We start from the raw sequence: 122,467 nt of genomic DNA, 5'->3' as shown, positions 1-122,467 counted from the left end.
ATACAGTCAGCAAAAACAAGACCTGGAGCTGACTGTGACTCAGATCATGAGCTCTTTATTGCAAAATTCAGGCATACAGGGAGAATGGAAGGGAAGAATGTAGGGAAAGAATGGGAAAGAAGAATGTAGGGAAAGAATGGGAAAGAAGAATGTAGGGAAAGAATGTACAGGAAGAATGTAGGGAAAATCAATAGGCCATTCAGGTATAACCTAAATCAAATCCCAGTGGAGGTGATGAATAGATTCAAGTGATTAGATCTGGTAGACAGAGTGCCTGAAGAACTATGGACAGGGGTTCATAACATTGTACAGGAGGCAGTGACCAAAACTCATCCCCAAGAAAGAAATGCAAGAAGGCAAAGTGGTTGTCTGAGGAGGTTTTACAAATAGCTGAGCAAAGAAGAGAAGCAAAAGGCAAAGGGGAAAGGGAAAGATATACTCAACTGAATGCAGAGTTCCAGAGAATAGCATGGAGAGATAAGGAAGACTTGTTAAATGAACAATGCAAATAAATAGAGGAAAACCACAGACTGTGTGGATCACAGTAAACTGTGGAAAATTCTTAAAGAGATGGGAATACCAGACCACCTCACCTGTCTCCTGAGAAACCTGTATGCAGGTCAAGAAGCAACAGTTAGACTGGGACATGGAACAACATACTAGTTCCATATTCGGAAAGGTGTATGGCAAGGCTGTATATTGTCATCCTGCTTATTTATCTTATATGCAGAATATATTCATGCCAAATGTTGAGCTGAATGAGTCATAAGCTAGAATCAAGATTGCTGGGAGAAATATCAACAACTTCAGATATGCAGATGATACCACTCTAATGTCAGAAAGTGAAGAGGAACTAAAGAGCCTCTTGAGGGTGAAAGAAGAGAGTGAAAAAGCTGGCTTAAAACTCAACATTCAAAAAATTAAGATCACGGCATCCAGCCCCATCACTTCATGGCAAATAGAAGGGGAAAATGTGGAAGTAGTGACAGATTTCCTCTTTCTTGGGCTCCAAAATCACTGTGGATGGTGACTGCAGCCATGAAATTAAAAGATGCTTGCTCCTTGGAAGAAAAACTATGACAAACCTAGACAGTGTGTTGAAAAGCAGAGACATACTTGCTGACAAAGGTCTGTATAGTCAAGGCTATGGTCTTCCCAGTGGTCATGTACGGTTGTGAGAGTTGGACTGTAAAGAAGGCAGAACACCAAAGAATTGATGCCTTTGAACTGTGGTGCTGGAGAAGACTCCTGAAAGTCCCTTGGACAGCATGGAGATCAAACCAGTAAGTCTTAAGGAAATCAATCCTGAATACTTGTTGAAAGAACTTATGCTGAAGCTTCAGCATTTTGGTCATCTGGTGGGACAGTCAACTCATTGAAAAGTCCCTGATGCTGGGAAAGATTGAGGGCAGAAGGAGAAGAGGGCATCAGAGGATGAGATGGCTGGATGGCATCACCAATGCAATGGACATGAACTTGGGCAAACTTCAGGAGATGGTGAGGGACAGGGAGGCCTGTTGTGTTGCAATTGATGGGGATCATAAAGAGTCAGACATGACTGTGTGACTGAACAACACAATGATAATTCTGTTTCTTTTATTGAGGAACCGCCCACCTCACTGATTTCCACAGGGGTCTGCCATTTTTGCATTCCCAACAAGCAGTGAATGAAGGTCCCAGTTTGTCCACATCTTCTCCAAAACTTGTTATTTTTTGTTTGTTTTGCTTGTAATAACCATTGTAGTGGGTGTGAAGTGGTATCTCATGGTGATTTTTATTTGCATTTCTCTAATGGCTAAAGATCAATAACCTCAGATATGCAGATGACACCACCCTTATGGCAGAAAATGAAGAAGAACTAAAGAGCCTCTTGATGAAAGTGAAAGAGGAGAGTGAAAAAGTTGGCTTAAAGCTCAACATTCAGAAAACTAAGATCATGGCATCTGGTCCCATCACTTCATGGCAAATAGATGGGGAAACAGTGGCTGACTTTATTTTTATGGACTCCAAAATCACTGCAGATGGTGATTGCAGCCATGAAATTAAAAGACACTTACTTCTTAGAAGGAAAGTTATGACCAACCTAGACAGCATATTAAAAAGCAGAGACATTACTTTGTCAACAAAGGTCCGTCTAGTCAAGGCTATGGTTTTTCCAGTGGTCATGTATGGATGTGAGAGTTGAACTATAAAGAAAGCTGAGTGCCGAAAAATTGATGCTTTTGAACTGTGGTATTGGAGAAGACTCTTGAGAGTCCTGTGGACTGCAAGGAGATCCAACCAGTCCATCCTAAAGGAGATAAGTTCTGGGTGTTCACTGGAAGGACTGATGTTGAAGCTGAAACTCCAATACTTTGGACACCTGATGTGAAGAGCTGACTCATTGGAAAAGACCCTGATGCTGGGAAAGATTGAGGGCAGGAGGAGAAGGGGATGACAGAAGATGAGATGGTTGGATGGCATCACCGACTCAATGGACATGAGTTTGGGTGGACTCCAGGAGTTGGTGATGGACAGGGAGACCTGGTGTGCTGCAGTTCATGGGGTCACAAAGAGTTGGACATGACTGAGCAACTGAGCTGAACTGAATGGCTAAATATGTTGAGCATCTTTTCTTGTGCTTCTTGGACATTTGCACATCTGCTTTGGAGGAATGCCTATTCAAGTCCTTTGCTTATATAATTAGGTTGCTTGTCTTTTTGTTGTTAACTGGTTACAGTTCTTTATGCATTCTGGAAAGTACACCCTTATCAGATATAGGATTTGCAAATGTTTCTCCCATCGTGTGGATTGTCCTTTCAATTTCTTTTATCTCTAAGTCAGACAGAAAGGAGAAATATATGACATCCCTTATAGGTGGGATCTAAAAAGAAATGATACAAATGAACTTACTTACAAACAGAAAGAGACTCACAGACTTAGAAAATGAACTTACGGTTGCCAGGGGAAGGGATAGTTAGGGACTTTGGGAAGGTCATGTACACACTGCTATATTTAAAATGGATAACCAACAAGGACCTACTGTATAGCACAGGGAACTCTGCTCAGTGTCATGTGGCAGCCTGGATGGGAGGGGAGTTTGAGGGAGAATGGATACATGTATATGTATGGCTGAGTTCCTTTATTGTTCACCTGAAACTACCACACAATTGTTACTCGGTTATACCCCAATACAAAGTAAAAAGTTTAAACATTGGGTAAAAAAATGTTAAAAACAGATTTTTCTATTTTTCATACCCTCTCCTGATTTCCCCTCGTTCCCCCCAGTTTATTCTATATCTACATTGTCAGTATATAGAGGTATTACATATTACACACTATCTACTTTATAACCAAAATTTAGCCTTGGTTCTTAATCATAATTTTTCTTCCTTTATTTTTAATTGGAAGAGAATTGCTTTACAATGTTGTATTGGTTTCTGCCATACATCAACATGAATTAGCCATAGGTATACATATGTCCCCTCCCTCTTGAAACTCCTCCTTCCCACTCCCACCCCATCTCACCCCTCTAGGTTGTCACAGAGCACCAGATTTGAGCTCCCTGTGTCATACAGTAAATTTCCACTGGCTATCTGTTTTACATGTGGTAATGTATATGTTTCATGCTACTCTCTCAATTCATCCCACCCTCCCCTTCCCCCACTGTGTACACAAGTCTGTTCTCTATGTCTGCATCTCCATTTGTTGTTGTTCAGTCGCTCAGTGGTGTCCACTCTTTGCAACCCCATGAACTGCAGCACAACAGGCTTCCCTGTCCTTCACCATCTCCTGGAGTTTGCTCAAACTCATGTCCATTGAGTCGGTGATGCCATCCAACCATCTCATCCTCTGTTGTCCCCTTCTTCTCCTGCCTTCAATCTTTCCCAGCATCAGGGTCTTTTCCAATGAGTCAGCTCTTTGCATCAGGTGGCCAAAGTACTGGAGCTTCAGCTTCAGCATCAGTCCTTCCAATGAATATTCAGGGTTGATTTCCTTTAGGATTGACTGGTTGGATCTCTTTGCAGTCCAAGGAACTCTCAAGAGTCTTCTCCAACACCACAGTTCAAAGGAATCAATTCTTCAGCACTCAGTCTTTTTTACTGTCCAGGATGTGAGACTACTGGAAAAATCATAGTTTGACTATACAGACCTTTGTAGGCAAAGTAATGCCTCTGCTTTTTAATATGCTGTCTAGGTTTGTCATAGCTTTTCTTCCAAGGAGCAAGAATCTTTTAATTTCATAGCTGCACCATGGAAATATAGCAGTCACAATCTGCATTGATTTTGGAGCCCAAGAAAATAAAGTCTCTAACTGTTTCCATTGTTTCCCCATCTATTTGCCATGAAGTGATGGGACTGGCTGCCATGATCTTAGTGGTTTTTTTTTTTTCATTTATTTTTATTAGTTGGAGGCTAATTACTTTACATCATTACAGTAGTTTTTGTCATACATTGAAATGAATTAGCCATGGATTTACATGTATTCCCCATCCCGGTCCCCCCTCCCACCTCCCTCTCCACCCGATCCCTCTGGGTCTTCCCAGTGCACCAGGCCCGAGCACTTGTCTCATGCACCCAACCTGGGCTGGTGATCTGTTTCACCCTAGGTAATATACATGTTTCAATGCTGTTCTCTTGAAACATCCCACCCTCGCCTTCTCCCAGAGTCCACAAGTCTGTTCTATACATCTGAGTCTCTTTTTCTGTTTTGCATATAGGGTTATCAAATCTCAAAAATATACAAGCAACTCCTCCAGCTCAACTCCAGAAAAATAAATGACCCAATCAAAAAATGGGCCAAAGAACTCAACAGACATTTCTCCAAGGAAGACATACAGATGGCTAACAAACACATGAAAAGATGCTCAACATCACTCATTATCAGAGAAATGCAAATCAAAACCACAATGAGGTACCATTATACGCCAGTCAGGATGGCTGCTATCCAAAAGTCTACAAGCAATAAATGCTGGAGAGGGTGTGGAGAAAAGGGAACCCTCTTACACTGTTGGTGGGAATGCAAATTAGTATAGCCACTATGGAAAACAGTGTGGAGATTCCTTAAAAAGCTGGAAATAGAACTGCCATATGACCCAGCAATCCCACTTCTGGGCATACACACCAAGGAAACCAGATCTGAAAGAGACACATGCACCCCAATGTTCATCGCAGCACTGTTTATAATAGCCAGGACATGGAAGCAACCTAGATGCCCGTCAGCAGAGGAATGGATGAGGAAGCTGTGGTACATATACACCATGGAATATTATTCAGCCATTAAAAAGAATTCATTGGAATCAGTTCTAATGAGATGGATGAAACTGGAGCCCATTATACAGAGTGAAGTAAGCCAGAAAGATAAAGACCATTACAGTATACTAACACATATATATGGACTTTAGAAAGATGGTAACGATCTTAGTTTTTTGAATGAAAAAATGGAGATCCTCTGTCCCCGCAGCAGGTCACTGCTGACTCATGCTTCTGGAGACTCTCAGACACTCAAAGGCAGGTCTGGCTCAGGCTCCTTTGAGGATCACTGCTCCTTTCCCTTAGTCCTGGTGCATCTTTATTGCTGCCCTGCAAATAGGCTCACCAGTACCATCTTTCTATATTCCATACACATGCATTAATATACAATATTTAGTTTTCTCTCTCTGATTTACTTCACTATGTAACAGTCTCTAGGTTCATCCACCTCATTAGGACTGACTCAAATGTGTTTTTTAATGGCTGAGTAATATTCCATTGTATATATGTACCACAACTTCTTTATCCATTCATCTGTCTGATGGACATCTAGGTTGCTTCCATGTCCTAGTTATTGTAAATAGTGCTGCAAACATTGGGGTACATGAATCTCTTTCTATTATGATTCTCAATTTCTAGATAGACTTCTTTGATGCACAAAAGTTTTTGATTTGGATAGTGTCCAATTTATTTTTTCTTTTGTGCTTGTGTTTTTTGCTGTCATATTTTAGTAACCATTGCCTAATTCAAAGTCATGGAGATTTACACATTTTATTACAAACATTTTATAATTTCAGCCCTTTACATTTTGGTCTGTGATCCATTTAGTGTTGATTTTTTTTTTTTACTTGATGTGAAATTAGGGGTCCAAATTAATTCTTTTGTTTATGGATATCCTCTCATCTCACCAGCATTTTTTGAGGAGTTTAGTCATTCCTCTACTGAATGATCTTGGCACCCTCATTGAAAACCAACTATTTACAGACACGTGGATTTATTTTTGATTTGAAATCCTGAAACATTGGCCTATATGACTGCCATTATGCCAGCACCACACTTTTTAGAATTGCTATAGTCTTGTTAGAAGTTCTTAAATTAGGAAATGTGTGTTCTCCAGCTTTGTTCTTCTTTCTCAAGATTATTTTGGCTATCTTCCTTCCTTGCATTTCCATATGAATTTTAGGACCAGCTTTTCAGTTTTTACAAATAAGCCAGGTTAGACTCTAACAGGCATAGCACTGAATCTGTATATCGCCTGTGGGATTACGGCCATCTTAACAATATTATATGTTCAATCCACTTACATGGGATGGGTTTACATTTCCTTGGGGCCTCTTTCATTTCTTTCAGCAACATTTTGCAGTTCTTAGAGTACAAGTCTTGCACATTTTCTGTTAAATTTATTTCTCAGTATTTTATTACTTTTGACAATACTGTAAAATGAATTACTTTCCTAAACTCATTTTTAGTTGTTCATTGCTAGCATATAGAAAGAAGCATAATTGATTATTGCACATTGGCCTTGGATTCTGCAACTTTGCTGAGCTCATTGCATATATAAATAGGTTGTTGTGGGTTTTTTTGTGGATTCTTTATTGTTTTATATATACAAAAAGCATGTCATCTACAAATACAGATAGTTTTCCTCATTCCTTTCTAGTCTGGATCCCTTTATTTTTCCTGCCTAATTGCCCTGACTAGAGCTTTGAATACAATATTGAATAGAAGTGACAATAACATTGCTTCTCGGCCATTTGGCTAAGATCAAGTGTAGAAGTGACAACAACAGACATCCTTGTCTTGTTCCTGATGCTAGAGGGAAGCCATCTACTCTTTTACCATTAAGTATGATGCTATCTGTGAGTTTTCCATTAGGTGCTCTCTATCAGGTTGAGGAAATTCCCTTCTATTCCTATTTTGTTGAATTCATTTTTATGAAATAGATGCTGGATTTTGTTGAATTCATTTTTATGCAACAGGTGTTGGATTTTGTCAAATGCCCCCCCACATCTATGAGATGATCATGAGCGCCTTCTCCATATTCTATAAATATGGTGTATTACATTAATTGATTTCCATGTGTTGAACCAACATTGTATTCATGGAATAAATCTCACTTGATCACCATGTATGTGCTGTGCTGTGCTTAGTAACACAGTTGTGCCAAACTTTGTGCAACCCCATGGACTGTAGCCTGTCCAGCTCATAGGTCCATGGGGTTTCTCCAGGCAAGAATACTGGAGTGGGTTGCCATGCCCTCTTCCAGGGGATCTTCCCAACCAGTGATCGAACCCAGGTCTCCTGCATTGCAGGTGGATTCTTTACTGTCTGAGCCACTAATTCTGATTCTTTTCTTTCACCACCTGAGAAGTGTCATGCCAGTTCCTTCTGACCTCAGTGGTTTCTGATGTGAAATTCATGTAACTCTGTTTTCCCCATACATGAAAGATATTGTTTCTCTCTTGCTGCTTTCAAGACTTTTTTCTAGGCCTTTAGTTTTCAGAAGTTTGACGGTGGTGTATCTTGATGTGGATTTCTTTGGGCTTAATCTATTTAGGATTCACTCAACTTCTTCAATCTGTACATTTATGTCTTTTGCCACACAGAAAATTTTCAGCCATTATTTCTTTGAATACTTTCCAGTCCCACCTTCTTTCTCCTGTCCTCTAGCACACCAATGAGAAAAATCTCAGCCCTTTTGTTATATGCCCACAGGTCCCCAAGGCTCTGTTTATTTTTCCCCCTACTCATTTGGGTCCCAGCCACATGTTGTAACCAGCCCTGTATGGTTCATGGTCTTAATGTAGTTCTGTTTTCAAAGACTTTGCAATGTTATTCGGTTTGGATTCTTTTCCATTATAGGTTATTGCAAGATATTGAATATAGTTCCCTGTGCAGTTAGTAAGCTCATATATGATAGTATGTATCTATTAATCTCATACTTCTCATTCTCCTCTCTTTCCCCTTTGGTAACCATAATTTTGTCTTCTATGTAAGTATGTTTCTGTTTTGTAAATAAGTTCTTTTTTTTTTTAAGATTTCTCATATAAGTGATATCATATACTTGTTCTGGAGAACAGAAAAAATGGAGTCTTTGCCAGCAGAGCAAAGTAGATACTCTACACTATTACCATAATGATTTAGGCTAGATGTCTTGTGAGTGGGGGCAGATTGTAACAGATGTGGAGGATTTTATAATTATAACAAAGGGCTTCCCAGGTGGCACAGTGGTAAAGAATCCACCTGCCAGTGCAGCAGACATAAGAGATGTGAGTTTGATCCCTGGGTCGGGAAGATTCCCTGGAGGAGGGCATGGCAACTCACTCCAGTATTCTTGCCTGGAGAACCCCATGGACAGAGGAGCCTGGTGGGCTACAGTCCATGGGGTTGCAAAGAGTCAGAGACACAACTTAGCGACTAAACAACAACAAATACTCTTTAATACATGAATTTAATCATCAGTCCTTTGACCTAAGAGGAAAACACTTTTCATGGGAGACCCCTAAGGATTCCTATGCAGTACAATTAAAATGCAGAAATATTTGAGAACATAGTTTGGTGCCCTGGATGGGTCAATAAAATAATTCATAAATTGTTAAATGTGAACTAAGAACTTTCTGTAAACATCAGATTAGGCTCTATTCCCTGTCAGAGAATACTGACTTTGATTTGTGACTCCTATCCTCACTAATAATGCTTTTTTCCTCTTACATACATCCTAGCCTGGATTGTCTTACATCATTCTATAGCAGTCAATGTGGTTATTGTACAACTTCATTTTCAATAAAGCCAACAGAAAATAAATCTCAAACCTATCCTTCTGTCTCTCTCTTTTTCCCCTTCTCTCTCTCCACATATAAAGGAAAATCATTAAAAATAAAAGAAACTAATTATACTTAACCCAGTCAAATCTTGGCAGTTGACATGTAGAATATTTTAAGACAGAAAAAGAGAGCAGCAGAAATGGAGGAAAACATTGCATCATAAATTCCTTCAAAAATTAAAATGCAAGTTTGGACAGTAATCTCCACTGTGTTTTGTGTGCATGTGGGCATGCACATGCATGTGTGTATGTGTGTGCATATGTGAATTATCATATGGAACCTCAGAAATCTCTAAAATCCTTTGTGTAATTATCCCTCACAGAATTACCAAACGGATGGGTTTGTTCCACAGGAACTATTGTGATTTCTTAGTTTTACTCCTTGAGAGATGATTTAGAAGAGATAATTCTTCTCATAAGATAAAATACTATGTATTCAGTTCCCACCTTATCACTGAGCTTGTGCTATGAAGCAATTCCTACAATATCTGTAGTTCTAGGAGATCACAGAAAAAAATTAAAGCTTTCAGTTAAACCAAGGGGACCCTAACCAGGTGAGGAACCAGGCCACACAGCAGCAGCTGAGCAGTGGGTGAGTGAGCGAAACTTTCTAAGTATTTACAACCTTTCCTCATTGTTGCACTTGAATTGTCTCGAAACCACACCCCCCCCCTACTCCTGCCACCCTGGCCCAGTTGGTGGAAAAATTGTCTTCCACGAAACCAGTCCCTGGTGCCAAAAAGGTTGGGGACTGCTGCTCTAGGCCTCTGGTTCTCAAAGTGTAGTGTAAAGACACCTGGAGTAGTCCCTGAGATTCTTTTAGTCGGTCTGTGTATTATTAATAAAAATATTTTAAATAACAATATTAAGATGATATTGCCTTTTCCATTTAATTATCTAATGAACGTACAGAAGACTTTTCCAGAGGCTATATGACATGTGATGAAGTCATCTCTCTGATAGATGTATGCTATTTTGTTCTTAAATTATAAACATTTCTAAGTCTTCATATCTAATATAATTAGTAGCAATAGATATAACCCACCTCTAAGCACTTTTTGGTGTCCTCAATAGCGTTGAAGTGTTTGGATGTCTTAAGACCAAAAAATGTTGCAAATTTCAGCTCTAGCTAGACTGCATTATTCCTCTAATTCTCTTCTTTCTGATAGATCCTGTTGAAACAAAATTTTACCTAGTGACTATTATTCTTTCTCATCAATGTGATGATTATATTTCTGAAGAAGATTGACCAAAATTACATCAAAAGATCTAAAAACCAAATGAGTCCACGTTGTAACTTGGGGAAGAGAGATATCATACGAGATGGTCTCTCTAAGGTTTTCCTTACTAGAAAAAGGGGAGGATTTTCTTTCATGTGATGATGTGAGGAGACAATTTGAAGTTGGTATTGACACAATATTATTCTGCTGATATGAAATGAAATTCTGATAGTCAGGGTGTCAGGCATGTTCATAATCTCAATGCCATCAATTTTAAGCCTGAAGGCCCAAGAGACGAGCAGTGTTTAATACATCATCCCTTGTTAAATAGCAGCCACAGAGTTGGCGGTAGCCTGTGAAGGATTCCCTGCCATGTAGGACACGCCAGTTGTCTATAAATAGGACCTGTGAACAGGGAAAAAAAGAGAGGAAAAATACTCAGAACAAGTGCAGACCACAGGAATCATAAATCAGAAGAGATCATTTAAAATAAAAATTTTAGGTTGTTCTCTGATTACATTTAATGAGATTTTTTTTTAATTTTGAGATTAAGTCAACATTTGACTCCAGTAATCTTGCCTGGAAAATTCCATGGAGGAGCCTGTTGGGTTACAGTCCATGGAGTCACAAAGAGTCAGACACGACTGAGTGACTTCACTTTCTTTCTTTCTTTAAACATGTGACAACTAGGATGTGCATAGCTCTGTATTAGGATAAATGGAAATAACAAAGGCAACAGTAGATAACAGGCCCTGTATCTGAGGAGGTTCTATTTCTCGAGTAATTATTCTTTTATCAAAGCAAACCAGATCATTGGTTTCTTTTGTTCTTTTCTTTTAATTCTCTCTCTCTCTCTCTCTCAAAGAGTTACTGTTTCACTGTCTTACACTAAGCTAGAGATATTCTTTATCCAGAGGAAATATGAAGAGCCAAAAAAAAAAAAAAGGAATCATGAAGTCAGCTGGACCCTTAGGGACTATCAAGTTCAACTCACTCCTGATACAAATAGAACCATTGATGGGTAGATACTCGGGGGAGCCTGCTTCCGGGTCATTCAGTAAGTGAGTGGTAGGAGCAGGGCCAATACTCAGGACTCCCTTCTTTTTTTTCCTTTGTAACATTTTGACTCATATATTCAATAAATCCTCATTCCTCACTGCTTACGTGACGTCTATTGAGCTTGGCACCCACCTTGCCAGGCTTGAGTTTGACCCAAAACTCATTCTCAGGCCTCCTCAACTCTCTGGTTAGAGTCCGGTGTGCTGTATACCAACGATGGACAACGTCATAAGGTACGGTATTTATGACAGCCCGGTCATAGTTGTTGTACCTAAGGTGAAATTGTGAGAAAGAAAGATTTCCCCCAAAACATATTAAAACATCTGTTGCTGATGGGGCGATTTTATATAAGGCTTTACCTATATTCATTACTTGTCCATTGATGATGTGGCAATAATAAGCTAATGTTCTCTCAAGACTATAAGATTTTTAAGAAGAGTTCCACTGCCTGTTGATCATATTTATTTTTTCCTTTGAAAAATCTGAGGGTAGGGGATAGAAGAAAGTTCTAGCTGGTTTCTACCATCTTAGAATATTATGTTTTGTTTGTTTTTATATATTTTTTGGCCACGCCACATGGCATGTCTTTCACCTCACCCAAGGATAACTGTTATACCGTCATGACTTCTGTCACCACAGATTAGTTTTGCTTATTTATAAAACTTTATATAAATGGAATACTATAGTATGTACTTTTTTGTGTCTGGCTTCTTTCATTTAATGTTATATTTAGAAGATTTATCATTATTGTACCGCATGTCAATAGTTCATCCTTCATGTTGAATAGAATTTTATTGTGGGACTATACCACAATGCATTCATCCATTCAAGGTTTCCCTTGTGGCTCAACTGGTAAAGAATCTCCTGGCAGTATGGGAGACCTGGGTTCGATCCCTGGGTTGGGAAGATTCCCTGGAGAAGGGAACAGCTGCCCACTCCAGTATTCTGGCCTGGAGAATTCCATGGACTGTATAGTCCATGGGGTCACAAAGAGTCGGACATGACTGAGGGACTTTTGGGCACGACTGAGGGACTTTCACCCATTTATCCATTCTATTGATAGATGTGTAAGTAATTTCCAGTTTGTAACTATTACAAATAGTGCTGGAGGTTCTGGTCTATAATAGAAACAAATCTACAGTTACACAGAGAACAACTCCCTATGAAAGAAATCTGGAAACTGAGTGACTCCTACATATTGGTGAATGAGAAATAAAAAAATATCAAAATGGATAGGAAAGGCTGAGACAACTCAATAATGAAAAGTCAATCCAGTGCAAAAGTGGGCAAAATATCTAACTAGTTACTTAGGAAAAGGAGATATATGAATGGCCAATATGCACGTGGAAATAAGCTCAACATCATCAGTCACCAAAAAATACACATTAGAACACCAAGGAGATATCCAGTATAATGGCTACAATTAATGACTGAAAACACCAAGTATTAGCAAGGATATGGAGAAGCTACAACTTTCATACATTGTTGACAACTGTAAAATGGAACACATGCTTTAGTAAAAGTTGCTAATGAAACTAAAAAGTCACGTACTCTATGATCCAGCAGTTCCACTCTTAGGTATTTATCTGTGTGAAATGAAAACACATATCTACAAAGATAGTTTTACATGAACATTGATGGCAGCTTTATTCAAAATAATCCCAAACAGGAAACAGCCCAGGTGTTTATTCATAAAAGAATGGATTTGTTCCAGGATGCGAATTTCTAGACAGGCAAAACAAATCTATGGTGGTAAAAAATAAAAACAGATGTTTCCTCTCAGTGTGTGTGTAGGGTTGGGCTGACAAGGGGTATAAAGGTACTTTCTGCAGTGATGGTAATAGTCTGTATCTTGATAGACATTTGGGTTACATAGGTGTATGCAGTTTTAAAAACTCAGCAAGCGTATATTCAATATTTATACCAACATTGTAGGTATATACATTGTATGTATATTTTATATCAAAATTAAACATCTGTAAACAAATATTGAATTTTAGACTTAAGGTTATAAATGTTGAAGTATATTGGGAGACAGATACCTTCAATGTTTTGTGCAATGTATCAAAAATAAGATTAATTTATAAACAGAAGGGTTATAATGATTCATGTCAATGTATGGCAAAAATCACTAAAATATTGTAAAGTAATTAGCTTCCAACTAATAAAAATAAATGAAAAAAAAAAAAACAGAAGGATAGAAAGATAGGTAGATTGGTAATAAAGCAAGCATGTACTGCACTGTGCTTAGTCGCTCAGTCATGTCTGACTCTTTGCAACCCCATGGACTGTAGCCTGCCAGTGTTCCTCTGTCCATGGGGATTCTCCAGGCAAGAATACTGGAGTGGGTAGCCTATCCCTTCTCCAGGGGATCTTCCCACCCAGGAATTGAACCAGGGTCTCCTGCATTGCAGGTAGATTCTTTACCAGCTGAGCTACTAGGGAAGCCCAAAGCAAGTATAGCAATATCTTAATGGTAGAATCTCAGTGGTAGGTATACAAGTTTTCCTTGTAAACGCTTTTAACTTTTTTGTATTTAAAAGTGTTCATAATAAAACGTTGGGGAAAATATTGAGCACCTACTCATTGTTCTAGGCAATTGAGACACAAGAGATGACGGAGGGAGAGTTTTCCAGTGGAGCTTATCCCAGGGAAGTGATTTAGGATTTATGTAGTTCCTACTACAATACAGGGGCAACAATTTATTTTTATCTTCACAATTGTGTGTGAAGGAGCAGGCTTGAAATGAGTGGAGATGACAAGTTCAGTTTTGCATATGATGTGCTTTATGAATGTACAAGATACTAGGTGGCAATATACACAGTTCAGGAGAAATGCATAAAAATGGACAAGAGTCAAATGTTGTGGTTATCATGCCTTTAGGCACCCTAGCTGTTTGATCACTGAGCACAATTTAATAACTGTTTTTGGTTTAAAAGTGTTTTCATTTTTAAATGCTATGTGAAATATCTGCCCCTCCAATCTAGTGTTCCTTGGCTGTTGGCCTATTTATTATTCTATGGGAATTTTAATAAGAATAGAAATTGTACTAATAAAAAGCTATGGAATAGCAATATTAAAATGTGATAGATATAGATCATAGGAATTTTCATTACATTAGAAAACTAATATCTGGCAAATATATTACATTGAGGGATAGTTCTTTGGTACTCACCTGATCAAATAGAGCTCTTTATTCCATGGGTAGATATTTAAGACTGGTCCAACCCCAATCATGTGGTTTTGACATTCTCCAACATTTTCAATATATTCATGCTTCAATGGCACTTTACTGAGGAGTTCAAATTCCTCAGGTGCCTTTTGAAGTACCTGTTCTGCTGCATAGAATCCATCAACTAGCAGTGTCCTGCCACCTGTTCCTTCATGCTTAAGACAGTGAAACACTTGAATGCTAAAGAAGGGAAAAATTAAATTACTCTGTTCAGTGGAGAAAAGAGAATACATCAAACTTTTAGAAAAAAAATGATTACTGATTCTACTTGTGTCATTTTCTTTTCATTAAGAAATAAATCTCATTTCCTAATTGTCTTCCAGTTGTACTTTTTTGTGTACTCTGACATATTAATGCCACTAAGGGTTCCTTCTAAATATATTCAATATGTACTGAAACCTATATGTGTCAGACTTGGGCAATACGGGCATGAATAAGATATAGTCTCTGTTTTAAAGAAGCCCATAGTCTATCTAGAAGAATGAACCAAGTAAGTACCGGTAAAATATGATAGGCACCATAATAAAGTTATATACAAGACAGTGGAGCCATAAAGAGAGGAAATTATTATAGTGGGGTGTTGTATAGATAAATTTTTTGAGATGTGGATGAGAATAATTTTGCTTAGTTTTAAAGAACGAGCAAGGCTTGGGCTGGAATGACTGAGGTGAGAAGAAGGCATTTCAGGCAGGAAAAAGGTATGACCAAACATATCAATGTAGAAGAACAAGGTATATTCAAGGAAGAGAGTGAAAAGTTCCTGTTGGCATAGCACAGAGAATCACAGGATTTTAAACTAAGATGCAATTCATGTCAATGTATGGCAAAAACCACTACAATACTGTAAAGTAATTAGCCTCCAGCTAATAAAAATAAAGGAAAAAAATAAAAAAATAAAAACGCAAACAAAAGACAAAAAAATAAAATAAACTAAGGTACGAGATTAACTGGTGAGAAGCAAGATGACAAAAACATGAAAAACAATGTGGATAATTGAAACTGGAGAGAAAAATACTGAGAACTTGAGCTTATAGAAAAGAGGACACATCTAAGAAATAAATAATTAGATGTGGAGGATGAAGAATAGGCAAAAATTTAGAATGACTGTAGGTTTTTCCCCTGGGCTACTTGACAGTTAATAATGCCCATTTGCCAAGAGAATGAGGCAGATGCATAACTGGATGTTAATAAGGGGCTGTGAAGCATTGAGGAAGACGTTCAGTTTAGGGACATTTTGAAATAATTAAGTTACATGTGACTGAAAAATTAATAGGAAAAAGCAAATCAATTATTAATGGACTGGAAACCTAAAGTAATAATTTCAAATTAACAAGGGAAAAATAAAATCAATAGTAATTAAGGAAAAAAAAGCAAAAATAAGGAAAAGTAAACAATGAAGTAAAATAAGTGATAAACATAAATAAAGGTAGGAGGAATAAAATCAAGGAGAACATAGGGTAAATACAATTAAAATGAGGAAGGTCAGTCCTGGCTATGTTAAACTTTCTGCAAAATTTCTAGGTTAGGATTCTTCAGTAGCCAGTTGAAGATGTTTATATTAGAAGAGAGGTAGATTTTGTAGCTGTCTGTGAAGTGAAGTGAAGTTGCTCAGTTGTGTCCGACTCTTTGCGACCCCATGGACTGTAGCCCACCAGGCTCCTCCATCCATGGGATTTTCCAGGCAAGAATACTGGAGTGGGTTGCCATTTCCTTCTCCAGGAGATCTTCCCAACCCAGGGATTGAACCCCGGTCTCCCGCATTGTAGGCAGATGCTTTACTGTCTGAGCCACCAGGGAAGTCCTGTCTGTAGCTGTCTGTAGGTGATGGCTAAAGCCAAGAGCATAGAAGTCATTTGGAGAGATAATTTCAAGCAAGAAAAGAAGGAGAAGGAGAAAATCTTGAGGAACAATAATATTTATGACACAGACAAAAGAAAATAAGCCAGCATAGGAGACTGAGGAAAACTGACTATAGATGTAGAAGGAAAACTAGAAAAGAAAGGCTATTTAAGAAGAGGTAGAGGTTAATGGCCCCAGGATTCAAATAAGATAAACACTTTAAGGTACATACTGGTGATTGAAATAAGTTACTTGCTGGTGACTTTGGAGAGAGCAATTGTAATTGAGACGTGGTTGGATAAACTAGCTGACTACAGGTTTGAAGAGTGAATAAGAAGTGAGAATGAAAAGATACTGAATGTAGATAATTATTTTAATAAGCCTAGCTGTGAGGGTGAGGAATAAGGCAGGGCTGTAAGCAGAGGAAGACAGAGTCAAAGAAGTGTACAAAAGTAGAGATTTAAGAACTGAGAAGTTGATAGGTATGAGAAATCCCCGAAGAAGTCGGAAAGAATGAGATCCTGAGCAAAGGTAACTTTAGAAAGCATAAGGCATAAAACGATGATGATGATGATGACAATGGCTAAAATGATAAGAACAATAACTAGCATTTATTGAACACTTCATACATTCCAGGAAGTATCCAAGTGCTTTAAATACATCATGTAACTTAATCCCTGTGTGTGTGCTAAGTTGCTTCAGTGGTGTCTGACTCTTTGCGACCTCATGGGCTGTAGCCTGCCAGGTTTCCCTATCTATGGGATTCTCCAGGCAAGAATACTGGAGTGGATTGCCATCCCTTCCTCCAGGGGATCTTCCCAACCCAGGGATCGAACCCATGGCTGTTATGTTTCCGGCATTGGCAGGTGAGTCCTTTACCACTAGGGCCACCTGGAAGCCCAACTTAATCCCTAAGCAATACTAATGGGCAGGCTTTATTACTAGTCCCATTCTACAGATGAAAAAACTAAGGCACCGAGAGGTTCTTTTCCAAGATCACAAAGCTAATGCATGTTCCAGCTGGGATGTAAATCCAGGTCTGGTTGATGCCATAGCCTGAACTCAACCACTCTCACTGTACTGCTGATGTACTTGGCTCTCCCCATTGACTAGAAAGGGTTAAATTAAATGCACAGCCAACTGGGTGTCTACAGTAGTGGTAAGAGAGAAAACAGCTAGTCAATATTTGAACCTCAACTCCTGTCCAACTGTTTCTCATCCCACTTCCTCATATTCTTCCTTCTGTATCCCAGAGAATGAGAATGCAGATCTGTGGGTGGTTTTGTATATCGACAACACTGAGCCAGATATCTAAAAGATGTTTTATTCTTCCTTTAATGAAGCAAACATTCTTAGGTTCCAATCCTCAAAGGAAATCAGAGTAACTACAATCAAGGATATCATCATCCTCTCGTATTGTCTTTTGAATTCATGTGTGCGTATGTGCTAAGTACTTCAGTCATGTCTGACTCTGTGCAACACCATGGACTGTAGCCCACCAGGCTCCTCTGTCCATGGGGTTCTCCAGGCAAGAATACTGGAGTGGGTTTCCATGCCTCCTCCAGGGCATCTTCCCAACCCAGGGATTGAACTCGCCCCTCTTATGTCTCCTGCATTGGCAGGTGGATTCTTTACCACTAGTGCCACCTGGAAAGCCCTTATGAATTCATACTTACACATATTTTACTAATATATTTGTGCCTCAGGTTCATTATCTCTATGTAGAAGATCAACAAACAACAGAAACAGCAGCAAAAAAATAGCCATAGAGATACCTCTAATAAGTGGCAAATGGTAGGAAAGTTAAGTATGGTATCTATCATATCAAGTAATTACCATTTCTTTTCTGTGATGAGAAAGATCTAGTCTCTGTTAGCTACTAGTGGTGATCATGTCACAGTACATAACTGTATCAAATCAACACATTGTACAACTCATATTTACACAATGTTATACATCAATTATATATCAATAAAGCTGGAAAAAAGGATGGCGTATATTATCTTTGGCTCAATAGCTACTGAGTCCACACAAGAAGGTTATTTTTCGACATAGGAGAAATAAAAAAGAGTCAATATATAATGAATAATGCAACAAATGAGATCAAAAACACTCTGGAGGGAACCAACAGTAGAATAACAGAGGCAGAAGATAGGATAAGTGAGGTAGAAGATAGAATGGTAGAAATAAATGAAGCAGAGAGGAAAAAAGAAAAAGAATTAAAAGAAATGAGGACAACCTCAGAGACCTCTGGGACAATGTTAAATGCCCCAACATTCGAATCATAGGAGTTCCAGAAGAAGAAGACAAAAAGAAAGACCATGAGAAAATACTTGAGGAGATAATAGTTGAAAACTTCCCTAAAATGGGGAAGGAAATAGTCACCCAAGTCCAAGAAACACAGAGAGTCCCAAACAGGGTAAACCCAAGGCAAAACACCCCAAGACACATATTAATAAATTAACTAAGATCAAACACAAAGAACAAATATTAAAAGCAGCAAGGGAAAAACAACAAATAACACACAAGGGGATTCCCATAAGGATAACAGCTGATCTTTCAATAGAAACTCTTCAGGCCAGAAGGGAATGGCAGGACATACTTAAAGTGATGAAAGAGAAAAACCTACAACCCAGATTACTGTACCCAGCAAGGATCTCATTCAAATATGAAGGAGAAATCAAAAGCTTTACAGACAAGCAAAAGCTGAGAGAATTCAGCACCACCAAACCAGCTCTCCAACAAATGCTAAAGGATCTTCTCTAGACAGGAAACACAGAAAGGGTGTATAAACTCGAACCCCAAACAACAAGTAAATGGCAACGGGATCATACTTATCAATAATTACCTTAAATGTAAATAGGTTGAATGCCCCAAACAAAAAACAATGACTGGCTGAATGGACACAAAAACAAGACCCATATATATGTTGTCTACAAGAGACCCACCTCAAAACAAGGGACACATACAGACTGAAAGTGAAGGGCTGGAAAAAGATACTCCATACCCAAAGAAAGCAGGAGTAGCAATACTCATATCAGATAAAATAGACTTTGAAATAAAGGCCGTGAAAAGAGACAAAGAAGGACACTACATAATGATCAAAGGATCAATCCAAGAATAAGATATAACAATTATAAATGTATATGCACCCAACATAGGAGCACTGCAATATGTAAGACAAATGCTAACAAGTATGAAAGGGGAAATTAATAACACAATAATAGTGGGAGATTTTATTTTATTTTTATTTTTTCCATTTATTTTTATTAGTTGGAGGCTAATTACTCTACATCATTGCAGTGGTTTTTGTCATACATTGAAATGAATTAGCCATGGATTCACACGCATTCCCCATCCCAGTCCCCCCTCCCACCTCCCTCTCCACCTGATCCCTCTGGGTCTTCCCAGTGCACCAGGCCCGAGCACTTGTCTCATGCACCCAACCTGGGCTGGTCATCTGTTTCACCCTAGATAATATACATGTTTCGATGCTGTTCTCTTGAAACATCCCACCCTCGCCTTCTCCCAGTCCACAAGTCTGTTCTATACATCTGAGTCTCTTTTTCTGTTTTGCATATAGGGTTATCGTTACCATCTTTCTAAATTCCATATATATGTGTTAGTATACTGTAATGGTCTTTATCTTTCTGGCTTACTTCGCTCTGTATAATGGGTTCCAGATTCATCCATCTCATTAGAACTGATTCAAATGAATTCTTTTTAATGGCTGAGTAGTATTCCATATGCAAAACAGAAAAAGAGACTCAGATGTATAGAACAGACTTGTGGACTCTGTGGGAGAAGGTGAGGGTGGGATGTTTCAAGAGAACAGCATCGAAACATGTATATTATCTAGGGTGAAACAGATCACCAGCACAGGTTGGGTGCATGAGACAAGTGCTCGGGCCTGGTGCACTGGGAAGACCCAGAGGGATCGGGTGGAGAGGGAGGTGGGAGGGGGGACCGGGATGGGGAAAACATGTAAATCCATGGCTAATTCATTTCAATGTATGACAAAAACCACTGCAATGATGTAAAGTAATTAGCCTCCAACTAATAAAAATTAATGGAAAAAAATAAAAATAAAAAAAAATACACAAGCAACTCCTGCAGCTCAATTTCAGAAAAATAAACGACCCAATCAAAAAATGGGCCAAAGTACTAAACAGACATTTCTCCAAAGAAGACATCCAGATGGCTAAAAAAAAACACATTCAAAGATGGTCAACATCACTCATTATCAGAGAAATGCAAATCAAAACCACAATGAAGTACCATCTCACACCAGTCAGAATGGCTGCTATCCAAAAGTCTACAAACAATAAATGCTGGAGAGGGTGTGGAGAAAAGGGAACCCTCTTACACTGTTGGTGGGAATGCAAACTAGTACAGCCACTATGGAGAACAGTGTGGAGATTCCTTTAAAAACTGGAAATAGAACTGCCATATGACCCAGCAATCCCACTCCTGGGCATACACACCGAGGAAACCAGAATTGAAAGAGACACATGTACCCCAGTGTTCATCACAGCACTGTTTATAATAGCCAGGACATGGAAGCAACCTAGATGTCCATCAGCAGACAAATGGATAAGAAAGCTGTGGTACATATACACAATGGAATATTACTCAGCCATTAAAAGAATACATTTGAATCAGTTCTAATGAGGTGGATGAAACTGGAGCCTATTATATAGGCCAGTAAGCCAGAAAGAAAAACATCAATACAGCATACTAACGCATATATATGGAATTTAGAAAGATGGTAACGATAACCCTATATGCAAGACAGCAAAAGAGACACAGATGTATAGAACAGTCTTTTGGACTCTGTGGGAGAGGGTGAGGGTGGGATGATTTGGGAGAATGGCATTGAAACATGTATATTATCATATGTGAAACGAATCACCAGTCCAGGTTTGATGCATGAGACAGGGTGCTCGGGGCTGGTGCACTGGGATGACCCAGAGGGATGGGATGGGGAGGGAGGTGGGAGGGAGTTCAGGATGGGGAACACATGTACATCCATGGCAGATTCATGTCAATGTATGGCAAAACCACTACAATATTGTAAAGTAATTAGCCTCCAATTAAAATGAATAAATTTACTTAAAAAGGTTATTTTTCATTCACATTTTCCCTCCAACTTCTTGTAAATTGGATTCAAATTCTTCTTAATACCATAGCTAAAGCAGCTGTGTTTAGAATATTGACTCCTTGGCAATATAATTGCAAGGAGATCCTACAACTGCAAGAAGATCCAACCAGTCTATCCTAAAGGAAATCAGTCCTGAATATTCATTGGAAGGACTGATGCTGAAGCTGAAACTCCAATACTTTGGCCACCTGATGTGAAGAGCTGACTCATTTGAAAAGACCCTGATGCTGGGAAAGATTGAAGGTGGGAGAAGGGGATGACAGAGGATGAGATGGTTGGATGGCATCACTGACTCAATGGACATGAGTTTGAGTAAACTCTGGGAGTTGGTGATGGACAGGGAGGCCTGGCGTGCTGCACTCCATGGGGTCACAAAGCGTGAGACACGACTGAGTGACTGAGCTGAACTTGCAATATATTAACTAAATATGAAAAACTGTACAAATTCCCAAACCAATGGTTAATAAATACATTTTTGGTAAATTATTTGCAATACTTTGATAAAAATGTAAATTAAACAAAATTAAGATCCATTCATGTAGTAAGGTAGATTTTCAATCATTTCAAAAATTTTTATTCCTATGAGTCTTTAAAAATGATCATATTTCTAAGTAGAAAAGAGATAGTTATGTAAATAAGCAGCAGCAGATATGATCTTGGTTCAAATAAAACAGAAAATGATTAAGAAAATATTCAAGACCATCACATGTAATGATCTAACTTTGGAAAATTCTAATACACCTACCCACAGGGCTCTTGAAAATAGGTGGTATCAGTGTGCCGATCCAGAGCTAGCTTGGTGTATGCAGTGTCACCCCTGGAGAAGTCTGAAGTGAAAAACCACATCCTCCCATAGATGGTTTCTCTGTCAAATATAGCATAGGAAAGCCTTTTTAGCTATTTGAAAATTTCATTCTTGTCACTCAAAACTCTTTCCAATACTTAGCTTATTGACAAATAAAAATAGAACTTTTATTTTTTGGCTCCAGATATCCAACTATAAAGTAAAGAAAACAGTTGAACTCATCACCTGTCTCAATGATCCCACCACTGAGTAATATTCTAGGAAGCTGGGGGGAATAAGTGGAAGGATAATGTAGTCAGAAAACAGGGAACCATCTCACTCTGTTTATGTGTCTGCTTTGAACAGCTTTCAGGTTCACATTTCTGTCCTGCACTCACCTTCCTCACATAGAAAAAGATGTTTTGGGGTAGCTGCTTTTAGAACTGATTAATGTAGATCTTCACCTACCTTTTAGACATGGAAGAATAAAAAAAGAGAAAAGAATAGTTTATATTAGCAAGTATTTAGTGAGACTTGCTGTATCACTGTTACTATATATCTCTCCTTGAGATACATACATCATGGGCAAATGACCCAGCATACCATCTGCTACACAATGAGCTATATCTGGTTCTTATGAAGTAAAAGGAAAGTACTAACTATGACAAACTCAGTTTACCTAACATTAATACTACAGAAGATAAACCTATATACTACCTAGAAATGCAATGGAAAGAACTTTGTACTTAAGATCAGAAAACCTGAGCTTTCTTGAATTCCAGTTCTACTCCTTACTAGAAGAGCAATTCTGGTCAAGCCACTCAATACATCTGATCCTCAAGCGTCTCATCATTGGAACAGGAGATAAAATATACACTTATCAGGACTATTATACTAACCAATTAAAATCATTGATGTGAATATGCTGCTTAAATGCTGTACAGTATCAGTTCAGTTCAGTCACTCAGTCGTGTCCGACTCTTTGAGACCCCATGAATTGCAGCACGCCAGGCCTCCCTGTCCATCACCAACTCCCGGAGTTCACTCAAACTCATGTCCATTGAGTTGGTGATGCCATCCAGCCATCTCATCCTCTGTCGTCCCCTTCTCCTCCTGCCCCCAATCCCTCCCAGCATCAGGGTCTTTTCCAATGAGTCAACTCTTCACATCAGGTGGCCAAAGTATTGGAGTTTCAGCTTCAGCATCAGTCCTTCCAATGAACACCCAGGACTGATCTCCTTTAGGATGGACTGGTTGGATCTCCTTGCAGTCCAAGGGACTCTCAAGAGTCTTCTCCAACACCACAGTTCAAAAGCATCAATTTTTTGGCTCTCAGCTTTCTTTATAGTCCAACTCTCACATCCATACATGACCACTGGAAAAACCATAGCCTTGACTAGACAGACCTTTGTTGGCAAAGTAATGTCTCTGCTTTTTAATATGCTATCTAGGTTGGTCATAACTTTCCTTCCAAGGAGTAAGCACCTTTTAATTTCATGGCTACAATCATCATCTGCAGTGATTTTGGAGCCCCCAAAAATAAAGTCTGACACTGTTTCCCCATCTATTTCCCATGAAGTGATGGGACCAGATGCCATGATCTTAGTTTTCTGAATGTTGAGCTTTAAGTCAACTTTTTCACTCTCCTCTTTCACTTTCATCAAGAGGCTTTTTAGTTCCTCTTCACTTTCTGCCATAAGGGTGGTGTTATCTGCATATCTGAGGTTACTGATATTTCTCCCAGCAATCTTGATTCCAGCTTGTGCTTCTTCCAGCCCAGCATTTCTCATGATGTACTCTGCATATAAGTTAAATAAGCAGGGTGACAATATACAGCCCTGACATACTCCTTTTCCTATTTGGAACCAGTCTGTTGTTCCATGTCCAGTTCTAACTGTTGCTTCCTGACCTGCATATAGGTTTCTCAAGAGGCAGGTCAGATGGTCTGGTATTCCCATCTCTTGAAGAATTTTCCACAGTTTATTGTGATCCACACAGTCAAAGGCTTTGGCTGTACAGTATAGGGCAGTATTATTAACAACCAGTGTCTGAATTAAGCCTTAGGAATAACAGGTCAAAAGTAGATATCTTTAGATATCATCTTATTCAATCCTTTTACTGATCAGATGGGAAAATAGAGGTGACAGGGACAGGGATTATGGGTAGGAGTGTGTGTTTACCCAACTGCTTGATGGTAGAACTCAGACTACAGTCTGGCTATCTTTACTCAAAGTTAGTGCTCTTTCTAGAGTATAATGAATAATTCTTACTTTGTCACTGGGCTTGAAAAAAGACAACAACTTTGAAGTCATCATATTTAACATGTAAGTGTCTTTAGAGATTAGAAATTTGGGCTTCAAATAAAGCACTATAAATGGCAATCTCCTTATTCAGGCCACAGAATATTCTGGAAAAACAAGGGTGACTGTACCTGTCATATTATTTTACTGATGTTAATGCTCTGGAAATTAACTTCTGCACATCAGAAAACTAATGACTCACCTGATCAAGCTGATCCTTTTTGCCAGCTTCTCTGTGTGTTCCTGAGTAGGAGGGACATTTTCTACAAAAGCAATTCCATAGAGTAGAAAGTTCTGCAGAAAGTTCTTCAGTCCCTCCTTGGTTTCTAAGAAGGTCTGGAAATCTATAGCTGGAACTTGGGCTTGCTGGTAGATTTCAGCATTCCATAAGATTCTAGGTTGGATGACCTTTTGTTTCTGCCCTTCATAGCTGTTTTTCACCAGCCAATCCAAATCATATCTAGTCACGTGACCATCTGGCCCTTTTTAGGAAAAAAATAAAAGGTATTAAAAATAATAATTATATATACTGCCAATAATTTACTGGTTAAGAATATTATTTTCAGCAACCAATTACCCAATCTGGTATTGTTTATGGGGTTTCCCAGGTAGCACTAGTGGTAAAGAAACTGCCTGCCAATGCAGGAGACATAAGAGATGCAGGTTCGATTCCTGGGTCGGGAAGATCCCCTGGAGGAGGGCACAGCAACCCACTCCAGCATTCTTGCCTGGAGAATCCCATGGACAGAGGAGCCTGGTGGGCTACAATCCATGGGGTCGCAAAGAGTCGGACATGACTGAAGTGACTTAGCACACATGCACATCTGTATTGTTTATGAAACCAAATTCAAATGAATGCCTGGAATGTTCCTGAGACAGAAATATTTCTCAGTTGAGTAGTATAAATTAATAAGTGAATGAACGAACAAATAAATCTTCTCAGCAGGAAAATAAGTTTATGAAACTATAGCTACATAGTAAAGGGCCTCTATATCCCTCTTATAAATGAATTAGGGCAGTTTGGTCTAATGATATGATATCAATACAACATGATACCTTTGTCCGCTGCTCCACAAAAAGTAAAAAAGCCAGCTCCTAAAATGTTTTAGAAAATATTCAGGATAAGCAAAGGAGTAAGCAAAGGATACAGCAAGAGGAGTGAAAGGCTATCCTGACATTTTCTCTCTCCTTTTCTTTCTACCTCTCTGTCTCTGTTTCTCTCTTTCAAATTTCTACACCATTATAGTAAAAGTATCATAAAGAATTTGGAAAGCATAAAAAAGTATGAGGAAATGAAAAGGTCAGATATATTTATTCGATTATCTAGATGACACCACTATTCACAGCTTGCAATCATTCCTTCTAGTTTTCTGTATGCATACTTTTACTTTACATAACATATTGTGAAAACATTTTATATATATATATATATACACACACACACAAATATATATATATATATATATGTATGTATCAGTTTGCACCCTGCCTTTGTCACTTAAATTTTAAGAATAATTTTTTCATTAAAAAATTAAGCCTTCAAAAAATTAATACCTATAATTTTCAGAATATGGACTACCAAGATTTACCTAACCAGTCTGTTCTCCCGGGGCATGTAGTTGTATTTTTGATAAGTCTCCCTATTAATTAATAGTGATCATCCTTGTCCATTTTTCTGATAATTTTCTTAAAAGAGACACACAGAAGGTAGAATTTTTAAATCCAAAGACACAAACTTTTAAGAGTCTTGATACCTATAACCAGATTACTTTCTAGAAAGTCTACTGATTTTCATCCCCTCCAACAATATACGCATATATGAGTGCCCATCAAAATTGAGTATTCTTACTTTTTAAACATACTTTTTTTCTAATTTGGTAAATAAAACTCCTATTATAATAAATTTAAGTTATTTAAGGTGAAGAAGAACATTTGTTAGACATCTATATTTTTTACATGCAAGGGTTACCAAACTGAGCTAGTAGCCAAACCTGCCCAGAATTGTTTTTGTAACATCTGCTTTGTAGTACGTATTTTCTATAGCTGTTTCTACCCTACTACCAAAGAACTGACACGTTGTGACAGAGACAGTGTACTCAACATAGATTAAAATCTTTACTGTCTGGCCCTTTACAGAATGTTTCCTGACTTGTTGTTTAATGACTGTTCACTTCTTTCTCACATTTACTTTGGAACACTGGTGCTTTTCTTGCAAATTGGTAATAGCACTATATATACATACATACGTACATACATATATATATATACACACACACACACACACACACACACATATATATATATAATCATATACTCTACAAATATTTTGCAAAGTCAGTTGTTTTTTTTTTTTTAAACTTTCTATGGTATGCTTTCTTTCTTTTTTAAAAAAGCTGTTATAGTCCAGTTAAGATTTATTTCAGTTAAAGAATAGAGATTGAAATCAACAAGGGGAAAAGGTGCATAGGGCCAAGTCCAGAAAAAACCATGCACAAGTTTCTAGGTGTCCTCCTCTAGTATCAGTTCAGTTCAGTTGCTCAGTCATGTCCAACTCTTTGCAACCTCATGGACTGCAGCATGCCAGGCTTTCCTGTCCTTCACCAACTCCTGGAGCTTACTCAAACTCATGTCCATTGAGTCGGTGATGCCATCCAACCATCTCATCCTCTGTCGTCCCCTTCTCCTCCTGCCCTCAATCTTTCCCAGCATCAAGGTCTTTTCCAATGAGTTGGCTCTTTGCATCAGGGTGGCCAAAGTATTGGAGTTTCAGCTTCAGCATCAATCCTTCCAATGAATATTCAGGATTGATTTCCTTTAGGATTGACTGGTTGGATCTCCTTGCAGTCCAAGGGACTCTCAAGAGTCTTCTCCAACACCACAGTTCAAAAACATCAATTCTTTACATCTGTGTCTCTTTTCAGACTTTTGGACTCTGTGGGAGAAGGCGAGGGTGGGATGTTTCAAGAGAACAGTGTCGAAAAATGTATATTATCTAGGGTGAAACAGATCACCAGCCCAGGTTGGATGCATGAGACAAGTGCTCAGACCTGGTGCACTGGGAAGACCCAGAGGGATTGGGTGGAGAGGGAGGTGGGAGGGGGGATCGGGATGGGGAATACATGTAAATCCATGGCTAATTCATTTCAATGTATGACAAAACCCACTACAATATTGTAAAGTAATTAGCCTCCAACTAATAAAAATAAATGAAAAAAAAACCAATCATAAAAAAAAATCAATTCTTCGGTGCTCAGCTTTCTTTATAGTCCAACTCTCACATTCATACATGACTACTGGAAAAAACCATAGCTTTGAATAGATAAACCTTTTTTTAAAAAATATAAATTCATTTATTTGGAGGCTAATTATTTTACAATATTGTAGTGGTTTTGCCATACATTGACATGAATCACCACGGGTGTACATGTGTTCCCCATCTTGAACCCCCCTCCCACCTCCCTCCCCATCCCATCCCTCTGTTATCCCAGTGCACCAGCCCCAAGCACCCTGTCTCATGCATTGAACCTGGACTGGCGATTCGTTTCACATATGATAATATACATGTTTCAATGCCATTCTCCCAAATCATCCCACCCTCGCCCTCTCCCACAGAGTCCAAAAGACTGTTCTATACATCTGTGTCTCTTTTGCTGTCTCGCATATAGGGTTATCATTACCATCTTTCTAAATTCCATATATATGCATTAGTATACTGTATTGGCTTCAACGGTGACTCAGAAGTTAAAGCGTCTGCCTGCAATGCGGGAGACCCAGGTTCGATCCCTGGGTAGGGAAGATCCCCTGGAGAAGGAAATGGCAAACCATTCCAGTATTCTTGCCTGGAGAATCCCATGGATAGAGGAGCCTGGTGGGCTACAGTCCATGGGGTCGCAAAGAGTCGGACACGACTGAGTGACTTCACTTTCACTTTCATACTGTATTGGTGTTTTTCTTTCTGGGTTACTTCACTTTGTATAATAGGCCTCAATTTCATCCACCTCATTAGAACTGATTCAAATGTATTCTTTTTAATGGCTGAGTAATATTCCATTGTGTATATGTACCACAGCTTTCTTATCCATTTGTCTGCTGATGGACATCTAGGTTGCTTCCATGTCCTGGCTATTATAAACAGTGCTGTGATGAACACTGGGGTGCACATGTCTCTTTCAGATCTGGTTTCCTCGGTGTGTATGCCCAGGAGTGGGATTGCTGGGTCATATGGCAGGTCTATTTCCAGTTTTTAAAGGAATCTCCACACTGTTCTCCATAGTGGCTGTACTAGTTTGCATTCCCACCAACAGTGTAAGAGGGTTCCCTTTTCTCCACACCCTCTCCAGCATTTATTGTTTGTAGACTTTTGGATAGCAGCCATTCTGACTGGTGTGAGATGGTACTTCATTGTGGTTTTGATTTGCATTTCTCTGATAATGAGTGATGTTGAGCATCTTTGAATGTGTTTGTTAGCCATCTGTATGTCTTCTTTGGAGAAATGTCTGTTTAGTTCTTTGGCCCATTTTTTGATTGGGTCGTTTATTTTTCTGAAATTGAGCTGCAGGAGTTGCTTGTATATTTTTGAGATTAATTCTTTGTCAGTTGCTTCATTTGCTATTATTTTCTCCTACTCTGAAGGCTGTCTTTTCACCTTGCTTATAGTTTCCTTTGTTGTGCAAAAGCTTTTAAGTTTCATTAGGTCCCATTTGTTTATTTTTGCTTTTGTTTCCAATATTCTGGGAGGTGGGTCATAAGAGGATCCTGCTGTGATTTATGTCAGAAAGTGTTTCACCTATGTTTTCCTCTAGGAGTTTTATAGTTTCTGGTCTTACGTTTAGACCTTTAATCCATTTTGAGTTTATTTTTGTGTATGGTGTTAGAAAGTGTTCTAGTTTCAATCTTTTACAAGTGGTTGACCAGTTTTCCCAGCACCACTTGTTAAAGAGACTGTCTTTTGTCCATTGTATATTCTTGCTTCCTTTGTCAAAGATAAGGTGTCCACAGGTGTGTGGATTTGTCTCTGGGCTTTCTATTTTGTTCCACTGATCTATACTTCTGTCTTTGCACCAGTACCGTACTGTCTTGATGACTGTAGCTTTGTAGTAGAGCCTGAAATCAGGCAGGTGGATTCCTCTAGTTCCATTTTTCTTTCTCAAGATTGCTTTGGCTATTTGAGGTGTTTTTGTATTTCCATACAAATTGTGAAATTATTTGTTCTAGATTCTCTGAAAAATACCATTGGTAGCTTAATAGGGATTGCACTGAATCTATAGATTGCTTTGGGTAGTATACTCATTTTCACTATATTGATTCTTCTGATCCATGAACATGGTATATTTCTCCATCTATTTGTGTCCTCTTTGATTTCTTTCATCAGTGTTTTATAGTTTTCTATATATAGGTCTTTTGTTTCTTTACGTAGATATATTCCCGAGTATCTCACACGCTAGTAAAGTAATGCTCAAAATTCTCCAAGCCAGGCTTCAGCAATACGTGAACCATGAACTTCCAGATGTTCAAGCTGGTTTTAGAAAAGGCAGAGGAACCAGAGATCAAATTGCCAACATCTGCTGGATCATCGAAAAAGCAAGAGAGTTCCAGAAAAACATCTATTTCTGCTTTATTGACTATGCCAAAGCCTTTGACTGTGTGGATCACAATAAACTGTGGAAAATTCTTCAAGAGATGGAATACCAGACCACCTGACCTGCCTCTTGAGAAACCTATATGCAGGCCAGGAAGCAACAGTTAGAACTGGACATGGAACAATTGACTGGTTCCAAATAGGAAAAGGAGTACGTCAGGGCTGTATATTGTCACCCTGCTTATTTAACTTATATGCAGAGTACATCATGAGAAACGCTGGGCTGGAAGAAGCACAAGCTGGAATCAAGATTGCTGGGAGAAATATCAGTAACCTCAGATATGTAGATGACACCACCCTTATGGCAGAAAGTGAAGAGGAACTGAAAAGCCTCTTGATGAAAGTGAAAGAGGAGAGTGAAAAAGTTGGTTTAAAGCTCAACATTCAGAAAACTAAGATCATGGCATCTGGTCCCATCACTTCATGGGAAATAGATGGGGAAACAGTGTCAGACTTTATTTTTTGGGCTCCAAAATCACTGCAGATGATCACTGTAGCCATGAAATTAAAAGGTGATAACTCCTTGGAAAGAAAGTTTTGACCAATCTAGATAGCATATTAAAAAGCAGAGACATTACTTTGCCAACAAAGGTCCGTCTAGTCAAGGCTATGGTTTTTCCAGTGGTCATGTATGGATGTGAGAGTTGGACTATGAAGAAAGCTGAGCGCCAAAAAATTGATGCTTTTGAACTGTGGTGTTGGAGAAGACTCTTGAGAGTCCCTTGGACTGCAAGGAGATCCAACCAGTCCATCCTAAAGGAGATAAGTCCTGGGTGTTCATTGGAAGGACTGATGCTGAAGCTGAAACTCCAATACTTTGGCCACCTGATGTGGATAACTGACTCATTGGAAAAGACCCTGATGCTGTGAGGGATTGGAGGCAGGAGGAGAAGGGGACGACAGAGGATGAGATGCCTGGATGGCATCACCGACTCGATGAACATGAGTTTGAGTGAACTCCGGGAGTTGGTGATGGACACGGAGGCCTGGCATGCTGTGATTCATGGGGTCGGACACGACTGAGTGACTGAACTGAACTGAACTGACTGATTCCGAAGTATTTAATTATTTTCGTTGCAATTGTGAATGGAATTGTTTGCTTAACTTCTCTGTTTTCTCATTGTTAGTCTATAGTAATGCAAGGGATTTCTGTGTGTTAATTTTATATCCTTCAATTTTACTACTGCATCTTCTCAATCCTTGTCTCCAGGCTATTTATCTGTAACTCCATTTTGTTTTCAAGATTTTGGATCATTTTCACTATCATTATTCGGAATTCTTTATCAGGTAGATTCCCTATCTCTTCCTCTTTTGTTTGGTTTGGTGGGCATTTATCCTGTTCCTTTACCTGCTGAGTATTTCTCTGCCTTTTCATCTTGTTTATATTGCTGCATTTGGGGTGGCCTTTCCGTATTCTGGCAGTTTGTGGTTCCTCTTTGTTGTGGAGGTTCCTCACTGTGGGTGGGGTTGGACGGGTGGCTTGTCAAGGTTTCCAGGTTAGGGAAGCTTGTGTCGGTGTTCTGGTGGGTGGAGCTGGAATTCTTCTTTCTGGAGTGCAATGAAGTGTTCAGTAGTGAGTTTTGAGATGTCAATGGGTTTGGTGTGACTTTGGGCAGCCTGTATATTGAAGCTCAGGGCTATGTTCCTGTGTTGCTGGAGAATTTGCATGGTATGTCTTGCTCTGGAACTTGTTGGCCCTTGGGTGGTGCTTGGTTTCAGTGTAGGTATGGAGGCTTTTGATGAGCTCTTATTGATTAATGTTCCCTGGAGTCAGGAGTTCTCTGGTGTTCTCAGGTTTTGGACTTAAGCCTCCTGCCTCTGGTTTTCAGTCTTATTCTTACAGTAGCCTCAAGAGACTTCTCAATCTACACAGCACTGATAATAAAAATGAAAAGTTTCTCCACAATGAGGGACACCCAGAGAGGTACACAGAGTAGCATGGAGAAGAGAAGAGGGAGGAAGGAGATAGAGGTGACCAGGAAGAGAAGAGGGGGAATCAAAAGGGGAGAGAGCAAGCTAGCCAGTAATCACTTCCCTGTGTGCTCTCCACAGTCTGGATCCCTCAGAGATGTTCACAGAGTTACACAGAGAAGAGAAGAGGGAGGAAGGAGACAGAGGTGGCCAGGAGGATAAAAGGGGGAATCAAAAGGAGAGAGACAGATCCAGCCAGTAATCAGTTCCCTAAGTGTTCTCCACAGCCCGGAACACACAAAGAGATTCACAGAGTTGGGTAGAGAAGAGAAGGGGAGGGAGGAGATAGAGGTGACCTGGTGGAGAAAAAGGAGAGTCAAAAGGGGGAGAGAGCAATCAAGCCAGTAATCTCACTCCCAAGTAAAAATGGGTACTGAAGATTGGGTTCTTAAAGGTACAAAATTGATAACAAATACCAAAAAGCAAAGATTAAAAATCTAGAGTAGAGGTTAGATTCTCAAAAATACAATATTAAAAAAAAAAACAAAGTCACAAAAATTATAAAATATATATATGAAGTTTGCTTTAAAAATAAGCTGTTTTATGAAAAGATGCTCAACATCACCCATTATCAGAGAAATGCAAATCAAAACCACAATGAGGTACCATTATATGCCAGTCAGGATGGCTGCTATCCAAAAGTCTACAAGCAATAAATGCTGGAGAGGGTGTGGAGAAAAGGAAACCCTTACACTGTTGGTGGGAATGCAAATTAGTACAGCCACTATGGAAAACAGTGTGGAGATTTCTTAAAAAGCTGGAAATAGAACTGCCATATGACCCAGCAATCCCACTTCTGGGCATACACACCGAGGAAACCAGATCTGAAAGAGACACGTGCACCCCAATGTTCATCGCAGCACTGTTTATAATAGCCAAGACATGGAAGCAACCTACATGCCCATCAGCAGACGAATGGATGAGGAAGCTGTGGTACATATACACCATGGAATATTACTCAGCCATTAAAAAGAATTCATTTGAATCAGTTCTAATGAGATGGATGAAACTGGAGCCCATTATACAGAGCGAAGTAAGTCAGAAAGATAAAGACCATTACAGTATACTAACACATATATATGGAATTTAGAAAGATGGTAACGATAACCCTATATGCAAAACAGAAAAAGAGACTCAGATGTATAGAACAGACTTGTGGACTCTGGGAGAAGGCGAGGGTGGGATGTTTCAAGAGAACAGCATTGAAACATGTATATTATCTAGGGTGAAACAGATCACCAGCCCAGGTTGGGTACATGAGACAAGTGCTGGGGCCTAGTGCACTGAGAAGACCCAGAGGGATCGGGTGGAGAGGGAGGTGGGAGGGGGGACTGGGATGGGGAATACATGTAAATCCATGGCTAATTCATTTCATATGTATGACAAAAACCACTGCAATGATGTAAAGTAATTAGCCTCCAACTAATAAAAATAAATGAAAAAAAAAGAAAAAAAAAAAGCTGGCGTGTGTGGGGAGCGCTCGCACTCTGCCGCACTGGGTTTGCCCCTGCTCACGGCGTGTGTGGTTTCCCAGTCTACACTGCTCAGGCTCCAGGTTGCTCTGCAGGGGAACTGTCTAAAGTGGGCCCTGGGTTGTGTGCACTTCCCAGGTCTAAGCTGCTCAGGTTCAGGTTCTCAGGTACTCCACAAAGGCACAGACTCAGTTGGGCGTGCGTTTTGTGCCCTTCCCAGGTCCGAGCAGCTCAGGTGACCAGGTGCTTGGTGAGCGCAGTCACCCCCAGGTTGGAGGGTGCGTCTTATCCCCTCCCCTGTCCCAGCCGCTTGGTTTTCTGGGTGTACAACGGGCGCGCCTTCTCAGGTGTGCTGTGTGTCTCTTCTGGGGAGCTGATCTCTGGCTGTGACCCTCCTGGTGGATGTCAACCATCCAGAATCCCAAGAAGTCTTGGTTAGCAATGAAGCCTGCTTGCAGTTTGGTAGAGGATGCCTCTCTGGGGGTGGTGACTGTCCCCTTCTGGCTCTGGCTGCTCTGCCCTGCCTGTCTCCAGCGGGGGATGGGCCGGTCTGCAGCCAGCTAGCTCTGCTCAGTCCTTTGTTCTGTGAGTGGGCCTGGCAGTGTCTTAGGTTAGGGCTTTTCCCGGGATAGCTATCCCACAGTCTGGGTTGCTATCTCAAGTTAGTTCCCTCAGATTGCCCTTGGGGCATTCAGGCCAGGTCCTTACCCTAAGCAATGCAGCCCGCACCTCCCTGTCCAGCCCCCGCTTGCTAGTGGCAGATGCGAGCGTCTGGGCTGCTTCTCCGCTGGGAGTTGCCATTAGGCATGTAATCTGTGGGTTTTAATTATTTATTTATTTATTTTTCCTCCCAGTTATGTTGCCCTCTGAGATTCCAAGACTTGCCACAGACCCGCCGGTGAGAGTGTTTCCTGGTGTTTGGAAACCTCTCTTTTTTAAGACTCCCTTCCCGGGATGGATTTCTGTCCCTATCTCTTTTGTCTCTCTTTTTATCTTTTATATTTTGTCCTACCTCCTTTCAAAGACAATGGGCTGCCTTTCTGGGTGCCTGATGTCCTCTGCCAGCATTCAGAAGTTGTTTTGTGGAATTTGCTCAGCATTCAAATGTTCTTTTGATGAATTTGTGGGGGAGAAAGTGGTCTTCCCGTCCTATTCCTCTGCCATCTTAGGACCACCCCCCTAGATGAACCTTTGTTGGCAAAGTAATGTCTCTGCTTTTTAATATGCTGTCTAGGTTGGTCATAGCTTTTCTTCCAAGAAGCAAGAGTCTTTTAATTTCATGGCTGCAGTCACTATCTGCAGTGATTTTGGAGCCCCCCAAAATAAAGTCTCTCACTGTTTCCATTGTTTCCCCATCTATTTGCCATGAAGTGATGGAACCAGATGCCATGATCTTAGTTTTCTGAATGTTTAGTTTTAAGCCAACTTTTTCACTCTCCTTTTTCACTTTCATCAAGTGGCTCTTTAGTTATTCTTTGCTTTCTTCCATAAGGGTGGTGTTATCTGCATAACTGATGTTATTGATCTCTCTCCCAGCAATCTAGATTCCAGCTTGTGCTTCATCCAGCCCAGCGTTTCTCATGACATACCCTGCATATAAGTTAAATAAGCAGGGTGACAATATACAGCCTTGACATACTCCTTTCCTATTTGGAACCAGTCTGTTGTTCCATGTCCAGTTCTAACTGTTGCTTCTTGACCTGCATACAGATTTCTCAGGAGGCAGGTCAGGTGGTCTGGTATTCCCATCTCTTGAAGAATTTTCCACAGTTTGTGGTGATCCACACAGTCAAAGGCTTTGGCATAGTCAATGAAGCAGAAGTAGATGTTTTTTGCAACTCTCTTACCTTTTTGATTATCCAACAGATGTTGGCAATTTGATCTCTGGTTGTCTGCCTTTTCTAAATCCAGCTTGAAAATCTGGAAGTTCATAGTTCACATACTGTTGAAGCCTGGCTTGGAGAATTTTGAGCATTACTTTGCTAGCGTGTGAGATGAGTGCAATCGTGCAGTAGTTTGAACATTCTTTGGCATTGCCCTTTCTTTGGGATTGGAATGAAAACTGACCTTTTCCAGTCCTGTGGCCACTGCTGAGTTTTCCAAATTTGCTGGCATATTGAGTGCAGCGCTTTAACAGCATCATCTTCCAGTATACTTGCTGGAAAAATTAAGTGCTATATATGGTAATGTTTTCTTTTCATTGTAGACAAATCAGTAGTAAAATGTAGTCAAATAAATTTTTCTTCTTCCAATGCTTTTTTGTTATTTTGAAATATAGATTCACATAAAGTCACAAAGAAATATATAAAAGAGGTCTCATGCACCCTTCCCTGAGCCTTCTCCAATGTTTAACATCTTGTACAACCACAGTACAATATCAAAATCAAGAAAGTGGTATTGATACAATCCATAGAGCTCATTCAGATCTCGTGAGTTATATATATTTATATAAATAATTATTTCTGTGTGTGTGTGTGCACTTTATGCAGTGTTATTACATGTGCAGCTTTATGTAACCACTACTATAGTCAAAATACTCAAGTGTGCCATTACCACAAGACTCCTTCATGTTACCTCTTTAAAGCCACAGCATTCCTCCTCTTGTCCTGGCAACTGCTAATCTGCTCACTGTCTCTATAATTCTGTTATTTCATGAATGTTACATAAATGGAATCATGCAGCTACATTTTTCCTTCACTGTAATTCCTTTGTGCTTTCCCCAAGTTATCATGCATATCAATCTTTCATTCTTTTTTTATTACTGAATAATTTTTCATTATGTGGATGATTTGTTTAACAAAAAGTACCCAAAGAAGACCAAGTCTCCTGTCCACTCACAAGTGAAAAAGAGTGTGGCCTCGTCCAGATGAATGGTCTTTGGCTGGATACATAAATCCACGCTGGCAGTGTCTAGGCTGCGCTGGTGAGTCTTAGAGTTGTAGCAAGAGGCCGAGCGGCAGTGGTCTCGAAGCCAGACATAATCAAAGCGCATCACATTGTTAGCATATTGCAGTTCTAGGGAAAAGATCACATTCTTTTATTAGCATTTATTACATTATTTATTCTATAAAAATAAATAAAATATTTAGGAAAACAAAAAAGTCTGGACTCAAAACTCCCTTCAAAAAGTCTTCTACCAACAAATGAGCGAGAGCAATGCAAGGGACACTGGCCCCTTACTAGATATTAAAATATAGCATGGAACAATTAAAATAGTGTGATGATGATATAGGAACAGGCAGACAAAACAACAGAAGAGTATAAAAAAATCCAAAAATACACATGAATGCATATGGAAATTTGGTTAGTAGAAACTGGTACATATAATCACTGTGGAAAATATGACTTTTTAAGTAAATGGTGTTGGGACAACTGATAATCATTTGGAAAACTATAAAATCGAGTCCATATCTCATATTGTCACCAGGTTTCCAAGATAAACTCAAAACAGATCAGAGTTCTAAATTTGGAAAATGAAGTCATTCATGTATATAAAAAGAAAACAGACATGGATAGAGGATATAAAGGAGGTCCTTGTACTATTCTTGCAACTTTCCTGTTAGCTTGAAGATGTATCAAAAGAAAAAGTTACCAAAAAATATCAAACACTTTCTTATACATCAGATTATTCATTTAGACAGGATAAATAAAAATGAGTTCAAATTTATAACAGGAATAAAAACTATAAAGTGTCTTGGAATAAATGACAATGTGGAAGATAACTATGGAGAAATTCTGAAGGACTTGAAGGAAATGTGAATGGAAAAATATGCTCACAATTGGGCAGATTCAAAAATGAAAAGACAGAAATTCTTCCATAAATTAATGCACAAAACTCCATGTACTTCCAACCCAAATCCCCATGAAAATTTTCATGTACTGGACAGGCTAATTCCAAGATTCATATTCAGAATTAACAAAGCAATAATTTTGACAAAGAAAAAGAAAGGTTTGGAAGGGAAGTCTTACTAGGTATAAAAATATATTATAAAGCTACAGTCATTTAAAAGTATGATATTCATGCAGAATGGACTAAGAAATCAAGGGAACAGAATAATCTCAAAATAGACCTAAGTGTATATAGAAATATGGTATATGTTAAAGGTGGCATTTTGCAATTCTAGTTAAATGATAGATTTTTCAATAATTAGTTTTAGAAAAATGAATATTTGAAAAAATGTATAGAACAGACTTTTGGACTCTGTGGGAGAAGGCAAGAATGGGATGATCTGAGAGAACAGCATTGAAACATGTATATTATCAAGTGTGAAACAGATCACCAGCCCAGGTTGGATGCATGAGACAAGTGCTCGGGGCTGGTGCACTGGGAAGACCCAGAGGGATGGGATGGGGAGGGAGGTGGGAGGGGGATCAGGATGGGGAACACATGCAAATCCATGGCTGATTCATGTCAATGTATGGCAAAAACCACGACAATATTGTAAAGTAATTAGCCTCCAACTAATAAAAATAAATGGAAAAAATACTGGAAAAAATAAAAAATAAAAAAATAAAAACAAAAACAAAAAAAAGGAAAATAAAAAAAGAAAAAAATGATTCTAGATTCACATCAGCTTCAACAGTAAATTACTGATAAAGTAAAATATAAAACATAAAACTATTATATTGACAAATTTGAAGAAGGAAAAGTATTTTAATATGGCACATAAAGCATAAAAGATAATGTGTATGTGAAAATAAAAAACTTGTTTTGCAAAGTGTAAACAAGTTAAAATACAACAAGAAAAAGATTTCAACATAAAAGGATTAATACCCAGTATATTGAATAAATCCTTATGATCATTAGGATAAAAACACAGTAGAAAAACAACTGAAGGATATCAATAGGAAAGTCACCAGCAGTGAACAGTAAATGCATGCACTCCTCTAATTTAGGAGTAATCAGAGAAATGGGTATTAAGATATCATTTTTTATTCATCAGAGTGACAATTTTTTTAAAGTTCAATTAAAACATGTGTTTTCAAATGATGTGGGGAAATGCATGCTCTCAAACATTGGTAATGTGAATATAAATTGGTGATGACACACTGAATGGCAATTTGGAAGTTTCTATGAAAATAATTAAAAAAAAATATGTATATTACTTTCCTGACTCAGAAATTCACCTCTCAGTACTTACCTTATGGAAACTGTCACATGCAAGGAGGTATGCACAAGGATATTCATAATAGTTTTCTTTATAATAGCAAAATAATTAGAAAATAAGATTGTCTATCAGTGGGGCAGTGAAGGAACAACTGAATAAACTGTGGTATATCCTTGCTGAGAAACTAATCAACAGTTTAAAAATGCAGTATATCTACACTCCTCAAATTGACTTTGTACAATGTTACAATTCTCTTTTTAAGGACAGGAAACTAAAGCTCAGAGATGTTAAATTAATTTGTAAGATCATATAATCATTAGGTGTGGAGGTAGGACAAGAATTCAAGTTGTCCAACCCCAAAGTCCTATGCTAGTGTTACTCAAAATGTATTCTTAGGAATCTGAGATTTAGACTTCAGGAAAGGCAGGGTAAGGAGCTTGGAAAATCTTCTCCCCCAATAATAATGATAAAACTGGACAAAATTATCAAATAACCATTTTGGGACCCTGTAAATTGACCAAAGGTCTCCAGCAAATTAAAAAGCATTTAGTCAAGAAAAATGATTGAATCCCCACACAGTGGGGATCTGTGTGCTTTAGCTTGAGGTGCTTTCCCCCCTAGTTTACCCCCAGCAGTTCCATCAGCAGTAGATGTACCAGGACAGGGAAACCAAGAAAGCCAGCTGACATACTGGTTAGGGCAAGCAATAGACCAGCAGAACAATCAAGAATCTATGAAGGGGATCAAGGGAAGGGGACAGCTCTAGTGGGCCTAGGAAAGCTCCCCTCACATGCCCAGTGTTCAGCAAGGCTGTGTGCATACTTAGGAGAGACTGGAAAGGGCCTTAGTTATCTACATGTCCCTGGAGGAATGTATGGCCCTCTGCCGGCACAATGGAAACATGTCAAGTGTGGCAGAATCTGAAAGCCAAGGCAAACTTATGAAAAGCCTAAACTTTGTGTGCCCCAATCCACATACAGTTGCAATGGCAACGGATGGAAACCTTACTGGCTAAATGTTTTTAGCTTAACCTCTGTGCAATTGTTAGCTGGCCACTAAACTGTACCACCTCTTCATGGATCATAGCCTTGTTGAGGTGAAGGGGCTTATCTAACTCAATGAGCTATGCTGTGCAGAGCCACCCAAGATGGACAGGTCATAGTGGAGAATTCTGACAAAATGTGGTCCACTGGAGGAGGACATGGCAAACCACTCCAGTATTCTTGCCTCAAGAACCCACAGACAGTATGAAAAGGCAAAAAGATATGACACTGAAAGATGAGCCCCCCAGGTCAGAAGGTGTCCAATATGCTACTGGGGAAGAGTGGAGGGCAATTACTAATAGCTCCAGAAAGAATGAAGCAGGCTGGGCCAAAGCAGAAATGATGCTCAGTTGTGGATGTGTCTGGTGGTGAAAGTAAAGTCCATGCTGTAAAGAACAATATTGCATAGGAACCTGGAATATTAGGTCCATGAATCAAGGTAAATTGAGTGTGGTCAAGCAGGAGATGGCAAGCACATCAAAATCTTAGGAATCAGTGAACTAAAATGGACAGGAACAGCAAATTTAACTCAGATGACCATTGTATCTACTACTATGGGCAAGAATCCCTTAGAAGAAATGGAGTAGCCATCATAGTCAACAAAAGAGTCTGAAATGCAGTACTTGGGTGCAATCTCAAAAATGACAGAATGATCTCAGTTCATTTCCAAGGCAAACCATTCAACATCACAGTAATCCAAGTCTATGCCCAACCACTGATGCTGAAGAAGCTGAAGTTGACTGGTTCTATGAAGACCTACAACACCTTCTAGAACTAACATCAGTCAAGAGATACCTGGAATCACAGGCAAGTTGGATCTTAAGAGTTCAAAATGAAGCAGTGCAAAGGTTAAGAGAGTTTTGCCAAGAGAATGCACATAGCAAACACCCTCTGCCAACAACACAAGAGACCACTCTGCACATAGACATATGCAGAAATCAATACCAAACTCAGATTGATTGTGTTCTTTGCAGTCAAAGATGGAGAAGCTCTATAGAGTCAGTAAAAACAAGACCTGGAGCTGACTGCAGCTCAGATCATGAGATCCTTATTGCAAAATTCAGGCTTAAACTGAAGAAAATAGGGAAAACCACCAGACTGTTTAGGTATGACCTTAATCAAACCCTTATGATTATACAATGGAGGTGAGGAATAGATTCAACAGATCAAATCTGACAGACAGAGTGCCTGAAGAATCTATGGACAGAGGTTTGTAACTATGTATAGGAGTCAGTGACTGAAACCATCCCAAAGAAAAAGAAATGCAAGAAGGCAAAGTGGTTGTCTGAGGAGGCTTTACAAATAGCTAAGGAAAGAAGAGAAGCAAAAGGCAAAGGAGAAAGGGAAAGATATACCCAACTGAATGCAGAGTTCCAGAGAACAGCAGGAGAGATAAGAAAGCCTTCTTAAGTGAACAGTGCAAAGAAATAGAGGAAAACAATAGAATGGGGAAGACTAGAGATCTCTTCAAGAAAATTAGAGATACCAAGGGAATATTTAACGTAAGGATAGCATGATTAAAGGACAGAAAAAGGTAAGGACCTAACAGAAGCAGAAGATATTAAGAAGAGGTGGCAAGAATACACAGAAGAACTATACAAAAAAGGTCTTAATGACCCAGATAACCATGATGGTGTGGTCACTCACCTAGAGCCAGACATCCTGGAGTGTGAAGTCAAGTGGGTCTTAGGAAGCATTACTACAAACAAAGCTAGTGGAGGTGATGGAATTCCAGCTGAGCTATTTCAAATCCTAAAGACAATGCTGTTGAAGTGTTGCACTCAATATGCCAGCAAATTTGTAAAACTCAGCAGTGGCCACAGGACTGGAAAAGGTCAGTTTTCATTCCAATCCCCAAAAAGGGCAATGCCAAAGAATGTTCAAACTACTGCACAATTGCACTCATTTCACATGCTAGCAAGGTAATGCTCAAAATCCTTCAAGCTAGGCTTCAGCAGTACATGAACTGAGAACTTCCAGATGTACAAACTGGGTTTAGAAAAGGCAGAGGAACCAGAGATCAAATTGCCAACATTCATTGGATCATGGAGAAAACAAGGGAGTTCCAGAAAAACATCTACTTCTGCTTCATTGACTATGCTAAAGCCTTTGACTGTATGAATCACAACAAATTGTGGAAAATATTTAAAGAGATGAGACTATCAGATCACTTTACCTGCCTCCTTAGAAACCTGTATGCAGGTCAAGAAGCAACAGTTGGAACCTTACATGAAACAATGGATTGGTTCAAAATTGGGAAAGAAGTAGTGTCAAAGCTGTATATTGTCACCCTGCTTATTTAACTTATATGCAGAGTACATCATGTGAAATGCTGGCTGGATGAATCACAAGCTGGAATCAAGATTGCTGGGAGAAATATCAACAACCTCAGATATGCAGATGATACCACTCTAATGGCAGAAAGTGAAGAGGAACTAAAGAGCCTCTTGATGAGGGTGAAAGAGGAGAGTGAAAAAGCTGGCTTGAAACTCAACATTCAAAAAACTAAGATCATGGCATCCAGTCCCATCACTTCATGGCAAATAGAAGGGGAAAAAGTGGAAGCAGTGACAGATTTTATTTTCTTGGGCTCCAAAATCACTGTGGACTGTGACTGCAGCCATGAAATTAAAAGACACTTGCTCCTTGGAAGAAAGCTATGACAAACATAGACAGCGTATTAAAAAGCAGAGACATCACTTTGCCTACAAAGGTCCATATAGTCAAAGCTATGGTTTTTCCAGTAGTCATGTACAGATATGAGAGTTGGACCATAAAGAAGGCTAAGTGCCAAAGAATTGATGCTTTTGAATTGTGGTGCTGGAGAAGACTCTTGAGAGTCCCTTGGACTGCAAGGAGATCAAACCAGTCAATCCTAAAGGAAATCAACCCTCAATATTCATTGGAAGGACTGATGCTGAAGCTGAAGCTCCAATACTTTGACCACCTGATGCGAAGAGCTGACTCATTGGAAAAGATCCTGATGCTGGGAAAGATTGAAGGCAGGAGGAGAAGGGGGCAACAGAGGATGAGATGGTTGGATAGCATCACCGACTCAATGGACATGAGTTTAAGCAAACTCTGGGAGATAGTGAAGGACAGGGAAGCCTGGTGTGCTGCAGTCCATGGGGTCACAAAGAGTCAGACATGACTTAGCAAGTGAACAACAAATAAGAAATTATATAACAACTGCTGATATTTTGAAATGGGACTATTATTTGGTAGTAACCTGAAGTTGGAATTCTTGACTTAGGATCCATGGAATGATATGTAAAACTGTGTGTGTGAGTGTGTGTGTAGTTCTGCATTTTTCTATGGATGGAACCTGTAGCTTATAACAAAATTTCTATGGGATTCATAAATTAAAATACTGAGAACCATTTCCTTGGAGTGATAAAAGTGATTTAGTGCCACCTGTAGCCAATATGACATCTCTGTATCCTTCGAGCTCTTGCACATGCAGTTCCATCTGAATGGAACACTCATCCATACCTTCTCCCCATTTTCCCCTTGCCTAATTCATATTTAATATTCATGACTCTGCAAAGATTCTGTAAGCAGTCATTTGTAACTCTTTAGTTTGGGTTAAGTATCTCTCCTCTTTGTTCTTACAGCACCCTATATGTTGTCTAAAAGCATTTATCACATTGTCTTATAATTGTCCATGTGTTTTTGCTATAAGACAGTACCTTGATGATAGGGAACATGTCTTTTTCATCACTGCGTGCTTGGCACTTATCACAATGCCTTGCTTCCGGTACACGCTCATTAAATGCTTGTTGAGTAAATCAATGAGCAGTGGTGAAGCTATCCTATTGGTGACTCCAACATAGGTCACATATCAGAAATGAGAATATCCTCTCATCAAAACTATAGATGATTGTCTCCTTCCCTATTAGATATCCAGGTTAGAAGTTTCTGTTCTTGCCATTTTTCTGCTTGAAATGATGGTCTCCTGTAATTAAGTGACCATCTTTTCTTTCAAAATCTAGCTAAAAATTAAATTAATGCAAAGAAGCTTCCTTGACTGTTGACTAACTCCGCATTTTTCTTGAAATTAATTATTTGGTAAGTATCAACTTGCATATGGCATAAGTTATTTATGCTTGTTATATTTACTCATTTTATATTTAATGGATACTACATCTTACATTAAGGTATGGACTACCATCTCTGGCTCTCTAGAAGTTCTCAGGTCTGTGTAAAGTTGGCACTGAGCAAATGTTTATTAATTAGGCCCAGCCAAAACGTAAATACAGAAGAGAAAATTTGGACCCATCTTAACTCATCTCTCTAGCAACCTACATTTAACCAATCATCAAAGTTTGTTGGCTCCGCCTTCTAAATCACTCTGAAATCCATGTGACATCTCCATTTACACCTTTTTCTTCTGCCACATTCAGGCAATCACCATCTCTAACAGTGGGCCTCTATAAAGTGATTTTTAAAATCAGAGTAGTAAAATTAGATTGAACTTTGGAAAACCGGCTCTAGTTTCTGGATCATCGGGGGAACAAGACAAGGCTGTAGTAATCCTGCAGTTGACTCACTGTTGCTTTGAAGCTTATGCATCTCCTGAGTCACTTTTTATTTTTAAATAAATGATGATCAGGTTACTGCTTTCCACTGTCACCCCTGTCATCCCTTTCCTGTCATCATTCTTGGCAACTTCATCATCATTAATTGTAATATCTTCATAGTTTTCATTTCAAACACCCAATATTCTACCTAGTGTTCCTTTTCCAGCTCAATTATTCAGGCACTGTTCACTCTAACAATCCTTCACCTCCACAAAGATCTCCGATCCATTGACAATAAGTTTCTTTTCGTTATCCATCATCTTGTCTCCTTTAATGTCTTTGCTTCCCTCCTTGCAGGGCGCAGCTTCCATGGACTGTCATTTTCATCAATTCCTTGCAAACACCCTTAACTCTCTTCCCCCCATCTCCCTCTACCACGCTTCCCTGACAAAACTCGGACCCTGATAAATTCAAGTCAACACCTCCGGTATGCCTGCAGCCCACCAGCTAAACATTGTTAGAGAAAAAATAAATGTAAACTGCGTTGGTTCATTTCAAAATCACCAAAATATCAAGTGAGTACTCAACACTGCCAAACAGCCTTTGCATAACTTTTTAGTATAATCACTCACTCACTCTCTGAGAACACTATTATACATTGTCTCTTCTCTCTTCAAACTGCCAATACCACCTCTCCCTTCCCACTTTCAACTGATGACCTTGCTTTTGAATACGGAGGCAATTAGAAGACAATCTCCACAAACCCATGCTCCATATCCAGCCACTTACATACATTTGTATACATATATTCTGCCTTCCTTCTTGTTAGTATGGTTAAAATATCTGGGCATTTAAGGCCAACACTCTCATTTATGAATGAAATTTCCCCCTCCTACTGGATCATTCTCATCAGTGACCATGTTGTAATATCTTCCATCTCAAAATAATATTCCCCTGGTTTCCAGGTTTCCACTACCTTCTCCAACTCCCTCTTTCTTAATAAGCTTGTTTTTAATTTTATAATGGTGTTAGGTTTATAGAAAAGGTGCAAATACAAATAATTCACATATAACAGTTGCCCAGTTCCCCCATTACTATTATCACACAATAGTATGATAAATTTTTGATGATGAATGAATATTGATATATTATTTATTAAATTCCCAAATTTATTTGAATCATTTGTTGTTGTTCAGTCACTAAGTCATGTCTGACTCTTTGCAACCCCATGGACTGCAGCATGCCAGGCTTCCCTGTCCTTCACTGTCTCCTGGAGTTTGCTCAGATTCATGTCCATTGAGTTGGTGATGCCATCTAACCATCTCATCCTCTGTCATCCCCTTCTCCTCCTGTCCTCAATCTTTCCTGGCATCAGGGTCTTTTCCAATGAGTCTACTCTTTGCATCAGGTGACCAAAATATTGGAGCTTCAGCTTCAGCATCAGTCCTTCCAATGAATATTCAGGGTTGATTTCCTTAGGATTGACTGGTTTGATCTCCTTGCTGTCCAAGGGATTCTCAAGAGTCTTCTCTAGCACCACAGTTCGAAAGCATCAATTCTTCCATGCTCAGCCTTCTTTATGGTCCAACTCTCACATCCACACATGACTACTGGAAAAATCATAGCTTTGACTATATGGACCTTTGCTGGTAAAGTGATATCTCTGCTTTTTAATATGCTGTCTAGGTTTGTCATAGCTTTTCTTCCAAGAAGCAAGCATCTTTTAATTTCATGGCTGCAGTCACTGTCCACAGTGATTTTGGAGTCCAAGAAAATAAAGTCTGTCACTGTTTCCATTTTTCCCCTTCTATTTGCCATGAATGATGGGACTGGATGCCATGATCTTCATTTTTGAATGTTGAGTTTTAGGCCAGCTTTTTCACTCTTCCTCTTTCACCAAGAGCTCTTTAGTTCCTCTTCACTTTCTACCATTAGAGTGTTATCATCTGCATATCTGAGGTTATTGATATTTCTCCCAGGAATCTTGATTCCAGCTTGTGCTTCATCCAGCCCAGCATTTCGCATGATGTAATCTGCATATAAGTTAAATAAGCAGGGTGACAATATACAGCCTTAATGTACTCCTTTCCTAATTTTTGAATCTCATTAGTTTTCCCTTAATGTCATTTTTCTGTCACAGGATCTCATCCAGGGCCCAGGTTACATTTAGCCATGTCTCCTTAGGCTACTCTGGATTGTAACTTTACTTGGTTGTGATGATCTTGAGAGTTTTGAGAGGTACTAGTCAGGCATTTTGTTAGAATGTCCCACAATTTGGGTTTATCTGATACTTTTATTGTGTTTAAATTGGGGTTACATGTTTTTGGGGAGATAGCCACAGAAGTAAGGGGCCCTTCTCACCAAATCCTATCACTGGTATATGCTATCAAAGGTAGGGTTTGCTAGGTTTCTCTTCTTAAGAGTTACTCTCCCCCGCTCCTTTTACACTCTATTCTTTGGCAGCAAATCACTAAGTACAGCCTGCCTTCCAGGACAGAGGAGTTAAGATCCACCTCCATTGTTGGGGGAGGAGGAATATCTATATAAGTTATTTGAAATTCTTTTGTATGGGAGATTTATATCTACTCTCCCCATTATTCAATCATTTATTTATATCAGCATGGATTCATGGACATTTATATTTTGTGTTATAATCCAATATTACATCATTTATTTTCTTGCTCGAGCTGTTCCAGTTTTGGCCATTAGAAGTTCTTTCAGTTAGCTCCTGTGTCCCCTGAACATTGCCTCATAATTTTTTCTGAGCACTTGCTTACTTTCTGAAACTACAAGATGCTCCAGGCTCATCTTGTATCTTCCCTGGCCCAGCCCTAGAATCATCCATTCTCCAAAAGGCTTTGGTTCCTTTCACTAGAGAATGGTATTAGAAACCAAGATCTGGGTGCCAAGTGTGCTCATTGCTACTGGGGTGTCATTATTCCCAGGACCTCTTAGTGGATAGAGCTAGAAAATATACTAATCTATGTGTAAAAACATATCTATACAGTTGACCCTTTAACAACACAGCTTTGAACTGCACAGGTCCACTGATACACAGAATTTTTTTCAATAGTACATACTACTTATTATACAATCTGTGGTTGGTTCAATTCGAGAACGCAGAAATGTGGATAGAGGGAACCACACATACAGAGGGCAATGTACAAGTTATATGCACATTTTTGACTGCACAGAGGATTGGCACACATAGCTCCTGCATTGTTCAAGGGTCAATTGGAATTATTTCTGTATCTTCACATCTTTCTATATGAGGCTAAACATGAGTTTATACTGATGTCTCCAACTATAATGCAATACCACATTGATTCATTCTAGCAATCCTTCTATACTTATCTGCAACTAATTTGTTTTCTGTCCTTATAGTTTTGCCTTTAATAGATTTTATGTCATTCCTTTTTATTACATTGCATGGATGTGCTATAGTTTACCACTTGACCTGTTGAAGGGTATTTTGATAGCTTCCCGCTTTTGACAATTATGAATAAAGTGGTTATTCACATGTGGGTTTTTGCTGTAGCCATAAGTTTACAAATCAGTTGGGTAAATACCTAGAAATGCAACTGTTGACAAGTTCACGTTTATAAGAAACTACCAAATTATATTCTAGAGTGGCTGTATCATTTTTGCAATATCACCAACGATGAACAAGGAGTTCCTACTGCTCTGCATTCTTGTCAGCATTTAGTATCACCAGTTTTCTTGGATTTTAGTAAGTCTAATAGGTGTTTAGTGGCATCTCATTGTGGGTTTATTTTGCATTTACTAATTTGAAATGATGTTGAGCATGTTTCATATGCTTATTCGCCATTCTTTTGTCTTGTGGTAAGATGACTGTTCAGCTCTTCCTGCCCTTTTAAAAACTGGGTTGTTTTTCTTATTTTTAACTTTTAAGAGGTCTTTTTGAAATTTTTTCTCAGGTATGTTGTTTGCAAATATTTTTTCCAAGTCTATGTGGCTTTTCTTTTCATTCTCTTAACAGTGTTTTTAACAGAGAATGTTTTGAATTTTGTGACTACAGCCATGAAATTAAAATATACTTACTCCTTGGAAGAAAACCTATGACAAACCTAGACAGCTTATTAAAAAGCAGAGACATTACTTTGCCAACAAAAGTCCATCTAGTCAAAACTATGGTTTTTCCAGTAGTCATGTATGGATATGAGAGTTGGACCATAAAGAAAGCTGAGCACCACAATGAGGTACCATTACACGCCAGTCAGGATGGCTGCTATCCAAAAGTCTACAAGCAATAAATGCTGGAGAGGGTGTGGAGAAAAGGGTACCCTCTTACACTGTTGGTGGGAATGCAAACTAGTACAGCCACTATGGAAAACAGTTGTGGAGATTTCTTAAAAAACTGGAAATAGAACTGCCATATGACCCAGCAATCCCACTTCTGGGCATACACACTGAGGAAACCAGATCTGAAAGAGACACGTGCACCCCAATGTTCATCGCAGCACTGTTTATAATAGCCAGGACATGGAAGCAACCTAGATGCCCATCAGCAGACGAATGGATAAGGAAGCTGTGGTACATATACACAATGGAATATTACTCAGCCATTAAAAAGAATTCATTTGAATCAGTTCTAATGAGATGGATGAAACTGGAGCCCATTATACAGAGTGAAGTAAGCCAGAAAGATAAAGACCAATAGAGTATACTAACGCATATATATGGAATTTAGAAAGATGGTAACAATAACCCTATATGCAAAACAGAAGAAGACACACATATGTACAGAACAGAATTTTGGACTCTGGGAGAAGGCGAGGGTGGGATGTTTCGAGAGAACAGCATCGAAACATGTATATTATCTAGGTGAAACAGATCACCAGCCCAGGCTGGAAGCATGAGACAAGTGCTCAGGCCTGGTGCACTGGGAAAACCCAGAGGAATCAGGTGGAGAGGGAGGTGGGAGGGGGGATCGGGATGGGGAATACTTGTAAATCCATGGCTGATTCATATCAATGTATGGCAAAAACCACTACAATATTGTAAAGTAATTAGCCTCCAACTAATAAAAATAAATGGAAAAAAAAAAGAAGAAACTGAGCACCAAAGAATTGATGGTTTTGAACTGTGCTGCTAGAGAAGACTCTTGAGAGTCCCTTGGACTGCAAGGAGATCCTTGAAAAACGTGGCTTTGAACAATTTGGGTCCACTTATATGCAAATTTTTTCAATAGTAAATACTACACTACTACATGATTTGCAGTTGGTTTGATCTGTGGATGTATAACCACGTATATGAATGAACTGAATATATAAAGAAGACCAACTATAAATTACAATCAGATTTCTGACTGCTCAAAACGTTGGTACCCCTAACCTCTGCGTTGTTTAAGGGTCAACTGTACTATGGTAATTTAAGCCTTTGACTTATTTTTTCCAGAAGTGCATTGGCTATTCTGATATCTTTGTCTTTCCACACACATTTTAGAATCAGTTTGTCAATATGTATAAAAAATGTCTTCTGGGATTTTGAATGGGATTGCACTGAACCTGTAGATCATATTGAGAATTCACATCTTAACAATATTGAGTCTTCTAATCTATGGTTATGGAATGTGTTTTCAGTTATTTATGTTCTTTCATTTTTTAATCAATGTCTTGTAGCTTTTTTGTACAGATTCTGTGTGTGTATTTATTGCCATACATCTCCCTCCAACTAGTGCTTTAGTAGCTTACCACAGATTTTGATAAGTTGTATATTCATTTTCATTTAGACTGAGATATATTTAACTTTCCTTGAGACTTATACATTTAAAGGTAGTGTATAACTTAAGTTCCAAATATTTGTGACTTTTCTAACTTTCTGTTATTGATTTCTAGTTTTTTTTCTATTATGGTCTCTATATGTTTGTTAGAATCCTTTAAATTTTGAGCTTTGTTTTATGGCTCAAAATGTGGTCTACCTTTATGAATGCTTCATTTACACTTCAGAACAATGTGCACTTTACTGTTGTTGGATGGATTGTTGTATAAATGCCAACTGGGTCAAGTTGGTTCATGGTACTTAGTTAATATATCGGTTACTATGTGTGTGTATGTGTGTTAGTTGCTCAGTTGTGTCCAACTCTTTGTGACTCCATGGACTGTAGCTCACTAGGCTCCTCTGTTCATGGAATTCTCCAGGCAAGAATACTGTAGTGGGCTGCCATTTCCTTCTCCAGAGGATCTTTCCAACCCAGGGATCAAACCCATCTTTCCTGCACTGTAGGCAGATTCTTTACTGTCTGAGCCACCTGGGAAGGCCATCAGTTACTGAGAGAGGTATTAAAACCTCCAAATGCAATTGTGAATTTATTTCTACTTTTATCTCTCTTTAAGAATTTTCCACAGTTTGTTGTGATTCACACAAAGGCTTTGGCGTAGTCAATAAAGCAGAAGTAGATGTTCTTCTGGAACTCTCTTGCTTTTTCTATGTTATCCAATGAATGTTGGCAATTTGATCTGTGATTCCTCTGTCTTTTCTAAATCCAGCTTGAACATCTGAAGTTCTCAGTTCATGTACTGTTGAAGCCTAGCTTGGAGAATTTTGAGCATTACTTTGCTAATGTGTGAGATGAGTGCAACTGTGTGGTAGTTTGAACATTCTTTGGCATTGCCTTTCTTTGGGATTGGAATGAAAACTGACCTTTTCCAATCCTGTGGCCACTGCTGAGTGTTCCAAATTTGCTGGCATATTGACTGCAGTACTTTGACAGCATTGTCTTTAAGGTCAGCTGGAATTCCATTACCTCCACTAGCTTTGTTTGTAGTGATGCTTCCTAAGGCCCACTTGATTTTGGACTCCAGGATGTCTGGTTCTAGCCTTTGATTGTGTGGATCACAACAAACTGTGGAAAATTCTTAAAGAGATGGGAATACCAGACCACCTTACCTGCCTCCTGTGAAATCTGTATGCAGGTCAAGAAGCAACAGTTAGAACAGGACATGGAACAACGGACTGGTTCCAAATTGGGAAAGGAGTACATCAAGGCTATATATTGTCACCCTGCTTATTTAACTTATATGCAGAATACATCATGCAAAATGCCAGGCTGGATGAAGCACAAGCTGGAATCAAGATTTCAGGGGAAAATATCAATAATCTCAGATATGCAGATGACACCACCCTTGTGGCAGAAAGCAAAGAGGAACTAAAGAGCCTCTTGATGAAAGTAAAAGAGGAGTGAAAAAGCTGGCTTAAAACTCAACATTCAAAAAACAAAGATCATGTCATCTGGTCCCATCACTTCAAGGCAAATAGATGGGGAAACAATGGAAACAGTGACAGACTTTCTTTTCTTGGGCTCCAAAATCACTGTGGATGGTGACTGCAGCCACGAAATTAAAAGACACTTGCTCCTTGGAAGAAATGCTATGACCAACCTAGACAGTATATTATAAAGCAGAGACATTACTTTGGCTACAAAGGTCTGCCTAGTCAAAGCTATGGTTTTTCCAGTAGTCACATATGGATATGAGAGTTGGACTATAAAGAAAGCTGAGTACCAAAGAATTGATGCTTTTGAACTGTGGTGTTGGAGAAGACTCTTGAGAGTCCCTTGGACTGCAAGGAGATCAAACCAGTCAATCCTAAAGGAAATCAACCCTGAATATTCATTGGAAGGACTGATACTGAAGCTGAAGCTCCAATACTTTGGCCACCTGATGGGAAGAGCTGACTCACTGGAAAAGACCCTGATGCTGGGAAAGATTGAAGGTGGGAGGAGAAGACAATGACAGAGGACAAGATGGTTGGATGGCATCATCGACTCAATGGACGAGAGTTTGAGCAAGCTCCAGGAGATGGTGATGGTGAAGGACAGGGAAGCCTGGTGTGCTGTAGTTCATGGGGTTGCAAAGAGTCGGACACAATTTAGCAACTGAACAGCAACAACAACTCAAGTTAAAGAAAAACATTTAAGTAGACTATATTTTTTAGAGTAGTTTTAGGTTCACAGCAAAACTGAGACAAAGTTTCAGAGAGATCCATATATCCTCCGTCCCCACCTCATCCCTTAACTTTTATCCTGAGTCTTTACATTTAAAACATGTTTCTTGTAGACAACATATAGGTGAATATTTTTTTATTCATTTTGACAATTTTTGTATTTCGACTGGTGTGATCAGACAATTTATATTTGAAGAGATTACCAATGTAGTTGACTTTAAATCTACCTTCTTGCTGTTTTCTATAGTTGTATTTATTCCTTACTTCCTTTCTTTTTTCTTCTTTCTCTGCCTTTCTGATTTTCATTGGATATTTTTTATGATTCCATTTTATCTCATTTCTTGACTTATTATTCACACTATTTAAAAAAACATTTTAAAATTATTTTTCCAAATGTTTACAATGTACATTTTAAATAATCTAAGCCCACCTTTAGATAAATCTAGTGTCACTCAGAGTTGTATAGTATTTTGCATACCACTAGCTATGAAAAAGAGTTCTGATTCCTCATCATCCAATCAGAACTTGGTATTATAAATAGAATATTCCTAATTTCTCCCTCCTATCCTGTCATATTATTGTCACTTATTTCACTTTTGTATGTGCTATGAACACCAAACACATTGCTATTACTATTCAAATAGTTAAATTTTCACATAATTCAGAAGGAGAAAAGTTTGTTTTTTATCTTCATTCCTTTCTAACACTCTTTATTTTTATGTAGATCCACATTTGTTACCTATATAATTTTTCTTCTGCCAGAATAAATTCTTTTACAATATTTTGAGAAGTTAGATGAGAAAGTCTATTTCTCTATCACTTTTGAAGGATTGCTGGATATAGAATCATAGGTGGCAGTTTTTTTCCCCTTTAATGTATTAAAATTGTCATTCCGTTGTGTTCCTTCTTGTATAGATTCTCATGAGAACTTTACTGTAATTCTTATCTGTCTTCCTCTGAAGATAAAGTGTTTTTCTCCCCTCTGACTGCCTTCAATATTTGCTCTTTGTTTTTGCTCTTTTGCCTAAGTGTGGGGTTGTGTTTGTGTGTGCATTGTTTTTTAAAATGTATCCTAAGTTTCTCTAAGCTGCTTGAATATGTGGTTTGATGTTTGTCATGCAGTTTGGAAAGCTTTCAGAAATTATTTCCTCAAATATTTCTTCCGCTTAGTTCTTTCTTTCTTCTCCTTTTAGTATTCCATTCATATATATTATATAACTTTTGATATCATTCCACATTTCCTGAATACTGTTATGGTTTTTTTTTGTTTCCACTATCATTTTCTCTGTGCATTTCAGTGTAGGTAATTTCTATTGACCTATTTTTACATTCACTGACTATTCTTGGGTGTGTCTGATAAGCCCCACAAAGTCATTCTTCATTCCTGTTACTATGCTTTTGATTTCCTTTTGATTCTTTCTTGTATTTTTCTATCACTCTGCTGACACTATCCATCTGGTCTTCCATTTTGTCTACCTCTTCCATTTAGAATCCTTAAAATATTAACCACAGTTATTTTAAATTTCCTGACTGAAAATTTCAATACATATGTCACATGTGAGTCTAGTTCTGATGGTGCTTTTTCTCTTCAACTTGTGTTATTTCTTGCCTTTTAGCATGTATGTTTTGTAATTTTGTGCTTGTTGTTGACAGCCAGATATATTGTATAGAGCAGAAGATACTGAAGTAAATAGGACTTTATGGTGACTATATCAATCTGGCCAAGAGTTGTGCTGTGTCTGATGCTTGCTCTGTCTATGGGTACTAGAGGCTTTAAATCCCTTTCGTGAACTTGTTTTTACCTCTCCTCTTGGCCTTGTCCCTTTTCTTGGTGCTTCACCTCTGAGACAGTCTTTGTAGCTGTCATCCACTGCTATTTTAATGAAGACTTATTAGCTTGCTGGAGTCAGGGGAGGAAAGGGAATTCTCTGATCTTGGGATTAAGTCTAAGTCTTTGGAGTGCATCGTGAGTCTGTGTCTTGGGAGTATGGTCCTCACAGTGTTTTTGGCCCTTCCCAGGGTATTGCGTGTTGAACTGTATTCCCCCAAAAGATATGTTGAAGTTCTCACCTCTAATACCTGTGAATGAGACCTCATTTGGAAATAGCATCTTTGAAGATAATCAAGACAGGATGAGGTCATACTGGATTGGGGTGGGCCTTCAATCCACCGAAGATGCCCTTATAAGGAGAGAGAAATTGGAACACACAGAAGAGACCCAGTAAAGAAGGGTATGTAATGATGGAGGCAAAGAGTGGAGTGATGTTGCTACAAAGCCAAAGAACACCAAGGAGAGGGAAAGAAGAATTTCTCCTAGAGCCTTCAGAGAGGACATGGCCCTGCCAACAACTTCATTTCAGATTTTTTACTGCTAGAATTGTGAAAGAATAAATTTCTGCTATTCTCTGCTGACTAGTTTATGGTAAATTTATCATAGCAGTGCCAGGAAACTAAAACACAGGAGTAAAGCTTTTGGCCCCTCTGCCACCTAATACCTTCCCTGACTGTAGAATTTCCAGTCTATGTCTTTGAATTTCTCTTCCCTGTATAGTAGGCTCAAGCTCAGTCGCTCAAATGTGTCCACCTCTCTGAGACACCTGCCAGGCTCCTCTGTCCATGGGATTTCCAAGGCAAGAATACTGGAGTGGGTTGCCATTTCCTCCTCCAGGGGATCTTCCCAACCCAGGGATCGAACCCATGTCTCCTGCATTGGCAGGCAGATTCTTTACCACTGAGCCACCAGGGAAGCTCCCTCCCCTGTATACTGGGGGTTTGATTTTTTCTTTCCTTTTTCCTTAGATGACCCGGGGAGACAAAGTGCGGTGGACCATGGCAGACCTCCCTTCCCCTAGCTGGGATGAGATCTTACTATTACCCCATATTATTTCTGTCTTTCTCACAACCTGTAAAACAATCCTGGAAATACATGGGTAGAAGTTGTCACAACTCCACAGAAAGTATTTTCAGTCCACATGAAAAGCATGTGTCATTGCACAACAATGTAAATATACTTTACACTAACTGAAGTTTACACTTAAAATGGTTAAGATGATACATTTTATGTTACTTTTTTTTATCACAATTAAAAATAAAGAATCTGTCTCTACAAGTCTGTCTCTACAAGTCTTACCAAAGTGATCTTCATGTTGCTGCCAAACACAATTCAGGGACTTGGAGGCTGTATGGTGCCAATAGATGGCTAGTGGAAATAAGCTTTTGAAGTTGGACTGTTGAAGGGCCCAATGTGTGACCTGTCCCCTCAGCAGGTCCCGGAGCCTGCTTTGTAGGTGGGACAACCTGTGACACCACATCCTAGAAAATTCAACAACGAGAGTGTTAGTAACAATATAAAACAATGTTTATAAGGCTATAGGAATAACACTACATATGTAACTATGTAAAATAATTGATCTTATCTCAACCACAGAGCATTAAAGGAGAAATTCTGAAAAGCTAACCATAAGTGGTCAATAACTGTTACTTCTATTTTCTTACCAGCCACTCGTATTATGCACTGTAATCTTGCTTCCATCCCACTATCTAACTGAAGTGGTTCTTTAGAAGATCACTAATTTTAACCTTCCAACCACATATAAAGGTTGCCTTTTAGATCTTGTCCTTCTAGGACTCATCACTGTGACACTATTGATCATCCTTATCTTGAAGCCTTGAAACTTTCTTTTCCACTGATTATGTGTAATTGTGGGAGTTTCTTAAACTCTCAGTTACTCTGTTTTCTGTTCTGTAAAATGAGTATAACAATAATACTTTTCTCATGGGTTTAGTGTACTCAGAACTATGTTGTCACATAGTAAGAACTATATATGTCAGCTACTGTCATTCTAATCACCCTCATCACTATTGTTATTAGGGATAAACTATATCTATTGGCAAAAGTACCTTTCTCGGAGTTGCTGACACCCTGAGTGTGATGCTTTCATAAATATTAATAAAATAACACCATTTGCATATGATCTTAAAAGGAATTCATTCTGTGGGAAAAAAGGAGGTCATGCCACTTCAGAGAAGCTATATGGAGCTTGATGTGAACCTTCTCAATAACTCCTTGCAAAAATGCTTGCTTTGAGTGGATGTGTACATGTTACTATGTGGTATAAGTTGATAAAGGAACTGAATTTCATGCTGATGGGGGATGAAACCAATCACATATACCAAGTCCATAGCTAGAGACATAAGATAATTTGCTGATGAATGAGGGAGGTTTCTGAAATAGGTTAGGGTCTTCACCCCTGGAGGAGGGCATGCCAACCCACATCGGTATCCCTGCCTGGAAAATCCCATGGACAGAGGAGTCCTGGCAGGCTGCAGTCCATGGGGGTCACAAAGAGTCAGACATGACTGAGCGACTAAGCACAGGGTCTTCAGGGAAAAATCCAATTTAATTATCATATTAGGTAATGCCTCCAATTACCTGATCCTAAGCCACCTCTCAGCCTGACTTCCTATTATTTACTTCCTTGTACTTCTTTGTTCATAATTTCCCAGACTCACTATACTTTCTAAATTTTGAGAAACTCTTGTTCATGCTATTTGTTCCTCTAAAGTGGAAGCCCTTCCTACTCTCTTCTATTCATCTTTCAAGCATCAGTGGAGATATCATCTCATCTAAGTGTTCTGCCCTAAATTCTCAGAATGAACTAGCAGCTTTCTTTAGTTCTCTCATAACAACCTGTTTACGCCTCTGTCTTCCTTCTCAATACATTTTGTTGAAGTTGTATGCCTTTCTATTATGACATTGTTAATTGGCTATACTCTGATATAAACAAAAAGAAGTCAGACACAAAAAGCCATATGCTATATGATCCCATTTATATGAAACGTCCAGAAAAGGCAAATCCAAAGAGATAAAAGGTAGATTAGTGCTTGTTTACAGCTGGAGCAGCGGGGAGGGAGGAATTGGGGAATGACAGCTAATATGTGTGCAGTTTCTTTTTGTAGGGAGGTAAATGCTCTAAAATTAAATTCTGATGATTGCAAAAATTAAAAAAAGAAATTATATGTTTTTATGCTTTCCTACCAGTAAGACCTGGATACATCTCAACAGGAGGCCTATGGGTCATTCATGTTTGTACCCTAACATCTAGCATGGTTCCTAGTACTTAGGAGGATTTCATAAACATTTGTGGACATTGGATTGAATTAATTTTCTTCGAGGTTCATAGCATCTTTAAATCTGGTAAGGTGTCTGCTCTAAATCTTCACTTAAGTAATGGAAGTGTTGATGAGATCAAACCAAAGGTACGGTTTGCAATAGGCCATCTTAAACTCTTCCATTGCTTATGGTCTGTGATCAGCACTCTTTGAGTATGGTTATTAATACATAATTGTATTAATTATATAACCCACCAATATGGATTGATAATTCTTGTTCCCAAGGGTATCATAAAAGACTTGGTAAAATCTTGCTGAAATTGCATTCATTCAATGTACATGTTATAGCTGTCACATTTCCATAAACACCTCTAATAAAATTAGATCTGTGTGGAATGTCTTTGTTGATAACTTTGCAATTTTCTTGGTATTCATTTACTTGAAAATCTGTTCTAGAAGCTAACCAAGGACATATTTAGCTCATTGATTAGTAGATTGAAACTTCCTCCTTCTTTGTTAGAAGTGGTAATATACTTATAAAAAATTAACTGTTAAAGTGCCTTTCCTTATTCTTATTAATTCTTTTGATCATTGGGAATTGTTAAACAATATCAAGTTGTAACTTATCCATCCCAGGACACATGTACTTTTTCCTTCTGAGAACGTAGTTAACATTGTTCTGTCTTTGCAAATACGTGTTTATACAAGCCCAAGGTAATTTTGTGCCTTAATCCTTCAAAATACTAATCCTTTAGGCACATGCCATCTGCTATATTCATCCTTCTTTTTGATGTTTTATACATTATTCTTTCAAAAAAAAACAGCGCCTATGAGGTCATTGAAAAACTTCCCCTGCAACCCGTGTCTTCCCTCATTTCTCCTTTAATAGGATAATTTGCTGTTTCATGGTCAAAATGATGTTTCTGAGAGCTTCCCAATCTTTAGAGTCTAACGCCATCTTAATGTAAATTAAGGTCCAACAAGTATCAATCATCCTAAGAGAAACTTTTGGAGAACAGCAATTGCTAGAAATTCTAGTCAAGAGTAAGCAATTATATAATAGGTCAATCTGAACCTTTCCACGGTTATTGCTAAGGAAGACACATTCCCTCCTAAAAGGCTTAAAGCCAAGAGTCCATTTAGCCCCTGTCAATTTTTCCTTTCAAATGTCTCTCAGATTTGTTTTTCTCTTTCCATTCCTATAGATGCCTTCATCAGCTCATACCTGGACTACTGCCATAGACTAGATGGTTTCCTTGCTTCCATTCTATCCATATTCCAATCCACCTTCCATACTAGTGCCAGATTAATTTTCTTAAAACACTTTCAGCATATCACTCTCCTGCCTGAGACCTAGCTCAAATGTCACCTTTGTAAAATCTTCCTAACCCCCCTAGGAAGAGTTAGGAGCTGCCTACTCAGGGTTCTCACAGCGCTTTGTGCATACCCTTATGAGCTTACAACACATCCAATAATTACCTGCTAAATTACTTTTCTCTTCCATTCGCTGAGAGCTCCTGGAGGGCAGACCAAACTACTGACGCATCTCCTGGGCCCATCTATCTTGCCCCGTGCCTCACTGTCTTCACATACATGGTTTCCTCTGCCTGCTGCATTTCTCCCTCTCACTATTATGCTCAATTCATTGAACACATATTTATTGGGGGTCAACTTTGTGCCAGAAACTATTTTAGGCACTTGGGATTTATCAGGGAACAAAACTGACAAAAATGCTTGCTTGCATGGAGTTTATCTTCTAGTGGAAGGACAAAGATAAACATAATCAATAAATATTAGAAGGCAGTCAGAGCTATGCAGCAGGATAAAGGGGTACACTGAAGGAAGTAGGACTTTTAAACATGGTGATCAGGGTAGACTTTATTGAGAAAAATGACATTTGAACAAAAAGGAATAGTTCATGATGATATTGTTCTGGCGTAAAGGAGGCCAAAGCAAAAGCTCTAAGCTGAAATTGTATCTGTCATACGTATCTGTGTCTGGGCTTAACTAGTGCAAGAATATATTGGACTGCATGAATGAAGAGGATGCTCCTTTACATCAGGGTCTCAAAATTATATGCCCACAAGGGCTAGGTAAGAAACATAAATAGGTAAAGCAAAAGAGACAACAGGGAACTGTGGTGAGAGGAGTGAATCAAAGAATGCTTTGATCTGTCCAAAAATCCTAGCCACTACTCAGCTCTAGCTAATTATTGCCAGAGACTCTTAATGTTGCCATATTTGAGAGGAGCCAGATATGTATATTCTATGAGAAATATCCCAATCTGTAACGTTGACAACTGCATTAGTCCAGGTCCTCTGAAAAGGAGGTGCCATGACAGGCACAGATTGTACAAGTGGTTTATCTGGGGAAACATGTGAGAGAAAATGCAGACAGAGTCTGAGAAGTCCAGGAGAGCTGTTGCATTATGATGTAGGTCTAATCTCTGTGGAAGAGGGTAAATGCAAATCAAAACCACAATGAGATACCACTGCATACCTGTCAGAATGGCTATTATCAAAAACCCAACAAGTAACAAGTATTGGCAAGGATGTGGAGAAAAGGGAACCCTCCTACACTGTTGGTGGGAATGTAAATTGGTACAGTCACCGTGGAAAACAGTATAAAGATTTCTCAAAAAAGTAAAAATAGAGATACCATATGATCCAGCAATCACACTCCTGGGCATGTACCTTCAAAACCAAAACCACTAACTTGAAAACACATATGCACCTGTGTGTTTCAATGAAGCATTATTTTTTATTATTATTATTATTCTGATCGTTAGTTGTGACCCTCAAAAAACATTTCCATGTGAATCTAATTCATAAGCTAGAGCTATGCTTCCTAAAATCCTCCCTTCCATCTTCTCTGGTTCTCACACATCCTGCCACTGCTGTAGGGATGCTCACACTCCATGCTAAGTCGCTTCAGTCATGTCTGACTCTGTGCAACCCTACGGACTGTAGCCCACCAGGCTCCTCTGTCCATGGGATTCTCCAGGCAAGAATACTGGAGCGGGTTGCCATGCCCTCCTCCAGGGGGATCTTCCCGGCTGAGAGATAGAACCCACATCTCACATCACCTACACTGGAGGCAGATTCTTTACCGCTAGCACCACCTGTGCTGACCATGGGGATGAGCCAATACATCCATGATTCTTGGGGCTGTCAGGCAGCTGGGGACCACCAGCAGCCCACCAGGGAGGCCTGGCATGGGATATAGTAACACCTTAAACCTGTAGGGACTAGATGATGTGCTGGCTGAGCCCAAAGTTCTCCAGGGAGCAGCCTTGGGAGACTCTGAACACCAACAACCCTATGCAGGCATCTGCCCCAGGGCCAGGCGGGCTCAGTGACAAAGGGAGCGGTTCTGAGCCACTTGTGTTAAACCAACAGGTGGCACAGCTAAGTGCAAAACTTCACATTCCAAACTGCGGGGGACAGGAAGGGGAGTTGTTGGGTTCTTCCCCGCCCCCCTCCCCCATTCTCAAGCACGTTACAACACAGCTCTAAAGGCTGGCGGGCCGACTGCTGGGTGACAGCTTCGGAGTCTGGTGGGGGAGGACCCCGGCACCCTCTCATTAGCACTCTGTGTCTGCAAAAGGTCTGGGGAAGGAGTGAAAGCTCCCCAAGCATGCCCCCAGCCTGGACTACTCCTCTGTAACAATGGGCCCTCCTCCATCAGAAGAAACACACGTCCCTTCCCGAGCAGCAGAGTATGATCACAGCCAGTTGTTCCCGAGTCCAGGCTCGGGAGAGGAAGCCTCAGCGAGTGTCAGTTCAACCATGCGGCTCAACAGGTTGGCCGCCCACCTTGGCAGTCGGGCCCCACGCTTCTGCAAAGGGAGGACCCCTGGGCCTTGGGGGAATAAGACCGCCAGACACTGATGCTGCTTATAGCTCCCTGGGTAGCCCTGGGACCCCCCCCCAAGCCTTCCCTTCCCACCTGTTCAGCATCTGCTGAGTCTGTAACCAAGACCATTCCTTCCCCACCCTCCTTGAGGATCACATGCCTGCCAGCCACGACCCCTAAGTGGGCAAAGACCTGCCCCCTAAAATATATCACCATGTCCCCTCTAGAAAATACAAATCCTGAGATCTCACCTGGTGGTCAGTGCTTAAGACTCTGCACTCTCATTGCAGGAGGCATGGGTCTGATCCGTGGTCAGGGAGAACTAAGGCAGATCTCCCAGGTGGTGAGGTAGTAAAGAATCCGCATACCAATGCAGGAGATGCAAGATAGGGTTCGATCCCTGGCTGGGGAAGATCCCCTGGAGAAGGAAATGGCAACCCATTCCAGTATTCTTGCCTGGACAATCCATGGACAGAGGAGCTTGGTGGGCTGCAGTCCATGGGGTCACAAAGAGATGGACACAACTTACCAATTGAGCACACAGGCACTGGCAACAGATCCCACCAGCTGCACAGTCCAAAAAGAAACCCATCATCAAACCCCAAAGACAATAGACCTGTGACTACAGGTTGGAGGGATCAGATGGATGGGTGTGTGGTCAGGGCAAAGGGAACTGGAATGAGTTTTCCCTAGGAGCCCAGGGCCAAATGAAGAACCTCCTGTTTGCTCAGCTGGGCCAGAAAGTTCTAGAGAATGCAAGAGGAAGGTCAAGAGAACCAAAGCAAGCAGGCCTCGGGGGAAAGCTCCATGGTTTCCTGGCACACTGAGGCCTTCTCAGGTGTTGGGCATCCAGTGGTGGGGCCAGAGATGGTCACTCTACTGGATTCAAAGGGTTCCCCACTCCAACCCTGCTGCCAGCGCCCACACCAGAAGTCCTCCTGGATTGCTCACAGCCAGCTCACCCACTCAGATGGGTAAGGGGCACCATTCTCTCCTGCCTGCCCTGGGGTTGCAAGGAGATGACAGGGCTCAGAGCTCAGGCCTCTGGCATATTTGCATGAGAACACAGCCTGGCCTGGAGAACTGGACTGGGGTGGCACAGGTTTTCCTCTGGGGCTGGCTGTGCTTGCACATGTGTGTGCAAGGATCTGGAGCAGCACTGGCTCATGGAACTTCCTGCCCTGGAGGCAAGGTGGCCTCTCCGAGCTGCCCAGTGAGGTAGCTGGCATCTCTGCAGTGGTGGTTCCTAAGACGTGGCTGGTGCGATGGGGGAACCAACTGTCTCCCTTGGGTTCAAGTCTGAATCACAATTGCCAGTGGCTGCCACAGCAGATGGCATGGGATGGCGCTCTTTGGTCCAGGGGACTCACCATGCCCCCCTGAGCAGGACAGATGTCTTCATCCATCACCAGCCCAGAACGCTACCCTGTCCACTCACAGAGATGACCACCGCCCACCATGGCCCCCACATCAGAAGATGAATGGGTACCCAAGGGCCTGGCACATCTCCCCAGGGCCCCAGTGGGGTAAGGAATGGGAGTCCTGCTCTGCACCTGCACGGTGTCCAGCAAGACTTTCCCAGGGGCCAGTTGCCTGAAAAGTGGACACTGAAGGTCCTCTCTCCAAATGCCCCCAAATTCAGCATTACTTACAATATCCAAAAGATGGAAACAACCTAAGTGTTCACTGATGGAGGAATGGACAAAGAAGATGTGATATGTATATACAATGGCATATTACTCAGCCATAAAGAAGGATGAAATCTTACCATCTTCAATAACACTGATGGGCCAAGAGAGTAGTGTGCTGAATGAGATAAGTCAAAGAGAGAAAGAGAAATACCATATGATTTCAGGTATGTGTCAGATCTAAAAGGCAAAACAAATGAATAAATAAAACAGAAACAGGCTCATAGATACAAAGAACAAACTGGCCATTGCCGGAGAAGAGGGAAGTAATGGGGAATGAGAGAAACAGATAAGGGATCTTAAGAGGTACAAACTTCTGGATACAAAATAAATTAGCTGTGTGGGCATAATGTATACATAGGGAATATAGCCAATAACATTATAGCATCTTTGTATGGTGATAGGTAGTAACTAGACTTCATCATGGTGATAATTTCATAATGTATAGAAATATCAAATCACTATATTACACACCTGGAAGTAATATGGTGTTGTAGGTCATACTGCACGTTAAAAATAGATGGCTTTAGACCACCTACGTCACACCACACACACAAAAGAAGTCAAAATGGATTAGAAATAAATGTAAGATTAAACTATAAAACTTTCAGAAGAACATACAGGAGAAAATCTTGATGACCTTGGATTAAGCAAAGAGTTCTTAGATACAACACCAAAAAGCACAATTTGCAAAAGAAAAATGATAACTTGAGCTTAACCAGAACTCAAAACCTTTGCTTTTCAAAAGGTATCATTAAAAAATGAAAAAACTAAAAAATATTTAAACAATGAAAAGACAAGAAACAGATTAGAAAAAAAAAATATTTTCAAATGATATACCTGATAAAGCAGTTGTATCCTAAATATATTTAAAAAAAAATCTTACATCTCAGTAATAGGAAGGGAAATAACCTAATTGAAAAAATGGGCAAAATATTAAATAGACATTTCTTCAAAGAACATTTACAAATGGACAAGACAGATGAAAGGATGTTCAATATCTTTACATTCGGGAAATGCACATTAAAACTAAAATATTACTTTACATCCACAAGGGCAGTTATACATTTTGTAAGAGGAAAAATGACAAAATATTGGTGAGGATGTAGAGAAATTAGAACTTTTATATGGTGCTGGTGGTGCATGTGAATGTAAACAATGTAAAATTATGTGGGTTAGTGGTTGTTAAGGGGGTTGGGATGGTAATGGGGACTAAGTGCACATGGGCAAGAGAGACATGCTATTGAGGTGATAGAAATAGCTAATGTTGGATGCAGTGATGGTTGCACCACTCAATAAATTTACTAAAAATCCTTGAAGGTACACGCAAAAGGAGTCAAATTTATGGTGTGTAAATTATATCTCAATACAAAATTGTAAAAACACTTTGGGAAGGAGAGAAAAACAGAAAGTTCGTGTGTCTGATTATTCATTAGGGGTCACACGCACCTCATTGAGCTGCTGTATGTTGTTGATGTTCCTGCTGTTGCTGTGGTTATGGTAGGAGTGGAGATTTTCCCATGAGGACTGAGGGTCAAGCAAGGATTTGGGTCCCTTAATACAGTTTTGTAATTAACAGAAAAAGAAAGGGTGTCACTGGGTTGAAATTCTGATTAACAGGGGAGGAAAGAGAAGTGAGTGGGTTTACAAAAAAATATTCAGGATGCAGAAGTGGCAAGAATTTGCACTGATCAGATACTAGGAATGAGGAAGAGTGAAGATGCATCGGACTTAGCATGCTTCAAGTTGAATTCCTGTCGTCCTCTCAAACTTACTGTCCTCCTGCGCTGCTCATCTCAGAGCGTATCAGCATCTTGGCACAGAAGAAGTAGTCATTGATTGTCTTCAGAGTGACAGTGTGAATGAACAGAGTAAAAATATGGCCAAAGCCTCCATGGGGTCCTGCCAAACAGCCAGTCACCCACTGCCAAACAGCTCACCCACGAGGTTGGCTCAGCAGATGTCTAGCAGAAGTTCCCTCTCATCCTATTGATCACTTGGGAGGTCATCAGGTCCCCCATCCTAAAGGACACTCGCATTCATACTGGTGGCCACTCCTTGTTTAAACCCTGTAGGTGTGGCAGAGACCAGATTTTGCCCAAAGCCTGTAAGTTGTCCTGCAAATTCTTTACATATGGGCAATGACAGGTGCATGTACAGCCCATATGACCATGGGGGACATGTGGTGTTGTAGAGAGAGGGTCGCAATGGTGCCCAACTGGTGGATCGGTGTTCACTTTGGCTCCAAGCAGAAAGAGCCTCTTCCCAACAGAAGGGGTGTATTCACCCAGGGCCTGCATCCACCCCACCCCACCTCATCCTGGCAGGCAGAAAACACAGCTGCCAGAAACACTGCAGAGAGTGAGTGATCAGTTTGGATATTTTACTGCTGTTTCCAGGGTTGACAAGCAGAGATACAGAGCTGCTTGTGGTTCCTCATACAGATACTAAAACCAGGAACTGATCCCTCCCAGTCCACCATTCTTCTCAGAAACAGGGGGACATGCAAAAGACGCCCACAGACTCAACCCACCGTTTGAACATTCCCTTCATCATACTGGTTATGAGATAAAGTATAATATCTTTAAGTATCATATAAATACCCTAACCTCTTGTGGTTGTGAAGATTACAGTGTTTTGCATAATATAGGGTTGCCATTATCATTGTCACCAGTTCCTTAATGAGAAGGAATTAGAGAGATAGCATCATGTCCCTCTATAGTGTTTCTAATTCTTTGCCCTTATAGTTAATGCAAAATCAAGTGTAATTTTTAATACAGTGTTTCCTGAAAATACCAAGCTAAGAGGCAACCCTAAAAGACAATTCTACGGGAATTGCATATGAAAGCATTCCTCCTTATGAGAGCTCAGGTCTGTCTTACAGAGTTTGAGTACACAGTTAAGTCACCCAAATCTTTCCGGTTAGACTTTTTGCCAGACAGTGTACAATGCTCATTCAACCCATAAGGTTTTGGACAATGATTTATCATCTGGTTAAACTCTTTAATGGTAAAGCATTCAGAAGGGCATTCTTTAGAGTTAACATTCAACCAAGGCATTGAATTAATGTTTCCAGTTTTCCCAGCAAGCGGTAAAGTAAGCAAGCCTCCTTGGCCTTTGCAGAATTGTTTTCATAACAGAGAAAGATCTCTTGGCCTAACTTCCCCAATGCCCTGCCCTGCTTCTTGCTAGGTTTCCTGCTCCGGAGGGGCCGAGAAAGTGTACCATCTAGGCAGAAAACATTAGCAAGAAAGAGTCGGTGCTGCAAGGTCCTGCAGACAACTGAATTGCAGCTTCCACTGCACTGCCCAGCCAGGCGAAGCATAGAGATGGGAGGGACTCGCTGAAAGCTGGCCCCAGTCAAGGACAGACCCAGGGCGGGGAAGTCTGCTCGAGTTTGAGACTATGTCCTCTGGGCAACAGTCCCAAAGCGAGGCTGCTGCGGCTCTGCAAGCTGTTCCCAAGCACTGGGCCCAGCAAACCACGCGCTGATCTCCGGGCTCCGGGTGGCGCAAGTGCCACCCACCGTGTGACGGAAGCCCTGCGGCAAGGCACGAATGGCCTTCTCCTGTGCCAGGGTGAAGGTAAGTACCACCGCCCCGGGGCCCAAGCAGCCAGGGTGGGGGTGGCCACTCTCTCACTTCCCCAAGCCTGCAAGCCAGCGCCTCGGCCACGCCACTCATCGAACCCACCCAGAACACCCCTTCCCCGCTCCATGGGGCGGGACCCACCTGTGCCAGAGGTCGCGACTCCCGATTCAGCCAAGTGGACGAATCGCAAGCGAGGAGAGCCTCGGAAGGCAGCCCTGCGCCCGCCCTTTTGCTTTTGGTCCGGAAACCGCCAGCCCCTCGCTCCCCCCTCCCCCGGCGCGAGGCCCCATCCCCCGCCCGGAGGCCCCGCCCCGCTCCTTCCGGCCGGGGGGCGGGGCCTCGCGCCGTGCAAGCCACGGATCCTGGGAATCCTCAGGATGGAGACGGGTCGCTGAGGTCGATTCCTAGCAGATTGGGAACCATCAGTCGCAGACAGCAAAATAGATGGACCCATAAAACGATGCGTGTAAGACCCAGGTCGCCTTGCTTGCCTTTTCAGGACTCCGCCTCGGATGCTCCTATTTCCGGTAGTTTTATTGAAGTTCACTGACTTTACCTTCTTTCAATAGACTCCACCGCTCTCTTGAGCTTACGTAAACACAGCACTCACTGCCGGCCTCCCACCAACTCATTGAGGTTGTTCAGGCGCTCGGTCGTGTCCGATCCTTTGTGACCCCGTGGACTGCGGCACGCCAGGCTTCCCCCCAGTTTAGTTGAGCACTTTGAATCCAAGGTCCCGGTACAGTGTTAAGTACAGTTAGCGCTAGAATGGAACGAATCATTAGGAATGCACATCTTAGGCACGCAAACAAGGGAGAACAGTATACATATGACAAAGAAGGACAAATTAAGCTCACTGAAATACTATGTGTGATGGAAATTCAGGGCAAAGGGAAAAACTGAGAGCAACAAATAACAAATGTCATGTATAGACATTGAAAATGGGAGACTGAGCAGTCTCGTAGTTATTGGACATGCAAATTGTTACTCAAAATGGTAATAAAAAAGGAAAGGGTTTATAGAAGTCAGGACCAACAAAGGAAAAAAAAGCCCTTCATACTTTTACCCTGAAATTCTTTCCGCCGAATGCTTTATCCCTAATTGTCTATTTTGAAAATTGCTACTGATTATTTTTGGCTCAATTGAGATACTGCCTCCTCTATGAATCCTTCCTTTTCTTTCCTAGATAAGTGTATATTCTGGTTTTTCATGAGTCCAGTGTGACCAATGGTCTCAAACACAAGCCTCAAGTATACCACTTATCATTCTGGATTATAGTTTCTCTGTTTGCATGCCTGTGTCCCTCCATGAGCAGGTAGCTTCTTGAAAGCTGGAAATTCATATTTTTCAAATTTATTTTCGGAGTCCCTAGCCCAGAACCTAACAAATCTTGTGTGTAGTGAATATTTAGTGAGCATTATCTAGAACCAGTGAGTAGAAAGAAGGCTATAGCTAGGATGTGAATTAATGTACAGAAGAATCACTGAATAAGGTGAGATGATAGACTCAGACTCGTGTTTACTCATGCAGCAAACATTAATGAGTGTCCACTGAACTCCAGGTGCAGTATTAACCACTGAGTTTAAGATGGTAAACAAAAACTGGAGAGAGTTCATGCCCTATGGAGTTTAAAGAGCAAATAGGAATTAGCCAGGCAAACAGGAAAAGGAACATTCCAGATGGAAGGAACAGAATGACCAAAGGTCCTGTAATAGGAAAAAGCATGACGATAGCAACTAGAGTGACAAGATTGATAAGGGGAAGTCGAAATCAAAAGGTAGAAAGTACCCAGGAAGAGGCCAGAGGTTGATAGATAAAGCCTGTTTAAAAGCTGGGGGAAAATAAGCCATTTGCCTTAATAATAGTAACCAACATTTATTAAATTTGCCACCATAGGCCAAAGGCTGAACTAAGTGTTTATAAAATTTAAGATAGATAATATTATTATCCTTGCTTTAAGGATAAGGATATCTTTGCTTTAAGGATAAGGACACTGGGGCTCAGAGAAATTAAGCAGTTTTATAAGGATCACACAGTAGTTAAGTGTCAGGGCTGACACTGAAACCTAGGTAATCAGGCTCCATGGAAACAGTGAGAAACTTTATTTTCTTGGGCTGCAAAATCACTGCAGATGGTGACTGCAGCCATGAAATTAAAAGATGCTTGCTCCTTGGAAGAAAAGCTATGACCAATCTAGACAGCATATTAAAAAGCAAAGACATTACAGAGCGAAGTAAGCCAGAAAGATAAAGACCATTACAGTATACTAACACATATATATGGAATTTAGAAAGATGGTAACGATAACCCTATATGCAAAACAGAAAAAGAGACTCAGATGTATAGAACAGACCTGTGGACTCTGTGGGAGAAGGCGAGGGTGGGATGTTTCAAGAGAACAGCATTGAAACATGTATATTATCTAGGGTGAAACAGATCACCAGCCCAGGTTGGGTGCATGAGACAAGTGCTCGGGCCTGGTGCACTGGGAAGACCCAGAGGGATCGGGTAGAGAGGGAGGTGGGAGGGGGGACCGGGATGGGGAATACATGTAAATCCATGGCTAATTACATTTCAATGTATGACAAAAACCACTGCAATGATGTAAAGTAATTAGCCTCCAACTAATAAAAATAAATGGAAAAAGAAAAGAAAAGGAGCAGTTCATTGTAGAAAACTAATAAAATTAGTAAAATTGACAAAAGCAAAAAAAATAAATAAATAAAAAGCAAAGACATTACTTTGCCAACAAAGGTCTGTCTAGTCAAAGCTATGGTTTTTCCAGTAGTCATGTATGGATGTGAGAGTTGGACCATAAAGAAAGCTGAGCACCAAAGAATTGATGCTTTTGAACTGTGGTGTTGGAGAAGACTCTTGAGAGTCCCTTGGACTGCAAGGAGATCCAACCAGTCCATCCTAAAGGAAATCAGTCCTGAATAGTCATTGGAAGGACTGATGCTGAAGCTGAAACTCCAATACTTTGGCCACCTGATGTGAAGAGCTGACTCATTGGAAAAGACCCTGATGCTGGGAAAGATTGAAGGCAGGAGGAGAAGGGGACGACAGAGGATGAGATGGTTGGATGGCATCACCAACTCAATGGACATGAGTTTGAGCAAGCTCTGGGAGATAGTGAAGGACAGGGAAGCCTGGTGTGCTGCAGTCCATGGGGTCACAAAGAGTCAGATAAGACTGAACAAGGTGTTAGTTATGATTCTGTTATAATTGCTTAATTGTTGGTTTCCCTTATTATGATATGTGTGTGTTTATGTGAAGCAGGTAATATAGTGTCTAGGACAGAGTGGGAACTTAAAGAACATTTGTTGAATGAGTGAGTTAATATCTGATTAGTAATCAATAGTTGTAAATTGCTACAAAATAAGAAAAGGAAAAACCAACAGTAATATCTGGGTCATTTTATGTTTTAACCACCCTGGCCTGCCTTCCTTTATGTTGCTAGAACTCACCAGGCCTGTTCCTTCTCTGACTCAAAAAATATAATCTGCTCATCTATTTATCTCCATTTGTACTGCTAATATTTGAGGCCAAGTGTTGGCAAATTTTTTCAAAGGGTCAGATAGTAAATATTTAGGCTTTGTGGGGCACACACAATCTCTGTCTGCCACCATTCAAATCCACATTCATTGACCAAAAGCAGTCATAGGTAATATTTAGATGATGAGTGTGGATATATTCCCATTAAAATTTATTTATGAAAATAGACAGGAGGCAGAATTAGGCCTGTAGGCCCTAATTTGATGGTTGAGCTTCCCACGTGAAGCAGTGGTAAAGAATCTACCTGCAATGCAGGAGACATAGGAGATGTAGGTTCGATCCCTGGGTCAGGAAGATCCCCTGGAGGAGGAAATGGCAACCCATTCTAGTATTCTTGCCTGGGAATCCCATGGACAGAGGAGCCTGGCAGGCTACAGTCCATGGGTTTCCACAGAGTCAGACACGGCTTAGTGATTGAGCATGCATGCATGCTCTAGCCTAAATTGGGCTGTTGTATAGGAATGATGTATGGGAGCCATCATCTTTGGTCAACATCTACATCTTGGTTTTATCAGCATTTTAGTGAAGGCTTTGTGCTTTCTATTGCTGTTCATAACCTTGAGAATTGTTGAAAAGTGATTCAAAGTGTGTATTGCAATTTTGAATTTTTATTCATCAAAATGATCTCTAAAAGAATCAACCACTTTGATTCTTTGAAATGAATTTCAAATCTTTGAAATTTCTAATCTTTGAAATGTTAGAAAAGAAATTTCTAATCTTTGAAAGTTTACAAAAGAAAGAAAATGAAGATTAATAATAAAAGTAACTTTTATTATGTAAGTAAAAGTGATTTTAGCCAGAAAATAAATATTCTGCACACAGTACAACATTGAATTTGGTTGAGGCTTTGGTCTATAAAACTAATTCTAGTCTATATACAAAACACATGAATCCTGAAAGTTTTCAGAGTAAATTGTTTAGGCCATACAAAATTTCCCTCATCTACTGATGGATAAAAATTGTGTAAAAGCTGAAAATTATATTAATTTTGTGTATGAGAATATGAACAGGATATGGACATTTCTGACTCTCATCAGGAATACAGTTCTGCACAAACTTAGTAGCCTGTACAGTAAGTTTGGCACTGTAAAGGCATTTTAGTAGTTTAAAGGCACACATGGGATTCTCCAATGAGAATGCTGGAGCAGGTTGTCATGCCCTCCTCCAGGGGATCTTCCTGTCCCAGGGATCAAACTCAGGTCTCCTGCATCTCCTGCACTGCAGACAGATTCTTTATTGCTGAGCCTCCTAAAGAACATGTTTTTAAACTTTGATGTCCTCCTCTTAATCTGCCTTATGTTGGTTTAATTCTTTCTCCAAACAGAAGAACCTAGAAGGGTAGAAGAAAATCTGTCCCTCCCTGATAGGGACACATAGTGATATTGTGCAGGGCCCTGTGGGGCTCTGGGGCACAAAGCCTGCGTCCTCCATTTCTTTGATGATAGGAAACAGCCTTCACTCACGCTCCTTGACCCACTGTGAGTTCCAATGGGCAGATTCAAGCAGTTGTTAATTAGGGAAGGGAGGGGATGTGAGACCAGGGAGAAACAAACAGTCAAGAGCAGCCTTGGGATAGGGTCCTGGTTTCCCCATCAATGGATACACACAACAATATCTTTGATTTGCTTTACAGATATGGAAACCCTCTCAATGTGGGAGCAGTTAGCAATTAACAACTGTATGCTGCCCACAAGCATGTAGACCCCAGGCCAGTTGGACCTGAAGGTTGATGATGCTGACTCCCACTTATTTCACCATCAACCCATCAGAAGAGTGTCCACCAGCTGATCACAACCTCCTCTTTGAAAAATTACTGTAAAACTTCTCACTATCTCTCCCAAGTGAGGACACATGGTTTTGGGGGCATTAACCCACTATGTCTCCCTTTGCCTGGCAAAGCAATAAAGTTATTCTTTTCTACAAAAAAAGGCACAAAAACCTACCTGCAAATAACTTAAGTGAAAGAGAAAAATTTACGGAAAGATAATGGGCTCTCTCACAAAAAGGTAGGAGTGGAATATTCAGAACTTGGAAAGGACAAGGTACAGTTAGGCCTCAAGAATGATCAAAACCAAGGGTTCAAATGTTATTAAGATTCTCTATCATTCTTTAATTTAGTCTTCCTCATACATTTATTTGTACATTCTCTTTCTCTCTCTCCCCCTCTCTTTTTCTCTCCCTTTCTCTACCCCTCTGCCCCTTCTGCCAAAGTTGCTTTTGTTTCTCAAGTCCATGCAACAGGAAATATGATTACTGACACCTCCCTAAATTTTCATCCTACAGCTTCAATCACTGGTTGGATCATCAGGGTGATGGTAGCCTCGTAGAATGAGCTTGGGAGTGTTCCTCCCGCTACAAATGTTCGAAAGAGTTTCAGAAGCCTTCTATAAATGTCTGATAGAATTCACCTGTGAAGCCATGTGGTCCTGAACTTTTGTTTGTTGGAAGATTTTTAATCACAGTTTTCAATTTCATTACTTGTGATTGGTCTGTTTCATATTTTCTATTTCTTCCTGGTTCAGTCTTGGGAGATTGTACCTTTCTAAGAATTTGTCCATTTCTTCCAGGTTGTCCATTTCATTGGCATATAGTTGCTTGAAATAGTCTCTTGTAATCTTTTGTATTTCTGTGGTGTCTGTTGTAACTTCTCCTTTTTAATTTCTAATTAGATTGATTTGAACCATCTCCCTTTTTTTCTGGATGAGTCTGACAATTTGTTGTAAATCCTACAAAGTTAGCCAAGGTACCCAACTAACACAATTGGCTACATAGTACTGTACTTTAAGAGGTTTATAATACTTTTCACACAAATAATATATTATTTCATTTTTTATGGCTAAGTAGTATTCCATTGTCTATATGAAATACATGCACATCTTCTCTATCCATTCATCTGTTGATGGTAGAATATCCCTGTTCTTAAGTAATACACATTGAAATATTTAAGGGGAAAAGAGGCATGAGGTCAGTGACTTACTCTCAGATGGTTTAGAAAGTAATAATAATACCAAAGATTAAATATATACACACAAATATATCTTTGTAAATATAAATATGTACAGAAACATGTATAAATATTTACATAGAGAGGAAGAGAGAGAGGGATAAAGTAATAAAGCAAGTATTTGCAAAATGTTAACAATTAGTAAATCTGCGTGAAAGATGTACCCAAGACCCTCATACTGTTTAGTTTCCTAAATGAAACTCACCTGTAAATGTAAATTATTTCAAAGTAAAAAGTTAAAATTAAATATAATCAAGAAAAAAGTATATGAAAATATTAGTGTAAAATAATGATTCTTCAAGTGTGGTACTGGACTTCTGGGTCCTTATCTATTAGAAAGTTGTTAGAAATGCAAATTCTCCCATCCTACCTCAGACCTATTGAATAAGAACTCTGGTGTTGGAACTCAGCAACCTGTGTTGTAACAGCTCTCCAGGAATTCTGATATATGGTAAAGTTTGAAAACCACCAGAATAAAGATATCATTAGAATAAAAATGAAACCTTTCTAAATAGCAAAAGATATATCAAAAAGTAAAGTGAAATATTTTATGTGCATAATACACACTCACATGCACACATGTATTCATAGACCAAAATTACAAACCCTCCTCCCAAAGTTACTATTTATAATAGGAACAAAAATTACAAGGTATATTAAAATAAATCCTATAAAAGATGTAATGTTTTTAGAAAGATAATTATAAAACTTTAGAAAAATTTAAAAGACCCATGTGAATATAAGTTATAATATATTCATGAGGGAAGATTCATTGTTATAAACTTACTTTTTTCAAATTATTCTACACATTAAATGAAAATACAATCAAGATATCAATAGAATTTTATTCTTACAGAACTTGACATGCTGATACTAAAATTCATCCTATAATTCATGTAGAAGAGAAAATAGATAAAAAGTCATGGAACTTTGGAAGAATAAGTATAAAGAACTTATATTAGTAGATAGCAAAATTTACTACAAATCCATAATAACGAAACAGTATAGTATTAAGGCACACATGAATAGACAAATAACTGATGGAGAAAATAATGAACTTATAAGCAGAACTATGTATAAATGTAATCTTATTATATGACACATAGAGAACAATAAGTCAGTGGGTGAAATGATTGACTCTTCAATAAACGGGATTAGGATAACTGGCTCTTAGGGAAACAGATAAATTTAGATGAGTACCTCACACCACTCACAGACATTTAAGAATTTAATTTCTGAGTTAAATCCTAAGAAAAAGCATATATATGTATATACACACATACACAAACACACATAGATATATATAGTTAAAGTGAATGGACTAGATCTATTTTTAACAATATAGATACATCACAAAAACATAAAATTAAGTGAAAAAAGTAACTTTTAAAAGGTGTATCCAATATGAAACCATTTATATATACATGAAGTTGTATATATACATTATATATTACAGTAAGTCTCCTACATATGAATGAGTTCTGTTCCGAAATCATGTTCGTAAGTCCTATTTGTTTGTAAGTCCAACAAAGTTAGCCTAGGTACCCAACTAACACAATCAGCTATATAGTACTGTACTGTAATAGGTTTATAATACTTTTCACACAAATAATACGTAAACTGTAAACAAAAAAATAAAGGGAACATTTTTAATCTACAGCACAGCACCTTGAAAAGTGCAGTAGTGCAGTACAACAGCTGGCATCCAGGAGCTGGCATCCAGTGAATAGGCAAGAAGGGTTACTGACTAGAGGAAGGAGATGAGGTTCGAGATAGTAGAGCCAAAAGGTCAAGAGCAGTAGGAGACAGAGGGTGAGCTGCAATGTCATTGATGCCACAGTGTCTGGCTCCTTGCTGAACTCAATTCTATCCACCTTCTTGAAGAAACAATCCAGTGATGTCTGAGTAGTTACTCTTTATTTCTTGATAGATGACACAGTAGCAGTGGATTGCATTCTGAACACCTGCTGCAACATTCATGTACCATTCTAGGTTCAGGTCCTGTGCTTCAAAAACTAACAATGCCTCCTCAGATAAAGAAAATCCCCTTGCCATTTGCTGTGTTGTAAACCTCACTGGTTCTTCACTTACATTCTTCACTTACTTCTTCCTCTGGTCTTTCTGTCCTTTCTCTGGGCCTCCAATTCTAATAAGTTGAAAGGAAATGTAAGTTCAGTTCAGTTCAGTTGCTCAATTGTGTCTGACTCTTTGCAACCCCATGGACTGTAGCACACCAGGCTTCCCTGTCGATCACCAACTCCCAGAGCTTGCTCAAACTCATGTCCATCGAATTGGTGATGCCATCCAACCATCCTCAAGAGTCTTCTCCAATACCACAGTTCAAAAGCATCAATTCTTCGGCACTCAGCTTTCTTTATGGTCCAAATCTCACATCCATACATGACTACTGGAAAAACCATAGCTTTGATTAGACAGACCTTTGTTGGCAAAGTAATGTCTCTGCTTTTTAATATGCTGTCTAGGTTGGTCATAACTTTTCTTCCAAGGAGCAAGCATCTTTTAATTTCATGGCTGCAGTCACCATCTTCAGTGATTTTGGAGCCCAAAAAATAAAGTCTGTCACTGTTTCCATTGTTTCCCCATCTATTTGCCATGAAATGATGGGACTGGATGCTATGATCTTAAGCCAACTTTTTCACTCTCCCCTTTCACTTTCATCAATAGGCTGTTTAGTTCTTCTTCTATTTCTGCCATAAGGGTGGTGTCATCTGCATATCTGAGGTTATTGATATTTCTCCTGGCAATCTTGATTCCAGCTTGTGCTTCATCCAGTCCAGCATTTCACATGATGTACTCTGAATATAAGTTAAATAAGCAGGGTGACAATATACAGCCTTAATGTCAAGGCTGTAAGGAAGTGTAACGTTAGTGACAAGAAAATGAGGGAACTCCTATCTATCTGGTGGCTTTTGTTACCCCAGTAAAAGAGGTAAATTTATCTGCTGGGAGGATGGTTGTATGTGATATGTATGTGTTATTTCTGTTCATCAAGAGATACTATTAATAGAAGGGAAAGGAAATCCACAGAGTAGAAGATAATTGTAATATGTACAAACCATATGGCAATATGGCAAACCACCCCAGTATACTTGCCACGAGAACCTCATGAACTGTATAAAAAGACAAAAAGATATGACACCGAAAGATGAGTCCCCCAGGTCAGAAGGTGTCCAATATGCTACTGGGGAAGAGTGGAGGACAACTACTAATAGCCCCAGAAAGAATGAAGTGGCTGGGCCAAAACAGAAATGATGCTCAGTTGTGGATGTGTCTGGTGATGGAAAGTAAAATCCAATGCTTCAAAAAACAGTATTGCATAGGAACCTGGAATGTTAGGTCCATGAATCAAGGTAAATTGGACATGGTCAAGCAGGAGATGGCAAGAGTGAACATTGACATCTTAGGAATCAGTGAACTAAAATGGATGGGAATGGGCAAATTTAATTCAGATGACCATTATATCTACTACTGTGGGCAAGAATCTCATAGAGAAGAAATGGAGTAGCCCTCATAGTCAACAAAAGAGTCTGAAATGCAGTACTTGGGTGCAACCTCAAAAATGACAGAATGATCTCAGTTTGTTTCCAAGGCAAGCCATTCAACATCACAGTAATTCAAGTCTATGCCCCTACCACTGATGCTGAAGAAGCTGAAGTTGATCAGTTCTATGAAGACCTAGAAGACCTCCTAGAACTAACACCAAAAAAGATGCTCTATTCATCATTGGGGACCAGGATGCAAAAGTAAGAAGTCAAGAGATACCTGGAGTAACAAGCAAGTTTGGCCTTGGGAAAAAAAAATGAAGCAGGACAAAAGTTCACTGAATTCTGCCAACAGATAGCACGGGTCATAGCAAATAGCCTTTTCCAGCAACACAAGAGACAACTTTACACATGGACATCACCAAATGGTCAATACCAAAATCAAATTGATTACATTCTTTGTAGCCAAAGATGAAAGTGAAAAAGCTGGCTTAAAATTCAACATTCAAAAGAATGAAGATCATGACATCTGGTCCCATCACTTCATGGCAAATAGATGGGAAACAATGGAAACCATGACAGACTTTATTTTCTTGGGCTCCAAAATCACTGCAGATGGTGACTGCAGCCATGAAATTAAAAGACGTTTGCTCCTTGGGAGATAAGCTGTGACCCACCTAGACAGCATATTAAAAAGCAGAGACATTGCCAACAAAGGTCCATCTAGTCAAAGCTATGGTTTTTCCAGTAGTCATGTATGGATGTGAGAGTTGGACCATAAAGAAAGCTGAGTGCCAAAGAATTGATGCTTTTGAGCTGTGGTGTTGGAGAAGACTCTTGAGAGTCCCTTGGACTGCAAGGAGATCAAACCAGTCAATCCTAAAGGAATCAGTCCTGAGTGTTCATTTGAAGGACTGATGCTGAAGCTGAAACTCCAATACTTTGGCCACCTGATGCAAAGAGCTGACTCATTGGAAAAGACCCTGATGCTGGGAAAGATTGAAGGCAGGAGGAGAAAGGGACGACAGAGAATGAGATGGTTGGATGGCATCACCGACTTGATGGACATGAGTTTGAGCAAGCTCCAGGAGTTGGTGATGGACAGGGAAGCCTGGTGTGCTGCAGTCCATGGGCTCGCAAAGAGTCAGACATGACTGAGTGACTGAACTGATCTGAACTGAGCCAAAGATGGAGAAGCTCTATACAGTCAGCAAAAACAATACCTGGAGCTGACTGTGGCTCAGATCATCAGCTTCTCATAGCAAAATTCAGACTTAAACTAAAGAAAGCGGGAAAACCACTAGGCCAGCCAGGTATGACTTAAATCAAAATCCCCTATGAATATGCAGTGGAGGTGATGAATAGATTCAAAGGATTAGATCTAGTAAACAGTGTGCCTGAAGAACTATGGACAGAGGTCCATAATATTGTACAGGAGGCAGCAAACAAAACCATCCCAAAGAAAAAGAAAAGCAAGAAGGCAAAGTGGTTATCTGAGGAGGCTTTACAAATAGCTGAAGAAAGAAGAGAAGTGAAAAGCAAGGGAGAAAGGGAAAGGTACATCCAACTAAATGCAGAGTTCCAAAGAATAGCAAGGAGAGACAAGAAGGCCTTCTTCAATGAACAGTGCATAAAACTAGAAGAAAACAACAGAAGGGGAAAGACTAGAGATCTCTTTAGGAAAATTGGAGCTATCAAGGGAACATTTTTTCCCAAAAGATGGGCACAATAAAAGACAGAAATGGTAGAGACCTAGTAGACACTGAAGAGATCAAGAAGAGATGGAAAGAATACACAGAAGAACTGTACAAAAAAGATCTTAATGAACCAGATAACTACAATGGTGTGGTCAGTCACCCAGAGCCAGACATTCTGGAGTGTGAAGTCAAGTGGGCCTTAGGAAGCACTGCTGTTAATAAAGCTAGTGGATGTGATGTTAATTCCTAGTAGAGCTATTCAAAACCCTAAAAGATGATGCTATCAAAGTGTTGCACTCAATATGTCAGCAAATCTGGAAGACCCAGCAGTGGCCACAGGATTATTCATAATTCCCAAGAAGGATAGTACTAACAACTCTGCTAACCATCGGACAATTGCACTCATCTTCCATGCTAGTAAGGTCATGCTTAAAATCTTGCATGCTAGGCTTCAGCATTATGTGAACCAAGAACTTCCAGATGTCCAAGCTGGGTTTAAAAAAGCAGAAGAACCAGAGATCAAATTGCCAGCATTCACTGGATCATAGAGAAAGCAAGGGAATTCCAGAAAAACATCTACCTCTGTTTCATCAACTATGCTAAAGCCTTTGACTGTGTGGATCATAACAAACTGTGGAAAGCTCTTAAAGAGATGGGAATACCAGATCATCTTACCTGTCTCCTGAGAAACCTGTATGCAGGTCAAGAAGCAACAGTTAGAATGCTGTATGGAACAACTGATTGGTTCAGGATTGAGAAAGGAGTATGACAGGGCTGTCTGCTGTCACCCTGTTTATTTAACCTATATGCTGAGCACATCATGAGAAATGCCAGGCTGGATGAGTTACAAGCTGGAATCAAGATAGGCAGGAGAAACATCAACAACCTCAGATATGTGGATGATACCACTCTAATGGCAGAAAGTGAAGAGGAACTAAAGAGCCTCTTGATGAGGGTGAAGGAGGAGAGTGTGAAAGAGCTGGCTTAAAACTAAATATTAAAAAAACTAAGATCATGGCATCCAGGTCCATTACTTCATGGCAAATAGAAAGGGAAAATGTGGAAGTAGTGACAGATTTCCTCTTCTTGGGCTCTAAAATCACTGTGGATGGTGACTGCAGCCATGAAATCAGAAGACATTTGCTTCTTGGCAGGAAAGCTATGACAAACCTAGACAGTGTGTTGAAAAGCAGACACATCACTCTGCTGACAAAGGTCCATATAGTCAAGGCTATGGTCTTCCCAGTGGTCATGTACAGTTGTGAGAGCTGGACCATAAAGAAGGCAGAATGCCAAAGAATTGATGCTTTCAAACTGTGGTGCTGGAGAAGACTCCTGAGAGTCCCTTGGACAGCAAGGAGATCAAACAGTCAATCTTAAGGGAAATCAACCCTGAATACTCACTGGAAGGACTGATGCTGAAGCTGAAGCTCCAGTATTTTGGTCACCTGATGTGAACAGCTGACTCATTGGAAAAGTCCCTGATGCTGGGAAAGATTGAGGCAGAAGGAGAAGAGGGCATCAGAGGATGAGATGGCTGGATGGCATCACTGATGCAATGGACATGAACTTGGGCAAACTTCGGGAGATGGTGAGGGACAGGGAGGCCTGGCATGCTGCAGTCCATGGGGTCACAAAGAGTGGCAGGACTGGATGACTGAACAGCAACAGCATCAACAAGAAAATAATTGTAATATATATATATGGTAAAGGGCTCCTGTTCAGAATATATGACACTTAGAAATCAACTAAAAAAGATAATAGCCCAATTAAAATGTGGGAAAGCCCTGACCAGATACATATCAAAAGAAGATACCCAAGTAACCAATAAACATATTAAAAAGATGCTTAACATCAAGAAATGCATATTAAACAACTAAACAATGTGTCTGCTGTTCATCCACCAAAATGGCTTAAACAGTAGATAATATCAAGTGTTAACAAGTTTGTTGAATAGTTGGAATTTTATACATTGCTGGTGAGGGTATAAAGTGAAATAACTTCTTTTAAAAGTATTTGACAATATCTACTAAAGCTGAGGGCTTCCCTGGTGGTTCAGTGGTAAAGAATCTGCCTGCAATGCAGGAGATGCAAGAGATGCCAATTCAATCCCTGGGTCGGAAAGACCCCTGGAGGGGGGCATGGCAACCCACTCAGTATTCTTGCTGGGAAAATCCCATGGAGAGAGGAGCCTGGTGGGCTACAGTCCATGGGGTTGCAAAGAGTCAGACATGACTGAAACAACTGTGCACACATGCACTAAAGCTGAAAGTCTGAATAAATACTTAGTGATTTCACTCCTAAATATATACCCAACAGAAAGAAACTGTGGGCTTCTCTGGTGGTCCAGTGTTTAAGAGTCTGTCTTGCAATTCATGGGACACCAGTTTGATCCCTGACCTGGGAGGTTCCTACCTGCCACTGAGCAGCTAAGCCCATGCACCACAACTACTGAGCCAGTGCTCTAGAGCCCATGTGCTACAACTATTGACCTGCCCTAGAGTCCATGCTCTGCAACAAGAGAAGCCACCACAATTAGAGGCCTGTGTGATGCAAATAGAGACTAGCCCCCACTCTCCACAACTAGAGAAAAGTACACATGCAGCAACCAAGACTCAGCACAGCCAAAAATAAATAAATCTTAAAAAAAAAGAAATTATGCATGTTTACCCCCAAAACATGTGTATGACTGATGAGAAAAGCATCATTTTTAATAGCCCCAAACTGGAAACCACTCAAAAGTCCATCAATAATACCATGAATAAAACTGCCTGCAATGCAGGAGTCACAGGTTTGATCCCTGGGTTGGGGAGATCCCGTGGAGGAAGAAATGGCCACGCATTCCAGTATTCTTCCCTGGAAAATCCTATAGACAGAAGAGCCTGGCAGGCTACAGTCCATGGAGTCACAAAGTCAGTCAGTCAGTTCAGTCGCTCAGTTTTGTCTGACTCTTTGTGACCCCATGAACTGCAGCATGCCAGGCTTCCCTGTCCTTCACCAACTCCTGGAGCTTGCTCAAACTCATGTCCATTGAGTCAGTGATGCCATTCAACCATCTCATCCTCTGTTGTCCCCTTGGCAAATAATGTCTCTGCTTTTTAATATGCTGTCTAGGTTTGTCATAGCTTTTCTTCCAAGGAGCAAGCATCTTTTAATTTCATGGCTGCAGTCACCATCTGCAGTAATTTTGGAGCCCAAGAAAATAAAGTCTGTCATGTTTCCATTGTTTCCCCATCTACCTGCCATGAAGTGATGGGACCAGATGTCATGATCTTCTTTAAAATTTTTTATTATGTTTATTTATTTTTCATTGATTGATGATTTCTTTACAATATTGATTTGAAATATGTCACATATCAACATGAATTAGCCATAGGTGTACATATGTCCCTTCCCTCTTGAACCTCCCTCCCACCTCCCACTCCATCCCACCCTTCTAGGTTATCACAGAGCCCCAGTTTGAGCTCCCTGAGTCATATAGCAATTCCCATTGGCTACCTATTTGCATATGTGAGTGTATATGCTTCCATGCTGCTCTCTCCATTTCTTTTCAGTTTAATTAATTAATTTATTTTTTACTTTACAATATTGTATTGGTTTTGCCATACATTGACATGAATCTGCCATGGGTGTACATGTGTTCCCCATCCTGAACCCCCCTCCCACCTCCCTCCCCATCCCATCCCTCTGGGTCATCCCAATGCACCAGCCCTGAGCACTGAATGTTAAGTTTTAAGCCAGCTTTTTCACTCTCCTCTTTCACTTTCATCAAGACACTCTTTAGTTCCTCTTCGCTTTCTGCCATGGGGTCGCAAAGTTCAGTTCAGTTCAGTCACTCAGCCTGTCTGACTGCGACCCCATGAACCGCAGCACACCAGGCCTCCCTGTCCATCACCAACTCCCGGAATTTACCCAAACTCATGTCCATTGAGTCAGTGATGTCATTTAACCATCTCATCCTCTGTCGTCCCCTTCTCCTCCTGCCTTCAATCTTTCCCAACATCAGGGTCTTTTCACTTTCATCAAGAGACTCTAGTTCTTCTTCACTTTCTGCCATGGGGTCGCAAAGAGTCAGAGACAATTGAAGGGACTGAGCACAGCACACAAGCTACTGACACATATGAATGAATATGAAAAATAGTTTACTGAGAAAAAGATCCAGACACAACAGAGTACATAGTTTTATTCCATGTATATCAATTTTTAGAAAAGGCAAATCTAATCTATAATGGGTTTCCCAGGTGGCTCAGTGTTGAAGAATCTGCCTGCCAAGCAGGGGACACGGATTTCAATCCCTGGGTCAGAAAGATCCCCTGGAGAAGAAAATGGCAACCCACTCCAGTATTCTTACCTGGAGAATTCCATGGACAGAGGAGCCTGGCGGGCTACAGTTCATGGGGTTGCAAAAGAGTTGGACATGACTTAGTGACTAAACAAAAACAAAATCTATAATAATAATAATAAATAATAAAAATTTCCATAGGGGAATTCCTCTTGGGAAGGAGAAATGGAATATAGAATCAGAATGGACAAGAGGGAACTTTCTTGAGAGTTATATGTGTTCTATATCTTTATAGGAGTTACACAGACATATATACATATGTGTAATTTTATTTAGTAGTACATGAGATTATTGCTTTTTATGTAGTTCATGAATGTTGTATCTTGATAAAATATTTTAACCTCCTGTGGTAATTCTGATATTAACATCTTTCCTCTCTTTTGTTTTCAATCTCTTTTTAAGAAAAATTCTAAAAAAAAAGGAAGAAAAATTCTACCCTCAGTTGATTTTTGTTTATTTATTTATGTTTGGCTCAGCTGGGTCTTTGTTGCTGTGGGTGGGCTTTCTCTAGTTTGGTGAGTGGGGACTACTCTCTAGTTATGGAGTACAGGCTCGAAGGTACTCGAAGGCATAGGAGCTTCAGTAGTTGCAGCGTATGGGCACAGTAGTTGTGGTGTACAGGTTTCATTGCTACTTGGCATGTGGAATCTTCCCGGACTGGGAATTAAACCCATGTCCTCTGCCTTTGCAGGTGTGTTCTTATCCACTTTGCCATCAAGGAAGTCCCCTTCAGTCTCTTCTTTAAACCATGATACTCAACACTATCCTGAGGCTTCCAGAGTAACTACCTCTCTTTGGGCCCCATATTGTCCCTGTGTCTTCTTTGTTTTATGGCTGATCCTCTTCTTTGTCTTTTGCTTAGGCCAATGTTATCTACTAGCTCTAGGGTATTTTATTTTTACCCTCTTCCATGTTCCATGATTTAGGATTGTCCATGTTATAAAGGTCCAAGAGCCCAGGCATACTTATGAAGAATTTGTTAAGTGTCTTTCAAATACAAAAAGTAGAGCATCATAGACAGTGAGCTATTAGGAACCCTAATGCAATACTGGCTCCATTCCAATGATTTGCTTTTGGAGATAAACAACCTAGATCATACAAACAATAAAGCGATTCTTTTTGGGCTTTAAGTACCTACTGAATAATTTCTAATGTGTCTCTAAATAATCATCAATGGCTTTTATAGAGTTGTTGTTGTTCAGTCACCCAGTCGTGTCCAACTCTTTGTGACCCCATGGACTGCAGCATGCCAGGCCTCTCTGTCCCTCACCATCTCCTGAAGTTTGCCCAAGTTCATGTCCATTGCATTATGGAGTTACCTTTAAGCTAATTTACTTTTGTCCTCTTTTCTCATCCTTTCTCTATTTTTATATTTCTATTCCTTCACATAATGCAATACATTTTAAATACTTATACTATTATATTCCTCAGTGATCTTCCACAAAACCTATTAAAATTTATCCATGGACCTCCCACTCCCCACATTCTAAACATTGAACTATTTAAGATGTGCAATTTATGTAAGTCAAATTATTCTCCCATATTTTTACCTGTATCTTAAGAAACTGACTTTATTTTTTGTTTCTGCAGTGCCATTTTTAATGTCTCTGAAGATCAACAACAGTGATATTTAATGTCCATCTAAACATATCTGCTGTTTTCCTTTTTTTTTCTTTTCTTTTTTTTGGGGGGGGGGTTGTCATACACTGACATGAATCAGCCATGGAGTTACATGTATTCCCCATCCCAATCCCCCCTCCCACCTCCCTCTCCACCCGATTCCTCTGGGTCTTCCCAGTGCACCAGGCCCAAGCACTTGTCTCATGCATCCCACCTGGGCTGGTGATCTGAAGAAATTGACACACCTGCCAGACAGATGAATCATAAGCGTATTTATAATCCTTATGCTGATACATTATTTGCTAATCACAGCACAGGCCACAGTACTGTTGCAACTAATGGCTAGATGTATTTAACATTACAAAAAATTTTCAAATTAAACTCCACATAAAACACTTAAATTTACAATGACAATATCTAGACATTCCTCAGTAAATTGAATCACAGTGTGAATGCAAATGTGTAGATTATCATTCTAAACGAATTGGATATTGCATACTTGCGTGCTCAGCCAGTTGAGTTCTCACACATACTAAATTAGTGAAGAAGGTAAAATAGCATAGTGTAGAAAGCACTTGACTAGGAGTAAAGAGAATTAGTTATCATTTTGGCTCTGTTACTAACTAGCTATGTATTTCTGAGGAAGTACCATAATATATGTTGGCTTCAGAATTATCTGTGAAATGAAGAGGTTATGGTAGAAAATTCCTTTATTTGTATTTTGTTTCACAGTTTAAAAAATTCCTTTATAAGATCTATCTTGTCTGACCTCAAAACAACCTATGAATTAGGCAAAGGGGGTATGATTTTTTCTATTTTACAAATTAGGAGTGGTTTGGCATAAAGACTTGGTCAAGGTCATGAAGAATCAGATCTAGAGTCTCTCTTTTTCAGTGTTCTTTCCATACTACTATACTGGCCCTTTAAAGCCCTTTAGGCTTCCCAGGCGGCTCAGTGGTAAAGAATCTGCCTGCCAATGCAGGAGACACAGGTTCGATCCCTGGGTCAGGAAGATCCCCTGAAGGAGGAAATGGCAACCCACTCCAGTATTCTTGCCTGAGAAATCCCATGGACAGAGAAGCCTGGTGGGCTACAGTCCATGGGGTGCAAAGAGTTGGACACAACTGAGTGAGCATGCTCATGGGGGCTAGATACACTGATCATCCTCAAACAAGAATTCCCTGAAACAAGCTGTACCAATTACTAGTCCATGATCTTTGCTTAAAACATCTTGAGGAAGCTTCCATAAGTCTCTTATCCTTATCCATCAGAGGGCAGACTGAATGAAAACCACAATCACAGAAAACTAGTCAAATTGATCACGTGGACCACACCTTTGTCTAACTAAATGAAACTACGAGCCATACCATGTAGAGCCACCCAAGATGGACAGGTCATAGTGGAGAGTTCTGACAAAACGTGGTCCATTGGAGAAGGAATGGCAAACCACTTCAGTATTCTTGCCTTGAGAACCCCATGAACAGTATGAAAAGGCAAAAAGATATGACACTGAAAGATGAACTCCCCAGGTTGGTAGGTGCCCAATATGCTACTGGAGAAGAGTGGAGAAATAACTCCAGAAAGAATGAAGAGATGGAGCCAAAGTGAAAACAATGCCCAGTTGTGGATGTGACTGGTGATGGAAGTAAAGTCTGATGCTGTAAAGAACAATATTGCATAGGAACCTGGAATGTTAGGTCCATGAATCAAGGTAAATTGGAAGTGGTCAAACAGGAGATGGCAAGAGTGAACATCAACATTTTAGGAATCAGTGAACTAAAATGGACTGGAATGGGTGAATTTAATTCAGATGACCATTATATCTATCTACTGTGGGCAAGAATCCCTTAGAAGAAATGGAGTAGCCCTCATAGTCAACAAAAGAGTCTGAAATGCAGTACTTGGGTGCAATCTCAAAAATGACAGAATGATCTCTGTTCATTTCCAAGGCAAACCATTCAATATCACAGTAATCCAAGTCTATGCCCCAACCACTAATGCCAAAGAAGCTGAAGTTGAATGGTTCTGTGAAGACCTACAAGACCTTCTAGAATTAACACCATAGAAAGGTGTTCTTCTCATCTTAGGGGACTGGAATGAAAAAGTAGGAAGTAAGCAGATACCTGGAGTAACAGACAGGTTTGGCCTTGAAGTACAAAATGAATCAGGGCAGAGACTAACAAGAGTTTTGCCAAGATAATTCAGTGGTCATAGCAAACACCTTCTTCCAAGAACACCAAAGATGACTCTACACATGGACATCACCAGATGGTCAATACCAAAATCAGATTGATTATATTCTTTGCAGCCAAAGATGGAGAAGCTCTGATACAGTCAGTAAAAACAAGACTGGGAGCTGACTGTGACTCAGATCATGAACTCCTTATTGCAAAATTCAGACTTAAATAGAAGAAAGTAGGGAAAACCACTAGATGATTCAGGTATGACCTAAATCAAATCCCTTATGATTATACAGTGGAAGTGACAAATAGATTCAAGGGATTAGATCTGACAGAGTGCCTGAAGAACTATGGATGGAAGTTCATGACATTGTACAGGAGGCAGAGATCACAACAAATTGTGGAAAATTCTTAAAGAAATAGGAATACCAGATCACCTTACCTGCCTTCTGAGAAATCTGTATGCAGGTCAAGAAGCAACAGTTAGAACCAGACATGGAACAACAGACTGGTTCAAAATTGGGAAAGAAGTACATCAAGGCTGTATATTGTCACCTTGCTTATTTAACTTATATGCAGAGTACATCATGCAAAATGCCGGGCTGGATGAAGCACAAACTAGAATCAAGATCGCTGGGAGAAAAGTTAATAACCTCTGGTATACAGATGACACCACCCTTATGGTAGAAAGCAAAGAGGAACTAAAGAGACTCTTGATGAAAGTGAAAGAGAAGAGTGAAAAAGTTGGCTTAAAGCTCAACATTCAGAAAACTAAGATCATGGCATCTGGTCCCATCACCTCATGGGAAATAGATGGGGAGACAGTGGAAACAATGACTGACTTTTCTTGGGCTCCAAAATCACTGCAGTTGGTGACTGCGACCATGAAATTAAAAGACACTTGCTCCTTAGAAGAAAAGCTATGACCAACCTAGACAGCATATTAAAAAGCAGAGTCAGTACTTTGCCAACAAAGGGTTGCCTAGTCAAAGCTGTGGTTTTTCCAGTAGTCATGTATGGATGTGAGAGTTGGACCATAAAGAAAGCTGAGCACCAAAGAACTGATGCTTTTGAACTGTGGTGTTGGAGAAGACTCCTGAGAGTCCTTGGACTGCAAGAGATCCAACCAGTCAATCCTAAAGGAAATCAGTCCCAAATATTCATTGGAAGGACTGATGCTGAAGCTAAAGCTCCAGTACTTTGGCCACCTGATGTGAAGAACTGACTCATTGGAAAAGACCCTGATGCTGGGAAAGATTGAAGGCGGGAGGAGAAGGGGACGACAAAGGATGAGATGGTTGGATGGCATTACCGACTCAATGGACATGAGTTTGAGAAAGCTCCAGGAGTTGGTGATGGACAGGGAAGCCTGGACATGCTACAGTCCATGGGGTCACAAAGAGTCAGACATGACTGAGCGACTGGACTGAACTGAACTGAACTGGTCTTGGCTTCCATAGCAACCTTTTCCTTTCATATAACACACTTGACACACTCCATGCCATTTACCTCCATACTCCTGCTGAACCACTGTATTCCCACCTTCTGCGGCCTTGGAAAGTGCAGAGATAACCTGCTGAGTGTGATACTTTAAAGGTAATGAGGAAGCTAGGGGCTTCAGAATGTCGAATTGAGAGACACAGAGGAATGATGGGCTGGGAAGAGGAAGACAGTTGCTTATTTTAAATGGTTTTCACTCCAGGTCGCTCATGATTTAAGCAGTAATATTTTAGCCTGATAACGTTTTTGTTAATCACTCTCTCCCCTGAGTCATTCTGATCCCTGAGGCAAGCAGCCAGTTTCTTCCACAGAAGGTTTATTACTTCTCTTAATATTCTGGGGGATGGGGATATCTTGAGGGTTGGTGAGGGAGAAGGAAGAGCATGCCAAGGGCTAGGACAAATCATTCTCTATCTTCTAGTGGGTGTCATTTCCAAGTCTTAACAATTATCCAACAATTTAATTCAAACATTTGTTTTGAGCAAATATCCAGTTTCCCTATCCATCTGCCTATCTATATCTATGTCTCTATCTATCTATCTATCTATTATCAGTCTACCTATCCATGCTGTATTATGTTAGACCATAGAATGCAAATATGAAACCTCAAGACAGTTTCTTTCCTTAAGGACCTCATGTCATGAGCACAAAACATGATGATGAGCATGATGTGTTTTCAAACTACTGCCTGTATAGAACTCTGTTTTCTTCTTTGCTCACTACATATGAAGTCGATTTGAAAAGATACCAGTACTGCTTCTGTGAAAAACATTTGTTGGTTTTAGTAAATTCTGCATCGTATTTTCCAAAGGGGACATTGCAGTGGGAGAGGTTTCTGGCCGAAGTTTGTCAGAAGTGCTGCCAAAGTGTGAAATCAGCCAAGGTTTCTTTGGTGCCCTTCCAACCTCACTTACTACTGGCTCTCAAATCTTCAGTGCCTTCAAACTGTCCCCCACCTTTCCAAGCCTTCTTCCAATTGCATCTCACCCAGATATGCCTTACTTGGTAGGTTCTTGGTTGGAGTTTTCCCGTTTAGTCTTTTGCTGGTCAAAATGTATCTATATTCTTTTTCAGAAGACTTAGAGAGACTAACCCTCTGGAGATATACACTGATTCAAGATACATTTAAGTAGAGGGAAACCCTATTTGCCTCTGTTTAATTCTACTATCCATGCATGAAGGATGGAGTTTCTTCTCCTTGCACCAGATCATTAGAAAAGTAGCCTATCTCATTGGTTTTCTTTATAATCTTTCTCTAAGTCCAATTCCATAGTAGTTATTTTTATTAATACTTTGCTTCAAGTTTCTATAGATGTTTTACTCTCTGTTATTTTGGGTGCTGTAATTTAGAAAGAACACTAGACTCATTTCTAGTGGCAACTCTAATAATGACCTACACAATTTATTTATCATAGTTGAAAGGAAACCAGAGTTCATGTTGTACAGTGGTTCCTAATTTTTTTTTTTTGCATCATGATACAAATAGAAGATGATGACACCACCCTTATGGCAGAAAGTGAAGAGGAACTAAAAAGCCTCTTGATGAAAGTGAAAGAGAAGAGTGAAAAAGTTGGCTTAAAGCTCAACATTCAGAAAACTAAGATCATGGCATCTGGTCCCATCACCTCATGGGAAATAGATGGGGAGAAGACAGTGGAAACAGTGTCAGACTTTATTTTTTGGGGCTCCAAAATCACTGCAGATGGTGACTATAGCCATGAAATTAAAAGACGCTTACTCCTTGGAAGAAAAGTTATGACCAACCTAGATAGCATATTAAAAAGCAGAGGCATTACTTTGCCAAAGAAGGTCCGTCTGGTCAAGGCTATTGTTGTTCCAGTGGTCATGTTTGGATGTGAGAGTTGGACTATGAAGAAAGCTGAGCACCAAAAAACTGATGCTTTTGAACTGTGGTGTTGGAGAAGACTCTTGAGAGTCCCTTGGACTGCAAGGAGATCCAACCAGTCCATCCTGAAGGAGATAAGTCCTGGGTGTTCATTGGAAGGACTGATGCTGAAGCTGAAACTCCAATACTTTGGCCACCTCATGGGAAGAGTTGACTCATTGGAAAAGACCCTGATGCTGGGAGGGATTGGGGGCAGGAGGAGAAGGGGACAACAGAGGATGAGATGGCTGGATGGTATCACCGACTCGATGGACATGAGTTTGAGTAAACTCCAGGAGTTTGTGATGGACAGGGAGGCCTGGCGTGCTGTGATTCATGGGGTCGCAAAGAGTTGGACACAACTGAGCGACTGAACTGAACTGACAAATAGAAGATAACATTTGTATATCTGACTGAGACATACAGGTAAGTCTTCTTGCAGCTAGAAGCAAGCAAAGCTATGACTGATCACCTTGAGAGTTGAAGGAATTCATGTCTTATTACATGCCTATAGTCTGTGAAGAACCAGTGTTGCAAAAACAACACACCAGTTGGGAGTTTCCAAGATTTCCAAGTAGATTTTATATTCTCTGAATATGTCTACTGTTGGGCAATGCACTGCCCCTCAAGGAAGGAAGTTTGTTTATATAGTTCCACTTGTTATAAAGCTAAAATTTGCCTCTCAGAACACATTCCTTCAGGTGGGATTTGGTCAGAGCAAATTTAACTAGAATTTTTACACCTCTCTTTGTATTCCATCCTTTTATTAAAGAAGACTGAAATTTTACCAGCTTTTAAAAATTAACTGCAAACTACTGACTCATAGACTTACTTTCAACTGAATCCCCTAAGTCTTTTTTTTTTCACATATAAAGCTCTTAAGTCTGATCCATCCTGTGTATTTGAAGGATTTTTCCATTGATCATTATCACATTTCATTTTTTAAAAAATGTTGGGCCCATTTCAGCTCTCTTCATCCCTATACAGTCATCAGCAAAATTTTTTGAATGAGCCCAAAACTACATTCCTCCCTATATTTGATACCTTTTATCCCTTAATTGACTTTTCTTGAGGACTTTTTATGTACTGAACAAACGAAACATCTACAGTTTCCATCCTCATGGATCTCATGATGACTCCTTAAGCAGAACTATTTTGGTGTAATTGTTCAATTAGTCATGATCTCATCTAATTGTAGGAGAAGGCAATGGCACCCCACTCCAGTACTCTTGCCTGGAAAATCCCATGGACGGAGGAGCCTGAGCCTGGTAGGCTGCAGTCCATGGGGTCGCTAAGAGTCGGACACGACTGAGCGACTTCACTTTCACTTTTCACTTTCATGCACTGGAGAAGGAAATGGCAACCCACTCCAATGTTCTTGCCTGGAGAATCCCAGCCGTCTATGGGGTCGCACAGAGTCACAACTGAAGCGACTTAGCAGCAGCAGCATCTAACTGTGTTATTACCTTCCTGTTGTTTTCACAAGTATATCACATGAAACTTTGTCAAGCCTGTATTTTTCAATACAGTTATACTATTACTATGTATATAGCCCTCCTCTTATATACTAACCTAATGATCCTAGGAAAGAAGTGCAACATGTGTGTAAGTAGGCATGGAATTGTACGTTGGAAGTCTGTCACTTACCAGTAAGTACACAGGAAGATTTAGTGAAGATGTGCCTCTGGCTTGCTTGAAGAGAAGGGCTTAAAGGGAAACCGGAAATATGTTTCTGCATGGAAATAGAAGAGGAAAATGAGGTGAGGGGTGTGTGTGTCCTAGAATGAGAAGGGAGATATATCAGAAAAATTGAGAATGATTAACACATAGCTTAAATATATGCCAGTAACTCCAGAAGTAACAAGTAAAGTAATCAACTGAGGCACACCAAGGTGGGAAGGGCAAGATTTTAAAAGGCATTAGGAGATAGAGCAAAGATCATGGTTCCCAAACAGCAATATTTTCTACAACTTTGGTTATTATGAGTGAGACAAGTGTTGTGGAAGTCGTTCAGTTGTGTCTGGCTCTTTGCAACCCCATGGACTGTACCCCACCAGGCTCCTCTGTCCAAGGGATTCTCCAGGCAAGAATACTGGAGTGGGTTGCCATGCGCTTCTCCAGGGGATAAAAAAATGATGTATAAAAGACTATGAATTAGGCAATGTGGGAAAGGTATGACTTGCCTGCTATATATGCCAGTTACTGACAAATATTGTTATATATATTTTTTTGTTAATTGAGCTTCTTAATGCAATATTGTGGCCAAGGGGGCACACCATGCAAATTATGATGCTTTGGGAAAAGAAAGCTGCTTGTCGTGGTGCATCAGATATTGCTAACTGTACCATATGCTACCAAAATAGAGTATTCATAGTAACTTAGGCCTTTTGTTCAATCAAAAATCAGCATGGAGTTTTCAGTAGGATATTTGAATATTCTATCAAAACTTCTGGTAATACATGTTGAGCTTCTAATGATCATTTGTTTTCCCTTGTCATCAACATATCTTTTTGATTCTTGTTGCTGTTCAGTTGCTCAGTCATGTCCGACTCTTTGCGACCCCATGGACTGCAGCACACCAGGCTTCCCTGTCCTTCACCATCTCCCAGAGCTTGCTCAAACTCATGTCCATTGAGTCAGTGATGCCATCCAACCATCTCATCCTCTGTCATCCCCTTCTCCTCCCACCTTCAATCTTTCCCAGCATCAGGGTCTTTTCCAATGAGTCAGTTCTTCTCATCAGGTGGCCAAAGTACTGGAGCTTCAGCTTCAGCATCAGTCCTTCCAATGAATATTCAGGACTGATTTCCTTTAGGATTGATTGGTTTGATCTCCTTGAAGTCCAAGGGACTCTCAAGAATCTTCTCCAACACCACAGTTCAAAAGCATCAGTTCTTTGGCACTCAGCCTTCTTTATGGTCCAACTCTCACATCCATACATGACTGTTGGAAAAACCATAGCTTTGAATAGATGAACCTTTGTTGTCATCTTTTTGGTAATCAGTTCTAAAGCCCTGACTAAACTTTACATTGAGATCACATTTTATAAGTTCTGAAATTTCCCCTTATTCTGTTGAAACTAAGGAGTATATTTCCTAGCCTCTATTTTGAATAGGTTTTATTTTTAAAGGCAGTTTTAGTTTCATAGCAAAATTGAGCATTAAGTATAGAGATATATTTTTCCTATATAGCCCCTGACCCTACACTCGCATAACCTCCCCATTATCAACACCCTTCACCAGAGTGGAACATTTGTTACAATTCATGAACCAGTATTGATATGTTCATACTAAGGTCCATAGTTTACATTAGTGTCCACTCTTGTGTTGTACATTTGATGGGTTTGAACACAAGCCCTATGACATGTGTCTGTCATTATAGTGTCATACAGAGTAGTCTCACTGCCCTAAGAATGCCCTGTGTGCCACATATTCATCCTTCCCTCCCCTTCCTAAACCCCTGGCAACCACTAATGCCTTTACTGTCTCCATAGCTTTGTCTTTTCCAGAATGCCCTAAAACCAGAATCATACACTGTATAGTAGCCCTTTCAGGTTGGTTTCTTTCACTTAGTTATATGCATTTAGGCTTTAAGCTTCTTCCATGTCTTTTCATAGCTTGATAGATCATTTCTTTTTAGCCGTGAATATTATTCCATTGTCCAGATGGACCACAGTTTATTTCTCCATTTGCCTACCAACAGCATCTTGGTTGCTTCCAAGTTTGGGCAATTATGAATAAAACTGCTCTAAGCATTTGTGTGCAGGTTTTGTGAGGACATAAGTTTTCACCTCCTTTGGGTAAATACCAAGGAGCATAATTGCTGGATCGTATGGTAAGAATGTGTTTAGTTTTGTAAGAACCTGCAAACTGTCTTCCAAAGTGACTGTATCATTTTGCATTCCCTCCAGCAATGAATGAGAGTTCCTGTTGTGCCTCACCTTCACTGAATTTTCATCATTCTCATAGGTGTGTAGTAGTAGCTCATTGCAGTTTTGATTTGCATTTACCTGATGACATGTGATGAGGAGCACCTTTTCATATGCTCATTTGCCATCTGTATATCCTTGATGAGGAGTCTTTTCAGATCTTTTGCCCATTAAAAGAAATCAAGATGAGAACACTTAACATGAGAGCTACACTCAACAAAATTTTGAAGTGTGTAACACAGGACTGTTAACTCTAGGCACTATGTTGTACAGCAGATCTCTAGAACTTATTTATCTATCTTGTAGCATTGAAACTTTACAGCCATTGAACACCATCTCCCCATTTCCCCCTCTCTTCAGCCCTTGGCAAACACCACTTCACTCTCTGATTCAGTGAACTTGATTATTTTAGATACCTCATGTAAGTGGAATCATGCAGTATTTATCCTTCTGTGACTGGCTTATTTCACTTAGCATGATATCCTTCAGGTATGTCTATGTTGTCGCATATGGCAAGATTTCCTTCTATTTAAGGCTGAATAGTATTCCAATATTTGTCTGTAAGGCTTCCTCAGACAACCACTTTGCCTTTTTGCATTTCTTTTCCATGGGGATGGTCTTGATCCCTGTCTCCTGTACAATGTCATGAACCTCCGTCCATAGTTCATCAGGCTCTCTGTCTATCAGATTTAGTCCCTTAAATCTATTTCTCACTTCCACTGTATAGTCATAAGGGATTTGATTTAGGTCATACCTGAATGGTCTAGTGGTTTTCCCTACTTTCTTCAGTTTAAGTCTGATTTGGCAATAAGGAGTTCATGATCTGAGCCACAGTCAGCTCCCCAGTCTTGTTTTTGCTGACTGTATAGAGCTTCTCCATCTTTGGCTGCAAAGAACATAATCAATCTGATTTCGGTGTTGACCATCTGGTGATGTCCATGTGTAGAGTCTTCTCTTGTGTTGTTGGAAGAGGGTGTTTGCTATGACCAGTGCGTTCTCTTGGCAAAATTCTATTAGCCTTTGCCCTGCTTCATTCCGTACTCCAAGGCCAAATTTGCCTGTTACTCCAGGTGTTTCTTGACTTCCTACTTTTGCATTCCAGTCCCCTGTAATGAAAAGGACATCTTTTTTGGGTGTTAGTTCTAAAAGGTCTTGTAGGTCTTCATAGAACTGTTCAACTTCAGCTTCAGCATTACTGGTTGGGGCATAGGCTTGGATTACCATGATATTGAATGGTTTGCCTTGGAAATGAACAGAGACCATTCTGTCTTTTTGAGATTGCATCCAAGTACTGCATTTCAGAATCTTTTGTTGACTATGATGGCTACTCCATTTCTTCTAAGGGATTCCTGCCCACAGTAGTAGATATAATGGTCATCTGAGTTAAATTCACCCATTCCAGTACATTTTAGTTCACTGATTCCTAGAATGTTGACATTCACTCTTGCCATCTCCTGTTTGACCACTTCCAATTTGCCTTGATTCATGGACCTAACATTCCAGGTTCCTGTGCAATATTGCTCTTTACAGCATTGGATCTTGCTTCTATCACCAGTCACATCCACAGCTGGGTATTGTTTTTGCTTTGGCTCCATCCCTTCATTCTTTCTGGAGTTATTTTTCCACTGATCTCCAGTAGCATATTGGGCACCTACTGACCTGGGGAGTTCCTCTTTCAGTATCCTATCATTTTGCCTTTTCATACTGTTCATGGGGTTCTCAAAGCAAGAATACTGAAGTGGTTTGCCATTTCCTTCTCCAGTGGACCACATTCTGTCAGACCTCTCCACCATAACCTGACCATCTTGGGTGGCCCCACATGGCACGGCATTTGAATGCAGAGTTCCAGAGAATAGCCAGGAGAGATAAGAAGCCTTCCTCAGCGATCAGTGCAAAGACATAGAGGAAAACAACAGAAAGGGAAAGACTAGAGATCTCTTCAAGAAAATTAGAGATACCAAGGAAACATTTCATGCAAAGATGGGTTTGATAAAGGACAGAAATGGTATGGACCTAAAAGAAGCAGAAGATATTAAGAAGAGGTGGCAAGAATACACAGAAGAACTGTACAAAAAAGATCTTCACGACCCAGATAATCACATGGTGTGATCACTCACCTAGAGCCAGACATCCTGGAATGTGAAGTCAGGTGGGCCTTAGAAAGCATCACCACGAACAAAGCTAGTGGATGTGATGGAATTCCAGTTGAGCTATTTCAAATCCTGAAAGATGACGCTGTGAAAGTGCTGCACTAAATATGCCAGCAAATTTGGAAAACTCAGCAGTGGCCACAGGACTGAAAAAGGTCAGTTTTCATTCCAATCCCTAAGAAAGGCAATCCCAAAGAATGCTCAAACTACCACACAATTTCAAACATCTCACATGCTAGTAAAGTAATGCTCAAAATTCTCCAAGCCAGGCTTCAGCAATATGTGAACCGAGAACTTCCCAGATGTTCAAGTTGGTTTTAGAAAAGGCAGAGGAACCAGAGATCAAATTGCTAATATCTGCTGGATCATCGAAAAAGCAAGAGAGTTCCAGAAAAACATCTACCTCTGCTTTACTGACTATGCCAAGGCCTTTGACTGTGTGGATCACAATAAACTGTGGAAAATTCTTCAAGAGATGGGAATACCAGACCACCTGACCTGCCTCTTGAGAAACCTGTATGCAGGTCAGGAAGCAACAGTTAGAACTGGACATGGAACAACAGGCTGGTTCCAAATAGGAAAAGGAGTGCGTCAAGGCTGTATATTGTCACCCTGCTTATTTAACTTATATGCAGAGTACATCATGAGAAACGCTGGGCTGGAAGAAGCACAAGCTGGAATCAAGATTGCTGGGAGAAATATCAATAACCTCAGATATGCAGATGACAGCACCCTTATGGCAGAAAGTGAAGAGGAACTAAAAAGCCTCTTGATGAAAGTGAAAGAGGAGAGTGAAAAAGTTGGCTTAAAGCCCAACATTCAGAAAACTAAGATCATGGCATCTGGTCCCATCACCTCATGGGAAATAGACGGGGAGACAGTGGAAGCAGTGTCAGACTTTATTTTTTTGGGCTCCAAAATCACTGCAGATGGTGACTGCAGCCATGAAATTAAAAGATGCTTACTCCTTGGAAGGAAAGTTATGACCAACCTAGATAGCATATTAAAAAGCAGAGACATTACTTTGCCAAAGAAGGTCCGTCTGGTCAAGGCTATTGTTTTTCCAGTGGTCATGTATGGATGTGAGAGTTGGACTGTGAAGAAAGCTGGGCACAGAGAAATTGATGCTTTTGAACTGTGGTGTTGGGGAAGACTGTTGAGAGTCCCTTGGACTGCAAGGAGATCCAACCAGTGCAGCCTGAAGGAGATTAGTCCTGGGTGTTCATTGGAAGGACTGATGCTGAAGCTGAAACTCCAATAGTTTGGCCACCTCGTTTGAAGAGTTGACTCATTGGAAAAGACCCTGATGCTGGGAGGGATTGGGGGCAGGAGGAGAAGGGGACGACAGAGGATGAGGTGGCTGGATGGCATCACCGACTCTATGGGCATGAGTTTGAGTAAACTCCGGGAGTTTGTGATGGACAGGGAGGCCTGGCGTGCTGTGATTCATGGGGTCACAAAGAGTTGGACACGACTGAGCGACAGAACTGACTGACTGAGTATTCCAATGTGTGTATATACGACAGTTTCCTTGTCCATTCATCTGCTAATGGACATTTAGGTTGTTTCCATATCTTGGATATTGCGAATAATACTGCAATGAAGATATAAGTGCAGATACATCTTCATGATCTTGATTTCAATCCTTTTGTATATATACCCAGAGTGGTAATCATATGATGGTTTTATTTGTAAGCTTTGAGGACCCCCTATATATTTTCCATAGCGACTATATCATTTTACATTCCCATAAAGTGTACATGTGTTCCAGTTTTTCCACATTCTCTAAGCACTTGTTATCTTTTGATAATATCTATCCTAACATGTGTGAGGTGAGAGCTTATTATAGTTTAGATATGCATTTCTCTGATGATTAGCAATGTAGACCACCTTTTAGAATTCCTCTTCCATTTTCCATAAGTCTTTAAAGATCACCAAAAAAGGTCTCATCCATAACTTTTCTCAGTATAATTATGAAGTATCTGGTCAGGAGACTTGACCTATTGCATGAACTACATACTTCCTCTGTTTCATCACCTATATTGGGCTTGAAATATTCCTTTCCAAAATTTTAATATGCCCAGTGTAAAAATCATTGTCTTTGGCAGAAAGGATGGGGGCAAAATGATAGTTCATAAATTCTGATCTTTTTTTTAAAAATCGCATGTCAATGTAGCATATGGCCCAAGCATTTCCCCCATATTAATCAGCATATGTGAGGGGTGGTCAAAGGATAAAGGTGGGATATCTTGTGGTGGGATCAAAAGACTTGAATTTTAAACCCACTTCTGTCCCTGTGCTTACATTTGCTGTTGTGATTTTTGGCAAGTTGCTTCCCTTCTATGAACCCTAGTGTCAAATGATTTGAAACAAATGATGCCAATTATCTTCTACAGATTCTGTAATTCCAAGGGTCCATTAGATGTGAAACTTCTATAGTTTTGGATGCCCACTGCTTTTATGTTATCCATTGTCCCTACAGATATCTTGGACCACTTTTGTGTTCTTCCTATGTTTTCCTTTTATTTTGTTCATTTCTAGATGGGCTTTAGGCAATTCAGATCAGTAATTATAGACGTTAATTGAATCATAGTCTTGTATAGTTGCATCTTCCACAGCATGTTCACAGTGAGAGACACTAACAAATTATAAAGACCCGTTTGCAAAGGTACCATAAAGTTGCTAGTAGCCATCATGTTAAAAATGAACTCATCAATAAAAATACTGATGCAAAGTTTGGAAATATCTAATTACCTATAGGCATAGACTTTTAGAACATTTGATTTTGCAGGTGAAAAAGTGATATTCTAAAAGGTAAAGACCAACTTTTCCACTCTCCTATGGTTTCCATGAGGAAAGATTTTTCCCTACACTCTCCAGGAACCTGTTTATTCCCTCATCTACTAATTCTGGTGACTCACTTCACTGAGAGCCTGAACCGATCATGTGTAACTTAGCTGCTTCCTTCTCCTGTTCCCTTGGTTGCCACTGCCTACAAGAAGCCTACTCCCCCCACCCCACTTCTTTATTCTTTACATTTTATATGAACAATCTCTCACATAAGGTTGTATAGTATTGCCTGTAAGTGGATTGTGCAACATTAAGGAAGCCACGTTCTCCAACATTTGCTTTATCAGTAATAAAGATGACATTTTGATCTTCATGTGCATGACTTCTCCATCTTTCAATTGGTTTCAAACTTAGGAACGAAAAAGGGAGCTATATTCCAGTCCCCTAAAGCCCTTATATTCAGAAAGAAGAACTCCTATAAACATAGAAGTCACATGCAACCTCTGGGAACTTCATCATGCTCCACTGTGTATCTGGGCAGTCATTCAAATAAATGTCTTATCAGAGCAAAAAGTTGTTTGGTTTCCTGGCCAATAATTTGTGGATCTCCTAATGGTAGACTCCTGTATTACTCCCATTAACAAACTGAAATGCCTACTGAATGACTATTTTCTTCTGGCCAATACAGTAGCTTTGGGAAACTTCCACCAGAAAGACAACACAGAAGATCTGGTTCTTTGAAAAAACTTTATACTTGTGGCTTGGCTATACTGGTACCTTTCATATAAGCCTGTAAGCTTTCTGAACAGGCAAAGAAAGATATTTTCAGGGATATCTCAGCACTGCCACATTGAATGAAATGGTGTGGACTGAAATGTGAGGATTCCTACAGACTCCACTGAACTTTACTTCTGGACTGAATGAGCTTGTTATCAGATGGGACTTCCCCTAGTGTAGCAGAATTTCTTCTCCCCTTACCTTTATTGGGGCTTCTCAGATGGTGCTAGTGATAAAGAATTCACCTGCCAATGCAGGAGATGAAAGAGACACAGGTTCAATCCCTGGTTCAGGAAGATCCCCTGGAGGAGGAAATGGCAACCCACTCCAGTATTCTTGCCTGGAAAATTCCATGGACAGAGGAGCCTGGTGGGCTTCAGTCCATGGGGTCGCAAAGAGTTGGACACAACTGAGCACAGTGTTAGTTACCTTTATTGTATGTGCTCTGAATTTAGGAGAAAATCATTCTACCTCCAACCTTCTAAAATGTAGTTAGAAGAAAATTCCTATAAATCTTATTTCAAGAGAGAGAGGAAAAAAACTTTGACAACTGCAACCGAATGACTCTAGTATCCTTCAGCAGGGAGAGGAAAAACCATGCTGAGTAAGATACTGGCCTGTCTACTTGTGATTCTATTATGTTAATCTATAAAGTATCCACTTCTAATGTCCTATTTTTCTGGCTGGAGAAATCCCTTAGCAAATACTTAGCAAATTAACAGTCTGTGTTTCTTTGCCAGAGCTTCCAAAACAGCCCTTTCCCTTAGAGCAAAAAAAAAAAAAAAAAAAAAAGGACCAAAAGTGGGAGAGGAGAAAATCACACTGTTAAATAATTGAAAAGAGTGGCTTTTGGATGATGTTTTTATTTTTTATTTTTTTGGATAATTTTCTAAGATACTTTGTTGAAGCAAGGGAAAGAAATAGGAAATTGTGATACCTTTCAAACTGGATGAGCCAAGTCACTCTAGGCTAGATTTTATGTAAAGACTTTGAAATTTATAATCTATATATCACTTATTATTATGTGTTCTATTTTCCCTTATTTTCTTAGCAAAGTTTAATTTTATTATTTAAACTGAATAAATACTTATTATTATTTATTATTATAAATTAAAATTATTATAATTATTATAAATTATAAATAAATAGTTTTACTAATTTATTTATTTATTTAATTTTATTATGTCAACTGAAATAATAGTGTAGTGAGTTTTTTCACACTCTAATCAATATTGAGATAAGATAGATTCAGTACACAAATGAATAAAATGAGCTCCTACTCTGTGTCAGGCACATATAAGGTGATAAAGCTTTCATTATGAGCAAACAAGAGATATGGTCCCTATTTTAGCTGAGCTTTCAAATATGAAGGGGGATATTTATGAAATAGTTACATAATAGTAGCCTTATAGTATAGCATTTATGAAGAAAAATTACAGAGAACTGTAAGAGCATATACAGCTGATCTTGTGTGAGCTGAATAATTTGCAAAAATTTACCTATGAATGGGATGTTTACACTGAAAGCTAAAAGGCAGATAAAAATGAGGTAAGCATTTGTATGTGAAAGGAGCAGAGAGATATTCAGGGCAATGGGAACAGCATATGAAGAGGCCCAGAGTTAGTATCTAGAAATACTGAATAATTGAAAGAAAGACAGTGTGGCTAGAAGGTAAAAACCAAGCAAGAGTACCAAAAAGTGAGACCAAAATGGTAAATATGGGATAGATCTTGTAGGGTTCATAAGCTATGTTAAAGACTGGACTTTATTTTAAGGGTAGTGGGGAACCACTGAAAGGTCTTAAGAAATACCGGCATGTGTATGCATGTGGTAGGACAGGGAGGGAAAGTCACATTTGTATTGTATAGAGTGACTATTCTGGCTTTAGTATGGAGACTAGAATATAACGGATTTATAAAGGGAACACACAAGAGAAGACTCTACACATGGACATCACCAGATGGTCAATACTGAAATCAGATTGATTATATTTTTTGCAGCCAAAGATGGAGAAGCTCTATACAGTCAGCAAAAACAAGACTGGGAGCTGACTGTGGCTCAGATCATGAACTGCTTATTGCCAAATTCAGACTTAAACTGAAGAAAGTAGGGAAAACCACTAGACCATTCAGGTATGACCTAAATCAAATCCCTTATGACTATACAGTGGAAGTGAGAAATAGATTTAAGGGACTAGATCTGATAGAGAGCCTGATGAACTATGGACGGAGGTTCGTGACATTGTACAGGAGACAGGGATCAAGACCATCCCCATGGAAAAGAAATGCAAAAAGGCAAAATGGTTGTCTGAGGAGGCCTTACAAATAGCTGTGAAATGAAGAGAAGTGAAAAGCAAAGGAGAAAAGGAAAGATATTCCCATTTGAATGCAGAGTTTCAAAGAATAGCAAGGAGAGATAAGAAAGCCTTCCTCAGCAATCAATGCAAAGAAATAGAGGAAAACAACAGAAAGGGAAAGACTAGAGATCTCTTCAAGAAAATTAGAAATACCAAGGGAACATTTCATGCAAAAATGGGCACAATAAAGGACAGAAATGGTATGGACCTAAAAGAAGCAAAAGATATTAAGAAGAGGTGGCAAGAACACAGAGAAGAACTGTACAAAAAAGATCTTCATGACCCAGATAATCACATGGTGTGATCACTCACCTAGAGCCAGACATCCTGGAATGTGAAGTCAGGTGGGCCTTAGAAAGCATCACCACGAACAAAGCTAGTGGAGGTGATGAAATTCCAGTTGAACTATTTCAAATCCTGAAAGATGATGCTGTGAAAGTGCTGCACTAAATATGCCAGCAAATTTGGAAAACTCAGCAGTGGCCACAGGACTGAAAAAGGTCGGTTTTCATTCCAATCCCTAAGAAAGGCAATCCCAAAGAATGCTCAAACTACCACACAATTGCAATCATCTCACATGCTAGTAAAGTAATGCTCAAAATTCTCCAAGCCAGGCTTCAGCAATACGTGAACCGAGAACTTCCAGATGTTTAGCTGGTTTTAGAAAAGGCAGAGGAACCAGAGATCAAATTGCCAATATCTGCTGGATCATCGAAAAAGCAAGAGAGTTCCAGAAAAACATCTACCTCTGCTTTACTGACTATGCCAAAGCCTTCGACTGTGTGGATCACAATAAACTGTGGAAAATTCTTCAAGAGATGGGAATACCAGACCACCTGACCTGCCTCTTGAGAAACCTGTATGCAGGTCAGGAAGCAACAGTTAGAACTGGACATGGAACAACAGACTGGTTCCAGATAGGAAAAGGAGTACGTCAAGGCTGTATATTGTCACCCTGCTTATTTAACTTATATGCAGAGTACATCATGAGAAATGCTGGGCTGGAAGAAGCACAAGCTGGAATCAAGATTGCTGGGAGAAATATCAATAACCTCAGATATGCAGATGACACCACCCTTATGACAGAAAGTGAAGAGGAACTAAAAAGCCTCTTGATGAAAGTGAAAGAGGAGAGTGAAAAAGTTGGCTTAAAGCTCAACATTCAGAAAACTAAGATCATGGCATCTGGTCCCATCACCTCATGGGAAATAAATGGGGAGACAGTGGAAACAGTGTCAGACTTTATTTTTTTGGGCTCCAAAATCACTGGCAGATGGTGACTGCAGCCATGAAATTAAAAGATGCTTACTCCTTGGAAGGAAAGTTATGACCAACCTAGATAGCATATTAAAAAGCAGAGACATTACTTTGCCAAAGAAGGTCCGTCTGGTCAAGGCTATTGTTTTTCCAGTGGTCATGTATGGATGTGAGAGTTGGACTGTGAAGAAAGCTGGGCACAGAGAAATTGATGCTTTTGAACTGTGGTGTTGGGGAAGACTGTTGAGAGTCCCTTGGACTGCAAGGAGATCCAACCAGTGCAGCCTGAAGGAGATAAGTCCTGGGTGTTCATGGAAGGACTGATGCTGAAGCTGAAACTCCAATAGTTTGGCCACCTCATGTGAAGAGTTGACTCATTGGAAAAGACCCTGATGCTGGGAGGGATTGGGGGCAGGAGGAGAAGGGGACGACAGAGGATGAGATGGCTGGATAGCATCACCGACTCGATGGGCATGAGTTTGAGCAAACTCCGGGAGTTTGTGATGGACAGGGAGGCCTGGCGTGCTGTGATTCATGGGGTCACAAAGAGTTGGACACGACTGAGCGACTGAACTGAACTAATAAAGAAAACTAGGAGACCAGTTTAGAGACTACTAAAATCACCATGTGAGAAATGATGGTGACTGAGTTAGAGCGAGAAGAAAGTGAAAGTGCAAGTCACTCAGTCATGTCCAACGCTTTGCGACCCCATGAACTCTATGGTCCATGGAGTTCCATGGAGTTCTCCAGGCCAGAATACTGGAGTGGGTAGGTACCTATCCATTCTCCAGGGGATCTTCCCAATCCAGGGGTTTGAACCCAGGTCTCCCACATTGCAGGAAGATTCTTTACCAGCTGAGCCACCAGGGAAGCCCAAAAATACTGGAGTGGTTAGCCTATCCCTTCTCCAGCAGATCTTCCCAGCCCAGGAATCGAACTGGGGTCTCCTGCATTGCAGGCGGCTTCTTTACCAACTAAGTTATCAAAGTTAGAGTAGAAATGGTAAATTGTGGAGATGGGGAAAGCAGTCAAATTTCAGGTATTTTGGTCACTTAGTACTAGGTTGGACACAGGATTTGCGGATTCCCCAATGTCATTCTGCAATGTTTTCACTTGCCAGACTGTATGAATGGAAGGATCATTTGCTGAAAGACAAAATACTGGAAGAATACAGTTGGCTTATTTGGGGTAAAAGAGAGAAGATATTTAGTTCAAGACACCTGTGAAATATCCAAATAGCAATAGTAAAGTAGCAGTTGGCTATATAGATATGGCTCAGAAGAGAGGACAGAGCCAGAGCTATACGTTAAGGACAATGAGAATGGATGACATGATCCGGGAAGATTCCATGGAAGGAGTTGAGAAAGCCTTGTGGGACAGGAACCAGGACAAGCCCAGCTCTTCAGGGCAGTGTCTCAGAGGACAAGAAGGGTGAGGAGCATCCTATGGGCTTCCAGGGTGCCAGCCCAGAAGGGTTTCTGCAGGAGGGCTTCAGCCTGGCATGGCCAGCTGAGAAGTTGAGAGACAAGGAGTGCCCACAAGTAACCCTGGGGGGCTGACCCCAAGAAGGTCCCAGCTGGGGGCCTTGGTGACAGGCTGTCCTGCGGGGCTGATGGAGGCCGGGGAAGAGTGGAGGAGATGGGGAGACAGAGACAACAAGAGGGAAGTCTATGTGAGGAGGAAGGAGTCAGCATTTGCGACTCTGCAGGGGCCTTTGAGGAGGGGAAGGGAGCGGACAGAGGCCAGCGGCCGGCGGGAAAGTGTTTCCCAAAGAGGCCTTTCCTCCTGTGCCTTAGGAAGACGGGGAATGTTGACAATAGAGGACCGAGAGTGAGACAGAGTGAGCTATTCGAAGAACCCTGGGCAGGGTGGGGAGCTGGGCGCCCAGCTCACAGCAGGGGAAGGGAGGGCTGCCTGGTCTTCTAAAGGGGTAGGAGCCTTCTCCTCCATCATTGCAGGAGAAAGGAGGGCAGGGTGGCGGGGACTCAAATGCATGGGGACCTCAGGGGTTAGGCAGCTCCTCCGTCAGCACAGGCGGGGGGGGGGGGGGGGGGGGGGGCGAGGGTGAAGCCCTCTCCATCAGGGGCTCCAGAGGCCCTCCACACCGCCAGGGAGAACCAAGCCGAGAGCCTTCTAGTTGCAGCGGGCTTTCCTCCTTCATCCGCCAGGAGCTGGTCCCCATCTCGTGCCTGGTGGGTGGCTGCAGGTCTCCACCCTTCTGTTCTCCCATCCCTTCCTCCCCAGCGGATGGGGAGATCCCCTCATGAAGAGGCCTGGGATCGTCCGGGAGCTCGCTGCCCTCAGAGGTGGCCTTGCTCACCTCTGTCCTGCCTCCAGGCCCCCTTCGCATCGTGGCCCTGGTCATCACTGTGGCTGTCACCTGGATCGTAGTCAGCATCCTCCTCGGTGGCCTTGGCTTTCCTCAAATCCAGCAACTCTTCACCAGTGAGTGTGGGACTTTCCCTCGCCCCACTATGAGGGTCGCCGGCGGCAGGCACCCGGACCTGCGGGCTGAGGCTCTCAGGACGGGGCTGGCAGTGGTCTGATTTGTCTGTCTCTCCTGGGGGGACACCGAGAGCTGTCCTCGCTGGTCTGCCTCTTGGTGTCTGGCACAGCCTGACACTTACCACCCAGTTGCTTTGGCTGGACACACCAGTCCCCACTCATTAGAATTCATTCGGGTCAGTTGGAGTCACTGGGGCTTGAGTGGGGGGCAGGGGGGCTTTGGCTGAATCTTGGGGATGACGCCCTCGTTGGTCCCTAGAGGCTTTCCACTGGGTTCTGAGATGGGGAGGAAACTTGACCCCTCCTTGCTTGGGACACCTCACCTATGTACTTTTATTTTTGAATGAATGAAGTCGCTCAGTCGTGTCCAACTCTTTGTGACCCCATGGACTGTAGCCTACCAGGCTCCTCTGTCCATGGGATTTTCCAGGCAAGAGTACTGGAGTGGGTTGCCATTTCCTTCTCCAGGGGATCTTCCTGACCCAGGGATCGAACCTACATCTCCTGCATTGCAGGAACTGGTATGTAAACTGGTATGTAAATCATTGACTTCTTTCACTTAGCATAATGCCTTTGAGAATCGGTCAAGATTTTCTATTGTATCAATAGTTGTTATTTTATATTAAGTAATATTTCATTGTATGAATGTATTACCATTTATCCATTCACTCACTGAGGAACATTTTAATTGTTTAGCTCTTATGGACAGAATATATTTGAGTCATGTTTTCTTTTATCCAACTTGATAATCTCTCTTAATTGGTGTATTTAGCTTATTTACATTTACTGTGATTATTGAGATGTTTGGATTTAATACTATAAAATAGTATTTTATGTTTCTTTTATTTTGAACATTTTTCTGGTATTCCATTATAACTTATTTATAGTGTTTTTGAGTATATTTTGAACATTTTTCTGGTATTCCATTATAACTTATTTATAGTGTTTTTGAGTATTTCTCTTTATACATTATCTTTAGTGGTTGCTCTAGGGATTAACACATGTACACTTTTCAGAAACTATTTAGAATTAATGTATCTATTTCAGATCAATATCTTACTATTCAACTGAAATAAATACCTTTACCTTCCACATAATTATGCTATAAGTATTATATATTACATCTATGTGCATTGAAAATTCTATCAAAGATCATTATATTTTTTGCTTTCAACCAAATATGCTATAAAGAACTCAAGAGGAGAGAAGTCTACTATATTTACCCAGATATTTACCATTTCTCTTGACATTTTTTTATTCCCAATGATGTAACTTTTTTCCTGGTATCATTTCCTTTCCATCCTAAGAAACTTTTTAGTAATTCTTTTAGAGCAGGTTTCTGGTTCAAATTCTTTTAGTTTTTCTTCACCTGAGAATGCATTTATTTAACCTTCATTATGAGTGATATTTTTGCTGGATTTAGAATTCTGGATTGACAATTCTTTTCTTTCAGGACTTGGAAAATAGTATGTACTTCCTTCTTGATCCTGTGGCTTTTGAAATGAAAGCTGTTTTCCCCTAATATATTATTTGTCCCTGGCTGATTTCAAGACCTTTTCTTTCTGTTTAGCTTTCAGCATTTGATTATGATATAGCTAGGCATGGAGTCCTTTGTGTATATCCTGTATGGGGTTTGCTCATCTTCTTGAATCTGTAGATTTATGTTTTTTCCCTAAAACTTGGGGTATTTTCAGTCATTAGTTTTTCAATACAGCACTCTTCCTGCTCTCCTTCTTGGATTACATTGATTTGATTTTTAGAATTTTTGTTATTGACCCACAGGTTCCCAAGGCTCTGTTCATCTTTTTTTCAATCTGTTTTCTCTCTGTTCAGATTGAGTAATTTCTAGTGTCCTATCTTCAAGTTCACTTATTCTTTCCTACGTCATCTCTATTTTACCACTGAGTCCATCTGGAGATTTTTCCTGACTGATTATTTCAGTTCTAAAATTTATATTTGGTTCTTCTTTGTATCTTTTATTTCCTTGCTGATGCTTTCTATTTTAATATTTGTTTAAATAGTATTGACAATTGTCCAACAGAGACTTTTTATAATAGCTGCTTTAAAGTTCTCGTCAAATCTCTATCCTCTCATTGTTACTATCTATTGATTGTCATTTAGCAAGTTGAGATTTTCCTGCTCATTTTTATGCCAAGTATTTTTTTGGTTTGCATCCTGGGCATATTGAATATTACATCATGAGAGTCTCAGTTTTGTTTATATCCTAGGAAAATGCTAATATTTTTGCTTTAGTCTTTGGTGAGCTATGGGTTCCTATGTCAGTTCAATTTTCAGGTTTTGCAGTACTAATTGCACCTGTCCAGCATATGCACCATCCTGTGGTCAGCCTGACACCTGAGTGAAGATCTACCTGTTAGCTCAGTTCTTAAAATCTTTGGTATATAAATTACTGTCAAATACATGCATGAGTGTGTCACACTGGCTCAGGAGTTCATAAACAACTTTATGGGGGTGACTCTTCGAAATTCCTCTCTCTCTCTATTATCTCCAAAGTATTTTTAGCTCCCAAATCTCTTCTTTTTATTCCCCCACCCAAAACTGCCCTCTTCTGTGACTGTACCACGTCCAAAGTCAAGCAGAAAGAAGACAAAGAAAGGGGGAGAAAGCATTGGGATATGTTCCTGCCCTCTTGGAGTGATGACTCAATTCAGTGGAGGGAAATGTTACTCTCTCTGAGTTTTGGCTCCCACATGCCTTTGACTGTGTGGATCACAACAAACTATGGAAAATTCTTAAAGAGATGGGAATACCAGACCACCTGACCTGCCTTCTGAGAAATCTGTATGCAGGTCAAGAAGCAACAGTTAGAACTGGACATGGAACAACAGACTGGTTCAAAATTGGGAAAGGAGTATGTCAAGGCTGTACATTGTCACCCTGCTTATTTAACTTATATGCAGAGAATATCATGGGAAATGCTGAGCTGGATGAAGCACAAGCTGGAAATCAAGATTTCTGGGAGAAATATCAATAACCTCAGATATGCAGATGACATCACCCTTATGGCAGAAAGCAAAGAGGAACTAAAGAGCTCTTGATGAAGGTGAAAGAGGAGAGTGAAAAAGCTGGCTTAAAACTCAACATTCAAAAAACTAAGATCATGGCATCTGGTCCCATCACTTCATGGCAAATAGATGGGGAAACAATGGAAACAGTGACAGACTTTATTTTCTTGGCTCCAAAATCACTGCAGATGCTGACTGCCACCATAAAATTAAAATACACTTACTCCTTGGAAGAAAAGCTATGACCAACCTAGACAGCATATGTACACCCATGGCTGATTCATGTCAATGTATGGCAAAAACCACTACAATATTGTAACTAGCCCCCAATTAAAATAAATAAATTGATTAAAAAAAAACAGCAGCAACATTAGTTTGCTGCCAAAGGTCCAACTAGTCAAAGCCATGGTTTTTTCAGTAGTCACGTATGGATGTGAGAGTTGGATTATGAAGAAAGCTGAGCACTGAACAATTGATGCTTTTGGAACTGTGATGTTGGAGAAGACTCTTGAGTCCCTTGGACTGCAAGGAGATCCAACCAGTCCATCCTAAAGGAGATCAGTCCTGGGTGTTCATTGGAAGGACTGATGCTGAAGCTGAAACTCCAACACTTTGGCCATCTGATGTGAAGAGCTGACTCATTTGAAAAGACCCTGATGCTGGGAAAGATTGAGAGCAGGAAGAGAAGGGGACGACAGAGGATGAGATGGTTGGATGGCATCACTGACTCAGTGGACATGGGTTTGGGTAGACTCCGGCAGTTGGTGATGGACAGGGAGGCCTGGCGTGCTGTGGTTCATGGAGTTGCAAAGAGTCGGACATGACTGAGCGACTGAACTGAACTGAGTTGAAGCCAGGATATACCAAAATGAAAAACATGGTACTTCTTTGGGGTACTTCAAGTTATGGTGTTCTTCCATTATATATTTTCAACTGAACAGCATTTCTAAATTGATCAGGGAAAGTTCCAAATTCAACCTGGCTTAGTCTCTGAAGTTCTGACCCACTTGCCTTTCATTTATCAATGTAGGCCAGGCTGACTTGCAGTCAGGATACCTCCATACTAAAAGAAATAATTGTTGACTGATATTTCAGTTAAGACTTATATTTGCAAGTGGTGAGAATTTCAATCTAAATCAGCTTTATAAAAAGGGCAGTTTGCTGGCTCACTAACAGAGTTGTCCAGGGACAGATCTAGTTTTAGATAATATGACCTAATCCAGGACCTCAGAATATTATCAAGACAAGAACTCTCTCTATTTCTCAGTTGTGCTTTCCTCAGTATTATATGTATTTTTGAAAGAGTCAATTCCTAGGCAGGTTGATAAGAAGTCTAGAGGTCCCCAAGGAGAGAGGGGTGTCCCAAGAAGAGAGGGGTCTGGAATTCTCAAGGAGGAAGAAAGGACAACCCCCCCCCCCCGCATTCCTTAGGATTATATAACAATAATGTATCCTGCTTGAGGACAGTCTCTGGAAAAAAACCTTTCTGGCTAATCCTGTTATCTTAAAATGTAAATTATGGGAGTAGGTCTAGTGAGGTCTTTACAACCTCCAGACATTCTTTTGATTCACTGTAATAACTAATTGGAGAGTATATAACTCCATTGCTAACACTAGCAAGGGAGTACTCTTTCTGCCCCCTTCTGATGCCTATGTCAGAAGCTTTCTCTATCTCCTTTATACTTTAATAAAACTTTATTACACAAAAGCTCTGAGCGATCAAGTCTCTGGCCCCAGATTGAATTCTTCTCCTCCGGAGGCCAAGAATCCCAGCGTCTTTGCATGGTTCAGCAACAACCTTTCATCTTGGGGGCTCATCCGGGATTCTTCAGGACAAGGTAAGGATGCTTGGAGCTCTAGTTCTTTGTTCTCCTAGCGAACACGTTTTCTGCTGTACTTTACTAACTCTACGGTGTGCTTGTGTGAATGAATGACACGCCCTGCGCAAAGCAAGTGAGGAGCCCTGCTCTGCGGTTCCATGGTGACCTCATACAGCTTATGGCAGAAACCTGTCAGGGGTTTATACCGACCTGCCAATGCCAAGAGGCACCCAATGTCTCCTTTGGGGACCGACCAGAAATGGGCAAAGCATGTGGACCAAACTCTCCTTTCTCGGTCAAACTTTTCAGTCTCTTTGACCATTTCATAACTCCTTGGAATTAGAAGTACTAACCTAATCTGTCAGATCATAGACTTTCAAGGGACTTGTGATCTATGCTGTTACTGTGTACTGTTACTTAGGTCCCAAACTTGGATTGGTAGTCAGGAAGCGCCTAGCCTCGCTAGGATGGAAAGTTTGGAAGCTAGATGGAGCTCTAGCTTCCAAGAGGTTAAAGGTTACTCAGATTGAAACTGTAATGAATTTTTCCCCTTTGGTAACGCTGGCTTTTAGTGGACCAGAGGAGGCTCTTATACTGGTGTGGTGATGCTTGGAAGGAACATCTCAGTTTTATGTTCATACCAGTCTTACTGTGGTCAGGAATTTACTCAGGGTCGTGCACAGGCACTCAGGTGATGAATGTTTCCCCCAGCGGTCTTAGCTTGGGAGGCATTCCAGAAGGTTACTCTGATTGCACCCCCGGTGGCATCAGAGGCAAGCAAGGTTTTAATGGTGAGGAGCTGGACGTCAGTCAGGGATGCCATCAGGTCTACCCCTGGTGCATCCCCACCCCATCTCGGTGGTAGAACCGGGAGGGACGAGTAGGTTGCCTGTGTCGGTAAGGGACAGACTAAGTCCAACCAGGAAGAAAAGCTTTGGTGTAAAGTCTGTCTACACCCCCATCTAGAGCAGGGAGGGACGCCTCCCGTAGAAAAGCAGTGCTGGTCGTTTTTTTTCCTCTCTTACAGATGGGAGCTAACAATTCCAGCCTCACTCCTTTGAACTGTATCCTGAAAAACTGGGATAGATTTGATCCCCAGGGCTTAAAGAAGACACACCTGGTCTTCCTATGTGATACTGCATGGCCACAGTATCCATTGGAGGATGGTGAATGGTGGCCGGTTGGAGGGTCTCTTAAGTATGATACTGTTTTACAATTAGACCAGTTCTGTAGAAAACAAGGAAAATGGGTAAAAGTAGCATATGTGTTCTTGGAGAAGGAAATGGCAACCCACTCCAGTATTCTTACCTGGAGAATCCCAGGGATGGGGGAGCCTGGTGGGCTGCAGTCTATGGGGTCGCACAGAGTCGAACATGACTGAAGTGACTTAGCAGCAGCAGCAGCAGCATATGTGTTGCCCTTTTTCTCTCTGCGAAATATGCCAGACTTATGTCCTAAGGGTATAGATTTGGGTGTGACTCCTTCAGCTCCCTCCTGTCCTCCTACTTTGCTAGATGAGATGGAGGACAGGAGACAAAGAGATAAAGAAAAGCAGGTTTCTCCAATCTATCCCTGGGATCATATGTGCAGAGCAGCCAGAGAGACTGAGGAACAGCCACACAAGCTGTTGCCTCTTCATGAAGCACCCACCGGGAGAAATAATTCAGTCTATGAGAGTTAATAAGCCTTTTTCTTATCAAGAAATACAAAGAATCAAGGAGGATCTGGGAGACTATTTAGAGGACCCAGAAAAATATATTAGAGCTTTTAAAGGTGTTACTCTGCTTTATGACCTTACTTGGAAGGATGTGATGTATATCTTGGGACAAACGCTGACTCCCGACTCAAAAAGTCGAGTTTTGGGAAAAGCGGTTGCTTATGGAGATGAATGGCTTGGTAATGAATCAGTAGGGAAGAGGGAGGATGAGATAACTGCCCTCCCCACTGGGAATCAGGCAGTCCCAACTACAGAACCAGACTGGGACTACAACACAGCTAAAGGAAGATGGGATCAGAGTCATTTTGTCAGATGTATTCTTGAAGGACTCAGGCAGGCATGTGCTAAGCCTTTAAACTATGGCAAATTGGCAGACATAGAACAGGAGGAGAAGGAAGCTCCTGGTAAATTCCTAGATAGACTGAGAGAAGCCCTTCGCAGATTCACTGAGATTGATCCCGAAAGTGAAGAGGGAAAAGTGATCTTAAAGGATAGATTTCTCACTCAGTCAGCTCCAGATATCCGCTGTAAGCTATTAAAATGGGCGTATGGACCAAATCAGTCTTTAGATAATCTGTTACAACTGGCTCAGACAGTCTATTATGGTAGGGAATATGAGGAAAAGAAAGAAAGGCAGAGAAGACAAAGGAACAGGCAGAAGCCCTCGCAATGGCTATGAAAACCGTTCCTAAACAGCCTGGGGAAAATTCCCAGAGGGACCCAGGTGAAAAGGATGGGCTTGCTATTACTGTGGAAAGGAGGGGCACCTCAAGTGGGATTGCCCTCAGGCATCTAAGCCGCCCTGGCTCCATGTCTGGTCTGCAAAGGACCACACTGGAAGAGACTGCCCCCAGAGGCATAGGTTTCAGGGGTTGGACTCTCAAGACAATCAGGACTGAAGGTGCCCGGGGTCCCCACACAAAGCTCCCATCCTAATTACATCTGAGGAACCCTGGGTATTGCTAACTATGGGGGGGGGGGCAATCCATCAATTTCCTTTTAGATACTGGAGCAACATACTATATGCTTAATGAAGCCCCTGGCCCACTTTGTTCCCGATTCGCTTCCCTAATGGGACTGTCTGGACGAGCAAAAGCATATTATTCAGTGTTTCTGTCAGTTTTGACTGGGATTCGGTGCTATTTTCACACGAGTTTCTGATCGTGCCAGTCTCCCTCACCCCTTTTGGGGAGGGATATACTGAGCAAGGTCCATGCCTCTGTTTTCATGAATATGGAGTCTTCCTTTCTCTCCCTTTAATTGAACAAAATGTAAATCCTAGAGTATGGGCTGATGGAAAATCTGTGGGTTGAGCACAAAATGCTATTCCTGTAGTTGTCAAGCTCAAAGACCCACACTTATTTCCACATAAGAAGCAGTATCCACTGAAACCTGAGGTTAAGGAAGGGTTAAAACCCATCATTGAGAATTTAAAGGAGCAGGGACTATTAATTCCCTGTAACAGTCCATGCAACACTCCTATTTTGGGTATAAAGAAATCAAATGGTAAATGGAGACTAGTTCAAGATTTATGAATAATAAATGAGGCTGTAGTTCCTTTACACCCCGCGGTGCCTAATCCTTATACTCTATTGTCTGAAATTCCTGAATGAGCCAAATATTTCTCAGTAATTGATTTAAAAGATGCCTTCTATTCAGTGCCTTTGGCAGAGGAAAGTCAATTTCTATTCACCTTTCAGGACCCTACACAGCCAGCTTCTCAGTTAACCTGGACAGTTTTGCCCCAGGGATTTCGTGACAGTCCTCACTTATTTGGACAAAGTTTGTCACAGGATCTAGAAAACTTTAATAGCTCCAAAACAGTGGTGTTACAATATGTAGATGATATTTTGCTGTGTGCTAAGGCTGAGGAAGCTTGTCATGAGCCTCAGAAGACTTCTTAAAATTTCTGACAGGCTGCAGGTTACAAGGCATCAAGAGAAAAGGCTCAGCTTTGTCAACAATCTGCTAGATATCTGGGCCTAATCATATCAAAAGGGACTAGGGCCATAGGCCCAGAGAGAATTAAACCTATACTAAATCATCCCCTACCTATGACTTTAGGACAATTGAGAGGATTTTTGGGAATCATGGGTTACTCTGTGATTGGATTCCGGGTTATGGGGAAGTTGCCTGGCCTTTATATCAACTTATAGCTGAGACTCAGCAGGCCCAAACCGACAAACTGGTTTGGTCTCCAGATACTCAAAAGGCTTTTAAGGTTCTTCAGATTGCTCTCCTGCAAGCTCCTGCTCTGAGCTTGCCCACAGGGTCAGAATTTAATTTGTTTGTCACTGAAAGAAAAGGTATGGCCTTGGGAGTTTTGACACAACCCCAAGGGCCTCACCAGCAACCTATTGCTTATCTAAGCAGAGAATTAGATTTAATTTCACAGTGGGTGGCCCCACTGCCTAAGAGTAATTGGGGCAGCGGCTTTATTAGCACCTGAAGCTTTAAAAATAATTAATGGATGAAACCTTACTGTACTGACTTCTCATGATGTGAGTGGAATCTTAAATTCTAAGGTTAATATTTGGATGACAGACAGTAGGCTTCTTAAATATCAGTCATTGTTGTTAGAAGGACCAGTAACTAAGCTTAAAGTTTGTGGAAATTTAAATCCTGCCACTTTCCTTCCTGAGAAGGAAAATGAAACACCTGATCACGATTGTTCCCAATTCCTAACTTTAAACTATGCAGCTCGGGAGGATCTAATGGATAGATACCCCATTAGACAATCCTGACATGGAGATATTTACCGATGGCAGTTCTTTTGTTTGGGATGGAAAGCGTAAAGCAGGTTACACCGTGGTGACTGCTGAACAGGTTTTAGAAGCAAAATCTCTCCCCCAGGGAACCAGTGCTCAGTTAGCGGAGCTTGTGGCTCTGACCCGAGCTCTAGAGTTAAACAAAGGGCAGCAGGTAAATATCTACACTGATTCTAAGTATGCTTATTTGACTTTACATGCTCATGCTGCAATATGGAAAGAAAGGCAGTTTAAAACAGCAACAGGAGAACCTATTAAACATTTCAGAGAGATCGAGAGACTTTTAACTGCTATATATTGTCCTAAAGAAGTAGCTGTTATGCATTGCAAAGGACACAACAGGGATGGGAGTAAAGTAGCTGAAGGTAATCAGCTGGCTGACTGTCAAGCCAGAAAAGCGGCACTTTACAAAACCTCCTCCCTACAGACGCCTTTGATCTGGACAGGTCCTGTGGAACAGGAAAAAACCACAATATACTGAAGAAGAATTGGAAAGATATGAGAAAAGCAGAGCAAAGATTACTGATAAAGGATGGTTACAGTCTGAGGATGGACAATTAATAATTCCTGAAAGTGCTCAATGGAAAATTCTTAGGGGTTTACACCAGAGTTTTCATTTGGGTGCAGAGAGTACTTACCAGATGGCTTCTCGTTTGTTTGAAGGTAAAAATGTAATGAAAACTTTAAAGAACATTATCAAAAGGTGTGAGGTTTGTCAGAAAAATAACCCAAAGACTGAAAAGCTAGCAAAATCTGGATTACAACGAAGTGGAAAGTATCCTGGAGAGGACTGGGAAATTGATTTTACTCATATGCCAAAAGCTAATGGGTATTCTTGCTTACAAGTTTGGGTGGATACTTTTACTGGATGGATTGAGGCTTTTCCCTGTCATAGTGAACAGGCTAAGGAGGTTATAAAGATTTTAATCCATGAAATTATCCCCAGGTTTGGGCTGCCACGGAGCCTTCAGAGTGACAATGGCTCCGCCTTTAAAGCTGCTGTAACTCAGGGGGTATCTAAAGCTCTAGGAATAGAATATCACTTATACTGTTCCTGGAGATCCCAATCCTCAGGAAAGGTTGAAAAAGCTAATGACATTATCAAAAGACATCTGCGCAAAAGACGCAGGACAATTGGATTAGTCTTACCCATTGCTTTAATGAGGGCTCGAAATGTCCCCCTTTTGAATGTATTTATGGAAGGCCTTTCTTACACACAGACACTGTTATAGACCCTAAAGCCTTGGAATTAACTAATTATGTAACTCAGCTCTCAGCTTTTCAACAGGCATTAACAGAACTCCAGGAGACGACTCCTGACCCAGCCTCTGAGTCAAGCAAGCCTCTATTTGAGCCAGGAACCGAGGTCCTCATAAAAACATTGGGGTCTGGGGGCCCATCCCTCGAGCCCCTCTGGGAAGGCCCTTACCAGGTTATTCTTTCTTCTCCCACAGCTGTCAAAGTGCCAGGAATTGATTCGTGGGTACATCACACTCGAGTTAAGAGGTGGCACCCTGACCAGAACTAAGTGACTTCATTTTATGTCTTTACTTTCTATGCTCTGACTTTGTACTTTTCAGATGGGCCTGATAATCTATGTGAGCCTACTTATGCTGACTCCAAAAATCCTGAGTCTGCCATTTGATCCTCAAGACAATGCCTTCCTGTCCTGGGCTCAACTCCTATGCAGCATTTCACAATCAGTCTAACTGCTGGGTCTGTGGAGCACTCCCCTCTTCATCAGTGGAAGGCTTCCTGTGGTGGACATCTCCACTTCAAGGAAAAGACTTTCTCCAAGTCTGCGAATACCTTCAACAACAATCATATGTGATGCCTCTTCTTCATCTGATGACATCTAACAACCTTAAGATGGACTGATGTAACTATGGACATAATGTGACTTTTCATTTTGATTTTAACTTGGTTTAATGACTATTTTGCCTTACGTCTGTAACTGTATAATGGGGTTTTCTAACCGTCTAAAAGCTTTTAATTTACAAATGGTTGTCCAAGCTCCTACGAGTGCCACAGCCTCCTCCAACTATTACTTGGGGCCCCTGGATCAGAGACCCTCAATATGAGGGTTAGGAGAATATGTTGCCTCAACAATTTAGGGACCATGCCCCTAAACAGCAGGAAGTAGTTATGGAATGAAAATGATGCCCCTTTCCCTTGGCAAGCATAATTCTCCTAAAAGAAAAGGGGGAATGAGAGAGTCAATTCCTAGGTAGATTGATAAGAAGTCTAGGGGTCCCCAAGGAGAGAGGGGTCTGGAATTCTCAAGAAGGAAGAAAGGACAAACTTTTTTCCCCCCTCTACATTCCTTAGGATTATATAATAATAATGTATCCTGCTTGAGGACAGTCTCTGGAAAAAAACCTTCTGGCTAATCCTGTTATCTTAAAATGTAAATTATGGGAGTAGGTCTAGTGAGGTCTTTACAACCTCCAGACATTCTTTTGATTCACTGTAATAACTAATTAGAGAGTATATAACTCCATTGCTAACACTAGCAAGGGGGTACTCTTTCTGCCCCCTTCTGATGCCTATGTCAGAAGCTTTCTCTATCTCCTTTATACTTTAATAAAACTTTATTACACAAAAGCTCTGAGCGATCAAGCCTCGTCTCTGGCCCTGGATTGAATTCTCCTCTGGAGGCCAAGAATCCTGGCGTCTTTGCATGGTTCAGCAACAACCTTTCATTTTCATATAGGTTCTTACCTTATTATAACAATATAGTTACCAATAACTTCTGATTTACAACTTCATGACAAGTCCAACAGAAAATAAAGAACACCTTTTTATTGCTCAAATGAGATTCCTGGTGTTATCTCTGATTGGATCAAAATGTTTTGCTTGAATTATCTGCCTGTATCCTAATCATATATTATGGCCTAGTAGTGACCAGACCTGTGTTACATGTATACTCTTGGAACCAGAGATAGAATCAACTTTACTCAAAGCACATAAACAAAGCACATTGCTGATCATCAGTGATGATATTCCCAAAGTAAAATCACAGTGGTGCTACCAGATGAAGAGGCAATGGATGATGGGAGAAAGAATTAACAAATGTATACTATACTGAGAGAACTCAATAACTTCCATTAGGGAAACACTTAAGTATAGACCTAATAAATTATGTCCAGTGTCAGTATGCTGACAACTACAAAACGCTGTTAAAAGAAATCAAAGACCTAAATAAATGGAGAGATATACTATGTTCATAGACTGAAGATGCAATATTGTTAACATGTAAGTTCTCTTCAATTTGATCTTTAGATTCAGTGCAATACCAAGTAAATTGCAGAAGGCTTTATCTGAAGATATTAATATTAAAGTTAATCTCTAAAATTTACAGGGAAGGCAAAGAAACCATGACAACCAAAACAATTTTGGAAAAAAGACAAAGTTGGAAGACCCACACTATCTGAGTTCAAGACTTACTGTAATGCTACAGTAATTAAGATAGTGTGATATTTATGAAAGAATAGACCCATAGCTCAATGGAACAGAATAGAGAGCCCAGAAATAAATTCGCATAAATATAGGCACATGATCTTTGAAAAAAGTGAAAAGATATTTCAAAGGAGAAATTAGCCTTTTCAAGAAAACGGTGCTGAAACACCATGGTGCAAAAAAATGTGTTCTGTAACTCAAGCCTTATAAAAATGCATTTGACAGATTAATCAACAGATGAATGGATAAAGGAAATGTGGTATATGCCTACAATGCAATATTGCTCTGCCTTAAAAGGAAGGAAATCCTGTTACATGCTACAAATAGATGAATCTTGAGGCTATTATGCTAAGTGAAATGAACCAGGTGCAAAAGAACAAATACTGCCTGATTTCATTTATATGAAGTATCTAAAACAATCAAGATGGATTGGCCATGGTGGAGAGTTCTGACAAAACATGGTCCACTGGAGAAGGGAATGGCAAACCACTTCAGTATTCTTGCCTTGAGAACCCCATGAACAGTATGAAAAGGCAAAAAGATAGGACACTGGAAGATGAACTCCCCAGGTCAGTAGGTGCCCAATATGCTACTGGAGATCAGTGGAGAAATAACTCCAGAAAGAATGAAGAGATGGAGCCAAAGCAAAAACAGCACCCAGTTGTGGATGTGACTGGTGATGGAAGTAAAGTCCAATGCTGTAAAGAGCAATATTGCATACGGAACCTGGAATGTTAGGTCCATGAATCAAGGCAAATTGGAAGTGGTCAAACAGGAGATGGCAAGAGTGAACATTGACATTTTAGGAATCAGCAAACTAAAATGGACTGGAATAGGTGAATTTAACTCAGATGACCATTATATCTACTACTTTGGGCAAGAATCCCTTAGAAGAAATGGAGTAGCCATTATAGTAAACTAAAGAGTCCAAAATGCAGTACTTGGATGCAATCTCAAAAACGACAGAAGGATTTCTGTTCGTTTCCAAGGCAAACCATTCAATATCATGGTAATCCAAGTCTATGCCCTGACTAGCAAGCTGAAGAAGCTGAAGTTGAACGGTTCTATGAAGACCTACAAGATCTAGAACTAACACCCCAAAAGATGTCCTTTTCATTAACAGGGGACTGGAATGCAAAAGTAGGAAGTCAAGAAACACCTGGAGTAACAGGCAAATTTGGCCTTGGAGTGCGGAATGAAGCAGGGCAAAGGCTAATAGAGTTTTCCCATAGCAAACACCCTTTTCCAACAACACAAGAGAAGACTCTACACATGGACATCACCAGATGGTCAATACCAAAATCAAATTGATTATATTCTTTGCAGCCAAAAATGGAGAAGCTCTATATAGTCAGCAAAAACAAGACCAGGAGCTGACTGTGGCTCAGATCATGAACTCCTTATTGCCAAATTCAGACTTAAATTGAAGAAAATAGGGAAAACCACTAGACCATTCAGGTATGACCTAAATCAAATCCCTTAGGATTATACAGTGGAAGTGACAAATAGATTCAAGGGATTAGATGTGACGGACAGAGTTCTTGAAGAACTATAGACAGGTTCGTGACATTGTGCAAGAGGCAGTGATCAAACCATTCCCCCCAAAAAGAAATGCTAAAAGGCAAAATGGCTGTCTGAAGAGGCCCTACAAATAGCTGAGAAAAGAAGGTAAGCTAGAGGCAAAGGAGAAAAGGAAAAATATACCCATTTGAATGCAGAGTTCCAAAGAATAGCAGGGAGAGATAAGAAAGCCTTCCTCAGTGATCACTGCAAAGAAATAGAGGAAAATAACAAAATGGGAAAGACTAGAGATCTCTTCAAGAAAATTAGAGATACCAAGGGAGCATTTCATGCAAAGATGAGCAAAATAAAGGACAGAAATTGTATGAACCTAACAGAAGCAGAAATTAAGAAGAGAGGAAGAATACACAGAAGAACTGTACAAAAACAATCTTCATGATGCAGATAACCATGATGGTGTGATCACTCACCTAGAGCCAGACATCCTGGAATGTGAAGTCAAGTGGGCCTTAGGAAGCATCACTAGGAACAAAGCTAGTGGAGGCGATGGAATTCCAGTTGAGCTATTTCAAATCCTAAAAGATGATGCTGTTAAGGTGTTGCCTTCAATATGCCAGCAGATTTGGAAAACTCAGCAGTGGACCCAGGACTGGAAAAGGTCAGTTTTCATTCCAATCCCAAAGAAAGGCAATGTGAAAAAATGTCCACACTACCACACAGTTGCACTCATCTCACATGCTAGCAAAGTAATGCTCAAAATTCCCCAAGCCATGTGAACCGTGAGATGTTCAAGCTGGATTTAGAAAAGGCAGAGGGACCAGAGATCAAATTGCCAACATCCGTTGGATCATTGAAAAAGCAAGAGAGTTCCAGAAAAACATCTACTTCTGCTTTATTGACTATGCCAAAGTCTTTGACTGTGTGGATCACAACAAACTGTGGAAAATTCTTAAAGAGATGGGAATACCAGACCACCTTACCTGCCTCCTGAGAAATCTGTATGCAGGTCAAGAAGCAATAGTTAGAACTGGACATGGAACAACAGACTGGTTCCAAATCAGGAAAGAAGTACATCAAGGCTGTATATTGTCACCCTGCTTATTTAACTTATATGCTAAGTACTTCATGGGAAATGCTGGGCTGGATGAAGTACAACCTGGAATCCAGATGCCTTGGAGAAATATCAATAACCTCAGATATGCAAATGACACCACCCTTATGGCAGAAATCGAAGAAGAACTAAAGAGCCTCTTGATGAAAGTGAAAGAGGAGAGTGAAAAAGCTGGCTTAAAACTCAACATTCAGAAAACTAAGATCATGGCATCTGGTCCCATCACTTCATGGCAAATAGATGGGGAAACAATGGAAACAGTGACAGACTTTCTTTTCTTGGACTCTAAAATCACTGCAGATGGTGACTGCAGCCATGAAATTAAAAGACACTTGCTTCTTGGAAGAAAAGCTATGATCAACCTAGACAGCATATTAAAAAGCAGAGACATTACTTTGCCAACAAAGGTCCGTCTAGTCAAAGCTATGGTTTTTCCAGTAGTCATGTATGGATGTGAGAGTTAGACCTTAAAGAAAGCTGAGCACTGAAGAATTGATTATTTTGAACTGTGGTGTTGACAGCAAGGATATCAAACCAGTCAATTGGTAAAGCAAATCCATCCTGAATATATATTGGAAGGACTGATGCTGAAACTGATGCGAAGCACTGACTCATTGGAAAAGACCCTGATGCTGGGAAAGATCGAAAGCAGGAGGAGAAGGGGACGACAAAGGATGATGGTTGGATGACATCACCCACTCAATGGGCATGAGTTTGAGTTAGCTCCTGGAGTTGATGATGGACAGGGAAGCCTGTCATGCTGCAGTCCATTGGGTCGCATGACTGAGCCACTGAACTGAACTGAAAACAATCAAACTCATAGAAGCAGAGGATAAAATAGTGGTTGCCAGTGGCTGGGGTGTGAGGGAAATGGAGAGCTGTTTTTCGGTTTCAGTTATGCTAGATGTATAGATTCTAGAGATCTTCTGTACAACACAGTGCCTATAGGTAGCAATACATTACTGTGCACTTTGAAATTCATTAAGAAGGTAGATGTCATTTTACAGAGTATTTTTTTTAATTTTTTGTTGGATTATAGTGCTTGACAATGTTGTGTTATTTTCTGCTGTATAGTAAAGTGAATCAACCACACATATACATATATCCCCTCTTTTTTGGATTTCCTTCTCATTAGGTCACCATAGAACATTGAGTAGAGTTCCTTGTGCTATACGGTAGTTCTCATTAGTTACCTATTTTATGCATAGTAGTGTATATATCACAAGCCCAATCTCCAATTCACCCCATTCCTCCCATTCCTGCCTTGGTGGAGAGAATATCTGTGTCTCTACTTCTGGTTTGCAAATAACATCATCTATACTATATTTCTAGATTCCACATATATGCATTAACATACAACATTTTTTTTCTCTTTCTGACTTAC

The 122,467-nt window shown here is 40.3% G+C and overlaps 1 protein-coding gene and 1 long non-coding RNA gene across 4 annotated transcripts; one reads left to right on the top strand and one right to left on the bottom strand.

The window, feature by feature from the left end:
- Positions 1-8,650: 8,650 nt before the first annotated feature.
- Positions 8,651-66,886, bottom strand: TMLHE (trimethyllysine hydroxylase, epsilon). 2 transcript variants are annotated; one of them, XM_020912584.2, is made up of 8 exons: positions 66,754-66,886; positions 55,498-55,679; positions 36,570-36,746; positions 24,853-25,132; positions 22,312-22,431; positions 14,510-14,746; positions 11,467-11,605; positions 8,651-10,680 (listed from the first exon to the last, which is right to left on the bottom strand). In XM_020912584.2, the coding sequence occupies exons 2-8, from the start codon at positions 55,676-55,678 to the stop codon at positions 10,549-10,551; spliced, it is 1,266 nt and encodes a 421-aa protein (XP_020768243.2). In that variant the 5' UTR covers position 55,679; positions 66,754-66,886; the 3' UTR covers positions 8,651-10,548. The 2 variants fall into 2 exon arrangements, with proteins under 2 accessions (XP_020768243.2, XP_020768244.2); XM_020912585.2 differs by lacking the exon at positions 22,312-22,431.
- Positions 66,199-117,805, top strand: LOC139033550 (uncharacterized). 2 transcript variants are annotated; one of them, XR_011486100.1, is made up of 4 exons: positions 66,199-66,606; positions 105,494-105,601; positions 106,130-106,194; positions 116,573-117,805. It is a non-coding gene; the product is annotated as an uncharacterized lncRNA (long non-coding RNA). The 2 variants fall into 2 exon arrangements; XR_011486101.1 differs by having other exon boundaries at positions 66,200-66,606; positions 106,130-106,182.
- Positions 117,806-122,467: the final 4,662 nt, after the last annotated feature.

Source organism: Odocoileus virginianus, unplaced genomic scaffold, assembly GCF_023699985.2.
Source record: "Odocoileus virginianus isolate 20LAN1187 ecotype Illinois unplaced genomic scaffold, Ovbor_1.2 Unplaced_Scaffold_16, whole genome shotgun sequence".
NCBI lineage: Eukaryota > Metazoa > Chordata > Mammalia > Artiodactyla > Cervidae > Odocoileus > Odocoileus virginianus.
Note: the sequence above shows the minus strand (reverse complement) of the source record. Positions and strands in the feature narration are given on the sequence as shown.

What these genes read in the sequence shown, in the direction of transcription:
- TMLHE (XM_020912584.2), bottom strand. Translation starts at nt 55,678, where the DNA reads ATGTGGTGTCACAGGTTGTCCCACCTACAAAGCAGGCTCCGGGACCTG. An exon ending in AAAGAGCTCTATTTGATCAG is followed by an intron (nt 11,606 to 14,509) that starts GTGAGTACCAAA and finishes ATTTCACCTTAG; the next exon opens with GTACAACAACTATGACCGGG. An exon ending in TCAAACTCAAGCCTGGCAAG is followed by an intron (nt 10,681 to 11,466) that starts GTGGGTGCCAAG and finishes CCCTGTTCACAG; the next exon opens with GTCCTATTTATAGACAACTG.